At 32.3% G+C, this 106,086-nt stretch overlaps 10 protein-coding genes and 1 pseudogene across 11 annotated transcripts in view; 5 read left to right on the forward strand and 6 right to left on the reverse strand.

Moving 5' to 3' along the window:
- Positions 1 to 7,883, forward strand: part of LOC146900510 (structural maintenance of chromosomes protein 4-like) — a 13,298-nt gene extending 5,415 nt beyond the window's left edge. For both annotated transcript variants that reach the window (XM_085738427.1, XM_085738428.1), the window contains 18 exons: positions 458 to 588; positions 1,414 to 1,566; positions 1,644 to 1,833; positions 3,093 to 3,226; positions 3,611 to 3,769; positions 4,046 to 4,354; positions 4,437 to 4,613; positions 4,771 to 4,854; positions 4,929 to 5,138; positions 5,305 to 5,394; positions 5,462 to 5,583; positions 5,658 to 5,813; positions 5,895 to 6,002; positions 6,085 to 6,145; positions 6,909 to 7,043; positions 7,169 to 7,256; positions 7,346 to 7,418; positions 7,515 to 7,883. In XM_085738427.1, coding sequence (XP_085594553.1) covers positions 458 to 588; positions 1,414 to 1,566; positions 1,644 to 1,833; positions 3,093 to 3,226; positions 3,611 to 3,769; positions 4,046 to 4,354; positions 4,437 to 4,613; positions 4,771 to 4,854; positions 4,929 to 5,138; positions 5,305 to 5,394; positions 5,462 to 5,583; positions 5,658 to 5,813; positions 5,895 to 6,002; positions 6,085 to 6,145; positions 6,909 to 7,043; positions 7,169 to 7,256; positions 7,346 to 7,418; positions 7,515 to 7,635 — 2,501 coding nt within the window. In that variant the 3' untranslated portion in view covers positions 7,636 to 7,883. The remainder of the gene's footprint in view (positions 1 to 457; positions 589 to 1,413; positions 1,567 to 1,643; positions 1,834 to 3,092; positions 3,227 to 3,610; positions 3,770 to 4,045; positions 4,355 to 4,436; positions 4,614 to 4,770; positions 4,855 to 4,928; positions 5,139 to 5,304; positions 5,395 to 5,461; positions 5,584 to 5,657; positions 5,814 to 5,894; positions 6,003 to 6,084; positions 6,146 to 6,908; positions 7,044 to 7,168; positions 7,257 to 7,345; positions 7,419 to 7,514) is intronic.
- A 14,821-nt stretch (positions 7,884 to 22,704) lies between these two features.
- On the forward strand, positions 22,705 to 23,376 carry LOC146900511 (uncharacterized; annotated as a pseudogene).
- A 6,926-nt stretch (positions 23,377 to 30,302) lies between these two features.
- On the forward strand, positions 30,303 to 33,759 carry LOC146900512 (plant intracellular Ras-group-related LRR protein 4-like). Its single transcript, XM_085735434.1, has 3 exons — positions 30,303 to 31,055; positions 32,054 to 32,976; positions 33,409 to 33,759. The coding sequence occupies exons 1-3, from the start codon at positions 30,407 to 30,409 to the stop codon at positions 33,559 to 33,561; spliced, it is 1,725 nt and encodes a 574-aa protein (XP_085591560.1). The 5' UTR covers positions 30,303 to 30,406; the 3' UTR covers positions 33,562 to 33,759.
- A 16,135-nt stretch (positions 33,760 to 49,894) lies between these two features.
- On the forward strand, positions 49,895 to 50,904 carry LOC146900513 (uncharacterized). The gene is made up of 2 exons (XM_085736952.1): positions 49,895 to 50,442; positions 50,634 to 50,904. Exons 1-2 carry the CDS (start codon positions 49,895 to 49,897, stop codon positions 50,902 to 50,904), a joined length of 819 nt encoding a protein of 272 aa, XP_085593078.1.
- A 750-nt stretch (positions 50,905 to 51,654) lies between these two features.
- LOC146900514 (uncharacterized) lies at positions 51,655 to 53,778 on the reverse strand. The gene is made up of 2 exons (XM_085736517.1): positions 53,459 to 53,778; positions 51,655 to 52,482 (listed from the first exon to the last, which is right to left on the reverse strand). The coding sequence occupies exons 1-2, from the start codon at positions 53,767 to 53,769 to the stop codon at positions 52,080 to 52,082; spliced, it is 714 nt and encodes a 237-aa protein (XP_085592643.1). The 5' UTR covers positions 53,770 to 53,778; the 3' UTR covers positions 51,655 to 52,079.
- A 5,917-nt stretch (positions 53,779 to 59,695) lies between these two features.
- LOC146900515 (uncharacterized) lies at positions 59,696 to 61,543 on the reverse strand. Its single transcript, XM_085736953.1, has 6 exons — positions 61,500 to 61,543; positions 61,020 to 61,101; positions 60,832 to 60,929; positions 60,732 to 60,747; positions 60,116 to 60,274; positions 59,696 to 59,960 (listed from the first exon to the last, which is right to left on the reverse strand). Exons 1-5 carry the CDS (start codon positions 61,541 to 61,543, stop codon positions 60,131 to 60,133), a joined length of 384 nt encoding a protein of 127 aa, XP_085593079.1. The 3' UTR covers positions 59,696 to 59,960; positions 60,116 to 60,130.
- A 4,967-nt stretch (positions 61,544 to 66,510) lies between these two features.
- Positions 66,511 to 68,041, reverse strand: LOC146900516 (uncharacterized). The gene is made up of 2 exons (XM_085733336.1): positions 67,701 to 68,041; positions 66,511 to 67,039 (listed from the first exon to the last, which is right to left on the reverse strand). The coding sequence occupies exons 1-2, from the start codon at positions 68,015 to 68,017 to the stop codon at positions 66,637 to 66,639; spliced, it is 720 nt and encodes a 239-aa protein (XP_085589462.1). The 5' UTR covers positions 68,018 to 68,041; the 3' UTR covers positions 66,511 to 66,636.
- Positions 68,042 to 72,840: 4,799 nt separating this feature from the next.
- On the reverse strand, positions 72,841 to 75,391 carry LOC146900517 (isoleucine N-monooxygenase 2-like). Its single transcript, XM_085736298.1, has 2 exons — positions 74,308 to 75,391; positions 72,841 to 73,712 (listed from the first exon to the last, which is right to left on the reverse strand). The coding sequence occupies exons 1-2, from the start codon at positions 75,262 to 75,264 to the stop codon at positions 73,080 to 73,082; spliced, it is 1,590 nt and encodes a 529-aa protein (XP_085592424.1). The 5' UTR covers positions 75,265 to 75,391; the 3' UTR covers positions 72,841 to 73,079.
- A 3,847-nt stretch (positions 75,392 to 79,238) lies between these two features.
- On the reverse strand, positions 79,239 to 80,818 carry LOC146900518 (uncharacterized). The gene is made up of 2 exons (XM_085737547.1): positions 80,502 to 80,818; positions 79,239 to 79,842 (listed from the first exon to the last, which is right to left on the reverse strand). Exons 1-2 carry the CDS (start codon positions 80,816 to 80,818, stop codon positions 79,440 to 79,442), a joined length of 720 nt encoding a protein of 239 aa, XP_085593673.1. The 3' UTR covers positions 79,239 to 79,439.
- A 14,914-nt stretch (positions 80,819 to 95,732) lies between these two features.
- Positions 95,733 to 97,849, reverse strand: LOC146900519 (uncharacterized). The gene is made up of 4 exons (XM_085736955.1): positions 97,799 to 97,849; positions 97,467 to 97,705; positions 97,290 to 97,380; positions 95,733 to 97,219 (listed from the first exon to the last, which is right to left on the reverse strand). The coding sequence occupies exons 1-4, from the start codon at positions 97,847 to 97,849 to the stop codon at positions 96,101 to 96,103; spliced, it is 1,500 nt and encodes a 499-aa protein (XP_085593081.1). The 3' UTR covers positions 95,733 to 96,100.
- A 44-nt stretch (positions 97,850 to 97,893) lies between these two features.
- Positions 97,894 to 98,685, forward strand: LOC146900520 (uncharacterized). The gene has a single exon (XM_085736101.1). The coding sequence runs from the start codon at positions 97,921 to 97,923 to the stop codon at positions 98,608 to 98,610; it is 690 nt and encodes a 229-aa protein (XP_085592227.1). The 5' UTR covers positions 97,894 to 97,920; the 3' UTR covers positions 98,611 to 98,685.
- Positions 98,686 to 106,086: the final 7,401 nt, after the last annotated feature.

Below are 106,086 nucleotides of genomic sequence, written 5' to 3' on the forward strand. Positions count from 1 at the left end.
TGCTTGATGGGAAAACTGAACCTCGTTTTTGGTATTTCATGCTAATTTTTAAATGTTTTAAGAGAGAGAGAGAGAGAGAGAGAGAGAGAGAGCATTGCACTTGAAAAGAGAAGGCGAAGTATAAAAATCAATTGATTTCTCACACTACTTCTCTGCTGCATATCGTAATTAAAAAGTTACCACAGCATAAAATTAGAAAATAAAAACTGTGCCTAATCTACTGATTGTCTTCTTATGCCGTGGAAGTACTTCAACCTCCTGCGGTCCTTCATTTTGAACTAAGCTGCTAACTTATCCCTCAAAATCTGTTTTTCTACTTCATCAGCCTGTCCAAATTATATTAAATTGATTCCATATGCACAAATGGAGCCAATATATTCTACGAGCAGTAGTGGAGATTCATTGTAGTTTTTCTTTGTTTGTCAAATTCAAATAATTTTTTATTATTGGTAAACAGTTGAAACTGAGAAATTCCGCTCTGAGCTTGCTAAATTTCGTTCGGAGCTTGAACCTTGGGAAAAAGATTTGATCGAGCACAAGGGAAAGCTTGAGGTTGCATCTAGCGAGGCCAAGCTTCTAAATGAGAAGGTGATAATGATTTCTCTTATTTTAAATACTTGGTCTCAGCTTGGAAGACAATGATTAGTCTTGTCTTGAAAATTTCTGGATATATTCAAATAACGCATCGTAATTGCAGAAGGACTAGTATCTTTCTCTTTGTCCAGGCAAACAAACGAAAGTGTTGTCAATGTCACTTTAATAATTCAACTCTTTTGGTCCACACTTATGTTTTTGTACAGTTTTGCAGTATCTCTTTGATATTGCATGTTTATGTTCCTCTTCTCTAGGTACTCAAACAAAAAGTATTGTCACTTTTATAATTCAACTCTTACGATTAACACCTTTTTGTTTGTACAGTTTTGTATTATGTCTTCAACATTGCATTTAACAAGACATGTGATAAATATTTTAATTGTGTTTCATAGCAGGTGAAATCTTCTTGTTTTCTTAGTTGAGTGGTTGTAATAATTTTGATGCTGTTGAGGGACTACTGTCCGTGGCTTTGTGTTATTGAAGCATTAATCCTTTCTTGTGTTGGATTAGAATTTAGCTTTCATTGGTGGATTGAGATTCACCCAATTGTGTCCAAATATCGTTTATAATCTTGCTATGCATTTTATGGATGTATGCATAGCTATCTGAACTTATGAAATGTGATATATAGTATATACAAAAATAGTAGCACAAACCCAAGTTTTACTGTCACTAAAACAGCAAAGGCAATCAATTTCTGACATGCATGCTTGGGATCTACAGAACTAATTTATTTATTATGTATTATCAATGTCATGCATATATAAACCAGAATCCATATATGAGGTTGAAGGTGATTCTTGATGTTTTTCTTTTCAGCATGAAGGTGCTCGTGAAGCCTTTGAAGGTGCTCAAAATCAGATGAAAATTATAACAGAAACAATTAAATCAAAAACTGCAAGCATTTCTCAAATTAAGAGTAATATAGAAAAGAGCAAGTGTGAAGCGTCAGAAGCTCACAGAGTGGAAGAAGTGAGCAAATTTACCTTCTTGATTCCACTGTAACATTTTTTTCCCAGGCTTTTGGTGATAATGTTCTTTTTCTTAAGGAATGTATCAAAGAACAAGATGCCCTGATTCCTCTTGAACAAGGTGCTAGACAGAAAGTTGCTGAAATGAAGTCTGTTTTGGATTCAGAGAAGAGCCAGGGATCAGTTCTAAAAGCAGTCATGAAAGCTAAGGAAACCGGACAAATAGAAGGAATATATGGACGGATGGGTGACCTAGGTGCCATTGATGGTAAGGTTTTTTAATTGCAATCTTTCTGGCCTCACAATGTTCTTTTCAAGTTTTCCAAATTAGATCCCTTTCATGCTATAAAAGCTGCAAAAGCACCCTAATACGTGATGGTCCTGATTGTTTCTATTATTACCAGCAGAAAGAAGGGCACTAACATGCGCGTCTATCTGCATTTTTTATTGTATAATATCTTCTTTAATTTAAATTCATTTATTTCTATTGTTTTATAATAAACTTGTTAAATTTTACTTTGAATATTCAACTTATGTTTTTAAATTTTAATTTTCTTGAAAAAAATATGTTGTTATTGGAAAGTTTGTTATAGAATTACAAGAGAATAGGTAATTAGTTTTAGTTTCCTATGTTATGGTGCAACTTAAATTTAAATTTGAAAAATATTGAGTTGTTAAGGGTAAAAATGTCTAAGAAAACGTCCGATCAAAAACTAGTTAATAGGTAGTTAACTTTTGAGTTGCCCTTATATGATGATATTGATTGTAGTTTGAAGGTTTAAGTTAACTCATGAGGAATAATCACTTTTCCTTCTTCAGACATAATTTAGAACACATTCTAATATCCAACCTCTCAAAAGCAAATATATCATACATATCATCTATATATCATGTTTTATTTTTAGCAGCATAAGCAAAGTTTTTATGTAGTAGACATTTGAAATTCATGGGTAATAGGATCTGTAGTTTCTTATGAATTGATTATTATTAGTTATAATTTAAATGAGATGCGCTGACAGTGTAAAATAGTTTTACACCGTCATCCAATAAGAACTCATCATATTGCCATGTAAGTCTAAATTATAACCACTTTTTAAAAATAATAACCAAATACTCGATTCTTGTTGGATATGAATGCACAAGTAGTTTACACTGACAGCGCATCCCTCCTTTTCCCTATTAGTTACTAGTTTACACTTTCCAAATATTTTTGGCTTAGTTTTACTTGTTGAATGATATCATGTTAAATTATAAATACGAAGTATTAAATTTATTTTCCAATCGATCTGGTTGCTTGTGACCAGTGATTTTGTTGGCATTGTATGTCATCAGAGCATACCACAATATTGACGTCTGAAATATTTTTGGCTTAGTTTTACTTGTTGAATGATATCATGTTAAATTATAAATACGAAGTATTGAATTTATTTTCCAATCGATCTGGTTGCTTGTGAACAGTGATTTTGTTGGCATTGTATGTCATCAGAGTATACCACAATATTGACATCTGAAGTTTGATAATTGCAGCAAAGTTTGATGTTGCAATATCAACAGCATGTTCTGGGCTTGACTATATTGTCGTGGAAACAACAAATGCAGCACAAGCCTGTGTTGAGTTGCTTCGTAAAGAGAATCTTGGCGTTGCTACGTTCATGATATTGGTATTTATTTTATTGTTATATTATCTAATATGTTTCTGTTGCTGAATAGCTGTTTAAGATTTTAAATGGTGTAAATCAATTTGCTCACTTTAATTTCTGGACTACTCCAGTTTGATTTGTAAAGCATGGCTGAATTAATTCCTTAGCTATTTGCAAATTCATGTTTTTTTTCACATTGATTTCCAAGTTTTAGCTTCACTTAAATGTTATATTAAATAGTATTGTTGATTTGATTGAATTGAATACGATTTCCCAGTGATTATCTATATATTTTTTTTTGTTTTTCAATAATAATAATTTCTCTTAAAAAAAAAAATTAAAACCAAATCAGACAAAAATACTTATAGTAGCATTTTTTTTTTATTTTTTTTATTTATTTTTCAGGAGAAGCAAGTTGATCTTCTTCCAATGATGAAAAAGAGCGTAAGCACTCCAGAGGGGGTTCCCCGTCTTTTTGATTTAGTAAAGGTTCGAGATGAAAGAATGAAACTTGCTTTCTTTGCAGCACTTCGAAACACAGTTGTTGCTAAGGATCTTGACCAGGTCAGTTGTTCCTCCCAGGCAGAAAACTTTGTTCTGATTATAAATTCAAGATTTACTATAGATTAGTTTTGAAATTTTGCTTCTTATATCATAAATCTCATTAAGTTTGTTTTAAGATACAAAAAATAATACTGAATTGTATGGCCTAATATAATTATTGGTTGTTTTAAAACAAAAATATATTACTTTGGTCTTGGGCAGTTAATTTGCAACTGTTTGTATCAGAAAAGGAAGGGATTAAATAGCGACATTTTTTCTCTCCTGTAAAAATTTTAGGCTTCACGCATAGCATATGGTGGAAACAATGAGTTTCGGCGAGTTGTTACTCTTGATGGTGCACTTTTTGAAAAATCTGGAACAATGAGTGGTGGGGGAAGTAAGCCCAAAGGTGGGAAGATGGGCACATCGATTCGAGCTACAAATGTGTCTGGAGAAGCTGTTGCAAGTGCTGAGAGGGAATTGTCTGGATTGACCGATAAATTGAATAAAATTCGGCAAAGAATGATGGATGCTGTGAAAGAATACCAGGAAGTGGAAAAAAAAATTGCTGCTTGGGAAATGGAGCTGGCTAAAAGCCAGAAGGAGGTAATGCTTGTTTCTGAGTCTAGTAAGGCACATTTATGGAGTTGTTGGTGCAAGGCATTGAGTTTTCCCCCTTCTTCTACAGGTTGACAGTTTGAATTCACAATATAGTTATATTGAAAAACAACTTGGTTCCCTTGAAGTTGCATCAAATCCACAAGAGAACGAGCTTGATCGGTTGAAAGAGCTGAAGAAGATTATTTCTGCAGAAGAAAGAGAGATTAATAGACTTACTGACGGATCTAAAAAACTGAAGGAAAAGGTGGGCTTTGAACTTCCTTATGTTTGTAACTTTGAATTCCTTTGCTTGACTGGTCTTGCATGCCATCTTTATCTTTTGATATCCAGCAGTGTTTGCAGTTAACAAAGGCTATATCTTTATTTAACTTAAGTTAGCCAAATGGATTCCCCATTTTTAGGTTTCGGAGCTTCAGAAGAAAATAGAGAATGCTGGAGGTGAAAAATTAAAATCTCAGAAGTTGAAGGTCCAGAAAATTCAGTCTGTAAGTATCCTGTATATTGAGAACTTTCAATTCAATCTGATACCTTGTCTATACTAATGGTGCCCATTTTCTAGGATATTGACAAGGCCAGCTCAGAGATCAATCGTCATAAGGTTCAAATAGAGACGGGCCAAAAGATGATGAAGAAGTTGACTAAGGGAATAGAGGAGTCAAAGAAGGAAAAAGAACGGTTAGCCGAGGAGAGGGAAAAGTTAAAAGGAAACTTCAAAGAAATAGAGCAGAAAGCATTTGCTGTTCAAAAGAATTATGAGAAAACAGAAGAGGTTCTTTTCCTTGTTCTTTTGCTTTTTTGGTTATATAAACTATGCAGTGCATTTACATGGTTAAATTCATTAAAAGGGATAGTAAAATATACCTATTCATAGTTGTATATAGAAAACAGTGGTGGTGGTGGTTGTATGATCATGTATTGTTTACATTACTCTGTAGATGATTAAGAAACATCGGGATGTCTTAGAGGAAGCAAGATCTGAGCATGATAAGATGAAAAAAGCAGTGGACGAATTGCGTGCATCTGAGGTACTTGTTGTGTGATAATTTTTTCTCTTAAAGTTGGAGCTTTCTCATTGTAATCTTTATTTTGCAGGTTGATGCTGATTTTAAATTAAAAGACATGAAGAAAGCATACAAAGAATTAGAAATAAAGGGGAAAGGTTACAGGAAAAGACTAGATGAGTTGCAAACTGCTATTTCCAAGCATCTTGAGCAGTATGTCATTTAATATCTGTTTTGGAATACATTCACCACTATTCTGAAATTCTTATAAGATAAATTGGGTGCAGAATTCAGGTAGATTTAGTGGATAATGAAAAGCTACATGCTACATTGACTGAAGAACATCTCAATGCTGCTTGTGACCTGAAAAAGGCCTGTGAAACGGTAGCATTGCTTGAAGCTCAACTGAAAGAGATGAATCCAAATCTTGATTCAATTGCAGAGTAGGGCTTTTCCCAATTTATTATCCTGACTGGCTTCCTTTTTGGTGTTGCACTGAAGTGTTTCTTAATTTATGATATCAGGTTTCGCAAGAAGGTAGCATTGTACAATGAACGAGTTGAAGAACTTAATGCAGTCACTCAGGAGCGAGATGATATAAAGAAGCAACATGATGAATTGAGAAAGAGGAGGTGTGCATGCTATTTCTTTTGTATCATTGACTATTTTATGATTTCCTATTTGTGAAAATTTATGCTGAATATTTAATTTCAGATTGGATGAGTTTATGGAAGGTTTTAATGCCATATCATTAAAGTTAAAGGAAATGTACCAGGTATGTATGGAAATCCCCTCCCTCCTGTCTCTCACACACAACAAAAACAAAACATTTTTGGATTATTATGTTTGCATGACTTCTGATAACAATGAATTTGTGTTTGCACTGCCTCTTATAAACTGACAGATACATAAATAACAAGGGCGTAGATTCTCAGATCCAGTTAATAGAACTGGATATTAGATTAGGAATAAGGAAATCATAGAAAGAAGCAGCAGAATAGGAAACAACACTCTTCATTAATGGGAATGTAAACCCTTCCCACCCTCTCGTTTAACTGGAAACGCTGAAGGGTGGTTTACATTTCAAAATGATTTCGATTCTCCTTGTCACATAAGATTCACCCTTTACAATGAGAATGAAAATATGAACAAAAAAAAGTTCCTCATAATCCCTCAAATTGCAAATTTTTTTGAAACCTTAAATGAAATATGGGAACGATACATTCCCAATCTCATTTATCCCGAAATATATAGGCATATCTTGAAACAAGTGCACACTTAGGATCTTAAGTGGTCCACAAACTTAATATATCGAGAATAATTTTAATCAGAAGATAGATACATGGTTCCATTGTCAAGTACTACTTGCATGATATTTTATATACCAATTTTTTTCATAAATATGTCCTAAAGCTCAGAGTTCTCTCGGGCATTAATTGTAATACTGTACATAACTCTCACCAACATAGTTCCTAATGGATTCCACAGGGTTGTGATAATCAACAAGTATTACCTTTTTTTTTTTTTATTGTTTGCAGATGATTACCCTTGGAGGTGATGCAGAACTCGAGCTTGTGGATTCTTTAGATCCTTTCTCTGAAGGCGTTGTATTTAGTGTTAGACCACCAAAGAAAAGCTGGAAAAATATTGCTAACTTATCGGGTGGTGAAAAGGTATCTTCTCATCCTCCCTCTCTTTGTTTGATTTTTCACCTCAATTCATGCATTATATGATTCATGGACAAATATCTTTCTCTCTGTTAATATTGAGTGGTGTATTTTTGTTATTTATTTTCCAGACTCTTAGCTCATTGGCTCTTGTATTTGCTCTTCATCATTACAAGCCTACGCCGCTTTATGTAATGGATGAAATTGACGCGGCTTTAGGTACTTGCTATTAACTTTATTGCTAAACTATTTTATTGTAATTGCCGAGTCTTGCAATACACTAAACTATGTGCTATATGGTCTGGCAGACTTCAAGAATGTATCTATCGTCGGGCATTATGTGAAAGACAGGACTAAGGATGCTCAATTCATAATCATTAGGTAAGTTTGGTTCTTGAAGCAAGTGTTTTCTCAGGTTATTAATAAATATTTGTTTAATCAGTTCTAATACTTAGCTTGGTATGCTCATTTTTGCAGTCTAAGGAACAATATGTTTGAATTGGCTGATCGACTTGTTGGTATTTATAAAACTGATAATTGCACAAAGAGCATCACTATTGATCCGTGCAGTTTTGTCGTTTGCCAGAAGGGTGCATGAGATTTGTGGGTGTACTTAGAGATGTTAAATTGTAGAATGCTTAAATAGATTTGTGGTTGTACTTGTGCCAGATTTTTTGGGTACAAGTCTCTTGTACCAGTTTGATCAGGCATATAATTGTTATTGTTATTTATTAATTTATTAGTGTGCTATGTATTCTGTATGACATCCAAGCTAACTTTTAATTGTAGCATGAACATACATCAGAGATAAATGTAAAATATATGTAATTAGTTTTATTTGTTAAATTCGTATTATATTTGTAATATTTAAAAATAGATGTTGACAATTTACACATCAATATTTTGCATTAAAATTTGCTAAAAACGTTTAATTAGCTTGATAAAAAAAAGAGATAATTACACTCACCTCCCTTGAGTTTTAACCAAATGACGCTGACACCCCTCTAGTTTTAAAACATACACTAACCTCCCTTAAGTTTTCATCAATTAGACAAACAACTTCCTTCTATATTAACACTGTTAATTGTGTTAATATTCTGTTAGTTTTTACAGTCAGATATGTCTGTTAACTTGATTGTGTGTAAAGGGACATACTTTGCTAATTTTAAAGAGAGGGTCAAGAGGATGACGATGGGAGAGACTTTGCCAATTCCAGTGAAAGAGTCGCAATTGGAACAATGAGATGTATATGTATTTTTAGATAGACGATAGAGAGAGGGGGATTGAATAAAATCAATCCAATTGGTGCTAAAGAATGAATAGTTAAATATACACATGAGAATGTATTAGATGGCTCCAATTTTGGCTTTGAAGGAGGATGCAGAGGTTCTAATTGAATTTGAGTGTATCTTCAAATGTGAGCAAATGATTAAAAGAACTGCGCTAACACTTGAGACAGATGAAGGAAGATGTATGGGTTATAACTCAATAGAGACAAATTAATGAATTACTGAATGTTTGTAATATTTATTTTGTGATGCTGGTATTGTATCGTTGGATTATGAGAGATTGTTGGACATCCACATCTCTCGATTTTTTCGGAGAGGTTGGATATGTATCATGGATAATGTATGAATTTGTTAAAAGTTAACAGAAATTTAACAGTGTTAACAAAGAAGGGAGGTGTTTATCTTTTGATGAAAATTTAAGGGAGGTTAATGTAAGTTTTAAAACTAGAGGGGGTGTCTTTGTTATTTCGATAGAACTTAGGGGAGGTGAATGTAATTTTCCCTTCTAATACAAACTTTTTGGCTTACATAATACATATCTGGCTTGATTGTATCGTATTTGGACTAGTTATGAGCGAAAATATTTGGCTTGCATTCAAAACTTTAATCATCCAACATATTTTGAATGTGCTAAAAAATTTATATTAAATTCATGTTTTGTTACAAGAAAAAAAGAATTTGGAAAATATTGTCATAATTTTCTATCCATTTTTGGAAAATTTCATTAAAAAATATGAAGAGTTGATTAAAAAGTAGGGACTAATTTCATTGATGAAATTTTTTGGATGGACCAAAAGCCAAATAAATATTTTAGAGAGACTAAAATTAAATGTTGGTACATTTAGAGGTACCATTTACTTATTTAACCCATATGATATAATAAACATTAACATAATAAATTCATATATTTTTTTAAAACAAAGAGGGGGAAGCTGCACCCTAATTGAAGGGCTATGAAGTCCCTAAAAAATACACCCCAAACAAGAGTACATTCACCACACCATAACCTATAGCTTTCCTTGCTTTTTTGATTGTCTCCCTCATTAATTGGATTGATAGATTAACATTTCTTATATTAATAGATAGACAAATCATCTGCCAAAAAAAAAAAAAGATAGACAAACCAGGTAGTTGACTGACATGTATGCTATGCCCTTTCAATGCTTATATATACATACTATTTAGATCATTCACTGTCATGTTGTGTTAACCTTTTATGAAAGGATGTAGCCAATGTCTCTTTTAATCGTCGTGTTTGTCTGTAGTTTGACCTAACGACCACCCTTGTATTGAAAAAAAAAATATATTACACATGAGAATTGGGTTTCAATGTTTGTCATATCCTTTTTAAAGGCAATCCAAATATTTCTCACCTTCAATCAATCACTGATAGGATCAAGGTCAATTTGGCAACTTGGAAAGGATCTTTGTTAACCATTATGGGTAGAGTCCAATTGGTTAAGTATATTATTGATGGAATGTACGTATACTCCTTCAAGTAATTGATATGAAGTTTCATATGGATTGGGGACATCACTATTCAGAAATTTTGCAGAGTGGCTTGGCATAAAATATGTCTTCCAACTGAAGAAGATGACCTTGGCCTAAGGTCTGCAAGATCAACCAATGACTTAACCATGCTTCATATTTGTTGGAAGTTTTTGAGCTCAAGAGATGAATGTGCTAAGTTATGCATACTTAGATTCCTTAGAGGTAAAGAGCAAAGACCCAATTTCTCACCATATTCCATCATCATTTTGGCATGGTCTGAAGAACTACGTGGATGAGAAATCATTCATTTTGCATCATAAGTAATGCTTCTACTATTGGTTGGGATCTCCTCCCGTTGATCTGCTAAATATTCTTTATAATATCTACAAATTTTTTGACTCTGAGGAAATGATCTCTAATGGAAATTGGTTCTATGATTTATCTGCCAAATTTCCCACAACAACATATCAAATTAAGTATGTTAGTATCTCTATGACTATGACTGAGCCTCATGATCAGTTAGCTAAGTTAGCTTACATACATACATGATGTAAGTTACATCTCAACGCCGGCCCTTGGCATGTGCAAGGTGAGCTACGGTGCCGGGCCTCTCAATCTTAGGAGCCTCAAAAAAGAAAATTAATATAACACTCAAAAGTGTTAGGTATATAAAATAAAATATAAAAAATCAATAGATATCTTGGAGTAGTTTAGTAGTAAAATAAAATGCACTCGAGTCATCGGTCTTGAGGTTCAACCCGAGCATTTGTGTGAATTTGAACCAAATATAAAAGTCTCGGTTACATTCACAACTACTAGGCCATTACAATTTAAAATGCATTTCAGAGTTATCTATGAATGTAGAAAACTACTATATATTTTGAATTTTTTCTCATCTATTTCCATTAACAAGCACGTCTTTAGTAAAAATAATTGCTAATTTTAATTTCGGTGGCTAATAACTATTATACGAGTGTTATTTTCAATTTAAATAGAAGATTAATCTTTTAAAAAAATTGTGCGTTTTTTTTATTAGGGGCCTATTTTTACTACGAGAGCCGAGCCTCCAGTTTTATAGGGACGACCCTGTCTCAACCTATAAATGCTAACCCAGTCAATTGGGACAAGAAAATTTGGTGTAACTTCCTATCTACCTCCCTTCCTCTCATCCATTCAATCTTTGGAGACTCCTTCATGCTAAGTTACCCACAAATGATAACCTTTGGACTAAGGTTGCATAATTGTCTCAACTTCTTGCAGTTTCTGTATGAATAACTAGGAAACTTTAGATCATATATTTCCCAACTATCCTTTTGCAGTTCAAATTTGGGATTGTTTGTCTTATTTGATAGGTTATAATATTGATAGATCTTCTTCTCTGACTCTCATTAACCGTTGCAAGCATTCATGGAGTAATCGATTAACTGCATTTTTATTGATCTTCTTCTCTCTCTCTCTCTCTCTCTCTCTCTCTCTCTCTCTCTCTCTCTCTCTCTCTCTCTCTCTCTCTCACTCACACACACACACACAAAAGTAATAGTTGAAGCAAATATCAGGAGTATCAGGGGTGCATGAGTCCATCTACTACCTCGTGCGCAATGCGTGCTAGAAGCTGGACATTACGCTACCATGAAGAAGGATAAAGTGTAAAATTGTCGCTAGATGCACGATGCGTGCATTGAGCCGTGCATCACGTAACTTGTAAAGAATTTATTGGTCTTCATTCACTGCCTTATGCGTGATGCGCATAAGGATGTGAGTCTCGCGCACATACTGTTTTCGAAATATAGGAAAACACTGGCATGTTAATAGAGAGGTTTTGCCTCATTTGAAAAACACACTGTGAGAAATCGAGGAAATTACAATTTTGGAAGGCTGGAAGAAACCAGAGGCATCCCGGATACAAGGAATCGACCCGCAGTGATCCTAATTTATCTAGCTAATTTCCTAGGTTAGGTCATGTAGATGACCCTCTTTGTAACTGCTTGAACCATGTAATTTGTTGAGTAACCTTTGAACACAATTACTATGTTTGGTTTTATTCGATTATGATTTATTATTAATGTGTTTTATGAGTTTGCAGACATCCATAAAATTATGAGTAAATTACACTCTCCTCCCTTCAAAGATGCTTAAATTACACTCCCCTCCCCTCTTATGTTAAAATATAAACTTCCCTCCCCTCTTATTCAAAAATTATTAGAAAATATTTCACTCCCCTCCCTTGAGAGAAGCATGAATTACATTCTCCTCCTCTCTTATGTTAAAATCTACGCTTTAGTCCCTCAATATTTTTATTTTATTTCTATTAATCTAGCAAAAAATAAAAATAAAAATAATCAAACACACTTCAAAGAAAAATAGTATTGCGGGGTCCATCTTAATATAATCAAAATTTGAATACATATTTTTCGCTATTTTTTATTCACAATTTCATTAACACATAGTTTTAAACCCTATTATAGAATATGAAACAACCCCAGATACAATTAAAATATGTGAAAAATTACTAAAATCGATTAACACTACTAGAAACTCTATTTTCCTGCGGAATTACCTGCGGATTTGGGTGAAATTTCTGCAGGAAACCTGTTTCCTACGGATTTTGCCAAGGATTTAGGTTCCCAGGTATAACCTTCGTGGGTAATTGTTTCCTTAGGATTTTGGAAACCGCAGGAAACTTTCCTACGGATATTTTCCAAGGAAATTCCGCAGGAAAATTCGGGCAGTTATTCTAGAGATAACCTGCCGTTTGTATGTTTTCTGGAACATATCGGCAGGTACTTCCGCAGCAAACGGCACAGGAAAATCCGCAGGAACCAGTGTTCCCCAGGTAAATCCTCAGGAAATGGATTTATATTTTAAAAAATGTTGAGCATTTCATTGCATTGCAGAACAATGAAAATATAATATAAATTATTTATTAAAAACCTTTTAATTGACTTTACAATAGGATTTTATCAACTACGACAAATCAAAGTCTATGTGAGCAAACACATAACAAACTACTTGTACTATACAACCTTGTCATAATCATAGGCACAACCTTCAAAAACACTGAAATTTCAATAGAATGTTTACACTAACACCACCTTAGTGGCTTACAGATTCAAAGTTGCTATCATAAAATATTTAAAAGTGAATTTTATACTCTAAATTATAAAATTAATAAAAAATATTTAAATTTAATTATCATTGACATTTAAATTGTAAAGAAACGAGTTTATTTATTTTTTAAATGGTGATTCAAAATTATTATATATTATAAAAATATTTATTTATGTTTAAATATATTAAAATGTATTGCATATTTAATTATTAAGGGGGAGGGTTGTAATTCAAACATCTCATAGGGGAGGGGAGTATAAATTTTACCTTTTAAGGGAGGGGAATGTATATTTTAACATAAGGAGGGAGGGGAGTGTAATTCAAGCTTCTCATAGGAGAGGGGAGTATAATTTACTCTAAAATTATTTAGTCTCATTGACTACTATCCCTAGCTTTGAGACTTGACCGAGTTACAATCGTTCAATTTGCACTAGCTTTAGACATATTCTATTACCGCATTTGTGACAATAGTTTGACGCTCATTAAAACCTTCAAAGGTTACAAACTAACCGAAGACATTAGGGAGTTGTAACCGGATAAGAGTGCTAATTACCAAGACATTGACCTAGATATTTTGTTCAAATATCTTGAAACGAAGTAGGCAATTGTAGACACTGGACCTAACTACCAAGCAGTGAAAGAGAGGAAACTCCTACTTGACCTAATCATCATGTTATCTTTTTTCTTTTGCTCAACGAAATCAATCATTGCCTAGTGCAACCCCCCAAATTACATAATCATAATCATAATCAAATCGTAGTCGTTAATCCGAAATTTCATAATTCACGTAGGGAAAAACTTATATAAATTTTACTACTTGACGATAATTTTTTACACTTGCTAAATCGACCATCAAATAACACATTAGCCTCCACAATAGCAATCACATCCCTGTTAGAGTTCTCACCAGAAAGAATTGAATAAACCGATCATAGTGCAACGCGGTCTGGTCGTGTTTCCACGGCCAAACATCCACAGTAAAAGATAGATGATAACCATTAAGAACTGTGATGAGACATGCCAGAAGTTCCTCCTCTTACACAAATAGACTCTTCCTCCACCGGAGATATCAAACTCAGTCAATCCCTACTCAACTGCTCATCCCACCAACCATCTCTTTGCATTGCTCGAACACCTAAAACAGCCTCTGATATGGAATCCTCATTGGCATGACTCCCACTCAAGGATCATGTTATAGAAGATTGAAGTCCCCACCATGCTATAGTGTGATTTTCAGATAACACTGAATTGAAGTCCTCCACCATGCATGATTTAATTTTATGTACCATAATCCATGTAATTTGGGTAATTAGGATTGAAATGAGTGATACGAGATTCCATCAATTGCTTTCATTCATCAGAAAGCTATCTACCTCATTATAGTATTTCTTAATTCAAGAAATTCCATCTCTAATGGTTCTTTTTCAGCTTGCCCCCAAGAGCCGCAAATAATTAAGAATTACAGGTTGAATTGAAAGCCAAGGAAACCCACTATTACTGTTGGAACACTAGTTAAAGTCTAGTGAGAAAATTGGAAAGAAAGAAAACACTATGAGAAACTAGTGTGTGGGTATGTGACTTAAAAATGTCCCACATTGGAGAGTCACCCCAACTAGTAAGTGTTTATATAAGGGTGGGGTGACCTCCAAGGGTGTGCCTTTGGGGTATCCATTTTTGTGAACGGGTGAACGCTTACAAAAATGTATATATCGCGCGACGACGACGACGCCGCCGCCGTCCGGCCGGGCTTGGGCTTGGGTCGTGGAAATGTATATATCATCACGCGCGACGTCGCCGTCCGTCCGGCCGGGCTTGGGTCGTGGGTTAGAAAAATTGATACATATTTTTTGTCACTTGAAAATGTTAAATTAATTAATTAATTTTTCATTATACGAAAGCGTTACGCGTAACAAATTGATGTGTTACATTCCGACCCGTATCCAGAAGCTTCCGGATATTTCCAATTAAGAAAACGCGTTTGCTTGAGGATTAAGCAAACTTAATCCCCAAGTCACGCGTAAAACGCGTTTGCTTAAGGATTAAGCAAACTTAATCCCCAAGTAACTCTGCCTATAAAAGGAGAGCTCGCCCCACTCATTCTACACACCAAAATCTCACAGTTGATACTTCCTGTGCGGTTTTCTCTCTTCTCCCTTTCGATTTTAACAAATCGTTCTTCTTCTTCTACTCCTTTCTGTCCCTTCGGTATTAAGAGTGTTCTTAAGACCATAGTCCCTTGGTCTTAGGTTCATATTCCCTTCGATAATATATGATTCTTCGGAATATAGAGTGCTATTAAGATCATATTAAAGAATGATCTTAACAGTATATATATTATTTTAATAATTTTAAGGAGAAATGGTGGTATCACCATATTTGAGTGGTCGTAGTGCCATATTCATGTTTTGGAGAAGTTAGAATGGTGGTAACACCATATTTGAGTGGTCTCAGCACCATAATAGAATGGTAATAATACCATATTAATTTGAACGGTTTCGAATAGAGCGGTTACGTACCGTATAGAGTGGCTTCGATCAAACGATTGAGCCATATTTTGAGGGTGTAATTCTCGAACGATTTATCTACAGTGCAGTAGTTAATCGAACAGTTGTAGCTGGGCTTGTTTTATCCTGGAGGCGGCGTGGTTGATAGTCTACCTTGCACAACTTTGGGTAGTGCCACGAAACGTCTTAAAGAGAGCGACCTGGTCGTGACTCAACCTAGTAACAACTTCGGTAGATGATAGAATTTGGAGATTCAAATTTAACAGTTTGGAAATCCAAAAACAACAATTTTAAGACGTTTCTATATGCTATGTCTACCGAAGAAGTTACATATTGAGGTTAAGTTGTCCCTAAATACATTAAGGATAAATCAAGCTATAGATTTACATCTTTCGAATGAAACGATGAAGTGAAATTTGTCTCAATCAACAACACTAAAAATTTATTTGATGAAAACAATAATTTGTTACAAAACAAATTATTTGTTACAGAACCAAACAAGTTTAGTTTGTTACAAAACATAAAAAAATTGTTTGGAGCAGAAAATAAAATAATGCAAGGCCGTTATTTTGTTATGGTGAATTCTAAAAGTGTTTTGTTTAAACATTGATATCACGTACTGGTTTTCAAATCTTTAACAAGAATTGATAAACATATGCATCGATCGCTTTAAATAATCCAAACTTATAAATAAGGAAAATAAATGGAATTGTGAAATTCTATTTATGTTTAAGAAAGAATCTGAATTTCAGATTTCTATTGAATAAGACTGAGTTGACTCAGACTTAAAGAGAGACTTGTGTACCATGCACTCTTGTGAAAAAGATTGCACTTTGATGGTATGTTAAAAAATTAAATTCTCCTTCTATGTTATTAGTTGTGTGATTTTAATATTTGACATATCAAAATTGATCATGAACAAGTTTAATTTTTGAGTAACTTGGAATTTAATTCCAACGTTATATAATTAGACAATTTTATTTATTGCAGTCGAGATATATGAACCAAAAGTTCATATAAATCAGAATTTAGAGAATTGAATCTCTAAACATAATAAATTATGATATGTGTTAATTTGAAGACACATAAATTAGAAATGATAAAATGATATTTTTATCATATTTATTGATGACTGTGAATTTTGGAAAATAAAATTGATGAGCTTGAATGTTCAATTTTTATAACGAAAATTGAAATTTATAGAGTTCCCAAGTCTAAGAACAAAAATTCTAATTAAGAAATTTTTGAAGAAAAGACAATCCAACTTGTCTTATTTTTTGAACTTGGGATTGTCTGGACTATATTTAGATCCTGGACCCCAAGAGAGTTGAACTCACTAGTAGAGCCTATGAATATGTATTCATCAGGTATGCGATAAATAACGAAACATATAGGTTTTATGACCTAAATGTGAAAGTGATCATAGAAATTAAAAGATGTCGAATTCTATGTAAATATTTACCCCTTTAACTAAAGAATAGTGGAGGCACTAGTGGGGGCTCTAATGGGAGCACGACATTAGTGGGGGAAAATTAAATTTCCCTTTTAAAAAATTAAGAACTAGTGGGGGCACTAAATCTGATCACATTCATGTTATCAGAAATAGTTATGAAATAGTTATGAAAACATCATACGAGATGTTATAGAACCTCAAGGAGGTAAGAAAGCTAAAATTGCTAAAGAGTATGAACTTGGTTTATACAATGGAAGAAGATCCATTAAGCCTTAAAAAGCTATATCCTTAATGGATGCTGAATTATGGCAAGAAACAATAAACGATGAAATGGATTTTCTAGAGTCTAACAAAACATGAAACTTAGTTGACTTGTCTCATAGTTGCAAAACCAATCGGTTGTATTTGGATTTTTTTTAAAAAAAAAAAATAAAAAAAAAAGGAACTAAAACCTAATGGTACGGTTGATGAATACAAGGCTTTCCTTGTAGTCAAAGGTTTTAGAAAAAGAGAAAAATATAGACTTCTTCGACATTCATTCACCAGTCACGAAAATCATATCCATAAGAGTACTAGTCCCTTTAGCCGCCGTTTATAACTCGATAGTACTCCAAAAGAATGTGAAAGTTGCCTTTTTATGATGAACTAGAAGAACAAGTCTATATGGAACAACCTGAAATTTTTTGCAATTCATGGACAAGAAAACAAGGTCTATAAGTTAGATAATTATTTGAATGGTCTAAAATAAACTCCTGAGGAATGGCATGAAAAATTTGACATTCTAATGTTATCGAATGAGTATAAAGTGAATGAAAGTGACAAATAATATTTGCACGATCATATATCTCTATGAAGACGACTTGCTCATATTGAAAGATTCATGTTATGAATTATGTGAAGTCATTGTTTATCAACAACATTGATAAGAAAGACCTAAACAAAAAAAAAATTGAAGTAATTCTTGATTTCAAGATTACTAGATCAGAAAAGATAACTTTTTTGATAATTCTCACAAAGTTGAGAAGATCTTAAAGAAATGTAAACTTGCAATCACATATTATGATCCAAGTGTAAGAACACTTGAGATGGAATTAGAAAATAGAATATACGAGCATCATTGGCAGCACTTAGGTATGCCACTGAATGTATTAGATCCGACATTGTCGATGTCGTGAAACTCTTGTGCAAGTTTACTAGTAGACGGATGAGAAGCATTTCCATACTATAGAAAGAGTCATGAGGTGCCTTAAGAAGACTATGACTCTAAGATTACTTCACTAGGAGTAACATATTGTACTTAAATGGTACAAGATATAGAATTGAACATCTTTCAGATGAATATTTAGTGACTAGTGTTTGCACATTGAGCATCACTAGAGGAGTTGTTTGTTAAAACAAATGATATTGACTCAGTCCACTATGGAATGAATCTGAGATGAGAACACTAGAGAAAACTAGTGAAGAAGCAAGTTGGCTAAGATCCTTGCTAGCTGAAATCCCTTTATGGGAGAAACCGTTACCGGCTATGTTAATTCATTGCGATAGTACCGCGGCTATTGCAAAGATTAAGAATCGTTATTACAATGGTAAGAGACGACAGATAAGGCGAAAACATAGCACGATTAGAGAGTGTATCTCTAAATGGAGCGGTTAGAGTTGATTTTGTACGTACGAATGAAAACTTAGCTGATCCTTTGACGAAATGACTTAATAGAGAGAAAGTCCAAGAAACATCCAGTAGGATGGGACTAATGCCTATAGCCCACAAGTGATGGTAACCCGACCTACATGACTGGAGATCCCAAGAAATAGGTTCAATGGGTAAAAACAAGTCATGAAGTGGTAGAACATGCTATGAGAGAAAGAATATAGAAAGCATGATCCTGCAGCGAAAGAAGGATGAGGTAATAGTAACTCTTAATGAGATCTATACTCTATGTTGAGTGGGGTACACAGCTACAGGAGTACCCTTGATAGACTCACCTATACGAATGTGGAACTTAGGCCAGTCCTATGGAATTTCGAGGCAGAATTCCTAGAGCATTCGTTAAAACTGGGATACACGTGCAAGGCCTTAAAACGCACGAGCTTTTAGAATACACCTATGAAAAGGTTTGTGTGTGGATTCTATGTCTGAGATAGAGTTCAATGCTGTAAGCAACTCTTGTTAAATCAGAATACCTTCCACTATGCAAAGGTTCAAGTTGTTAACAACACCTTTGTATATTAGCAAATCTTATGGAAACGTTTTACGTTATTTCTCGAAACCATTTTGAAGTCAAGTGGGGGATTGTTGGAACACTAGTTAAAGTCTAGTGAGAAAATTGGAAAGAAAGAAAACACTATGAGAAACTATTGTGTGGGTATGTGACTTAAAAATGTCCCACATTGGAGAGTCACCCCAACTAGTAAGTGTTTATATAAGGGTGGGGTGACCTCCAAGGGTGTGCCCTTGGGGTACCCATTTTTGTGAACGGGTGAACGCTTACAAAAATGTATATATCACACGCGCGACGACGACGCCGCCGTCCGTCCGACCGGCCGGGATATATATTTTTTGTCACTTGAAAATGTTAAATTAATTAATTAATTTTTCATTATACGAAAGCGTTACGCGTAACAAATTGATGTGTTACATTCCGACCCGTATCCAGAAGCTTCCGGATATTTCCAATTAAGAAAAAGCGTTTGCTTGAGGATTAAGCAAACTTAATCCCCAAGTCACGCGTAAAACGCGTTTGCTTAAGGATTAAGCAAACTTAATCCCCAAGTAACTCTGCCTATAAAAGGAGAGCTCGCCCCACTCATTCTACACACCAAAATCTCACAGTTGATGCTTCCTGTGCGGTTTTCTCTCTTCTCCCTTTCGATTTTAACAAATCGTTCTTCTTCTTCTACTCCTTTCTGTCCCTTCGGTATTAAGAGTGTTCTTAAGACCATAGTCCCTTGGTCTTAGGTTCATATTCCCTTCGATAATATATGATTCTTCGGAATATAGAGTGCTATTAAGATCATATTAAAGAATGATCTTAACAGTATATATATTATTTTAATAATTTTAAGGAGAAATGGTGGTATCACCATATTTGAGTGGTCGTAGTGCCATATTCATGTTTTGGAGAAGTTAGAATGGTGGTAACACCATATTTGAGTGGTCTCAGCACCATAATAGAATGGTAATAATACCATATTAATTTGAACGGTTTCGAATAGAGCGGTTACGTACCGTATCGAGTGGCTTCGATCAAACGATTGAGCCATATTTTGAGGGTGTAATTCTCGAACGATTTATCTACAGTGCAGTAGTTAATCGAACAGTTGTAGCTGGGCTTGTTTTATCCTGGAGGCGGCGTGGTTGATAGTCTACCTTGCACAACTTTGGGTAGTGCCACGAAACGTCTTAAAGAGAGCGACCTGGTCGTGACTCAACCTAGTAACAACTTCGGTAGATGATAGAATTTGGAGATTCAAATTTAACAGTTTGGAAATCCAAAAACAACAATTACTGTGGAAGTCCCTTTGAAATTCTCTGATGTTTATTAGATCAAGTCTAACATAAATGGATCTGCAATATGAAATCTATCCACGGTAGCTTATGGTGTAATTTTTAGGGACTCGAGATATACATTTGTCAACTATTTTGCAATGAATATTGGAAAGTTGCTGAGACGAGTTCTATAATGGTTACCATTAACCATGCTAAGAAATATCGTTGGATAAATCTCTCGATAGAAATCAAGTTTATGCGAAAAATCTTGTGTTTTGGTAACAATAATATTGTTCTTCAATATATCAGAAATTTTTGGATCACATGCTTGTTTTTCTACGGAGGGAAATAGTTGTGCAAATAGGTTATCCCACCATGGTCAGTGTCCAAAATATTATTAGTGGTCTAATCATCTAAGTTTTATGAGGAATGAATATTGTAGTGATAAATTTAGCCTTTCAAACTATTGTTTATTTCAGATATCCATCCCCCCAACCACCAACCCACCCCCATATCCATTCCTTCAAATATGCCTCTGCATGCTTCATTTTGGTTTATCTAAAAAAACATTTTTATGATGCACATTTTTTTTACATAAGTGGTTTTAGAAGGGAAAGGATGAAAAAAGATTGTTGAGATTATTTATAATATTTGAAATAATTTATAGTATATACTTATTTAATTTAAATATTTAAAAAATTTCAATCATTAAATATCTAATAAATTGATATAATTTTTTTTTTTTTAACTTTCTACAAGAAATACACTATTTGTAAAAGAAGCATATAATTTACTTTGGAGAAATGAAACAAACATTAATCTTATTATGATTTAGTTATTTAATTTTTATTTAGTTTTTGCAATTGTTAAATATAAAACTTAACCTAACCCTAACTCCTTCACCAATGAATTCTATATAAATGTCTAGTTAGTGAAGTTAACTTTGACAATACAAGCGGCGCTGCTTGCACACATCTCACACCATCTCTCTCTTTTCCCTTATTATCTTTCGTTTGAGTTTTCAATATTTATCTATCGCACATCCATACATCAGATTTGTTCACACAGATCTACTTCTATGGTTGAATTGACTATGATATGTAAGGAGAAAAAAAAATCCTTTGTGATTTTATATATATAAAATCTAAAACCATTCATCTTATTCTACCATTGTTTTTACCAATAATTTGTTTTTAGCTTATTTTCTCCTGTTTAATCTTGTCTTAATTCTTCTCTTTCAGATTTGTGGCGAGACAACAAAATTTTATTCATGGACTATTATTTTATGCTTGATCGAATGGAAATTATCGACGTTGTATTGTACTTCTATACCTTATCAACTATGATTTGCTCTATTCGTAATGTTCAGAACAAATCTTTAACGAGTGTGATTTCTTTGATTAAATATGAGCATTTGGTACGTATGAAAAACATAATGATTTTGTCTTAAATTTCAATATTTATGAAATTAGTATACAATATCCTAGATCTATTATAATTTATTTTGTTTAAATTGACCTTATTTGACCTTAATAATTTGATGAGCATTATTTTAATCTCATAACTTTTAAGTTACCTTGATGACATATTTTAGTGAGTGATTAGTAATGTTTTTATATATTTTATCTAGTTAATATATAATTTTATCATTATGTTTTTCATCTCATTTTTTAATAATTTTAAAAAGGAACAATTAATTAGTAGTGATTATTTACTGAATTTATAAGGACAATCCATGTGTTCATTTTTTGTTGTTAAATTGGTTAGTGATATTTTATGCATTATTGCAACTATGCAGGCCGCCTTATTAGAAGAGAGAGGTTGGTTGGAGATGTACGAAGACAAACTCACTCAGTGTTTTGCCAAACACAATTCTACTTTATATAATGTCATTTATGATGATAAAAGAAGAATTGGCAAGGTAAGTTATTTTAAACATTTAGACGATGTAGGAAATTAGCTTTAAAATCTTGAAAATAAAATGACGGAAAATAATTGTTTTCAATGTTATTTCCTAGGGATATTGATTGTGATTTAATCATTGTTTGTATATTTCTAAATATCCATTAAAGTTAATGTATATGCAACCAGTTGTTATGTCATTAATAGAGCATATAGATGTAGAGACATAATGTGAATGTTGTATTCTTATAATAAAAATGTGTTTGTCATTCATGTATGTTTTTCTAATAGGTCTCCCAGTTGTTTTTCTCATTAACTTTTGTTGTTACAAGATTTAAAGTATATGGTTGTTTTATAAAGAATAAAACGCTAGGGTTTTTGCGTTTGATTCGTGTTTTCACTTTCGTTTCACAATCTCAACTTTTTTTCAGTTCCACAGGCATAAACACATTCTCAGGAGCAAGGCATGCAGCAGCAACATCAAGTACCAATGTCACAGCAACGACCAGACTTTGCTGTAAACTTGGCTTTTGATATGAATGAGCAACAACAGCTGCAACAACAACACTTGGCAATGTCTTTACAACAGCCTGATCTTTTCGCTTCAAAGTTTGCTTTCCAGATGAATGAGCAGCAGCACAATAAGCAACCAACTTTCTTCCAACATCAACTTTTCCCTGAAGCCATGAATAGCTTTACTGGTACCAACAACAGTGGCATGCAAATAGAAACAACAATCTGCCAGATATGCAATCATTCGACCAAATGGGATCAGACGTAAGTCCTGGTTGGTCTTAGGAGTAATCTGAATTTGGATCTTGTGAAAAACTGGACATATACAAAACCATGAAATGTCTCTCAACTTCTAAAAAAGAACCATCGTCTATTGAAATGGGAAACGTTTATTTTAACAGTGATATTTTTCTTTGATATTGAAACGGGAAACGTTTATTTTAGTTGAAAAAAAAAGAACCATCGTCTATTTGTGAGTAAAGGTGTGAACCTCATTAATTCAGTTTTAGCAAGTTTTTCAAGTTCTTCCATTCTATGTTGTATGGACCATTATTTCAAGCTTGATCGAATGGAAATCATCGAATTTGTACTATACTTCTATACCTTATCTACTATGATTTGCTCTATTCGTAATGTTTAGAATAAATCTCTAACGACTGTAATTTCTTTGATTAAATATGAGCATCTTGTACGTATGAAATGCAGAATGATTGTCTTAAATTTCAATTTCAATAATTATGAAATTAGTATACAATATCCTAGATCTATTATAATTTATTTTGTTTTAATTGACCCTATTTAGATGAGCACTATTTTAATCTCCTAGCATTAAGTTACTTCGATGGCATATTTTAGTGAGTGATTGATAATGTTTTATATATTTTATTTCGTTAATAAATAATTTTATCATTATATTTTTCATCTCATTTTTTTATAATTTTAAAAGTAACGATTAACTAGTACTGGATTTATAAGAACAATCCATGTGTTCATTTATTTTTTTTGTTAAATTGGTTATTGCAACTATGTAGGCCTTAATAGAAGAGAGTGATTGGTTGGAGATGAGCAAAGACATACTCAATGACTTTTCAAACACAATTCGACTTTATATAATGTCATTTATGATGATAAACGAAGATTGGCAAGGGAAGTTATTTTAAACATTAAGACGATGTAGGAAATAAGCATTTAAAATCTTGAAAATAAAATGAGAAAAATAATTGTTTTCAATGTTATTTCCGGATATATATATTTTTTGAACTGCCAACATTTATTAACACCACCTCCAACCAGGGGGAAAACCAAACAACAAATCTATGCCACAACAGAAGGAATTAAACTATAGAAGGACTTTGCCAAGTATCCAAGCCTACAAAGGTAAGATAAACTTTTGGTCAACAAAGATTCATCCTTTATTCTAATTGAATATGAACTCAATTTAAAACTTTATTTTAGGGAAGTAACTTGTTAATTAGGTATATAATCATCGTACATTGAGTATTATTCTTATAAAATAAACTATAGTAGGACGTTGCCAAGTTTCCAAGCCTAAAAACTTGGACTTGGGTCAATATGGGTCACCCTTCTAACAAATGAGCAGCCCAACAACGTTTTACAAAAAACAACCCTAAATTTGCGGTGCTCCATATTACAACTTTTACTTCAACCATTTTTTATTTTCAGCATGGTTGAAGCAACGATGGTGTCACTAAATAGTATACTCGCCGAGGAATTGTTGATCGAAATCCTTTCAAGAGTTGATTCAAGTAATCCTCTTGAGTTGAGATGCATTTGTAAGTTAATGGTTACAAACGCATCTCAACTCAAGAGTATTATTTGAATCAACTCTTGAAAGGATTTCAATCAACAATTCATTTGGGAGTATACTGTTTGGTGACACTGCTGTTGCTTCAGCCATAGTGAAATTCAAAAATTGCGGAAGCAAAAGTTGTAATATAAGCATTGCAAATTTAGTTTTTTTTTTTTTGTAAAACGTTGTTGGACTGCTCATTTGTTAGAAGGCTGACCCAAGTCCAAGTTTTTAGGTTGGATACTTGGCAAAGTCCTACGATAGTTCATTTTATTAGTGTAATACTCAATGTATGGTTATTATAGACATAATCTTTGTAGACCAAAAGTTTATCTTACATTTTTAGGTTTGGATACTTGGCAAAGTCCTACTAAAAATTCGTATCCAAGGTATATTGATTGTGATTTAATCTATATTTCTCAATATCCATTAAAGTTCATGTGTATGTAAACCAATTGTAATGTCATTAATAGAGCATATAGATGTCAAGACATAATGTGAATGTTGTATTCTTTCTTTTAATAAAAAGGTGTTTGTCATGTATGTATTTTTTGTAATAGGTCTCCCGATTGTTTTTCTCGTTAACTTTTGTTGTTAGAAGTTATGGTTGTTTATAAAGAACCGTCTTCTATTTGTAAATATGGTTGTGAACCTCATTAATTTAGTTTTAGCAAGTTTTTCATGTTCTTCCATTCTATGCTCTATGGAGTTGTTGATTTAATTTTGGAAATACTATCTCATAAACCTACTTAGCCATTACTGTAGAAATTTTGCTTAAGAATCTTGTATGTTGTGCTTTGAAGATTAGAACAATTTCTTCTGTAATACTCAGAAGTAGTTCTTTGTTTGTTGATGAATTAATTCTCGACTAGTTTTTGAATCCTCTTTCTCAAATTATAGTAGTATGAGAAGAGCAATTCGTCTTTATTCCTTTCCCAATTGTTAGCTTTCTGATACTCAGTTTCTTCATCTCAAATTTATCTCCTATATATAAGAATTCATAATATATTGTTTTTTTTTCTTTCTGATTTAGTAATCATGTGATTAATAAGTTGCAACAATTTTTTTGGTTAATTTCATTTCTATTATCTACATCTATTCTATTTTACATTAAAGAAAATTAGTTTAATGGTCTTGTAAACATATGTTATGATCAATTTATGCAGTGCATGAGCTTTTTTATTGTATGCTTATACTATAAATGTTTGTTATATACGTAGTTATTTATATTTAGAATTCTCTTTTTTCTCTCATCCTCTATATAATCAGTTACAAAATCAAGTTATGAAAGTTTTATGATACCCACTTTTAGATAGGACTATTAGACTGTAAATATGGCCTCATTTATATCCTCACTTGATTTGGTTGACAATGATGTTTTTTGAGAAATAAATCTATCTTACTTTCATGTTGAACTAATTTTTTTTTATTGGAATAGAAAAATAAAAACATGTTAGTATATGTTTAGTGTTATGTTAAGGTGGGGATAGAAATTTCAACCTTCTTATTAATACTCTATAAGTCTATAATTCCAACTACCAAACCAATCTTATATCGTTTGAATTAAATTTTTTAAATTTTTATAAAGTGTGTCATTAATTACATGAATCATATTAACCTTAACACAATCTTAAAACTTCTGTAAAATATATTTTTGCACTACATTTGGAGCACATAGATATACGTAATAAAGTTATAGTTTAATAGCTAAAGTAACATCTTGTTAAAACATTTACACATTGCTTTCACAGAATGAAAGATATTGGACGATGGATACAATTATATGTGAAAAAAAAATTATATTAAATAAAACTTGAGTATGATTTTTTTACCAAGTTCATAGCATCTACCACAAAAATTTGATATCAACATAATTGGTCAACAATTCTTTTTAAAAAATAAACAATTAGTCAACAATTCGTCTCAAGTGTTTAAAAGATAGCGAAGATGAGAAAAAAATAAGAGAAAACTGAGAATTAAAAAATAGAAAACAAAAATTACGTAAGCACTCCATGATTATATTACAAAATTTCATCAACATATTTTTTGTTACAAAAGTTTCATCTAATTTAAACAACTACACCCTCCGGTCACTATTATAAGCAAAAAACAACATTTTGGATTCATTCATTTAATGATGTATGTGGTCTATAATAAAGACCAAATACATCATTAAATGAATGAATCTAAAATGTTGTTTTTTGCTTATAATAATGACCAGAGGGTGTATTTATTAAATGCTAGGCTACAATTATTTATAATTATATGGAACAAGTTGAAAAGTTTTCTCTAGACAAAAAAAGTTGAAATTTTTTTGGGGCCTAAGGTTGGAGTCTTAATTGTCTTTCACTCTACATTGTCTTAGATGCACATAATATTAGTTTAAGAGTATAATGATGGGTGTTATGATATAAATTTTAGGGTTAAATAAGTTTTTTGTCCTTTCTCTAAAAAAAGTTTACTGTCCTTATAAATATTTCATTCTCTCAATTTTAATCCTTATAATATAATATGGGATGTTTGCGTCCCTATAAAACTTTCAACGCACAATTTTAGTCCCAACTAAATTTAAATTTGTGTAATTATTCTTAAACTTTTAATTATTTAAATAAGTTTTTGAAAACATGCTTGGAACATTATACAATTTTCTTTAAAAAAAAGTTATAATTTTTTAACATGTAATTAATTAAATATGAACTTTTTAATACGTCAAAAATTGAAAATAAAAGTAATAAAAATCTAGACTTAGAAAACAAATTTGGATTTTATTTTCTGTGGAAGAATTTTTTATAATGTTATAAACATATGTGAAAAAAATAGTTAAAAAATTTAAATGCATTAAGATAATTAAACAAATTTGAATTTTGTGGGGACTAAAAACCACGTGTTGATCAATTTTATATGAACACAAACCGACAAATCCCATTTGTACATGTTCAATTGTAAAACTGTTTTAAGGACATGAAAAACTGGAGGACGACAAAAACTGAAATTCTTACCACAATACAAATTTTTGTCTCAAGTACAAAGTTGTCTAAAATAATCTTTTGTCAACTAAACAAACGTCTAAAACTAAAAATTGTTCAATACCATAAAAGTTCGTTTTGTGCTATTCTATCTTATGTATATGTGTGGAAAAGATGTAAGGGCAACATTTGCATGGGCTTCACGTGAGGCAGAATGCGATAGAATTGAAATGAATCAGCTTCTATTGGTGTTGTTTGGTTGGGTTAAAGCCAAAAGGCAAACGGTTATGTCGTGAATAGTAGTATCATCCATCCATATCCATAGCCATACATATGTCATTTATCATCTGGTTAGGGTTAGGGAGGGTCTCGTGAATCACCACGTGTCATCCCTTTCATTCATAATAATACCTGCATTCCCACCTCTCTTTGCTCCCACTTTTCCACTATCAACATTTCCACACATATACCCTACGCGCTCCCATTTCTAACTTTGCTTCGTTATATTTGCTATTTGCTTTCCAACAAAATATAGAAGTTAAGTTGAGCTCATCTTATCTTTAATAAAAAAAAGATTTCTGCTCCTAAAAGTAGTGGATTTCAAAACGAACCAACAGAAATGACTAAAAACTTCAACAATGTAATGCAACGAACTAAAGGATGTGTTGATTTAGTGTATACAATGTCTCAATCTGATTTGATTACATGTAATGAAAGAAATCTATGAGAAAAAACAAATACTAATATAAACTTGAACTAGTTTTACTTAGATAAAGAAAAAACTTTTGAATAGAGATGTGACGTCTCCCTTTTTTGTGGTTCAAGAGCATTGATCCGTTGTTCCGTATTTACAAATGGTTTTCAAATCCTCTCATTTGACTTATTTTTTAATGTGTCTTTATATATATTCGTGGGTCGAGTACCACTTGTACTTTGCTCCGGTTTACGGGTCAAGTATTATTGTACTTCTCCTTTTCTAATATAATGCATTTTGCCGTTAAAAAATAAATAAATAAAATAAATAAACTTACATTTATATATTAGTTAAAGTGGGTGATACAAACATTTTCATTTTTTTTTTACCATTTTATAGGTACGAAGTTTTCACTACCATTAAAATGTGGCTAATCTCCACTTAAAATGTTATATGTACGAAATTTCCACCATCGTTAAACCATGACTAATCTTCACTCGAAAAGGTATGAGACACACAAGGTGAGTTCACATTTCTCAACTGAATTTTCTTTAATTGAAAGAATAGAGATTGAGCGGCCAAATTAGTCGCTCAATCTCTACTAAGAGATCAATATATTGATACAAAACTTCTCTCACTCTATTGTGTATTGTAGTGTAGTGTATATGTGCGTCTTATGTCTTATCTTATTGCTCTAGCAAGATAAGGGAAGAATCTACATTTGGTAAGAGCTGATTCATCAGAAGTTGAGCTTATAATATAAAATAGATCATACGCTGTTTATTTGAATTTAGCATGATACCGCCATTGTTTTTCTTAATTCTTTTATTTTTCGCTACTTCCTCGAAGGTCATACAAAAGTTACCCTCCTTAATTTTATATAAATAAATTACTCGTTAAATGATCATTTTTGGTCTTGAATGTATAACGAGTAGTCATAATAGTCCCTTAATGTACGGAAATTCTAGAATAGTCTATAATTCTGCACTCTGTCAATCAAAATAATCTCTGACGTTAAAATGTTCTGTTAATCTTGTCATATTAGTTCATATAAGCAAATACTTACTGTCCTATTAGTCCATACAAAAAAGTGTATTGTTAGCATTGAGAGACTACTTTAACTTCAGAGACTATTTTGACTAGCAAAGTGCACAATAAGAAACCATTTTGAAATTTCGATAGATTAAGACACTATTGTGACTATTCATTGCACATTTAAGGATGAAAATCACTATTTACACATATATTTTGCAGTCATAGAGTATTATCATGATCCATAACCTTTACAAGTGAGTTGGACGCCACATCTTTAAACAAAACCTTAAAAAAATAGATCTTTAAACAAAACCTTAAAAAAATAGGTTTATGAGTCATCTTATTTATAAGCGCTCTACCTTCACTTTTCTAAGTAATGTTATACGTCTAACTCATACTTGCAAGTTCCAACTCACGCTTGTTACACAACAATCTTCTCTCCAAGTGTGAGCTCATCAATTCATCATCATACCCCCCTCAAACAGAAACTTTTTCATCCACTTACACTTACTTGCACCGCAGTTGATGACACTCAACATGACAGCCCGCCTGAACACCCTTGGTTTAAAAAAATTTCAATACAAAGAGTTGGTCGAACTCTTCATTGAACCACGTCACTGAGACCACTGTTGGGTTACGAGAGGAGCCCGATGGATCATCCACATTGGACTCAGAGCGATCATACAAGTGAATTGTACACCACATCTTCACTCAAAATCGTAACCTCCACTTTTTAAACAATGTGAAACTTCTAACTCATATTTGCTAAACAACATTAATTATAAAAAAAATGTGGTTGGACCATTTCTTTATTTCCTCGTACTAGCGGTTATTTGGTGAATATGTGTTTTACTTGAGTGAGTTTGAGTCTCGTGATTTTAGGGTAGAAATTATCATGAATTATTGTTATTATATTTTTCAGTATATTCCTTCACTGTATCTGAAGGCGTTATCAACGGTTTATTACACTTCTCATATCTATATAATAATGCTTCTCTCCAAAAATGAAACTCGAGGAAGCAAAATTGAAATCCACTTCCAATTCTAAACTAAACTCTGCATAATCAACACCATCTTTCAAAAACTCGTTTCATAATCCAAATTCTAACAATAAAAAATGGATTTATCATCACCGTCGCCATCATTATCACGATCAACAGAAGATGCAGTAGAAGAAATAATGAAAACTCACAGATCATTACCGGCAAGGCCAAGAACAGAAGAAGTTGAAGCAGCCCTAACGGTGGTTGAAAACGCCGACAAAGAAGAATCGTCGAGACTAGAAGCATTTTCTTCATCATCATCGTCTAGAAAATCCAAAGGTTCTTCTTCCATGTCGGAAGAGCTTTTCACAATTTTACAAGAGATGCGGAAAAGTATTGTGTCTTTCGAATGCAAAGAGAAAAAGAGAGATGCTCTTAAACTCTTAGAACTTGAAAAAATTCATGTTCTATTTGATGATTTCATTCTCAAAGCTTCTAATTGCGTTTCAAGTTCTAATAAGTCCCGTGATGTTGCTTCTTCTTCTTCTTCTTCTTCCAAGAATTTTGTTTCTTCTTCGAGTTTATTCGATAAAGAAGGTGTTGAGATTAAGGAGAAGAAGGGTTCAAAGTTAGCATTATTCACTAAAGATGACAGTTATTTGGTGAATAATAAGGCTATGTCTACATTCAAGTTTAATACTGATGCTTATGCAATTGGACACAAGATATCATCAAAACCAAGTATAGTGGATAACTCCTCGATGAAACATGCATCCACTTCAGGTAAATAAATTATATTGGCAGAAAAATTGCTGACAAATATTTCCCATGACAAATATTGTTGTTGTGATTAAATTTGTTGAAGTTGAGAATCTCATTATTTTCAAATGAAATTGAAGGTTATATTACTATAGTTATGTGGATGTTATGCTTAATAGTGTAGAATTTCTCTTTACGCCCTCGATATTGTGGCCCAGAAAAGGGAAATTGATCCTCTCCATTTTCTCTCTCATGTTTTTTAAAATGTCCACATTTCTATCCTTAAATCTCTTGTCTTGTAATTTTTTTTCTTCTTTTAGGATGAAAGGTTGACATTTCAATGGATTCTTGTGTCACATTAGAGGATTCATTACCCGATAAGACAATGGTTGCATGTGCTTTTTAAAACCTCTCTACTTTGTTTGAATTTACTAAAATGTCCATGAAAATTCTCACTAATTTTTTTTGTTTAAATTAAAGATCTCAACCCATAAATATAAATTTATTTACACTTTGGCATTTGTTTCAATAGATTACATAGATCTTTGGAGTCAGTGAGATAGTGATGAAAGCTTGTGGGTCTGACACTCCATAACGTAGCTTCGATCTTATCGCCTACGCGCATATGATGCCACAAAAAATGTATCTTTTCATACACACGTGCATGACATCACTTATATGTGAATGAGATACCATACTCATGGTTGCATTTTAACCTCAGAAGTCTTCACCAATTAGTATATCAGAATTTCTTTTAGGAAGAATTACTAAATCAGCATTGTTGCTACTAAAACAGAACAATGTCACAACACAACTTGTAGGGCTGTAAAAAATGTAACTTTTTTACAAAGTGAAAATTAATCTTTTACTCTAATAAAATAAAGAGACGACATACAAAGAAAAAATGGTCTTTTTTTTTCTTTCCATTCTTTTAGGATGAAAGGTGGAAATTTCAATGGAATCTCACATTATGCTGATTGGAAATAATTTTTTTTATTAAAAGCTTTTTTTTTTTTTTGTAGGTGAAGAAAATGGTGGTGAAAACAAGTTGAGTTTGATAAAACTAGCCAACTTAATTGAAATTTCTGCAAAGAAAGGCACATGTGAGCTGAACCTACAAAACAAATTAAAGGACCAAGTTGATTGGTTACCTGATTCATTAGGGAAGTTATCAACTTTACTCACTTTGGATTTGTCCCAAAACCGGATCATAACCTTGCCTTTCACAATAGGCAACCTTTCATCTTTAACCTATTTGGATTTACACTCAAATCAAATCACACAGCTACCAGATTCTATTGAAAATCTCATTAACTTGACACACTTAAATGTTAGTGCAAACATGCTATCATCTCTACCACATTCTCTTTCCAAATTGGCACGACTCGAAAAGCTTAATTTAAACTCAAATCAATTATCCTTGCTTCCCGATTCAATCGGGTCACTTGTTAACTTAAAGATTTTGAATATCGAAACAAATGACATAGAAGAAATTCCACACTCAATCGGTCATTGTTGTTCCCTTAAAGAGCTTTGTGCCGATTACAATCGGCTCAAAGCTTTGCCTGAAGCAGTAGGACAAATTAAGAGCCTTGAGATTCTATCTGTGAGGTACAACAACATTAAACAATTGCCTACGACAATGTCGAATTTGATTAACCTTAAGGAACTCGATGTGAGTTTTAATGAGCTGGAGTTTGTTCCTGAAAGTTTGTGTTTTGCTACTAAGATTGTTAAGATGAATGTTGGGAACAATTTTGCTGATATGAGGTCATTGCCAAGGTCTATTGGGAACCTTGAAATGCTTGAGGAATTGGATATTAGTAATAATCAAATACATGCTCTTCCCTATTCTTTTAGGATGCTCACTAGACTTCGAGTATTGAGAGTGGAAGAAAATCCTCTTGAAGTTCCTCCAAGAAATATAGTTGAAAAGGGAGCACAGGTATTTTTTTATATTTTCTTTTACTTTTTTATCTTTTTACCCTTATTAACTTTAAGGTTTTATTTTTTAAAATTTGGTGCATTTTAACCTAGAACTAGAGACAGACTTGTTTGATTTTTTATAGTATTTTTGTTTTTTAAAACAATTACTCTTTTTAAGGGTTTGATTTTTTTTCTTTCAAACATACACTCTTTTATATATACGCAATAAATTCCTAAAAAAAATAAAAATAGATAAGCAATACTATATAAAGATCGAATTTCTAATCAATTTAAGAGACAAGGCTTATTGACCTATCTTAGCACACCTACCAAATATGTTGGTTAAATTAGTTGTTTAGTTAATAGATTTTTTTTTGAATCACAGGTTTATTAATTTTTTCTTTAATAAAAAAAGTCTCACTATTTCATTATGTGTTGGTGCAATATATAGGCAGTTGTGCAGTACATGGCTGAGCTTGTAGAGAAAGGGGATGTTAAATCACAGCCACTAATCAGGCAGAAAAAGAGTTGGGCGGATCAGATATGCTTCTTTTCAAAGTCTAACACAAGAAAGCGTGGTGGGGTTGATTATATTAAGGCTTGATTGTGTTCAATTAAACCATTGATAGAAAGTTTCAGATTGCAAGAGTAAGTTAGAGTTGTTTTTCAAGTCAATTTCTTGCGGTGTAGAATTGAAATTAGGTTGAATACTATTTTGTTTTAAACATAGACTTATTTTAAAATTACTAGATGTACTAATAATATCTTTTTATATAAAAAACGTCTCTACTTATTTTTCAAATTTTTTGGTGCTATCTCTATTATATATATTTGCACTATTTTATTTTGATAGTACACATGGCATCCTTATATTGAAAGGTGCATTTAATGTTTTGTGTAATTGGTACATATTATGTGATTTGTGCAAGACTTATGTAATTAACATGATTATGCAAGTTGACTAAAAGGCTTATAATGACAAAAAAAATAAATGGAATATTTTATTCAAATTATTTTTGCTATTTAATGTGTTACTAATTTCATTATTAAATTAAAGGCATAATTGATGTGACTTACTTGCTTCTTTTTTCCTATAAATATTGTTTGTCCGTCTCAAACATCTTCACATCATTTAGAATTCATACTAAAATTTTAAAATTATTCTCAAAATCTCTCTTTTATTTTATTGAAACACTTTTCTTCTTAACATATTTTTTTATCACTCTAATTTCAAAAATTGATTCAATTTATGATATTACTCCACTACATGTTGTATATATCCATGTATTTTGTTCAAATTCACATATTTATCCTATGATACCCTCGAGTTCTAACGGCTTATGACAAGATATGGACCAATTACATGTTGGTACATAATTCTTAATTATCATCCAATCAAATTGTAATCAACACATCATCATATTAAGTTAGCCAGTCTTGAGTTTTTTTTCCTATATATAGTCAATTTGTCTTTCATCATTTGTATATGCAACTTCCTTTCGTACAAATTGTTTATAATATCATTTATTTGAAATGCAAATATTTCTACCTCCTGACAAATTCAATTTTATTGATTTCATTATTATCAAATTGATTTAGGCACCTTTTTTTTTCCTTTCGAATTTTGATTCCATTTTATAGGTTTAGCTGTCGGCTCTGTTAATTTTAGGGTTTTCATCCCCATATATATTTACACCTTTTGAAAAAGTTTGCTTCACGTTTTAATGAATTTCATTATTCTTCTATTAATTTGAAGCGACGTAATTGAAAGACGTTTTGAATCAGATTTCTTAATTCCAAAACTATTTTTTTTGCCACTATTAATAATGAGAGATATGTGAAAGGCATGTCAATGTTTTGTTCTTCCAACGTTGAAGTTGTGCATATAAAAGAGAATTCTTCCTTAAAAAAAAACTGAGAATTCTCAAGTATTTTTGGGTAACATATTAGTTGATAGTTCTCAAGATATTATATTTTTATCTTACATTTTTGTGATGCAAACTATTCATGTATGTTGTAGAACAAGACCGACCCCTGCGAAAATGTAGAAAATTTATTTTAGTTATTTTTTTTTCAATGAATTTTATCTAAACCTCACTATTTTCTTTATTATTTTCATTTGCTCCTATTCAAAAGAACTGATTTAATTTATTAAGTTTTTTCGTTTCTATTGTCAATCACTCATTTTCACTAAACATGGCGTTGATATATATTATTTCACATAAATTATTTTAACATCAAATCTCATCCATTCATTTCATTTGATAAATTAGTTCACATGCATCAAATACTCTTTATCACCTAATCAAGCATTCCATTTTTATCTCCCCATATTTATTTATTTCTGCCATCAACACATACTCAAACTTCTTTGTTAATTTTTTTACAAATTGCATGATAAAACACATACTTATGGTTGTTTGAGTCACTCATCAACAACGATAATATTTATTTGCCTTTATTTCATACCCATATTTTTTATTTATTTTAAAATTATATTAAAAAAAAGACAACAATCTCGGCTAAACTATCAATATCTCTATCCGTATCCTTATCTACATCTACAATCTACATCTACATCTACAATATAAACAAGTGAAACCATTTTCATTCAAAAGTACATGTGGCATGTTATAGTCTCATTCTAATTAATGTCAGGCTAATTAATGCTAGAAAAATTCAAATTTCCATTACATGGTATATGCTTAGCACCTGGTATTTCAGTCAACACATACTTCCATATACTGCCTCTATTTTAAGAAATCATTCGATTTATTATTATGATCAAAATGATATCTAGAAATTTAATTGCATGATATCAAATCAAACAAGAAACTGCCCATAAAAAAATCAAACAAGAAACCATCAACTGCCAATTAATGAAATTAAATTCAAATTATTCAACACTTATAACAGTCCTAAAAAAGAATGTTGACAATTGGTCTAATTCAAGACTATCGTTGAATTGTTTCTCACCTATTAAAATCAAATTAAAACCAAAATAAAATAATGAAAGGTAATGATTCTTTTTGTCGCAAAAAGGAAATAAAATAGCTCGGATCTTTATCTCCCATCCTATTCTCATCACTATTACTTTTTCAAAAATGGTTTTGAGAACGGTAAGAAGATCATGAACACCTTTAGTTCCTACAATTTCATCAAATTTTATTGTTGATTGCATCAGACCGTTCCCCTTCATCATGGTTTGTGACCATGGTTTAGGATTTTATTGCTAATAGTTGGATTTTTAGCTGTGCAGGAGAAAATAAGAGGGAGAATGTTAGTAATCAAATCATTTGTTGAGAAATTGATTTTGAAGCTGAAGAAAGGCATAAACGAAAGGGATCTTGAATCTTCTCTCATGGTTTATATTTAGTTCCAAATAATTGTCTACTATATATCATTTTTGAAAATGCTTCATTTGAGACATTATTTTCATCATATAACGATATGATCTTATTCATTAAATTTCTTTTGCTATCAATGTAACATATTTATTTTCCCATATATTTGTTTCCGGATGACCATATTGCTACTCAATGTTCCTCAAATTTACAAAGAACTTATCGGATTTATAAATAAAGTATATCTCAGTTTAATCGACTTTAATTCCTTCCAGTTTGGTTGTGTTTCTTCTAATTGGGAGGAAACTCAACATTTTTGAAATTTCTTTTATCGGTTTTGTTTACAATGTGTTCATTATTTTGCAGAGACCTTTATAATATTGAGAACAAAGTAGTTTCCTATCTTTATAATTGGGAGGAAACTTTAGTTTTTTTGGTAATTTGTCATTTACTCATTTTATACCACGAATCATATGTAATAAGTGTGTATTTTAGTCTTTTTAAGGCTTTTGTTTATTTTTCTTCTTTGTGTTGTTTGGATTAGTGTTACATTATAAGAATTTTGAATTAGGGTTTCATTTTTCTTTGCTGCAGCTTCTCTTCTGGATTCTTAAGTTTCTTTTTTGACATATTCTAGATTCTTACGTTGCAAAAGTTTTTCTAAATTTTATTACTATGATTATTTCTGAATTTTGCTAAAAAAAAAATCTAAATTTTTATTGCAACTTTATTTCTGAATTATGTGTTCTCAGTTCTCACGGAATTTCATATATTTTATTTTCAGTATTAAATAAATACAAACATTTGAAGAAAAAAAATTCCTCTTTTATTTTTTTGAGGGAATTCCTCTTTTATTTAAATGCAGTTTTGGTCGAACCAAACCGTACACCATCGATTCAGTTTGGTTCGTTTTCACTTTTAAAAAAATGATAAAACCCAAACCTCATTTGACTTTGAAGAGCATGTAAATGGTAATTTAAAAAAATCATTATAACAATCAATATTTTGAATAAAACACGTTTACTCAATAATATAAGTATTGTACTACCTCTCATACAAACAAAGTTGTAAAGAGTTATATACACATTAATCAAAATATATCTATTTTAAAAGGGGCACTAGCCAACAAATGTATTTTTTTTTTATGTTAATTTTAAACCGAACCTCCACTAGATAGAAGTAGAAAATTAGGTGTAGAACATATACAGTGGCTAGACCTAGGTTTTTAGATGCAATATTGCACATGTTAATGCAACTGAAAGTAATAACTTCTTATTGAAAACAACTATTATTTATTAAAAAACTACACATTTAATATAAAATGCACAACAATTATTTATTACTAAGACCCATTTAATATTTTTTGAAGTGTTGAGTTTGAGAGATTTTTTATTTTTTTAGTTAAATGGGGTTCAATTATGAATCAGCTGCATCACTTTATAAATGCATAAATAAAAGGAAACAAGAACAAAAGGAGTTGGGGGATGGACCAAAACCTTCTCAATAAAGCTAAGCAAAAAGCTGAGGGGCAAACACCAAACCAAGAAAAAAGTAAATAACAAGAAAATAAAAAGTAAAGAAAACCAAAAGAAAAATAAAAGGAACGAACTAAGAGAAAGTCCTTGAGTTATTCTGGTAACATATATACTCCTAGAGTTTGAAAGATTAAATCTTATTAAGTATTAATTATAAGAGCAAGTGACATGTACATAGAGACTCATTTAAGCAACCAAAAAGAGAGGTCCATTGTGGATGCTCTAACAATCGATTAACTTATTGATGAAAATTTTTTGGTCTAAAATAATACAAAATAAATGCTTGCTGAAATTATCAATTTTTAAATATTATTGTTATTATTATTATATTATTATTGTTAATAATAAATATTGATTTTTAATGTGTATTAGATATACTAATTAAATGTATCAATTAAGTTTGGTAACTAATTTTATATTTGATATTTTTTCGAGTTATCATGAAATTGGTATAAAGCTTACATCACCGCTTAACAGTGACTAATCTTAGTTGGAAAACCTGTGGGATACATAAGACGAGTTCTCTCATCTCAGCCAAATATTTTCCATACACATGAGGCAGAAATTGAACTGCTATCCACATACTTACGAGGCTCTAATCTATTATCAATTTGACCATTCTTTCCTAGGGTCATAGCTTACATGTTAATTCCAGGTGTTCGTACAACCGGTTCATCCTTCAATGTTCCATTGAAAATCAATGAAGCATTGATACATGGATTTGAAAAGAAAATACGAGACCTTAAAATTGATATGAAGGCAGCAGAGAGAATCAAACACGAGACCTTAAAAGTAGTCCCAGGCCAAAACAAGTGGGTTAGATCAAACTTATTCATTGTGTTCCCTTATTGACTTTGTTTATCCAAATAATTTGGAAAATATATAGATCTCCAAAAAAATCAAGAGCGATGGATACTTGCTCAAACTTTGGACCCATTTGAGCACTTTAACAATATTATTCTATCGTTGTTTTCAGAAAATGAGAAGGAAAATATTAGCTTTGATTCGGTTTGTCAATCTGACCAAAATAAAAAGCTACAAAGCAAATGGTATTCAATTGAGTTCTTGAATGATATTAACAGTTGCATATTTCAAACCAAAGTTGGATGTCCAATAATATTGATGAGGAACATATACCAAGGTATTGTGTTTCAAAATGAGAAACCCCACATCTTCATCCAAAACCTTAAGACAATATGTATATTACTCATCTCATTTATATGTTCATAAATATCAAATCTTGCTGGCAATATAGAATTTTTACTCACACATGACAAATTAGCATTTCTCCCTTAAACGTGAGACTCTCTATGTCTATGATATGATGAAATAGTCAAATAAGGCCAGAGGCACAACATGGTAAAAAAGGTGGCTTGGTGGTGGTTTCATAGAGATGTGATTTTTTCTCATTTATTTTATGAGAAGAGAGAAATTAAATTAGAAAAATTATTAGAACTAGAAAGAAATGTCAAGGAAAACGAGTGAGTTGTGGGTAGTTTTATGAGTTTGTTGAAGGAGTTGGATATTACTGAGTAATTATTCTACCAAAAATATTAGACTCATTAAAAATGTCACATCAATTTAAAATGTACAATAAACATGTATTTTTCAACTCAGCATAACACATAAACGTTTTTCCTTTGTCATATCCCACTAAAGACTAAAAGTGAAGGAACTTAAAATAATAGAGGTTAAATAAAAAAAAGTTATCGCCTTGACAAATAAAAATTGCATGAAAGCGAACGACTTCCAAAATATAATATTTAACATAAAAAAATTAAACAAATGACATTCAAAAGCTAACAAAACAAATCATCATAATTTCGGGACTGCAAGTGTAACCTACATTGGGTTGTATCTTTGCATTAGGCTAAAAGAAACTAGACAAATGATATCGACACCACAATTTCTCCCAAATTATTTAGGCACAAGTTTGTGAGTCATCTCACTTATATCTTATTCAATATCTACTATTCCTTTTATTGTAGAACTTTAACTCTTATTTTACACGATAACATATCTCCCTCAAGTGTGACATTCTTTGTGTCCGTAATTACGTGACATAGCCAAATAAGGTCAAACCGATGTACAACATGATCAAAAAGGTAGATTAATGGTAATTTACTAAAAGTGTGTTTTTGTTCCTTTATTTCATGAGAAGAGATCAAAGAAATTAGAAGATGAAAAATAAATTTGGGATTGAGAGAACTGATACCGGTTAAAAAAAAATAAGAATTGTGTATTTTGTCCATGAGGTTATAAAGAACGAAGTAAGTTGCAAGTGATTTTATGAAATTGTTGAAGGAGTTGAAGATTTTTGTGTAATCAATTTACCAAAAAGTTAGATTGCGTTAAAAAAACTAATTTACCAAAAAGTTAGATTCGTGTAAAAAAACGCAACAACATATAAAGAATTTACTAAGCACATATTTTGTTAACTCAGCATAACACTTAAGTGTTTATCTATGGTTAAATTCCACCAAAGATCAAAGGATAAGGAATTTAATATCTTAGAGATTGATTAAAAAATATTGCATGAAAGTGAACAACACCCAAAAACATAAATTTGATATAAAAATTAAATAATTGGCATCCCAAATTAAACTAACGAAACCGTTTATCGTAATGTTGAGAGTTCTAAGGGTGTCTACAGTAGGTTGGACTATCACATTAGGCAAAGTGAAACCACACAATTGTGATTGACATCACATCGTTATCCAAAACCTTAAGGCATTAGGTGTATTGGTCATCTTACTTATTCTCAACGTCTACTTTGGCATCCAATAATGTGGAACTTTAAGTCACAACATATATCTCTAAAGTGTGAGACTCAATGCGTCTGTAATTTGTTGATAGTCAAATAAGGTTAGGCGAAGGCACAACATGGTTAAAAAAATGGATTAATGGTGTTTTTGCGGAGGGAAGTTTGTGTTCCCATCTTTCATGAAACGTGAGAAATAAATTTAGCAACAATAAAATTAAATTAGAATATGAAAAGAAATTTGAACATGAAAGAAATGATAAGGGAAAAAAAATAGTGTGTGTTTTGTCCATGGAAGTATCGGAAATATAGCGAGTTACTGACAATTTTATGGGTTAGTTAAAAAGTGTTGGAAATTTAAGAGTAAATATTTCACCAAAAAATAGACTCGGTTAAAAAAACGCCACATCTTTATAAAATGTTTAATAATCATGTACCTTTTCAATTCAGCATAACACATTTGTATTTTTCCATTCGCATGTTCGTTCACCCAAAGACCAAATATGGAGGTATTTGATATAATATTGATTGGATAAAAAAATTGTATGAAAGCAAATGACATCCAAAAACTTATACTTGATATAAAAAGTTAAACAAATGAAATTCAAAAACTAAAAAAAAAAAAAATTTAATGTTTAGAGTTCTGAGGGAGTCTACAATGGGTTGGACCATCACATTTGACTATGAGAAACTCCACAAGTGATATTGACAGCACATCTTCGCGTAAAATCTTAAGACATTAGGTATATTGTTCTTCTCGCTTATACGTTACTCAATGTATATTATTGCACACAAGTTTAACTCACTATAATGTTTAGAGTTCTGAGGGAGTCTACAATGGGTTGGACCATCACATTTGACTATGAGAAACTCCACAAGTGAGATTGACATCACATCTTTGCGTAAAATCTTAAGACATTATGTATATTGTTCTTCTTGCTTATATGTTACTCAATGTATATTATTGCACACAAGTTTAACTCACATATGAAACATAAACATCTCTCCCTTAAGTGTGAGACTATTATGTATGTGATGTGGTGAGATATCACATAAGGTCAGAGACACGACATGGTAAAAAAAAGTGGGTTGGCGGCAGTTTCATAGAGGAGTGTTTGTTTCTTTCTTTCATGAGAAGAGATAAAGTAAATTATAAAAGAAAAGAAGATTAAAAATGAATTTGAACTTGATAGAAATGAAAAGAGAAAAAAAAAAAAAAGAGTGTGCGTTTTATTCGTGAGAGCATAGGAAACATAATGAATTGCTGGTGATTTTATGGATTTGTTGAAGAAGTTGAATATTACTGGGCAATTATGCTACCAAAATATTAGATTTATTGAAAATATGTACATCTATTTAAAATGTCTAACGAATATGTATTTTGTCAACTCATCATACATATACATTTTTCCATTGCAAGATCCCATGAAATACCATAAGTGAAGGAATTTGAAATGACAAAGGTTATTTTTTTTGTGTGCATGAAAGCTAATGACATTCAAAAACTAAAATTTAAGATGAAAAATTAAACAAATGACACTCAAAAAATAACGAAACAAATCATCACATTAGGCTAGGATCCTACAATGGATTGTATTATCACATTAAGCTAAGATCAATCACAGAAGTGAGATTCACATCCTATCTTCTTTCAAAGTCTTAAAGCATTATGTATATGAGTCATTTCACTTATATGTTTCTCACATCTACTCTTGCATACAATACGGAATTTTAACTCACACTTGAGACATTAACATCTCCCCATTAAGTGTTAGGATCTTTGTGTCTGTAGTCCACCACAAAAGAACAACTCTAGCTCCCCCACAACGTCGAACCCGGATGTGATACCACCGTTGGGCTTTCTGTGGGAGCCTACGTTGATGTAGATCGACAATTTGGATAAAGAGAAATCACACAAGTGATAATGATACAACCAAAACTCCATTTAAAATTTTAAGTAACACCTAATACATCACAATATTCCCTCCATCAAATATAACGACATTCTAGCCCGTGCTTGGCACGGGTGTCCATGCTAGTTGTCTTAATATCTAATCTAATTTTCTTAAAAAGGAAAATGTTAAGATGAAATATAGTCCTAGTTTTAATCATTCAAACCAATCACTAGCAATTGTTGCATTATCCCTCAAAAAACAAAAGGAACTGTTGCATTAATTAACTTAACTTAAATTCAGCATTGGTGGCACACGGTGACATCTATATCATTATTTTTTTTGGGTCATGTTAACTTGTGCCTTTAGGGCTCAAGTTAAGGAGCTTAAAATGAAAATTAAAAATAATTTTTATATTGAAAATATAACTTTTGAAACTTTTAAAGCATTGAATGCACAATTTCCAAGCAAAAACTTTCACATTTGTCTTCTTAACTTATGCCCCAAGGGCACAAGTTAACATTTCCCTTATTTTTTAAGTGGAAGCTTTTTATTAAATAAGTTCAAGCGAATCCTTTCAAATGATAGCAAAAATGGCCTGGGGGACAGTTCCCACCCATGACTTAGAACCAAGGTCTTTAGCAACCCCGACTAAAGCATGTGCAACAGAGTTTTTACATCTCTAGTGAATTATACCGTACCAAATAAGAAAGTAGTAAGTTCTCATTTTCATAAAGATTGTCATTCAACTCAATAATTATAGGAATTTGTTTAAAAAGCAAATAAAAGAAGAGATCTGAAGGTGGTTGCAGGGTTTTAATTGTCCTACCCAATGCAAGTTTATGTTTTGTGCTTCAGAAGTGTAACGACGATTCGGAAATCCTAGGATCATCCCTTCTGTCTTTGTTGGAGTTAACTCGGTTAATTATTAGTTTATGATGTCTTTTTGGATTTAAGAAAGTTGAGCATGACTCTGTGATGAATCAATGGAAGTTTTATTTTAATATCGTAGTAGTACAATCAGTTACAATTGCAGTGGTTCCTAATGATGAGTCATAGCCTTAAATTCATACTTAGATTCGATTAAGATAATTTAAATCATAAACTAAGCAATTTACTAATATCTTGTTCAGATGGAATTCGGGTTGTCAATCCTACTAAGCTCCATCTAGAGATACTGAATAGCATCAGACATATAAAAATTAAATCAGACTCAAAAATCATAACTCGAATATTTTTTTTATTAAATCAGTCCAACAAATAAGAACGGGTTCATATTAGAATCCTAATAAAAAAAGGTTTAGTTGCACATGACAACTGACATCATTACCAAACAATATAAAAATATACCCTAGAGAGAACAAGAGGAGGATGGAGATCCTTTGGCTTGAAGCTATGTTGTTTGGCCCTTGCCTTGTACTACTAGCTTTTTAAATGAATAAACGAGTGTTCAAGGGTACAACTTGGTCTCTATTTGTACATCATCACTTAGGGGTTAAAAGAAGAAAACTGGATTTTTTTATACCGGTCCAGCTTGAAAAATAAGCAAACAACAATTTATTCCTGCAAGCCATGTGCGGGGCACAAGAACTCACGCAGGGGAGCATGACGCAATAGAAAGGTTGCGTCAGGCGTAGGGCACATATGGCATTCCCCTTATGTACGAATTTTGCAGTTTTTGTCCCTTTCGAGCGTTCTTATGTCTTGTAACGCCTTGGAACTTGAAACGAATTTTCTTCAATTTGTATCGTCTTCAAAACATTCTAGGAACCATTGATCTTCAATCTTCATATCCTTGATTCTTCACTTGATGTTTTGTTTTGCCGATTTACATGATTTCTCACTAAAAAAAGACTAGAAACGCCTATGGAGTTGCATGATTTAGGATAAAACAGAATTACAACGACTCAAATGAAAAAAATACAAAAAGATCCTCAAACAATTAACAAATCCTCTAAATGACTTCTAATTTCCCTTCAAATGCAAAGAAAGTAACTAAAAACATAGCCAAAAATATCATATGATATTACATCATCAATACAATATGTAATGATATGATCTATTTATACTAAAGAGAGGTTACCTTTGATGCAATTTATAACGGATTGAGACTCAGTCTATATAATAATTGGTGTTTCCAAATTAGTACTTGTGGCCTATTGCAGACACCATATCAATGCCATTGCTTCAGCCAGCAAAAGAGAAATTGAGATTTTTTCAAGGTGAGTAGCAGCAAACCTTACTAGGTCAGTGTGATCCAGGGTTAAACAACCATAACCAGTTGTGACATTTTGAAAGCATCCTGCATCTATGTTAATCTTTGTTGTGCAAACATTTGGTTGTTCCCAACTTTCCGGTTTTGAAACTTGATGACGGAGCATTATATGATATTTTTGGCTATGTTTTTAGTACTTTTATTTGCATTTGAAGACAAATAAGATGAGAATTAGAGGAGTTGTCAATGGTTTGAGGAACATATTGTATTGTTTTCACTCGAGTGATTGTAAATCACTTTTATCCTAGATCATGCAACTCCATTGGTGTTTTGAGTGTTTTGTAGTGAGTCATTTGGTTGTTCCCAACTTTCCGGTTTTGAAACTTGATGACGGAGCATTATATGACATTTTTGGCTATGTTTTTAGTACTTTTATTTGCATTTGAAGACAAATAAGATGAGAGTTAGAGGAGTTGTCAATGGTTTGAGGAACATATTGTATTGTTTTCACTCGAGTGATTGTAAATCACTTTTATCCTAGATCATGCAACTCCATTGGTGTTTTGAGTGTTTTGTAGTGAGAAATCATGTAAATTGACAAATCAAGACATCACTTGAAGGATCAAGGATATGAAATTTAAGACCAATGGTTCGTAGAAGGTTTTTGAAGACAATACAAAGTGAAGAAAATTTGTTTCATGTTCCTAGGAGTTTCTAGACTGAAGAACGATCGAAAACAGAACGAAAACGTAAGAAAATCGCATTGTGCCTCCGTGCATCAGTGTTAGGCTTTAGAACATATTCCACTCTTACCTCATGTGTCATGAGCAACCATTGTTCAGGTGCCATGATTGGTGTCTTAACTTCGTTGCTAGGAAAATCTCATTGCCATTGTCACTATCAGAATATATGAATCAGGTATGGAGGATGTTGCGATGAGTGCAAGAGCATCTTCTTCATCATTCTTTAATTCTTCATCAAGACCCTCCCATGTTGCCATAATACTATTTTTAACCTTTGTATTAAAATATGTCTTTCTTTGGTCTTTCATTATGAAGATTAGGACAATCAACTTTGAAGTGGCCATGTCTCTTGCAGTGAAAGCAATTGTTTGGTTCTACTTTATTCTGCTTGAAGCATGAAAATCTAGAAGGAAAATCACCATTTCTTAAAACTTTATCTTTCTTCTTCTATAGATGTTGAACTCTCCTCGACAGGAATTCCAGCTCATAATCATCAGAAACCCCAACATCTTCATCAACTTCATATGGAGCTTATTCTTCAGCCTGAAGAGCTTTCACCGTTTTACCTTTTGATTTGAATGTTATGGATTTGACTCTCGGTTTGGGCTGATCATCATTCAACTTTAGTTCATGACTCATCATGTAGCTAATGATGGACCCTAGACGCAGCTTGTCCAGGTATTTAGTTTCCTTAATGGTTGTAACCTTGGGTGTCTACTTGACACGTAGACTTCTAAAAATATTATTGATATGATCCTTAGTAGTGTAACTTTTGTCATGTACATGCATACCAGAAATGAGGAGTTGAAACCTGAGAACATGGTTTCCATGTCTACATCATCCTTCATCTTGAAGGTTTCATACTGTTGAACCAACTAGTTATCTTTCACCTCTTTGATGGTTTCACTTAGTTAGTTTTCACATCTTGAAGGTTTCGCTTAGAATGTATCTCTCATGATTTTTCTTGACTGTTTCAAGACTAGGTATATACTAGCATATCAGTCAGAATAAAAGAATATTACTCTCTGGCTTAAGTCAGAATAAACTTTCTTTTATAAACACATAGTCGTGGCATGCAATCATCATTAATAAAGTCCTTATAACTCAATGATGGTATAGAGGATCTCAATCTAGAGGCTTGAACTGCATCGTTAACTTCCAGAGAGTTGACCTTAATCTTGATACAGAGTCTTGTATTAATCTATGACATCAAGCTCATCAAGGTCTAAAGTTTATACTTATTGTCCAGAATGTTCACCAGTAGTACAGAGCTTTGACTTCATGTTCAAAACTTTGACTTGGTTTGGAGACATAACTTCTCTTGTACTTATAATTTCCTGCACACTTGAAGACGCATTAGAGAATCTTAATTCTTCTCAAACATGTTTCGTATATGCCTTATTATCATCAAAGCTTAAGAGTTTTGTTCTTTTAACCAATTTTAGTCTAACCAAAGTTCATTAACATGATGAAAATGGTGAGAAAAGCTCGAGAAATGCTGAGAGAAATCGGGAGAAAATAGAAACCGGAAAATCGTTATATAAATCATATGATGGTGAAAATTGATACAATACAATGTGAACTACTCCCTCCGTTTCAAATTATATGTCATTTTTGAGAGAAAAAAATTATCCGAAATTATATGTCGCTTTACAATACCAATGAAACATTATTATTATTTTTCCTATTATATCTTTAACTATTTATTACTCAATTTTCTTTCAATTCTTTAATTTATTTTTTCCTATACCATTTATTAAAGACAATTTTGTAAAACAACTCATGTTATCTCTTTCTCATATAAAATTAATTACATTTCTTAATAAGTGGTTATTTTGATACTCATTAAACAGAAGAAGGTCAAATTCTCATGCACAACACCATATATAGGTTTGTAAAATAATCTAACTTGAATATTACAATGTTAGAATTAATGTTTTCCTCAGATTAAAAAAAATGAAAAAATTAATGGACATTTCACTAAAGCTAGATTGTATTTTCTTTATGAGAAATGATAACAAGTGCCTTTAAGACACTTGTTAAGAAGTTTAAAGTGAAAATTTTATCTTACGATTTGTGTATTCAACACATTGAAACATCAAAAAACAGATGTCTCTACATGAAAGTTATCAATGATTTCCATTTTTTAATTCTTAACAAGTAACCTTCTTAAGGGTACTTGTTAGCAAAACTTGTTTTTTATATAGGTCATGCTAACTACTCCCTCCGTCCCTTAATGTAACCTCCCTTTGCTTTTTTCACATTTCTTAAGAAAAACTGTCAGTGTAATTATTATGTCTGTTTTGTGTGTTAATATTACCATATTGTCCTTTGTTTGTATATGTATTAAATTTGACTTTTTAAATTTCAAGATAAGTTAGTAGTATTAATTAGGGGTATGTTTAGGAAAAAAAATAATAAATGCATCTAGTAATTTGAAAAGGGGTTTAGATTTAGGGACAAAAATAAAGTCAAATGGGTGGTTAGATATAGGGACGGAGGGAGTAGTATGCTAAAAAAGTATCATAAGTTTTACTCTCTGCGTCTCACAATAATTGTCACTTTACCATTTTTTCTTTTTCTCGAAATATTTGTCACTTTAGAATACCAATGCAGCATTTATTATCATTTTCCATTAATATACCCTTATTTATTGAATTTCATCCAACTTAACTACTCCATTAACTACAATTAATAAGGGTGTTTTAGTAAATGACACTAATTTTACTATCAAAATCAACCCAACTAATCATTTCCTTAATAACCGTGCACAAACCTTAAACGACTATAATTTAGAGACGGAGGGAGTACGTAGAAAAAATCAATTTCTACAATTTCAAGGTGTTAAATGCAACATTTTCAAGAAAAAGAAATCTCTTTTTTTTGAGGGAAAAAGAAATCTCTTTTGAACATCATTATGAGTGTCATTTTCAAGAAAAAAAATCTCTTTCTTAATTATAGTGTGTGTGCGCGTGCGCCTTTCTACAATGAACAAAAAAAAAATTAAGCTTCCTCGATGTTTTGTGTGTTACAACATGAGTTTCTTTCTATACTTCATCGTTGTGAGTGAACCCTTAATTATATTCGTTGTCTTTCAACTTTAATTGTAATAGACCTTGACTTCCAGTTTTATTTTCTTGTGACTTCAGTTCAATAATGTCTTTTGCAACCTATGAAATTGTAGAAGTTGAGGTGAAATTTCCGTTTTTAAACTTTTAGAAAAGTGCACCATAAATTTATAAATAATCTTGTGACTTGCATATTTTTTGTGACAACATCAGTATCCATAACTCGTCTTTTGTGAATGAGTTGAAAAATGCAATAATAATATCATTTAATCTTGCAACTCTTGGGGATTTCATATGTTGTCTTCAACACACACCTGTTGTTCGATAAATTTAAATATCAAAAGAGTTATCAATACTCTAACACTAACTTTTTTATTTGATAAAATTTCTTATAAATGTCCTCATGTTATCTGAGACCAATTTTCAAAATTTTGGACTCACATGAATTTCACTAAAATAAAATAAAATAGAGTAACATTATAAAGAGAATGTTGCTAGCACTTCGTTATTTCACTTTTCGATTAAGTCATTATACCCCGTTCTTCTTAAAATACTACTATCTTGGGTTTTTTCATAAAGATTAAGAAAAATCATGAATCAAAATAAAGAAAGTTGCAATTTTGAAAAATTATAATCATTATGTTTAAATATGTTTTTAATCCCTACAAAATCACAAGTCTTCAAGTTTGGTACCTATAAAATTTTAATGATAATTTTAGTCCTCCTTAATATTGTAGTTAGTAAGAATAATCCCTATTTTGATTTTTTTTTTTTTTTTTTTTACAAAAAATGGATATTTTTAGTCATTCAAAATAGATCCTATAAAAGGCAAATAGGGACAAAAACTGAATAAATTTTTTGTAGGGACTAAACATGAAAGCTTGTAATTTTGTAGGGACTAAAAACACATTTAACCATATTTATTAACTAATATATATATATATGGATTTGCTAGAACACACCCACTAGTTTTAACTTGAGAGTGTTTTAGCAAGCTACACCTTAGGGTGCATTTAACCATTTTTTAGTTATTCACTTGCTAAAATACTCATTCTAAAAAATAAGTGGGTGTATTCTAACAAATGTCTATAGGAGTTGCTAACATACACCCACTTGTTTTTTTAGAAGGTGTGTTATAGCAACATACACCTCAAGGTGTATTTATTAACTTTTTAGTTATAACTTGCTAAAACACTCATACATAAAAAATAGTGGGTGTGTTATAACAAATCCCTATATATATATATATATATATATATATATATATATATATATATATATATATATATATAACCCTACCTGGATCATTAATAAAACGAAGTTGCTGGAGAATTGGTAATGGCAACTCTGTTCAGGTGTGGAAAGATAATTGGTTACCTATGCATAATGGTTTTAAGGTTATCACTACTCTAGCTGAACAAACTCAAGTTAGTATGGTCCAGGATCTGATGGATCAGGACACTAACAGATGGAACTCTGACACTCTAGATGCTCATTTTCTATCTATAGATAAAGAACACATTGAGCAACTCCCTCTGATAAATAAAGCCCACAAGGATGAATTAATGTGGATGTATGACTTAACTGGCATGCATACTGTTAAAAGTGGCTATAGAGCTCTTAAGGGGTGGCAGTCTCAATCTACCACCTCCCCTTCAACCAGTGATAATTTTAATCCTATTTGGAAGAAACTTTGGGCTTTACACACAATTCCTAGACACAAATCATTATTATGGAGAGCCCTTAACCAAGCACTTCCTGTGCGCAGTGAACTCAACAAGAGGGGCAACCCTTGCTCCTTATTATGTCCCAAATGCAATGCTAAAGTGGAAACCCTCACCCACACCTTTATGACCTGTCCTAACATTCAAAAAGTGTGGTTTGGGTCTAGTCTCACTATCAAATTCAATGAGTTTCCAGATACTAGGTTTGAAGACTTTTCGATTTCATCCTGAACAACGAAGACCATAACTTAATCTAAACAACAGCTATCATATACTCTATTTGGCATGCTAGAAACCTATGTATTTTTGAAGACAAAGTGTTACCTGAAGAGGAGATCCTCTAGTGCGCCTATAAGAGCATCCATGATTTCTGCATTGCAAATTTGCCTCACAGAGCTACCTCTTCAAACCCAACGACTACGTCAGCGAGGAACCATGGTGCTCAGAGGTTTCAACGGCCAATCAACCGTAATCCACGTTGGAGTAAGCCGGACCCTGATTATGTCAAAGCCAACTGCGATGCTAATATGAAGGTCAAAGGTGTTTGGGGGCTTGGAGCTATCATCCGAAATGACGAGGGGCAGGTTATGGCTCTTGCCACTTGGAGAATACAGGTTTCGAAGATACAACCACTGCAGAAGCTTGTGCGATGTGGAATACGATGAAGCTGGCGAGGGAGTGTGGTTTCCGGCTTGTCATGTTTGAAGGCGACTGTGAGAAAGTGATTCATTTAATCCAAAATGAGGACAATCAAGAGAGATCTTATCTTAGCCTCTTTATAAAGGAAATCCGCCGCAGCCAGTCCTATTTTGACAAGTGTAACTTTAGATTTACCCATAGATCTCGTAATATAGTTGCTGATAGATTGACCCAATTAGCCCATACAGATCCAAATTTGGGCTGGATTGAGGAGGTGCCTTTAGCAACAAATGATGTATATTTTAATGATCTCATAAGATAACAAAATAAAGGCTTAATAGCAGTTTTGGCCTCTTATGTTTCAAGAAGTTACGATTTTGGCTCCCTAACTAAAATAATTCGATTTTGGCCCCCTATGTTTTGCCTCCTTTGCACTTTTGGCCCCCTAGGCCAATTTTGACCAAGTCAATGTTGACGTGGCGCCACGTGTGTAATTTTTTTATTTTTTATTTTTAAAATTTTTTAATTAAAAAAATAAAAAAAATACTTTTTTTAAAATTTTATAATTAAAAAAATATAAATAAAAAATAAAAAATTACACATGTGGCACCACGTCAGCATTGACTTGGTCAAAATTGGCCTAGGGGGCCAAAAGTGCAAAGGGGGCCAAAATCGAATTATTTTAGTTCGGGAGCCAAAATCGCAACTTCTGTAAACATAGGGGGCCAAAACTGCTATTAAGCCTTAAATATAGTCTTTTACTCAAAAAAAAAAAATCCCTATATATATAATGGAGATGTAATAAGAAGAGAAATGAAGAATAATGGGGCGTTAAAAATACCATAATCCAAAGACAAAAAATAACATACAAAATTGCATCAACAATATTTGACTGCGATTATTTATAATATCAAGGATCCCAATGTAACTGAACACAATATTTGATTGAAATTTTTTCTCATATCAAGGATCATAATCTAATTGAACACAATATTAAGGAGGAAAAATTGCAAGACACAATAATATTATAACATAAAATAAAAACTGCAACATCATAACCAGCCAAATTCAAAACAAAACAGAAAAAAAGGAAAAGGTTACAAAATGACAAGACACACATTATGGTGATATACTAGACCTAGCTGTCTAAAGATTCTAGCTTAATTTGTCCATGCATGCATGACACCTATGCTTCAAAGTCTCACCAAGATAAACCCAAACGAAGTTCCAAATCAACTCCTCCATCACCAGAAGCACTAGGCAGAGTCATGGAAGTGCTTGCTTCATAGTTGTTGGTATTGTTGCTGTTGCTAGCTTCTCCTCCATGATATGTTGGAACAAATGGGAAAAGAGTGAGAGTTTCCTTTGCAGGACCATTGTTAGCAATCATGTTATGCATCGAGTTATATGAAGCAGATGATGAGTTGATCCCGTTGGAATCATACTTTCCTGTCTTTAAACCATGCACATATTCGTCTGGTAGCTGCCTGAAGAAGCTAGTAGCATAGCTTTGAACTTGTTGTGGAGTCTTGTTGCATACATAGTTCTCTGCAATTTTACTCCATCTCCCTTGTCCATACCTAATCAGCCCCATTACAAATAAACTAAGACAAAAATAAAATAAAACATGCGTTAAATATCTATGATAAATTGCGAGTTTAATTAGAAAGCTTTTAAAATTAAATACAAATTTAAATATCAAATTTTAAGGCAACAACAATAATCAATGCTTTGCACATTATTTAATAACCTTTTTTGGAAAAAAATTATTATTTAAAAACCTATGAAGGTTTAATTTTTTTTTTAGACAACATTAAATATATAAAATAAAAAGAAAGAGATACAAAGACCGGGGAAATTAAACCTATTGATCAGTCCTAATCTATCCAACAAAAAATTCACTATTTATGGACGTAACCCAGCGAACCCGCGTACGGGCACGAAACCAGGTTACAAAAAAAATATGAAAAGCGAACATATGCGAAAAACGATTAGGATTTAATTTCAGCGAATGGATTGACCGCCAACACGGTACCGAAATCCAAGTGCCGACAACTCCCTGAACAAAGCATCAAGCATGAAACTCTTTCGAGCATGAAGTACCGGCGCGTAAGCAATGAAGAAGGTTTAATTTGGGATGAAATGAAAGTATAGAAAGCATTAACTTAAAAAGTTGAAATAACAATTAGTATTAGAGACGGAAAAAAAATTGATCAATAAATTTGATTATATTGACAAATTTGTGGACAATTTTTTTTTATTTCTATCTCTTAATTTTGTATCTATTTCAAGTTATTTCTACCAAAAAATAAGTAGAAACGGGCGTAAGAATATCATTGCCAGAAAAGTTGAAATAATGGCCAATAAGTGGAGTAGAAATGAGAGTATAAAGATTATTATAAAGAAAAGTAAAAATAATGACAAATATTAGGGAAACCAAAAAATCGGGGTTCTTTAACATTTTACTAAAAAATTAGAGACAAATTTTGCATTTTTCGGTCTTTAAAAAAAATTGTGGAAGTGCAGTGATATCATAACAATAAAAAATTAATTAGATTTAAGGTTGAGAGATGCAATTACTCATGCTCTCTTTGACTCCAAGTCACCATGCGCCTAGATCCATTTGTGTTTGATCCAGGTAATGGTCGGAGAACCCTAGCAATTAGGCTACCACCTTGTGTGCCAGTTTGAGGACAACTGGTAGTGGTCATTTGAGTGGACTCAACGGTGTCTCCTTGAGCTGATGGTACCAATAAAGTAGTTTGGTGTTGGTGGTGAAGATCAGGATTGGTAGGATGAAAATTAAGTATCATTGATGAATCAAATGAAGATATGGGTATTGATGGAGGGGAGTCAAGAAAGTTTGTAAGATCAGTGGTTCCAATTGGCATTTTTACTTAGCAAAGGTAGGTTACACAAACTATGTTTTGGAGTGTGTTTAGAGTTGAAACTACTTGAGTCTTAATTTATAGAACTCCTAATCAATTATTGTGTTTCAATTTACCAAAATGTCCATAAAATTGTTACGATTTACAATAGTTTTTGTTCATGCTAATGATTGCACCGACTTCAATATAAATTTATTCACTCCCTCCGTCCCTTAATATATGAGTATTTTATAAAAATCAAGGGTATTAAAAAATTGTTAAAGTAATAAATTCGTGTGGGAAAATGTGTATCTATTATCAAATTGCCCTTTATGTATGAATATATTCAATGTTGATTTTTCATATTCAAAGACAATTACTAGTATTAATAAAGGGTATAACTGAAAAAAGTGTAAAGAATGCATCTAAAAGTTTATAGATAATATTATATTTAAGGAATACCACTTTTTTTTTTGTTTGTAAATTGTCTTATAAATAGGGATGAAAGGAGTATATTTTTAGTATCGTTTTGATAAATTATTTGCATGTTTGATGTCACGGTGAGATGGTGTTGAAAGCTGGTTGATCCATGATGAATCATTGATCTTATCGCACGCATATGACATGACAAAAATCTATCTTTCCAAACACACGCAAATGATGTCACTTATATAAAGTGAGACTATACTTATGTTTGCATTTCATATTAAACTCATATATAGTTTTTCTTCATAAACAAAATTATTATAAATAAATCAACATCTTTTCTACTTTTAAAACAGGATAAGGTTAAATTCTCATCCACAGAACAATATATAAAGTTGTAAAAAAATATAACTTGAATATTACAATGTTAGATTATATTGTGTGTGTATATATTTGTGTGTGTATTTTTCCACAACGAAACTAAAAAACTTGAGCATGCACATATATGTCAAGATGTTGTGTGTGTGACAACATAACTTTCTTTCTGTACATCTTCTTTGTGAGTGAATTTGTAATAGACATTAATTGAATTCATGTTTAACTTTCTGCTGATTTCAGTTCAATAACATATTTTTTAACCAATGAAATGGAAATGGAAATGGCTGAGGTGGATAATAAGTTTTTTTTTTTTTTGTGATAGGACAATAAGTTTTTTAACTTTAAGAAAAGTGACTCATAAATTTAGAAACATCTTCTGACTTGCGTATTTTGTGTGACAACATGAGTTTCCATAACCAATCTTTTGTGAGTGAATCCAAAAATGCAATCATCCTAGTAACCATGCAACTCTTAGGGGTTTCATCTGTTCTCGTTGTCCCACATCTATCGTTTGATAAATTCAAATACGAGGAGAGTTATGAATACTCTTTTTTCAATATTCATTTTACCTCTTATTTTTTTTATTGGATTAAGTTCATATAGATCTCACCATTTTTTTTTAGACCCTTTTTTTAAGTGTTTAGTCACATAAATTTCACTAAAGAAAAGAGTAAACTTTGAAGAAATATTGTTGCTATAACTCCTCATTTTTCCTATTTTTTACTATGTCATTAAACTCCCTTCTTTTTAAAGTAACTATTGTTTTGGGTTTTTTCATATAGTTTAAGAAAAATTAAAAATAAATTGAAGAATGTTGCAATTTCCCAAAATTATATTTATTAACTATTGGTTGTTTTTTCATTGAAAAAATATATAAAAAAATATAATGGCTTGAAATTGCATAAACAATATTAATAATATGAAGTCAATTAGTTATAATCCTGAGAGTAATAAAAATTTAACTTGTATTTTAACCACTCTAAATTGAAGCACAAGATTGGTTGTGTTATGTTGACAGTGTAAATTATTTTACATTGACAATGCATGATAATGAAACTCATTGATTTTTGGGTAGAATTAGCGAGAGAAAATTAACGTCTAATTGAAAAAATAAAATGACATTTATTGAACCATTTTTTAATATAAAGAACCAATTATTTCGAAATGAAGTCAGTAAAATTTCTAGTGGACCAATTATGTGGAATAATAAATGGGAAACTGTTGGAAATGATTTTGCTGTTTCTAAGTTAAAACCGAAATCGATATCTAAGAGTTTACAACATCAAACGATGATCTCCAAACCAACGAATTGCGGCTCACTCTTGGTGGTCCCTTTACAGTTTATATTATTCATTGGAACAATTAGGTAGACTCTTTGAAACGCTTCCTCTCGCATTAAAGACAAAGGAAGATAGTCCATGTACACTTAAACATTCATTCTACATATCGAGAGAGAAAGAAATCAAGAGAGTGATGTGATATAGGTAATATATAGGGGATGTAATAAGAAGAGAGGGATGAAGAGCAAATGAGGTGTTAAATAGGCGTTGGGGAATTAGGTGTCCAAATATCATTATTCAAATTAAAAAGAAAGAAAGAAAGAAAAAAGACAGAGAAAACCGCATCAACAATTATTGGCTGCGGTTTTTTATGATATCAAGCATCACAAAGTAATAAACAAATTATAAAATGTTGTCTAAAATATCTTGACCTTTTGCCCTACAAGACGATTATTCAATAGAATGTATTGAAACAAGACATTTCCAAAACATTTGAATGTATATGATCTATATGTTCCATAAGAAGGAAAAACTTGCTAGACGCAAAATGCATAATATAATAACATAATAAAATAAAAGAGTAAGAGTTTCCTTAGCAGGACCATTGTTAGCAATCATATTAGACATTAATAATATGAATTATCAGATGATGAATTAATGTTCCTGTTAGAAGCAGATTGGTGGGGATTTGGAATAACGTTCCCTTTCCGTAAACCATGCACATATGCGGTTGGTAGGTACTTGAAGAAGCTATATACAGTAGCATTGCACTGAACTTGTTGTGGTGTCATGTTTCATAAATAGTGCTTTACATTTTTGCTTCATTTTCCTTTTCCATACACAACTAGTCCAATAAAAAATAAGCCAAGACAAAATAAAAACTTGTATAAAATATCAATGTTAAATTGTGAGTTTAGTCTCAAAACTTTAAAAATTAAAAAGAAATATCAATAACAAATTTTAAGTGGCAACAATAATCGATGCTTGCACATTATATAATAACCTATAAATGAGTAATTGAAGTAGAATGGGTTTACAAAAAGCATTACCATAAAAAATTAAAATAAGGATAAATATTAGAGATGAAAATAAAAAATTGTTCGGTCTCTAACACATAACAAAATAAATTATAGACAATTTTTTTTATTTTTCTATCTATAATTTTTTTCTGGATTAAAACTTTTCCAGCTAGGAATTAAGTGCAGAAATGAGCATAAACAATGAGAGTAAGAAAAGCGCAACTAGAAAAGTTGAAATAATGGCGAGTAAGGTGAGTAGAAGTGAGTGTAAAAAAGTACTATAGCAAGAAAAAACAAACATCGGAGATAGAAAAAAACAAATTTGAATTTTTTTTTTTTTAACATTTAACTGCGAAATTAGAGATAAATTTTTCACCATACAAAAAAAAAAAGAGATAATTAATTCAATTACTCTTCTCTTTGATAATGGAAGTAAAGTCAATCAAAGAGATACTGATAATGGAAGTAAAGTCAATCAAAGAGATACTGATAATGGAAGTAAAGTCATAGCATTAAAAAATTTAATTAGATTCAATTACTCGCTCAGAGAATAAGTCCCCACACGTACAAACATGTGTGATCAGCAAGTGTAACTCGACAGCTGGTAGGATAATAAAACCCCACAAATTCATCACTTTTGTGGGAGATATTTAACCAGTCCTTGATTAATGCTTGATAATTAATTAATTCCAACAAACGAATAGAGGAAATTCGAAGAATCCTAACCCTCGTTAACATTCTGCCATCAAAACATGTTACTCATAAACTCTTGCTCTGTTGCAAACATACTAAATTGCAAAACATCCCATTATCTTTTATTTTATATATTGTTTTATTGTTCCCAATTAAGTAATGCAAATTGCCTAGTTGGAACGACAATCCGTGTGGAAACGATAATCTACTTACTACTTTATTACTTGATAAACGATTTGGTACACTTGCCTAGATCCAACCATCAAAGGGCTATGTTTGATCATCTCCTTGATTGACATATTGACTTTAAATTTTTCTAAGGCCATGATGAGTTCTTGAAAAAAAATTGTTTCCAAGGTTTTATTGTTTCCAGCCTTCTATTTCCCTTTGATTGACTTTACTTCCATTATCAGTATCTCTTCTCCTTTAGAATTGATTTATATGGTCATGATTGGTTCTTCTTTTTCATCTTCAATTTTCACACTACCAGGATTTTCCTCGACTTTACTTGGATCTACCTATTCACTATCTTCTTTAAAGGAAACTTCTTCTCTGCGCTCCTCACATGCCTCTTATTTTTCTTCGTCACGCTCCAGTTCAGATACCTTCATTGCTCTTCTCTTCTTTTTGATGTTCCAAAGTTTCTTTTATTCAAAAGAACCGTGCCGAAACTCCCTGTTGATTGTGCTACTTAAATATATCAGAGTTTGTGCTCGTTTTAGATAATCACCTACATGAACTTTGTGTAAACATGATTTTGTTCTAGGGAAGCCACAAAAGGAATAGTGACTTTTATACTTTTCATTAGATCCAATAGTACTTCCGTTCTTCTCTAATTTTTCACTTTCTTTCTTGGTGACTCAGATTGCAATATAAATGAAGTTGGTTGGCTTATTGGTTATGCCAACTTTTCTTTAACTTTACTGCCTTCAGCTTCCTACAATTTTTTTTCATGACCACGCTTCACCATCACAATCATTTTGCACATATCACTCCTTTGGGTTGTCAAAAGTAGTACCCGAGAATCTAGTTCTTGACATGTTAGCCAGTTGTGTAGAAATCTTTGTGTCTCCAAATTCTTGATTCAAGACTCAGTGTTTCTTTGAGTTTCCTCATTGTTTTTTGAGATAGCTTCAATGTGAATTTGTGTTGTCTTCATGTATTGGGTTAAAAGTTCTTCAAGATTTTTCTTTTGTGGTTGTTGATTGGTTGCTTGTGGTTGTTGGAGGCTATTGTTTCCACCCAATGATATTTTAATGACTTGGCCAGCCGTAATATAGTTATTGGAGTAAGGATTCCATTTTTGCCATGTATTGACTTGATCTTCAGATAAACCAAAACTTGCTGGAAGGCATGCACCACTTTCATGAGCTTTCTTACAGAAATTGTAAACTTCACCATTGGATAATTTGTTTGCCACCTATTGTGCTTCCAACTTTTTAGCTATTGCTTCCAATTGGATGCTTAGAAGTTTGTTGCTTGATCGTAAGACATCATGTGTTTCCAAGCACTACTACAAAAATGAGCTTATATAGCGCTTTTTTTTTGCTTTAGATAGCGCTTTTGAAGCGCTACTGTAAATGGCGCTGGTAAAAGTAATATAGCGCTTTTTTTTATGTATAAAGCGCTAGCTAAAGCATGGTTTATATAGCGCTATTGGATGCTTAGAAGTTTGTTGCTTGATCGTAAGACATCATGTGTTTCCAAGCACTACTACAAAAATGAGCTTATATAGCGCTTTTTTTTTGCTTTAGATAGCGCTTTTGAAGCGCTACTGTAAATGGCGCTGGTAAAAGTAATATAGCGCTTTTTTTTATGTATAAAGCGCTAGCTAAAGCATGGTTTATATAGCGCTTTATGTTAAAAAGCGCTAGCAAAAGGTCTCCTTAGATAGCGCTTTCAAAAAAAAAACGCCATCTAAGACAGGTCTAAAGACAGCGTTTTTGTTTTAAAAGCGCTATGTAACATTATGTTTAGATAACGCTTTATAAAGTAAAAAAAAGCGCTAGGAAAAGCATTTATTTTATTTTTTTGTCAATTTTTTTTCCTTTGCAGATAGCTTTTTTTTTTTTTATCAATTTAAAGTAAAATATATATAAAGTCAGAAATTTAAAGGGAAATATATATAATTTTGGCACATTATAATTGGGACTATTATTTATCAAATAAAACTTAACCATATCATAAAAAATGTATGTATATATAGCATAAAAGTCAGAAATGTATAGCCTATAATATGGTAACATAGATATCTCTAGGAGTTACAACTAATTAGTTAACATAAACATCAAAATCTTCTATGGTATCATGCAGTCTTCATCTATCTTCTTGATCTTCTCAACATTTTTCTCCAAAACAAGTAGGCAAATCATCATTCATTTCCAAATTTCGTTCACTCTCCTCCACTTGAATCCTCCACCTGAATATATACCAAAAAACACCATTAAGCAATAATCCTATATTATATTAAAGATAAATTCAAAGTACTACTGATCATGAGTACAAATTAAAGCAATATTATAAATTAAAACAACTACCACTTCTAGCAAATATATTGAGAAACATGAAACCCACCTTATCATAAAAATATCATATAACTTTTAGGCTGAGCATGAAATGACACCATTCTTCTTGGATTTCTCTTAGTTTATCTTTTGAGTATGTCACACACTTGAAATCATCAATGTACTGCATATATCTTAACCCTAATCCCGCCCTTTTTTCTGGGAATTTTTATGAAAAAAAGGGTTTGCAAGGAATCAAACCAGGTACCATATGCCACCACTTCTTAACTTTTACCACTAGGCCACAATCATTTTTTTGAAATATTGTTGCTTCTAAAATAGACATGTAAGACCTTTTTTTAACCACTAACACCTTAACGGTTCCTTTTCCAATAGCAGTTACTTTTTTATTATTGGAGGTTCCTTTTATATTTTTCCCAATTACTACATAACAGTTCCTTTTCTTATATTTTTTTTCCTTTCTTATAACAACTTCTTTTCATTATTCTTTTTTTTTCTTTATGTAACAACATATCAGTTTCATATATTATTTTTTTGGTGCAAACTTTTGTCAATTATTTTCTTTTGATTACAATGTTCACTATGAATTATCATTTTAATTGTGTTGATATTCACCTTTGATTACTTCAGCTGAATGATACTTATATATGAAACTCTATAAAAACCCGTGCATCGCACGGGCTAGAGTTATAACAAAAAATAACCATGTTACTTAATAAACTTAATTATATACAAATATTATACTTTAATATGAAAATAACATACCAGCAATTTGGAATCTCGTTTAGTTTTGAAATGAGAATCTCTTTCATAAACCTCATCACAGAGTACCCGCAATCTATACCATTTTCTTGGCGAGGACACTACAAAAAATAAAATAAGTTTGTGTCAATCAAATTATTTATATTGTTCATACACTAATTTTTTAAGGTTGTTATGTTATATTACTAAACCTGTACTTGGACCCATGATATGTTGTTAAATTTATTCTTTGATACTTGAGCGTCCCTTGCAGAGCGAAATACCTGTAGAACTCTACAAAATATAAATGTAAACTTGGATTACATACAACTAATCATATATATATATATATATATATATATATATATATATATATATATATATATATATATGAGTTAGGATCCGTTGACACCAGGTGTCAACGAATTCGTTAACACCAAATCTCAACTGCTCATTTAAATTGATCCAAAGGTTCACATTTATTCGCTTGCAAACCTCACATGATCTTTCGGTCCTTAACTGTACATGATTAATTCATCTTTCTCCTATGAAGATCACTTCCTCAATCACAATTCAGATTTTTGACATTGATCGTGTGGAGCAGTAGAAAAAACTAGTTATCAATGGATTAAGGAAAATTATTTCAAAAAAAATGGATTAAGGAAAATTATGATGTCTTTATTATTGGGAACATCATCACATCGTTGTTATATGCCACCACTTCCGTTAATACCATTTCTTGTTTGCGTCTATCTTCCCTCTTGGTTAATTCGATGTATGAATTGCAATTGGAGATGAAGGTATTAATTAAGGGGTTTTAGGTATCAATCGGTATGGTGTTTAACCATGAATGAATAATTGAACATCCTTGCAAAATACATGGATTGCTGCCAATTGAATTGCTGCCAATCTTTGGTGCATATACAAATCTCAAGAGCTATCTATGATGGGGTCTAATTGAGATCCGTAAAGGAGAAGAGATAACTTCAGGTTTTGTTAGGTTAGCACAGATCAATAGGAAAAATAATAATGTTGTGTGATTGAGGGAAATAATACACACAGAATAGAAAACTACAAACCATTGATTAAATAAAATAAACGGTTGAGATTTGGTGTCAACGAATTCGTTGACACCTGGTGTCAACGGATCCTAACTCTATATATATATATATATATTGTTTTCATATACAGTAGCGTCCAGACGGGAACGCATGTATCTAAACAAAAATGATAGGTTGAAAGAGAAAATGTTACTTTTGAATAGTAGTTTTTTTTGTAAGGACTTTTGAATAGTAGTTATTCAATGAATAAAGAGATATAAATAGATAGTAAGAGAATAAGAGATGATTAGAACACACTATAATTGTTATTTATTAATACAAATAGTTGTAAACATAAGATAATTGAGGTATCTCTCATTTAACACACTTCATACCATCTAAAATGCTCATAATAAAATAGAAATATAAATGAAACTTAAAAAAATTATAATATCAACCCGTTATCTAAAACCTAATTTTGGTTTTAAAAAATAATCTTGCCATTAAAAAATAATCTCTTTGGCACTTTTCATAAGTTAAATAAGTTCCAGATGTTAAATGAATAAAATACATAATTTTGGTTTTTGACTAAATAAAGAAACGTAATCAATATCTATAAAGTAACGTAATATTCTGATCCAATGCAACAAAAACAAAATAGTATTAGTTTTTCTCCTAACACTCCAAGGTAAATCAGAATCAAAGGTTTGTGAAACACATGGCCAAAATAAAAACTGTGAAAAAAGAGAGGGAACAAATAAAAAGTAACCTTTCAGACCAATCACTACATGTTGCAGGTTATGTCATTCCAGTTCCAAGAAGGAATAACAGAAGCATACAACAATACCAAGAATCAGAGAGAACTTTATTTCACCATAGTTCTTAATATCGTGAAGGAAAAAACAGAGTGTAACTAAGATATAGACCAGTCCACTGCACGTGAAGTATTCCAATTCAATGAAATGTCACAAAAGTAAGAAAAAAAACACTAAAGTCGTTATATTTGAACTCTGTAAAAGGAGATGAATAAGGATAGTGAAGCAAAATTGGAGAATCTCTTAACACCCACTAATAAGAAATATAGGAAATAACTAACATGTCTCTCCCACACGGGTCGCCGCTGTTGACCCTCCTATTCTGCGGCTAACTTCCATCTCTTCAAAAAAAGGAACCCAAACCTGCAAGGTATACAAAAGGATTGCAATTACCACCAAAGGAATTAAGGAACCCAAACCTACAACATGTACAAAAGAACTTAACGCCTGTACAGCAAGCACAACTAAAAACAAATAAACGAAGAGAGAGAGATAAAGAAGGGTTTTAAAGTAACATATGCAAAAAGGATAGAAGTTGGCACGAATGAAATACATTAAAATACATCCCCTAATGAATTATACATTTGTAACTTAAATAAAAAAGCATTGAAGGAAAAGGGAAATTGAAGAGAAATTGCAATTAGAATTTAGTTAACCCAATATGGTGATAAATCTTAATCATGCGATAAAATCAATATGACCAAATTAATTGAAATAAGATAGAAATTCAAATAAGAAACTAGAGCCTAAATCCATGACATAGTAAAAGTATCTCAACTTCAAGATCCGAGAAAGACCCTAGAAGACATCATAGTTGCTATATAAACAAAATTAAATTAACAGTAATAGTCTTCATCAAAATAAAGTAGAACCATAAATAAAACCCTAAAAGAGAATGAAAGTAGAACCATACAAACCCTAAAAGTTAACAGATACTTACTCCAAAACATGGGACACACTATACCACCAAAGTCTCCTTTGTTGTTTGCAAAAGAAGTCGATTCTGTCTCTATTCTCTCTATGGTTGTGCGGCTTCCCTTTTACGGTATAATTATCATCACTTGCCTTTTTATAGTATATCGCTTCAAAAGATTAAGTGCTGGTGTCAACAACAAATATAAAGATTAAATGCTATTTTTATGCTACCAAGTAACAAACTCTCCTTTATTCAGAAAAGGTAACAAACTTGAATTTAAAAAAAAAAAGTAACAAACTCTAGATTAATCCAAGGCCAAAACCATATAAATTATTTTGATTGTGATGATATTTTTGACTTTTTCAGTACCAAACTATACTTTAAGGGTATAACACAACCCTAAACCAAATATTACTTTATGTATAACACATCAACCTCAACTATCGATTTTCACAAGCCTTTAGTTTTAATTTTCTGATTCTAGGTTTTAGAAAATCAACAATGTAGGATTTAGTGGGATCTGGAAATTTTGATTTGTTTTTTTAGATTTGTTTTTTTAGTTTGGATTTGTTTTTTGGAAAAAGTTTGGATTTGTTTTTTTTTTTTTGGAAAAGTTTGGATTTAGTTTGTTATATATATATATATGATAAAAATATTAGAAAAAAAGGTGTGCTTTGTTACTGCAATCCATTTTTCATTAAAATTCAAAAAAAATAAAATTGAAATATGCTATGCAGGGGATCGAACAGGGGACCTGTTAGTTAATGTACATTAAATCACTTTATAAAATGGCGCTTTTTTGAACCTATAAGCGCTATCTTTCTCAAGCATACAGTAGCGCTTTTTTTAACTTATAAGCGCTATTTAAGGTTGATTTATATATAGCGCTTTTCATAAAAAGTGCCATATACGATTAATCATGTTTTTTATTTAAATATTTATTATTTTTATTTAACCTATACTGACGCTTTCAATACAAAGCGCTATATATACTTAAAAGGATAGATAGTGCTTTTTCAAAAAAGCGCTAGCTAAGACCTCCGTGTTTTAATTTATAGCACTTTAGTGTTAAAAGCACTATTTATGAGGCGCTATATTTTCCCAATTTTGTAGTAGTGAAGCTTAGCACTACTTGCTTCTTTTGAACAGACCTTTCCTTGATTTTAAGGACATGTAATCGATTAGCTATCAGATTTCTCCTGATGTTTCATTCTTCTAAGTACCTCTTATTGATGCATCTAAGAGCATTCAAGTTTGTGACTTCAAACCATTGGTGAGAGTTAAGGTAATTTCATCTCAGGAAATTTGTGTCGCTTGAGTAGAAACTTAAATCTCTCTCATGAGATGGAAGAAGTTGAGGTGGACTTTACGTTTTTTAACTTTGAGAAAAGAGCACCAATAAATTTAAAATAATCTTGTGACTTGCATATTTTATGTGACAACATGAGTTTCTATATAACTCATCTTTTATGAGTGAGTCAAGAAAATGCAATCATCATATCATATCAATTAATCTTGTAACTCTTATGGGTTTCATCCGTTTTCTTTGACACACACCCGTCATTTGATAAATTTATATATAAGAAGAGTTGTCAATACCTTTTTTTTACAAAAGAATTATATATATGTCATCATCTTATCTAAGACCAATTTTTAAAATGTTGACTCACATGAATTTCACTAAAAAAAAAAGAGTATCATTGTAAAGAGATTATTTAAATTCTAACTTGTATTTTTTCCTTCAAAAAAAAATTCTAACTTGTATTTTCGCCACTCTAAATTCATGCACATGGTTAGTTATGATATCTTCATTGTAAAATATGGAAAATGCTACTTCTCAAGAAAAATAGCTTCAAGAATTTTTCAAGAAATAGTTGGCAAATTTTAATTGGATGATTTATTTGTCCACTTCCTATTTTTCAGCCACACCTCCTTGAATTGTGGCAAATAGTGCATTGTAATTGGCTATTCTTTATTCTTGAAGAATTCTTGATGTTATTTTTCTAGAGATATAGCATTGCTCGTAAGAGTGATGCTATTTATCTAGAATTTTTTGTCCCGAGAGCACCACGATCAAGTTTTAGCCAATCAAATGCCTGCTTGTCCACAAATCATGGGGGTGGTGGATGAAAAATAGAAAATGTATTCAAAGCAAATTGCCTTACACCTCATTCGCTATGATTTCGTGGTACAAACATTCGCTTGATATATCATTATCCAATATTTAATATGGATAGTGCATTAAAATCAAACTCACTAATTTAGGGATAGAATTAGAAAAAAAAAATTATTGTTGCATTGAAAAATTAAATTGCGGGGTAATTTATAAAAAGAAATTTATGTTGAAATGAAGTCGGTATAATTTCTAGTGGAACAATTAAGTGGAATAATAGATGGGATAGATAATTGCGAATAATCATTTTCCTATTTTTTATAAGTAAATATGAAACCAGATATTTAAGGGTTTAAAACATCAAATATTGACATGCACACCAACAAATTCCGTAAACTTAGTGGTCACCTTTTCAGTTTCTATAATAGATTAGAACAATTAGGTGCACTCCTAATTGATAATTCATGGACACCCAAACACTCATGCTACACTTGAGAGATAAAGAAATAAAGAGAGTGATATGATATATATGATATATTGGTGATGTATTTGGAAGAGAAATAAAGAACAACGAGGCATTACAAATATCATAATCCAAAGGAAAAAACATACAAAACTACATGAAAAATGTTTGACTCCGATTTTTTAAAATATCAAGGATCCCAATGTAGCTGAACTCAACATTTGACTGAGATTTTTTTATCAAACCAAGGTAATTGAACACTATTAAGAAGGAAAACTTGCAAGACACAACATGCATAATATTATAATATAAAATAAAAACTGTAACATCATAACAAACCAAATTCAAAACAAAACAGGAAAAAAGGAAAAGGTTACAAAATGACAAGACACATATTATATGGTGATATACTAGAGCTAGCTGTCTAAAGATTCTAGCTTAATTTGTCCATGCATGCATGACACCTATGCTTCAAAGTCTCACTAAGATAAACCCAAACGAAGTTCCAAATCAACTCCTCCAACACCAGCAGAAGGACTACGCAGAGTCATGGAAGTGCTTGCTTCATAGTTGTTGGTATTGTTGTTGCTGCTGCTAGCTTCTCCTCCATGATAGGTTGGAACAATAGGGAAAAGAGTGAGAGTTTCCTTGGCAGGATCATCGTCAGAAATCATGTTATGCATTGAATAATATGAAGCGGATGATGAGTTGATCCCGTTGGAATCATATTTTCTTTTTAAACCATGCACATATTCGTCTGGTAGGTGCCTGAAGAAGCTAGTAGCATAGCTTTGAACTTGTTGTGGAGTTTTGTTGCATACATAGTTCTCAGCAATTTTACTCCATCTCCCTTGTCCATACCTAATCATCCCCATCACAAATAAACTAATACAAAAGTAAAATAAGAACATGCGTTAAATATCTATGATAAATTGCAAGTTTAATCACAAAGCTTTTAAAATTAAATACAAATTTAAATTTCAAATTTTAAGGCAACAACAATAATCAATGCTTTGCACATTATTTAATAACCTTTTTGGGCAAAGCTTTATTATTCAATAACCTATGAAGGTTTAATTGGAGATGACATGAAAGTATAGAAAGCATTAACTTAAAAAGTTGAAATAACAATAAGTATTAGAGACGAAAACAAAAACTGATCAATAAATTTGACGTCTTTAACACTTATATTGACAAATTTATAGTGGGTTTTTTTTTATTTCTATCTCTTAATTTTGTCTCTATTTCAAGTTATTTCTACTAAAAAATAAGTAGAAATGATCGTAAGAATATCATTGTCAGAAAAGTTGAAATAATGGCCAATAAGTGGAGTAGAAATGAGAGTATAAAGATTATTACAACGAAAAGTTAAAATAATGACAAATATTAGGGAAAGAAAAAAATTGGGGTTTTTTTAACATTTTACTAAAAAATTAGAGACAAATTTTTCATTTTTTGTCTTTGAAAAAATAAATTTTGTTGTAGAAGTGCAGTGATATCATAACAAAAAAAAAAAATTAGATTTAAGGTTGAGAGATGCAATTACTCATGCTCTGTCTGACTCCAAGACACCATGTGCCTAGATCCACTTGGGAATGGCATGGTGTTTGATCCTGGTAACGGTCGGAGAACCCTAGCAATTCGGCTACCACCATGTGTGCCAGATTGAGGACAATTGGTAGTGATCATTTGATGGGACTGATGGTCGTGTCCTTGAGCTGATGGTAAGGTAGTTTGGTGTTGGTGGTGAAGATTAGGATCGGTAGAATCAAAATTATGTATCATTGGTGCAACAGATGAAGATATGGGTATTGATGGAGGGGAGTCAAGGAAGTATGTAAGATCAATGGTCTCCATAGGCATTTTTGCTTAGCAAAGGTAGGTTACTCAAACTATGCTTTGGAGTGTGTTCAGAATTGAAACTGCTTGAGTCTTGATTTATAGAACTCCTAAGCAATTATTGTGTTTCAATTTACCAAAATGTCCATAAAAATTGTCACCATTTACAATAGTTTTTGTTCGAATTAATGATTTTTTTTTGTGAAAACAAATTAATGATCGCACCCACTTAAATATAAATTTATTTACTCCCCCATCCCTTAGTATAGGAGTATTTTACAAAAATCACGGGTATTAAAAAGAATGGTTAGAGTAATAAATTTGTCTGAAAAAATGCGTAGCTATTACCAAATTGCCCTTCATGCATAAACATATTCAATGTTGATTTTTCATATTCAACGACAATTACTAGTATTAATAAGGGGTATAGTTTAAAAAGAGTAATGAATGCATCTAAAAGTTTATAGATGATATTATATTTAGTGACAAACACTTTTTTGTAAATAGTCTTATAATTAGGGATGAAGAGAGTATATTTTTAACATTGTTTGATAAATCATTTCATGTTTGGTGTCACGGTGAGATGGTGTTGAAAGCTCGATGATCCATGACGTAGCAATGATCTTATCGCATGTGTATGACTTGACAAAAATTTATCTTTCCAAACATTCAAGAACGATGTCACTTATATGTAGTGAGACTACTCATACTTGCATTTCATATTAAACTGATATATAGTTTGTCTTCATAAACTAAATCATTATAACTAAATCAACATTTTTTCTACTTATAAAACAGGATAAAGTTAAATTCTCATCCACAAAACAATATATAGAGTTGTAAAAAAATATAACTTGAATATTACAATGTTAGATTAAATTGTGTGTGTATATATATTTCTGTTTGTGTATTTTTCCACAATGAAACTAAAAAAGTTGAGCTGGACATATATGTCAAGATATTTTGTGTGCGACAACATGACTTTCTTTCTGTACATCTTCTTTATGAGTGAATCTAAAATTGTAAGTGTTGTTTTTCAACTTTAACCGTAATAGACATTGAATTCATGTTTAATTTTCTGCTGATTTCAGTTTAATAACATCTTTTTTAACCAATGAAATGGAAATAGCTGAGGTGGATAATAAGTCTTTTTTTTTTTTTTGTGATAGGACAATAAGTTTTTTAACTTTAAGAAAAGTGACTCATAAATTTAGAATCATTTTCTGACTTGCGTATTTTGTGTGACAACATGAGTTTCCATAACGAATCTTTTGTGAGTGAGTCCAAAAATGCAATCATCATATTAAACATACAACTCTTAGGGGTTTCATCCGTTCTCTTTGTCCCACATCTATCGTTTGATAAATCCAAATACGAGGAGAGTTATGAATACTCTTTTTTCAGTATTCACTTTACGTCCTACTCCCTGTGGCCATATTTATAAGCAAAATACAACTTTTTAGATTCATTGAATACTTAATGTATTTGATATATATTATAGACCAAATACATATTAGGTATTCAATGAACCTAAAAAGTAAATTTTTACTTATAAATTATGTGACTATAGGGAGTACATTTTTATTGGATTAAGTTCATATAGAAATAATGCTGCTACAACTCCTCATTTTTCCTATTTTTGACTATGTCATTAAACTCCCTTATTTTTAAAGTAACTATTGTTCTGGAAAAATTAAAAATAAATTGAAGAATGTTGCAATTTCCCAAAATTATATTTATTAACTATTGAGAGAGAGAGAGAGAGAGAGAGAGAGAGAGAGAGATGTGAAATATGTAATATATATAGGTGATGTAATACAAAGAGAGGGATGAAGAGCAAATGAGGTGTTAAATAGATGTTGGAAAATTAGGATGCCCAAATATGATTATTGATGAAAAAAAAGACATAGAAAACCACGTCAACAATATTTGGCTGCGATTTTTTACAATATCAAGGATCACAAAGTAATGAACAAATTTAAAATGTTGCCTAAAATATCATCTTTTGCCCTAAAAGACCATTATTCAAGAGAATGTATTGAAACAAGACATTCTATATGTTACATAAGAAAAACTTGCAAGACGCAGTATGCATAATATAATAACATAAAAGAAAAACTACAACATCATAACCAACCAAATTCATTACCGAAACTAAAAGGAAAACATTACAAATGAAAAGCCACATATTATAGTAAGCATGCATGCATGAGACATATGTTTCAAGTCTCACTACACGAAGTTCCACGTCAACTTCTCCATTACCAGAAGAAGCACAAAGCACTAGGGCGAGGATGTACTTACTCTTGACTTGTAGGTTGTGTACTAGTACTTGTCTCATTTATTTTTAATAAAGCTCTTACTTACTGTTAAAAAAAAACGGTTAAATAAGTAAACGGTCTCCTAAATATGTCAACATTTGATTTTAGTTTCCCTAAAATATTCTTTACGCTTTTGGTCCCTCCAAAATTTTCCATCTCTGAAATTAATCCCTACTTTTTAATCAACTAATGTTTAACCTTCATATTTTTTAATGAATTTTTTTCATAAATGTCTAGAATATTATGACAATCTCTCCTAGCAGAAGGACTAGACTAAGTCATGGAAGTGCTTTCTTTGTTGGTGTTGTTTGTTGCTGCAACTAGCTAGCTTCTCCTCCATAATATGTTGGAACATTGTAATAATATGAATTATTAGATGATGATTTAATGTTTCTGTTAGAAGCAGATTGGTGGGGATTTGCATAACCTTCCTTTTCCTTAAACCATGCACATATGCGGTTGGTAGGTACTTGAAGAAGCTATATATAGTAGCATACATCTGAACTTGTTGTGGTGTCGTGTTGCATAAATAGTGCTTTACACTTTTGCTTCATTTCCCTTTTCTATACTCAATCAGAAGCACTAGGCAGAGGCATGGAAGTTCCCAAATCAACTCCTCCATCACCAGAAGCACTAGGCAGAGGCATGGAAGTGCTTGCTTCATAGTTGTTGGTATTGTTGCTGCTGCTACTAGGATCTCCTCCATGATATGTTGGAACAACTGGGAAAAGAGTGAGAGTTTCCTTTGCAGGATCATTATTAGGAATCATGTTATGCATTGAGTAATATGAAGCAGATGATGAGTTGACCCCGTTGGAGTCATGTTCTCTTTAAACCGTGCACATATTCGCCTGGTACCTAAAGCATAGCTTAAAACAAAATAAATTTTTGGTATTCTATATATGTTTAGATTTAGCGTATTAGTGAATGAAATGTTCTTTCTAGGCTAAGACATGCTTTTAAAAAATGAACATAACATATAGTACATTGAGGGGCTTAAAAAAACAGCATCTATGTCAAAAATTGATGGTTTATTAGTTTACCTAAAACCAACACAAGTTAATCACCTTGACTTACAACACAAGTTAACTCACGTTGGATCAACGTGAGTTAAGTCACGTTGATGATACCGAACATGAGTTAACTCAAATTGAGGTTATTTTAGGCAGTTTAAGGTGAGAATGAGCAAAAGTGTATAGGAGAAGAGCAGCTTTCCTATTTTTCGGCCAACCCACGAAGTTAAAATACACATCAAGCTCCTTAATAGCCATACACCATGGGTAGTCTCTCAATTTCATCCAATTTCCAAGCAAACTTGGTCCTTCTTTATGAAATCAGACCCACTGCCCAAGCATCAATATGGACACACAAAAGATATTCTACATTGTTATTTTAGAGTCTGAATAATTTCAGTCTGTACACACAAGCATCATGCACACATAAAAGACCCATTCATCAGCATGTACAATTAAAACAAACATTAATTTCAGTCTCAACTTAGTGTCTGAATATCAGTCTCAATTTCAGTTCTAATTTAGAATCCTAATATCAGTCAGTCTTTTTCTCCTTAATAGTTTTACAAATGTTCCATTTTTATGGAAACATTGTTTGATGTTCCAACCTCAAAGACATAAAGTCCCAGACTTTCCTGTCCCAAAAAAAAAAAAAACCAGATTTTCACTATATATAAATATAAATATTATAAGCTTTCACTATATATTTTTAAATCTTATTGAAAAAAAAATTAAATCTAAATATCAAAGTATGGTATTATATGGATGAAGAGGGTAGATTTGTGCTAAACGTTTCTCTTTACAGCCCTTCAATATCTCTATGGCTTCCTAAATAAACATCTGGTAGTTCTACTGAATGTATGTTTGACACAAAAACGTACATTCGGTATATAACTACCGGGGGGTGTTATATATGGATCTTTAAGATATTGTGTGTGTGTGTGTGTGTGGTGGGGGTTTAGGAAAGGAGAAACACCCATTTGTTGTGTCCAAAATAGAGTGGATGGATCAACTCCTCGATGTGGACTTGGGGGAGGCCTTAGGCCTGTTATCAACACTCAGGTGGGTTCGTGACCATCAGCTGGGTATCGTGGATTTTGAACTTGATTCCAAAACATTTGTGGATAGTCTCTATGGAAGTAAAAATTATGTTTGTAATTATAGTGCAGTGATTAATGATTGTAAATGCGTTAGCCTTTGATTTAGCAACCATTGATGTCAGATTCATTAAGAGACAAGTCAATGAAGTCGCTCATAGTTTAGTAAGGACGGCTCCATGTCATGCTAATTTCCATATTCATATCAAGATTTCATCTTGTATATATCTCTACTATATATTATTATTAATTAAATGTAATAAGTTTCTTTCTGTCGAAAAAAATAAACTTTGACCAAAAGGTACACACAAAACACTTGTTTTTCATTGTCAAAAATAGAAGTTGTTCTTATTATTTTAACACAATCCGATAAATAATTTCCCAGCAAACATATTATTCAAAAAAATCAAATCAAATGAATGTAAATCAATATTATTGCATTATTTATAAGCAGTAAACATTTTTATTGTAACATTATCCAAGACTGTATTATTGAAAGAGAACTACTTAACTTCTAAACATTGTATCCTAGACACATGTCAAAACTTAGTGTACTCTTTTAAACATGAACTTGCGAGGTCATTGTGTGATTGTTTGGTATCTTTGTGAATTTGGCAATATCACGATGCCGCCATGATACCTAACAAGCACTAACCTAATATAAACCATAAACCTTTGGTTCTAATCTTGGCTTTGCCACTGCCACAAGTGGCTTAGCTTTTGTGGTTCCTCCATGAGATTCAGAGAGGTCAATACTAGACTGGTTTGGTGGCAAACTCCACGTGAAACCATGGATCAACCTTGCAAATAACATAATAGTCATTGAAGTTCCAAGCATGACTCCTGAACATCCACGCCTTCCGGTACCAAATGTAACCAAGTCCAAACTGGGATCTGCCAAACTCAAATTAGACCCATCGATCTTAAGATGTCGTTCTGGATTGAACTTAAGTGGTTCTTTCCAAACTCTAGGGTTTGTGCCAAGTCCTTGTCTCCTTAAATAAACATGGCTACCTTTTGGGATAAAGTAATTAGCAAGAGTTGTGTCTTTCATTGCAACATGGGGAAGGTTGAAATCGCAAATCGGGTGACGACGAAAAGCTTCTTTTGCACATGCCTTCACATAGTTTAGTTGTGGAAAATCGTATTCTTGCACTAGCCTTTCTTTTCCAACTACGCTGTCTAATTCTTCAGTCGCTTTTTTAAGTAGCTCTGGTTGATTTATCAATTCAGCAAGTCCCCATTCAACTGCATTCGATGGATTATCAACGGCTGCAAGTGTCAATTCCTGTGAAATTTATCCCCATTAATATCATTTTCAAGACAATAATACAATATTAAAATTTTAATAATTTATTTAGGGAAAATGCTACTTCTCAAGAAAAATAGCTTCAAGAATTTTTCAAGACACAGTTGGCAAATTTTAATTGGATGATTTATTTGTCCACTTCCTATTTTCCAGCCACACCTCCTTGAATTGTGGCAAATAGTGCATTGTGATTAGCTACTCTTTATTCTTGAAGAATTCTTGATGTTATTTTTCTAGAGATATAGCATTGCTCTTTATTTAGTCCATTAGAAATAAGGAATTGTTTATTGCATATTATAAAAAGAGTTATATTGATATTCAATAATTTAGATATTCATTTTTGGAGAATTTTTTTAAAAACGGAGTGGTTTGGTTTTTGTTTACCATGATTAAAATCATTTTTTTTAAAAAAAAATACTATGAAAAAATACTTTTTTGTAAAAGTTACCCAATTCAAATTTTTTTCTTCTTTTGAAACAATTTTAAATTTTTTTTCTACAAATTCTCACATTTTAGAAAATAAATGACCAGCTAGCTAAAAGGGGATAAAAAGAAGAGTTTAAGATATATATACCAAAATATTGGACTTGATTTCCTGCTCAGTCAAAATGGCATTGTTTTCACCATCTTTGAGTGAGATGAGAACATCAAGCAAATCTTCTTTTTCTATCCTTTTTCCATTCTTCCATTGTTGAATTCTATCCTCAATGATAGGGTCATGATATTTCTTCATGATCTTACAAGCCTTCTTAATTATCCTTTCATGACCATCCAAGTCAAGACCCCTCAAACATGGCATGAAATCAGAAACTGAGAAAGCAAAGAGGTATTGCAAAACAGTAAAAATTGCTTCCACATATTCTACTTCCTCTAAGCCAGGTCCATAATCTTCACTACCATTACCAAAGTACCTTTTATTCAAAAGCAACCTCCTAATAACATTCCCTGAATAATATTGTGCAGCAACACTTACATTCACTGTTCCATCACCACCAATTTTGGTGCATTTGTTATAAACATAACGTACAATGTTATCGGCTTCTTCCACTCTCTTATCATGAAGCCATTTATGTCTAAGAGGGGAAACTAGCTCATTGCTAATAACTTTCTTCACTTTCTTCCATTGTTCTCCAAAGGGAGTGAGTGCTGTGGTTAGATATCCATTAGTAACGTACTCATTTGACCAACTACTTGGTCTTGATGCAAAAATTGCATCTTGTTTTATACATAATTCACGTGCAATTTCAGGATTGCTAATTGTAATCACATGAACATTACCTAAACGGATGCATGCAATTTCTGTGTTCAGATCATTCATCATTTTTTGTATCCATCTAAATGTTGGCCTATTTGCAAGCATTTCAGGGAGGTTACCTACTATAGGCCAAGGTGTTGGACCAGGAGGAAGTTTTGGTTTTTCAGATTTTTGGGTACTACGTTGGTGTTTGATGAGGAGTTTATAGACAAGTAACATGAGTATGAGATACCATAATGTTGTTGACAATTGGTCAGAGACAACAAAATATTCCATGAGACTTTGTAAATATTTTGTTCAAGCTGATGGGGGAATGGGTAAATGTTGAGTTAATTTAGTGCATTCGTCGCTTTATATATATACACACTGGATTTCTAATGTGCTTTGAATTTGTGATGTTATTTTTAAGACAATTTTGTTAAGATGTAATATTAGTCAAATAAATAAATTTGGGAATTATGAACTAATCTTGTAATAAAATAAAATTAATGAATTTAATTTGGAAAATCTTCTTGACTGACTAATTAATAAGATAAGATTTAAATCAAACACGTTGTATTAGTTTTTTTCACACATGTATTAGATAAGATTAAGGTTCCTTCAAAAAAGATAAGATTAAGCTCATGTTGTAATAGTTTGATTCATTGTATAGATGTATGCGCACAATTTGGTTAATTATAAAAATAGTAAAATAGTAAACCTTTCAAAAAAAAATATTAATTTTTTTTTTTAAAAAAAAAAGTTAGATTAATTGATAAGATTTGTATACATCTACCTGGTATAAGATCGATAGAAATAGAAAGTTACAAAAGTAACCTTTTGTTTTAGTGGTAAGATTAATTGTTTGGATATGTATACATTGTATTAGGCAAGACTTAAATAGTACTCCCTCCGGTCCTATTTACAAGAGACAATTAACTTTTTAAATACATTGAATAATTTCTGTATCTAAAAATTATTCAATGTACCTAAAAAGTCAATTGTTTCTTGTAAAAAGGACCGGAGGGAGTATCATTTTATTTGAAGGAAAATTAAAAGATATCCTATGTCATACGAGGCTTAGTAGATTAAATGTATTTATCTATTTCCTTAAAAAAATCTATTATCCCCGTGAGCTTAGATCAATTGGTAAAGATATACTTGTTATATGCAGGTGCCCACTAGGCTTCTTAACCAAAAATAAAAATATGGTAATTTTTAAATGCGCCCCTCTATTTTTTTTTAGGGAAAGTATCCCCCTCTTATTTATCCAAATTTCCGCCTAATTCATTTTTTTAATTTTTTTTATAAGCAAATAAGTAGGGAGGGCATCAAAATGGTACAAAAACATCCCAACTAGGTTTGTGTCCAACTGTAACCTCCATCCGCCGCCACTTACTCTATATATATTTATTATTAAAAAAAAGAGAAAATAATATGTACAAGAAGGGCTACTAGACCAAAACTCTCAAAAAAAAAAATAAACGGACAACCAAATAGCTCGGTCTTGACGAAAGGCAACAGTGACAACGTTTAACGACCATTAGACCAGCTCAAGTGAACACCCGAAGTATCCAAATGTGTTAAAAGATTAGCATTTGTCCAAGTAATAAAGTCCATTCACGATATAGAAGGAGGCAGTCGTCTCCTACACTTCTCATGAGCCCCCAAGACAACATTAAATCCACCCAGAAAAATCCAAGGAGCAATGCAAACACCTTGTAACATTGTTAAATCTGCCCAAAGCTGACGGCGCTGCAGGTATGAGGTGCTAGCATAAACTCCAATACTTTGACCTGGTTACGATCAAATTCTACAACAATGCATTGCGCAGAGGCAAAGACCACGACCAAAGAAACATCCTTCCCCCACAATGTCCAAAAATTCGGCATCAAAGGATCCCTTTTATTCAAACAATAGTTATGCACATCAATTTTATTCCAAATCCAGCTAGGCATATTTGAGTATGGTACCATCGGCTCAGCAATAAAAATTAAAAAGGCTTATAATTATGATAAAAATCAGCAAGAGCAATTTGAGAATCAAAATTACCGATCCCCCGAATATTCCAAAAAAAAAAAAAAACTTCATTTAGAAGGGCTAGGAGGTGGACCCATAGAACAGGTTTGATATCCGGCCGTCTTATTAATTTTCTTCCTCTGACATTTAGTAAGGTAAAGTGTGAAAAGAACATCTGCATCTTTACTCGCAATCACTAAATGCTCAACAAGGTCAAGTTCACGTCGCACTTCAGGATCCATTGTGTCATGCGAAGTTTGACCATTAATTAATTCCAACAAATGAATAGAGGAGATTCGAAAAATCCTCACCGCCGCTAACATTCTGCAATCAAAACATATTACTCATAAACTCTTGTTCTGCTGCAAACCGACTAAATTGCAAAACCCCCCTTTATCTTTATTTTATTTATTTTATTGTTCTCAAATAAGTAACGCGAATTGCCTAGATGAAACGACAATCATTGTGGATACGATACTCTAATTACTACTCAATTACTTGGTAAACGGTTTCGTACACTTGGTACTTGGTAAACAATTGACTATAAAAAAATTGGGCAGATTTATTGGCCAATTGTATAGAGACAAGTTATGATTTGGCCAGCCGTAATATAGTTGTTGGGGTAAGGATTCCGTTTCTGCCTTGTATAAGCACCCATGTACTTGACTTGTTCTTCAGATAACCCAAAACTCGATGGATGACATGCACCCTCTTTCATGAGCTTTCTCACATAAATCACAAACTTCACCATTGGACGATATCTTCGCCAGCTCTTGTGCTTCCAACTTTGTAGCTATTGCTTCCAATTGGATGCTTACAAGTTTGTTTCTTGTCGTAAGACACCGTGTGTTTCCAAGCTTATCACTCCTTGCTTCTTTTGAACAGACATTTCCTCGATTTTAAGGACATGTTATTGATCATCTATCAAATTTCTCCTGATGTTTCATTCTTCATAGTACCTCCTGTTGATGCGTCTAAGAGCATTCAAGTTTACGACCATTGGTGAAAGTTAAGGTGATTTCATCTCAGGAAATTTGTGTCGTGAACGTTGCTTGAGTAGAAACTTAAATCTCTCCCATGACATGGAAGAAGTTGAGGTGGACTTTGCATTTTTTAACTTTCAGAAAAGAGCGCCCATAAATTTAGAATAATCTTGTGACTTGCATATATTTTATGTGACAACATGAGTTTTCAAAACTCATCTTTTGTGAGTGAGTCAAGAAAATGCAATCATCATATCAGTCAATCTTGTAACTCTGGGGGGGGGGGGGGTTTCATCCCTTGTCTTTGACCCATACCCGTCGTTCGATAAATTTAAATATTTTATGTGACAACATGAGTTTTCAAAAAACTCATCTTTTGTGAGTGAGTCTAGAAAACGCAATCATCATATCAATCAATCTTGTAACTCTTGGGGTTTCATCCCTTTCCATTTACCCATGCCCGTCGTTCGATAAATTTAAATTTGAGAATAGTTATCAATACTCTAACTTTTTATTGGATTTTTTTTTTATAGATGTCATCATTTTATCTCAAACCAGTTATCAAAAGAGAGTAGAGATTATTTAAAATTTGACTTGTATCTTCACCACTCTAAATTCATGAACATGGTTAGTTATGATATGTTGACAGTGTAATATATTTAATACGTACAATGCATTAAAATCAATCTCACTAATTTACGAATAAAATTAGAAAAAAAAAATATATATTGTTGCATTGAAAAAGTAAATTGCAGGGTAATTTATAAAAGGAAATTTATGTTGAAATTAAGTCGGTATAATTTCTAGTGGAGAAATTAAGTGGAATAATAGATGGGTTAATTGTGAGGTATCATTTTTCTGGTTTTTATAAGTAAAAATCAAACTAGATATTTAAGGGTTTAAAACGTCAAATATTGATCTGCACACCAACAAATTTTGGTAAACTTAATGGTCACCTTTGCAGTTTCAATTATGGATTAGAACAATTAGGTGGACTCTTGAAACGCTTTCTGTTGTAGTAAAGACAAAAGAAGATTATAATTCATGGACACCCAAACACTCACTATAGATCGGTGATGTATTTGGAAGAGAAATAAACAATAATGAGGCATAACAAATATCATAATCCAAAGGAAACAAAAACATACAAAACTGCATAAAAGGTATTTGACTCGATTTTTTATAATATCAAGGATCACAATGTAGCTGAACTCAACATTTGACTGAGATTTTTTATCAAATAAAGGTAACTGAACACAATATTATGGAGGAAAACTTGCAAGACACAACATGCATAATATTATAACAAAAAATAAAAACTGCAACATCATAACCAACAACATTCAAAACAAAACAAAATAGAAAATAAGGAAAAGGTTACAAAATGACAAGACACATATTATGGTGATATACTAAAGATTCCAGCTTGATTTGTCCATGCATGCATGACACCTATGCTTCAAAGTCTCACTAATATAACCCCAAACGAAGCTCCAAATCAACTTCTCCATCACCAGCGGAACCGCTAGGCGGAGTCATGGAAGTGCTTGCTTCATAGTTGTTTGTATTGTTGTTGCTGCTAGCTTCTCCTCCATAATATGTTGGAACAACTGGGAAAAGAGTGAGAGTTTCCTTTGCAGGATCATTGTTAGCAATCATGTTATGCATTGAATAACATGCAGCTGATGATGAGTTTATCCCGTTGGAATCATATTTTCGTTTCTTTAAACCATGCACATATTCGTCTGGTAGGTGCCTGAAGAAACTAGCAGCATAGCTTTGAACTTGTTGTGGAGTCTTGTTGCATACAAAGTTCTCGGCAATTTTACTCCATCTCCCTTGTCCATACCTAATCATCCCCATCACAAATAAACTAATACAAAAGTAAAATAAGAACAGGCGTTAAATATCTATGATAAATTGCAAGTTTAATCACAAAGCTTTTAAAATTAAATACAAATTTAAATATCAAATTTTAAGGCAACAACAATAATCAATGCTTTGCCCATTATTTAATAACCTTTTTTGGCAAAAATTTATTATTCAATAACCTATGAAGGTTTAATTGGAGATGAAATGAAAGTATAGAAAGCATTAACTTAAAAAGTTGAAATAACAATAAGTATTAGAGACGAAAACAAAAACTGATCAATAAATTTGACGTCTTTAACACTTATATTGACAAATTTATAGAGGGTTTTTTTTATTTCTATCTCTTAATTTTGTCTCTATTTCAAGTTATTTCTACTAAAAAATAAGTAGAAATGACCGTAAGAATATCATTGCCAGAAAAGTTGAAATAATGGCCAATAATTGGAGTAGAAATGAGAGTATAAAGAGTATTACAAAGAAAAGTTAAAATAATGACAAATATCAGGGAAAGAAAAAAATTGGGGTTTTTTAACATTTTACTAAAAAATTAGAGACAAATTTTTCATTTTTGTCTTTGAAAAATTAAATTTTGTTGTAGAAGTGCAGTGACATCATAACAAAAAAATAATAATTAGATTTAAGGTTGAGAGATGCAATTACTCATGCTCTGTCTGACTCCAAGACACCATGTGCCTAGATCCACTTGGGAATGGCATGGTGTTTGATCCTGGTAACGGTCGGAGAACCCTAGCAATTAGGCTACCACCATGAGTGCCAGATTGAGGGCAGTTGGTAGTGATCATTTGATGGGACTGATGGTCGTGTCCTTGAGCTGATGGTAAGGTAGTTTGGTGTTGGTGGTGAAGATTAGGATTGGTAGAATCAAAATTATGTATCATTGGTGCAACCGATGAAGATATGGGTATTGATGGAGGGGAGTCAAGGAAGTATGTAAGATCAATGGTCTCCATAGGCATTTGCTTAGCAAAAGTAGGTTACTCAAACTATGTTCTGGAGTGTGTTCAGAATTGAAACTGCTTGAGTCTTGATTTATAGAATGCCTAAGCAATTATTGTGTTTCAATTTACCAAAATGTCCATAAAAATTGTCACCATTTACAATAGTTTTTGTTTAAATTAATGATTATTTTTGGGTGAAAACAAATTAATGATCGCACCCACTTAAATATAAATTTATTTACTCCCCCATTCCTTAGCATAGGAGTATTTTACAAAAATTACGGGCATTAAAAAGAATTGTTGGAGTAATAAATTTGTCTGAAAAATGTGTACTTATTATCAAATTGTCCTTCATGTATAAACATATTCAATGTTGATTTTTCATATTCAACGACAATTACTAGTATTAATCAGGGGTATAGTTAAAAAAGAGTAATGAATTCATCTAAAAGTTTATATATGATATTATATTTAGTGACAAACACTTTCTTGTAAATAGTCTTATAATTAGGGATGAAGGGAGTATATTTTTAACATTGTTTGATAAATCATTTCATGTTTGGTGTCACGGTTAGATGGTTTTGAAAGCTCGTTGATCCATGACGAAAAAATGATCTTATCGCATGTGTATGACTTAAAAAAAATTTATCTTTCCAAACATTCATGGATGATGTCACTTATATACAGTGAGACTATACTCATACTTGCATTTCATATTAAACTCATATATAGTTTGTCTTCATAAACTAAATCATTACAACTAAATCAACATCTTTTCTACTTATAAAATAGGATAAAGTTAAATTCTCATCCACAAAACAATATATAGAGTTGTAAAAAAATATAACTTGAATATTACAATGTTTGATTAAATTGTGTGTGTATATATATTTCTGTTTGTGTATTTTTCCACAATGAAACTAAAAAAGTTTAGATGGACATCTATGTCAAGATGTTTTGTGTGCGACAACATGACTTTCTTTTTGTACATCTTCTTTATGAGTGAATCTCAAATTGTAAGTGTTGTTTTTCAACTTTAACCGTAATAGACATTGAATTCATGTTTAATTTTCTGCTGATTTCAGTTCAACATCTTTTTTAACCAATGAAATGGAAATAGCTGAGGTGGATAATAAGTCTTTTTTTTTGTGATAAGAGAATAAGTTTTTTAACTTTAAGAAAAGTGACTCATAAATTTAGAATTAATCATCTTCCGACTTGCGTATTTTGTGTGACAACATGAGTTTCCATAACCAATATTTTGTGGGTGAGTCCAAAAATGCAATCATCCTATCAACCATACAACTCTTAGGGGTTTCAGTTTCATTTGTTCTCTTTGTCCTACATATCGTTTGATAAATTCAAATACGAGGAGAGAATACTCTTTTTTCAGTATGATCACTTTACCTCTTACTCCCTGTGGCCATATTTATAAGCAAAATACTACTTTTTAGATTCATTGAATACTTAATGTATTTGGTATATTTTATTTTTTTTCAAAAAGAGGTTGATGTAAAGAGCATCAACCCAAATATATTAAACAAAACAAAAGAGTACAAGAAAGAAAAGGGGGACTAGGCCAAAACCTTTTAAGAAAAGGTTGATGTATTTGGTATATATTATAGACCAAATACATATTATGTATTCAATGAACCTAAAAAGTAAATTTTTACTTATAAATTATGTGACTGGAGGGAGTACTTTTTTATTGGATTAAGTTCATATAGATCTCACCATTTTATCTGAGACCATTTTTTTTAAGTGTTCAGTCACATAAATTTCACTAAAAAAAAGAGTAAACATTGAAGAAATAATGTTGCTATAACTCCTTATTTTTCCTATTTTTGACTATGTCATTAAACTCCCTTATTTTTGTCCTCGTGAGCTTAACTCAGTTGGTATGGACAATGCATAAAATATGCAAGGTCCAGGGTTCGAACCCTGGCCACCACAAAAAAAAAAAACTCCCTTATTTTAAAAGTAACTATTGTTCTGGGTTTTTTCATATAGTTTAAGAAAAATTTAAGAAAAATTTAAAATAAATTGAAGAATGTTGCAATTTCCCAAAATTATATATATTAACTATTGGTTGTTTTTCATTGAAAAAATATATAAAAAAATATAACGGCTTGAAATTGCATAAACAATATTAATATGAAGTCAATCAGTTATAATCCTCAGAGTATTAAAAATTTAACTTGTATTTTAACCACTCTAAATTGAAGCACAAGATTGGTTGTGTTATGTACTTATGTTGACAGCAGTGTAAATTATTTTACATTAACAATGCATGATAATGAAACTCATTGATTTTTGGGTAGAATTAGCGAGAGAAAATTAATGTCGCATTGAAAAAATACAATGAGATTTATTGAACTATTTTTTAATACTCCCTCCGTTTCAAAATACATGTCCAATTTTTGCAATGTGCACTATTCATTTGACTTACTTTGACCATACTTTTTTACTAATGTATAAGTACAAATATTAGCATGTAAGATGTTGTTTGATTTGTCTCGACAAATATTTTCAAAATATTAAATTTTCATAATTTTTTACTTTATATAATTAAAGATATTAACGGTCAAAATTTTGCATTGGCATATGTGAAGTGGTTGACTTGGACATGTATTTTGAAACGGAGGGAGTATAAAGAACCAATTATTTCGAAATGAAGTCAGTATAGTTTCTAGTGGACCAATTAAGTGGAATAATAAATGGGAAACCGTTGGAAATGATTTTTCTGCTTTCTAAGTTAAAACCGAAGTCGATATCTGAGAGTTTACAACGTCAAATGATGATCTGCAAACCAACGAATTGCAGCTCACTCTTGGTGGTCACCTTTGCAGTTTATATTATTCATTGGAACAATTAGGTAGACTCTTTGAAACGCTTCCTCTCGCATTAAAGACAAAGGAAGATAGTCCATGTACACCACACTAGCACAAATCAGGGATACAAGACCTTTTTTTTTAGATTTAAGACAACTTTTACACAAAACTAGGTCTGAAATCTCAAAAAAACAGGTCTTGTATCCCTGATTTGTATTAGTCATAAACACTCTACATTCTATATATATATATATATATATATATATATATATATATATATATATATATAGAGAGAGAGAGAGAGAGAGAGAGAGAGAGAAATCATGAGAGTGATGTGATATATGTAATATATATAGGTGATGTAATAAAAAGAGAGAGATGAAGAGCAAATGAGGTGTTAAACAAATGTTGGAGAATTAGGATGTCAAAATATGATTATCGATGAAAAAAAGACATAGAAAACCACGTCAACAATATCGGGCCACGATTTTTTATAATATCGAGGATCGCAAAGTAATGAACAAATTATAAATGTTGTGTCTAAAATATCATGACCTTTTACACTCAAAGACGATTGTTCAAGAGAATGTATTGAAACAAGACATTTCCAAAAGCATTTGAATAAATTATCTTATATGTTACATAAGAAAGAAAAACTTGCAAGACGCAACATGCATAATATAATAACATATAAGAAAAACTACAACATCATAACCAATCAAATTCGTAACAAAAAACTGAAAGGAAAACATTACAAATTAAAAGCCACATATTACGGTATGCATGCATGCATGACATATGTGTTTCAAGTCTCACTAAACAAAGTTCCACATCAACTTCTCCATTACCAGAAGAAGCACTAACCACTAGGTCGAGTATCGTATGTACTTGCTCTCGACTTATGGATTGAGTACTACTTGTACTTGTCTCATTTATTTTTAATAAAGCTCTTGCTTGCTGTTCATAAAAAAAAAAAAAAAAAAAAAAACTAGACAGAGTCATGGAAGTGCTTTCTTCATAGTTTTTGGTTTTGTTGCTGCAACTAGCTTCCCCTCCACAATATATATGTTGGAACATTGTAATAAATTGGAGTTTCTCTGGAAAAAAGAGTGAGAGTTTCCTTAGCAGGACCATTGATAGCAATAACGTTCCTTTTCCTTAAACCATGCATGCGGTTGGTAGGTACTTGAAGAAGCTATATATAGTAGCATAGCTCTGAACTTGTTGTGGTGTCGTGTTGCATAAATAGTGTTTTATACTTTTGCTTCATTTCCCTTTTCCATACTCAATCAGTCCCATAAAAAAAAATAAGGCAACACAAAAAAATAAAAAAAAACTTGTATGAAAAATCAATGATAAATTGTGAGTTTGGTCCCAAAACATTAAAAATTAAGTGGCAACAATAATCAATGCTTGCACATTACATAATAACTTATAAATGAGTAATTGAAGTATAAATGAGTTTATAAAAAGCATTACCATTAAAAAAAATTAAAATAAGGATAAATATTAGAGTTGAATCTGGTGCATTAGATGAAGATAAGGGTGGTGATGGAGGGGAATCAGGGAAGTTTGAAAGCTCGATGATCTCAATAGGAATTTTGTTTAAATGTGGGTTACTCAAAGTATGCTTTGAGGTGTGTTTAGAGTTGAATATGCTTGAGTCTTGATTTATTGTGTTTCAACTTTCCAAAATGACCATGAAAATTTTCACTATTTTTCCTTCAAATTAATGATCTTCTTTTTTTGGTGGAAACAAATCAATGATATTACCTCCTTATATATAAATTTGTTTACATTCTTAGACACTTTTTGATAGATTACTTACATGTTTGGAGTCACAATGAGTGAGATGATACTAAAAGGTTGTGGATGAAATATGATCCATATGACATAGCTTTGATCTTCACAAAAAATGTATATTTTTAAACACAAGAGAATGATCTCACTTATATTTAGTGAGAAATTATGCTCATGTTTGCATTTAATCTCAATCAAACTCATATATAGTCTATCTACATATGCTAAACTAAATCGACATCTTTGTTACTAATAAAACAGGACACGGGCAAATTCTCACCCACAACACAATATATAGGGATGTGAAAAAAAAATATAACTTCAATATTATAATGCTAAAATTAATGTTTTCTCAGATAAAATCTAGATATAAAAAAACAATTGACAAAATTGATGGACATTTTATGTGAAACAAGATTGTTATATATATATATATATATATGGAAAATGAAATGATAACTTGTTTCCTTAAGGTTACATGTTAAAGAACTCATTATTAAATTATACATTTTAAAAGCCGTGCGTTCAAGTTTTTAATTAAAAGATAAAATATTATGTTTTCCAATGCAAAGTTACTCTTTTAGGGTTCCTTATTTACGGTATAAGGAATGGTTTCAAGGAGTGATAATAGGCTAGGTTTTACATTTGATAGAGCTGATGATAATTTGTGTCATTCTCCTTGGGGAAACTCTTCGTGTGATTGGAGCTTCTCCCAGGCTCTGGGTAATAGAGGAGGTATCTTATCAATTTGGTGTAAAGCTAAAGGCAAGCCTCTTTTATCCTTCTAAAGGGTATGTTTTCTAGGCGTCTGTCTTGACTGGGGTGTTTCTACTAGGCGTTGTTTCGTGGTTAATATTTACCAAGTGTTCTTTGGTGAAGAAAAGAAATATGTGGACCAATTAATTCGCTTGAAGGATTCCTTCGGAGGGGATATTTGGTGTTTAGTTGGTGATTTTAATTCGGTGTAGGATCATTTTGAACGAGTGGATGGTTTTGAAGAATATACTAGTATGGAAACTTCAGAGATTCGTGAATTTGGGATTTTCTTATCTCGAATGGGTCTTTTTGATGTTCCTTTGCCAGGGAGGTGTTATACTTGGGTTAGGACAAACGGGGGGACGGGGGTCTATGAGTAGGCTTGATCGTGTCTTGGTTTCTGATGGTTGGTGGGATAGTTAGGGGTGGCAAGTTTGTGGGCTTTGGATAGAGATGTTTCTGATCATTGTCCTTTGGTGTTGAGATATTCTAGTCAGTTGTGGGGTCCCAAGCCTTTTAGGTTCAATAATTTTTTGTTAGATCATCCGGGGTTCTCTGAAATTGTTGCTCGTAGTTGGGGATCTGGAGAGTTACTAGGGTGATTGGCTATTAGATTGAGTGAAAAATTCAAGAAACTCAAATCTGAGCTGAAAAGGTGGAATGTTGAGGTTTTTGGTAATTTGGAGTTTAGGATTTCACAGTTGGTGGTGCAGATTAAGATCCTAGATTTAAAAACTGAAGAGAGGGTCCTTACTTTAGAGGAAGCGGGTTGTAGGATTAAATATTGCTCTGATTTGTGGACCTTGTTAAAGTTTAAAGATGCTCAGGTGTTTCAAAGATCAAGGGCACATTGGTGTTGTAGAATTGAGATGCTAATACAAGGTACTTCCAGGATTGCTTGAAAATAGGGGTAGGATGAATTTTGTCTTGGCTTTGCGGGTGGGCACAACTTGGGTAGATGATGTAGCAGGTATTAGACAAGAGGCAGTGAATTGTTTATCTACTCATTTTTCTGAACCTAATTATCATAGGACTCTGATGGAGGGTTTTGAGTTTAAAAGTTTATCTATAGAGGATAGTGGTGCTATGTCTGTTCCTTTTTCCCTAGAGGAAATAACAGAGGCGGTGACCGGCAGTGATGGTAATAAGAGGCAAAGGCCAGATGGTTTTAACTTCTCGTTCTTTAAAAGATTTTGGGGGCTGATTAAAGAGGAGTTCAAAGTTCTCTTCCATCAATTTTTCTTTAACGCCTCACTCCCTAAAAGCATCTTCTCTTATTTTGTGGTTTTAATCCCTAAAGTTGACTCCCCTCAATCTCTTGGGGAGTTCTGCCCTATCTCTCTCATAGGTTCCCTGTATAAGTTAATTGCTAAAGTTTTAGCTTCAACGTTGGCTTCAGTGATGGATAAAATCATTTCGCCAAACCAGTCAGCTTTCCTTAAAGGTAGGCAATTGGTGGATGGAGTGGTGGCGGTCAAATGAGGTTGTGGATCTAGCCAAAAAAATCTAAGCAGGATAGCCTCATTTTTAAATTGGACTTTTAAAAAGCTTATGATTTGGTGAGCTGGAGTTTCCTAGAATATCTTTTGAAGTGATTTGGTTTTGATGATAAGTAGTGTGTTTGGATGCGAGCATGTGTGTTTGCAGGCAATCTCTTAGTGCTTGTCAACGGGTTCCCAATCCAGGAAATTAGTATTCAACGAGGACTTAAGTAGGGTGATCCTCTAGCTCCTTTCCTTTTTCTACTTGTTGTAGAGGTGTTGAGTATGTGTGTTAGGAAGGCATGGATGGTGGGTATGTTTACTGGTTTTAAAGTTGGGAGATCTAGGTTGTCTATGACACACCTTCAATATGCTAATGATACCTTTTTCATAGGAAAGGCAACAATCGATAACCTTTAGGCCATTAAGACTATCTTAAGGTGTTTTGAGCTTGCCTCGGGTATTCAATTTAATTTTGCTAAGAGTTGCATTTTGGGAATTAATGTTGATGCGTCTTTCCTAGGTCTGCTGTGAATTTTCTCCATGGTAGTATAAGTTATTTTCCTTTTAAGTATTTAGGTCTTTCAATTGGGGCTAACTCTAAGAGATTATCTACTTGGAAGCCTTTACTGGATACTCTAGTATCTCGTCTGAGTAAATGGAGTACTAGGTTTGTCAGTTTGGGTGGGAGGGTGATTCTTTTAAACCATGTACTTAACTATGTCCCAATTTTTTTCCTTTCCTTTCTGAAAATGCCAAATGGTGTTTGGAGACGGATTGTGAGAATTCAACGTTGTTTTTTGTGGGGAGGGTCTAAAGGGGCGAGGAAGATTCCTTGGGTCCAATGGTCAAATGTTTGTAAGCCTAAGAGTGAAGGAGGGTTGGGTATCAGAGATCTAAAAAGGGGAGGCTTTGTGGAGAGATATTATAGGAGCTAGATATTTAAAAGGGTCCCAATGGTATCATTGTGGGGGGTTGGTCGGGATATTAAGAGATGTCTCAAACTGATGGAAGGAGATCTCCTTATTGGGATCAAGTCAACCTGGGTTTACTGATTAGTTCTTTGAAAGTATCCTCACGAAGGTTATAGATGGTCAATCTACTTATTTTTGGAAAGTCCTTTGGTTAGGAGATATTCCTTTGAGAATTCATTTCCCTAGGCTGTTTTAAGTGTATATTCAGAAAGAAGCTAAAGTGTTCGATATGACCATTAGAGAGGGATCTGAATGGGTTTGGGATCTTAAGTGGAGGAGGGATCTTTTTGAGTGGGAACTTTTGATTTTGGGAGACCTGCTCCAGGCTTTAGAGAGTCTAACCTTTTCTGAAGGTGCAGACTTTTGGGTCTAGGACAATGACTCATCGACCATATATTCCGTGAGATCGGCTTATAAATGTCTTCATATGAGAGCTAATGTGGTTGATGAGAGGTCAGAGGATATTGTGCAACTTATTGCAAGGGTGTGGGAGTCTTCTCTCCTCTCAAGGTAAGTATCTTCATATGAGTGGGAACTTTTGATTTTGGGAGACCTGCTCCAGGCTTTAGAAAGTCTGACCTTTTCTGAAGATGCAGACTTTTGGGTCTGGGGCAATGACTCATCGACCATATATTCCGTGAGATCAGCTTATAAATGTCTTCATATGAGAGCTAATGTGGTTGATGAGAGATAAGAGGATATTGTGCAACTTATTGCAAGGGTGTGGGAGTCTTTGTCTCCTCTCAAGGTAAATGTCTTCTCTTGGCATTTCATTAAAATAAGAGAGTTTATACAACGAGGTACATGATAATAAATTTTGGGACTAACGGATGATGCGGCAACCACAACAAAGGTGTCAGTTACGACATTTGTTTGTCGCATGTTAAACTCGACCTTAGATTTTGAGAAATTTGTGTCGGAGTGACTTCGGCATGCTGAAATCACTTGGCCATATTTTGTAACAACAACGCGAGGATGGTGGAAGGTGTTTGTTATCTGAATTTTTACCAAACTCATGAAAATATTCCATTTTTACCTTTCAAAATAAATAAGCATTTTTAAAAATTGAACTTTTTGGTCCCTTTATTACTCTCTAAGATCATTATTATAAAAAAATTTAAAAAAAATAGATTTATTGAATAACTAATGTATCTGACCTATAATATATATCAGACAAATCAATTTTTTTTTGAATAGGCAAAAATAAAACTTATATTAACAACAACAAAGGCTTCGTTTCTTCCGCACAAGGCGTGCTAGAAGAAAACGACCATAATTACACAAGTAGTTCAATCAAAAGACTCGGTGAACAAAAGACAAATGAACAACTAACCTATACCCAACCAAAGTAAAGGGCAAGCAAGCCTACTGTGAACCCCTAACACATGAACAACACTAGCCGCCTATATTACCGGAGGAAGTATTATATTCGTTGCAATTTTAGTCTCAGTCCCTATTTTAATCCTTCAATAAATGTGATTTTTTAAGGCAAAAATGCTACTTTTCCCGAAAAACATTGTCCCGACAAAATCACGACCCATGTATTCCACCAAATGCTACTGCAACAGGCCCCACTCACTTTTACTTTGACCCATGTATTCCACCAAATGGATTGATCAAGCGGTTGAGAGCCTTTCGGGACCACTTCGGGATGTTATTGCTCGCGAGAAATAGCATGGTTCTTTTTAAGGTGGTGATTTATAGCCCCCACTTTTGAATCGCAAGAGAAATACCACTTTTTATACCAAAATTTGTCTTTTTTGGCGCAAATATTAACTACTTTTGGCGGCAAACATTAACTATTTTTGGGAGCAAAAATTAAAGTTGAGACAAAAAGTTTAAAAATATAATTGTTTTGAAATTAAAAAACTTGATTTTAAAAATAAAAACTATTTTCCTTAAAAAAAAAAAAAAACTATTTCACGACTTTCATAAAATAGTGAGTCAGAAGTGTAATTATTTTTTGACATTATAATTTCCTACAATCCACCATCATCAAGGTCCAAAAAAAAAAAGAAAAAAAACAAATTGAGTGTTGCTTAAACTCAACCCAAATACTGATACATTAACTCCCTGTTATGAATTTTGTCAATGTTATTGCTTTGTATTTCCATTAGTTTATGTTATGTGTTGACATGAACTAATGGTGTATCCGTGAAGAATAAATTAAACAAGAATGGTGTATCCGTGAAATTAACTCCCTGTTATGAATTTTTGTCAATGTTATTGCTTTGTATTTCCATTAGTTTATGTTATGTGTTGACGTAAACTAATGGTGTATCCGTGAAGAATAAATTAAACAAGAGTGGTGTATCCGTGAATGGAGAAATAATAACTTCAGCTTGCACCGCGTCCCAAACCAGTATCTATCAGTCACCTAGTTGTTAACTACACACCATTGATATTGAATAAATGTTACAAAATGCATATAGTTAGTTATGTCACTTGATTTACTGGGGATGTTTGTTGTGTTCCTTGGCCAAAGGTAGTTTTGTTTTGGGTCTTTTGTTGCATGGTGTTTGTTTATGGCTGAACCTCTTTGTATTTTGCTGGCATATCTTGTGGCATTTTTAATTCAGTTTTTCTTGAGTATATTATATATATAAAAAAAAACATTGGTAAATCGCTAATTGAGTTGTCGGTAGGTATTTTTTAGTGCAATTTTTTATTTTTTAATTAAAAGTTTTAAATAACCGGGCCGGCCCGAAAGCCCGTAGCCCGCAAAGGGCCGGGCTTGGACAAATATTTTTGAGTCCGTTTATCTTCCGGGCCTTTTTAGCCCGGCCCGCAAAAGCCCGAGCCCGTCATGGGCTAGCCCGTCACGGGCCGGCTAGCCCGTTTTGACAGCTCTAGTTAAGACCAAACAGAGTTTTTAAAAAAAATATTGAACTACATCCTAAATTATATATCCTTCTCCTATAAACTTAAGAAAACTATTGCTACTAAAATTATATTATTATCCTATTTCTCTACCTTTTACCTTGTGACAAATAAGCCTTTTCCAGGGTTTTTTTTTCCATTGCCACTTGCTTAGAACGTTAAAAAAAAATCATTACAATTATTTCCCACTTATAATTTTACATAAGAATATATATTTGTTTAAAATTTTATCATAAATTAAGTTAACAAAAATTATACACAAGATAAATTTTTGTCACTTATAAATTTTATATACCGGTTGCTTAGAAATTATACCGACTACCGAGATAGATGTTTATCACTTGCAAATTAGTTAAGAGATTGACTCTCGCCGATCAACAAGTTAAAACAGGAATTTGTATATTATTAGTATTAGTATTGTGTCTTTTAAATAATTTATTTTTTTTAACAAGAAAATAATTTTTTTCTTTGGTGCAATGTCTTTTAAATATTGTCACTTATAAATTTTATATACGAATATCTATTTTGTATATAGAATATGCTTTATGCTCCTCTGGAAAAAAAAATGTAATGTAGCAAAGCTCTAGCGAATGGAATACTGTAGCACGAGTGTAGCACCATCACCGAAACCCCATATATGGGGTGGATCTAGTTGTCGTAGTCGCTATGTCTTTTTTTCTTACGGCTTCTCTTTTGTTGTCGTGGGATTCAGTTGCCGGGTTTCTTTTCTCCTCCAATCCCGTTTGGTGGTGGTTTGGGTTATGTCGTCTCTGGTGGTTCCACACTCGATCCGTTGTCGTTCTTGTTTTGGGTTCTTTGCGGTTTCTGGGTTCACTTTCTTGCGGTTGTGGAGACCCCCTGCACCTCATCTTTTGCTTAAAAAAAAAGGGTAAATACAGATTTTGGTCCCTTAACTTATTTTTGCGTTTCATTTTGGTCCCTTAACTTTAAACTGTCTCAATTTGGTCCCATAAGTATCTCTCTGTTTACCAAAGTGGTCCCTTCCGTTAGTTTTTTTCAAAAAACGTTAACTTCGGCCAGGTTGGTTCCACGTGGGCAAAACGTTACAGCCCCTCCTTCTCTGTTTGGGCAGATTTCTTCAACTTCTCTCTCTGGTTTTCTTTCTCCTTCTCTCTCTACAATTTACAGCCCCTCCTTCTCTGTTTGCATACTTTGTTTCCCGGCATCCGCATGAGCTTCCACAATCAATTCCCATAGCTCTGCAAGCGCATTTCGATGTTTTGCAAGAAGAGGATCTGCTACAAGAGCAGCAAACATCTGATGCAGTTTTACCCACGTGGAAGAGGTAAAAGCACGGCAGCAACAAAAGAAAAAAACAAGCATGGCTTTTTCTTTTACAATTGGTTCCAAATTAGACATTTTTTCCTTCAAGGAATTTAAAAAAATAAAAAATTCTTTATGACCCAGATAAAAAAATTGTGAATTTGGGTGAAGAAAATGGTAAAGGTTGAAGCTTTAAGGAATTTAAAACTACTGAGTTGTTTACATGTGAAAGCTTTCAGGCGAGTCTTTGCTTTGATGACGTGTGGGTTTGGTTTGGTTGATGATGAAACTGCAATGCAAACTCAGATTTGAAGCAACAACGATGTGTTGGTTTCGGCGGAAGAATGAGAAGAGTTCGGTGAGGATTGTGGTGACGTAGGTGGAGGCTTCTAATATGGTTCATGGCTTCCACAAATTTGGAATGTGTTGTAACAGAAAAGAACCCTGCAGTTGGGTTTGATGATTAGAGGGTGAATTTATGTGTTGTTGATGTGCTGAATTTGGAGAAATTCATTTTTTTAAATTCATGATGATGATGAAAAGAATCCAAAAGGGTTGAATTTGATTTCTTGATGTGTTGTTGCTACTATTGATGGATTTGAAGTTGAAGGTGGTGATGATTTTTGGATTTGAATTTTCTGGAATTTATGATTTGAGGTTTATGGAATTTGATTGTTTTGTGGAAAAAAAAATCCGCGATGAATGATGATGATGATAATTGTTCTTGCTTCTCTGTTGTTGTTGCTGACCTGGCATGCCATGTACTCTACTGATAGGCCCACGTGGAAGCTTACTTGGCCAAAGTTAACGTTTTTTGAAAAAAACTAACGGAAGGGACCACTTTGGTAAACGGAGAGATATTTATGGGACCAAATTGAGACAGTTAAAAGTTAAGGGATCAAAATGAAACGCAAAAATAAGTTAAGGGACCAAAGTCTGTATTTTTCCAAAAAAAAAAAGGGTTTTGCTAGAATAGACCCACTATTTTTATGAAGGTCTATTTTAGCAAGATGCACCTTTTCATTTTGGACCAAAAACCCATTTTTTGTTTTTTGGAAAAGACAAAATTAAAGGACAAAATTGTAATTGATGTTTCAAATGATTATTTTTATTTTTATATGTTATATTTTGAGCTTCTATTTGGGTCCCACTGTCATCGTCTCTCTCTCGACTCCGTTATCTTCTTTGATGTGTTTTTGTTCATCTTTTCAAATTCTTCAATAGCACAAAACCTTACTAATTTCATTGGAAGGAAGGAAAAAGAAACCCAATTCAATATAATAACAAGGGAAATGTTATATGGTGCGACAAACTCACGCACGAAATTTGAAGAATGTGCTAATAAAAGAAGCCCTTCATACCGTCAAACAAAAAAAGAGGCCCTTCATGAATTTTCTTTAGTTTGTGTTCATCACCACCTCATTCACCGTTGAAGCAACACTGAATCTTTTAGTTTGTGTGTGTCATCCTTAATCTTTTAGTTTGTGTGTGTCCATTTCAATTATAATTAGTTGGATGTCCCAATTTGGTGTTTTAAGTTTTTTCCGTACCACTTATGCTCTTTTAAGTTAACTAAATTTCAATAAGTTGGTCCTTAAAAATTTTCTTGTACTAATTAGGTTATTTAAGTTATTTAACAGTAACAATATATGAGATTTTAGATTTTAAAAATGTAAGTTATTCGTGGTATAAAAGTATCAATTAAATAACTTAAAGGATCTAAGTGTTACAAAAAATACTTAAAAGACTAACTTATTACAATTAATTATCATAAAAGGACCTTTGTGATACGAAAAAAATTTAAAGGACCAATTTATTACAATCAAATAATTTAATGGACCTCCGGTGTAATTTAGCCTATTATTTTCTATTTGTTAGTGATGTTAAGTACATGTAAGGAAAGTAGTTGTTAATGGTGTTGTGTAGCTTTTTCTGTTTTGTATTAAAAAAACGTGACAAAGATAAGAAAATTCATGAAGCGCTTCCTTATTAAAGCATTCGTCCAATTTTGTGCGTTAGTTTGTCGCACCAAATAGCATTGCTCTAATAACAAATCAAAGATTAGAATTGAATTTACATGACAGGAATGCATATTTTTCTCTTTTTCGTTTCCTCCAAAAAATTGATTTTGCCAAAGTTGTTCATAGATATGTAAGAAGACTTATGATTGTTGTGGCTCAATTGATAACGAAATCAATCAATGTTTACGTGTTCAGGAACTTGGAGTGGTTTTCTGGTTTTATACATGGCTGGGTGAGTTTTGCGTCGCTTTTCCGGTGGCCTCCTCTTCGTTGTTGATTGAGTTCGGAATGTGTTCCGTTGTTGTGTTTTCTAGGTTTTCAAATTTCGATTCTTTCTTTATTGTTTGCAACTAATTTCTGTTTTCTAATCTCTTCAAGAACTCATCCTTTCACCCAAATGAAAGATGAACAAAAATAGAATTCATTCTCCTTATTCAAATAAAAAAGAAAGTTCATAAAAAAAGAAAGAAAAATAAACAAGCAACAAAAATGATAAAATTGTTGGGTGAAGATCTAGAAGAAGATCGTTGATTCTTTTGGAGAGACCTCAAGCTTCCAATTCACGTTGACGAGAAATTACCAGGGAGAAGAATAAAGGAGAAGAAGGGATGGAATTAAAAAGAGCATTGAAAAGGAATCATTAAATTATTTGAATTACATGTTTACCCTTCAGATTTACACGTTTTAAAAGAATACAAAGTGGGTGTTTTTTGAATTTTTTTTTTCCGACCCTGTTTGCCAAAAAAATTCCAAAGTTGACCCCCTATTGAAAAAAAATACAGAAATGACCCACTTTCAATTTTTGGGGGTTTTTTTTTTGTCGTTTTCTGGAGTCCCGCCGTTTCAAATGGCGGGAATGAGCCGTCTTTCTGACGGCCGTCACGTCGCTGCAGGTTTTGTCTTTTTTTTTTTATTTTTTTTTTCAGTACCGCCATTTGAAATGGCGGGAATGAATATATCTTTTTTTTTTCGTTTTTTTATTTTTTAAGCCATTATTTGTTTATTTATTTGTTTAACAATAAATAAATAAATATTAATTTATTTGTTTAATAATAAATAAAAACATATTAATTTATTTGAACGCATAATACATAACGTTATTAACTATCGGTTATTTATACTCGGACAATTTCTCCTAATATAACCGTTTTTTTTTGCCATTATTTGTTTATTTAAAACACAAATAATAATAAATGAAAATTAATGATAATAAATATTAATTTATTAATTTTAAAACACTAATTATTTTATTCATACGAAATAAAAACAAAAACTACTTTCTCCTCGGCAACCATTTACGCCAATGTAAACTATGACCTCCCGTAGCACATAATTTATCTTTTTTAGTTCGTACGGGTCGTTGATTTTGCTCTTCCTCTTCCTCTTCCTCTTCCTCATCTTCTTCCTGTTCCACATCCTCATCAGGAATTTCAGCATCATCATTAGTTTCCATAGCGACTTCATTTTGCACTTGTGGAGCTGAGTTGGTCCAGATTTCGTTAATGAAGTCATCGTCATTAAACCCTGCTGCCAGACTTTCTATAGTATTAGTTTGTGAATTTGTCCAATGAGGTGCGTAGTTTGTTTGGGGATAGTTTACAATGTGTGGGGGGGTTGGTAGGTTGAACGAGGAGTACTGTGATTGGTCTGGATAACTGGTTTGTGTGGTGTACTGAGTTGGATTGTAGTCATCAAATGAATAGTTTGATGTTCGGGAGCTTTCTCCATGATGACTTTGTTGAGAATAGGTTGGATATGGGATTGGGGTGTTATATAAGATTTCGTTTGTGGGTTGTGGAGGTGATTGGTAAGTTTGGTTGTAGTTGTAGTTGGTGGATGGGTTAAAGCTTTGGTCAAAGTTAGTGGGTGGAGGTGTCATGAATTGGTTGTATGTTGGAGGTGTATTTGACCACATATTTTCATCTGGCACCGTATAGGTTTCTGGCGCTGCAGGATAGTCACACGACAATTGTGGTAAAATTCTTGCACATGCTTGCCTTGGGTTTGTCAATAATACATCTCTAGAAAGCCACAGATGATTTCCGAAAAATTCCCAATACCATGCAAAATATTGACGATTTGGATAAACCTCATGGTTATACCGAATGCCCTGAAGTGCTAATTGATGTCGTTGGTTCCAGTTTTGGACTTGACGATGATGCTTATCTCTCCACGAGCCTTTAATTTTATCTTTTGTCAAATTAATTTTGTGGAAAGCTTTCAAATTATCTGGTAAGGCAGGTGGATATTGTGGTAAGCCAAATTGAAGCCGAACTCTGTCCGTTTGATGCCTCTCGACTATTTGAAAATTGATGAGATATGTGTTGGCAGACCATATCTGGCTTTCTTCTTCGTTGTTGTAATGGAATTTGAGATAAGGCCTCCAGGAGAACTGTTTAAATATAATGAATATTAGTCTTCAATTGTTGACTAAAAAGCAATCACGAAAAAAAATATAATACCTGATCATATGTCATGGTGTCAATTTTTGAACGTATAGATACGAGATTATGCCGAGGATGTTCCACGAATTTATTACCATGTGCTAGCCATCTAATTAATTTTTAAAATGTTATAGTTAACATAGGCTGGATAAATGTATTTAAAAACTAATAAAAAATAACATTTATTTTACTTACATATTTGCCAACGGAAGTTGTGTATCAGCTTGTGGTGTTTGTCTGGGCACGGGAGCTAAGCATGACATTCTTGACCACGCCCATGCTTGTAAGAGAATTGTGCACCCAGGCATGTCGCTAGTGCCATATATTGCGACGTCACACAAGGATCTATATAGCGTGGCCAAACAAGCTGAACCCCAGCTGTATTGTCCAACCTCCTCAGGTGATTTATCCAACAATATGGGTAAGCATATTATCTTACGGTTTTTTTTATATCGTGTTATTATTAAATAGGTTCACTATCTAACTAATTGTTTTTTCTTAACGTGCAGGACATGCCCTAAACATACCCTTGTTCGATTACTATCGGGGTGTAATCCAGAATGCAAATCAGCGTGCATTAGATTGGGTGGACAATATTCCGAAAGAAAAATGGATTCAAGCATATGACGAGGGTCGACGATGGGGTCACATGACAAGCAACATCGTTGAGTCGTGGAACTCTGTGTTTAAGGGAACACGCAACCTACCTGTTACGCCTATAGTTCAATCAACCTACTATAGGCTGGCATGTCTCTTTGCTGATAGGGCTCAAAAAGCGTTTGCAAGGGTAGGTTCCGGAGATTTGTTCAGTGAATATTGCCAGAATGTGATTAAGGATGAAATTGTTAAGTCCAACACCCATCATGTCGAACAGTTTGACCGAGAAAGGTATACCTTCTCAGTCCGTGAGACCGTCAACTACAGGGAGGGAAGGCGAATGGGAACTTTCAAGGTGGACCTACAAGCGGGGTGGTGTGATTGTGGGAAATTTCAAGCTTTACATTTGCCTTGTTCCCATGTCATAGCCGCGTGTTCTTCATTTCGCCATGACTACACAACCCTTATTCCAGCTGTGTTCAAAAACGAGAGTGTTTACTCCATCTACAACACAGCTTTCAAAGTAGTACAGGATAAGAGTTATTGGCCCCCATACGGCGGTCCCGTGCTTTGCCATAATCCAAACATGCAAAGACTAAAGAAAGGTCGACCCAATAGTACCCGCATAAGGACTGAAATGGACGAGGAGGGGGTAAAGAAGACTCCGACACCGAGACAGTGTGGGTTGTGTCGGCATACTGGTCATATTAGGAGAAATTGTCCGAGTTTAAATAACCGATAGTTAATAACGTTATGTATTATGCATTCAAATAAATTAATATGTTTTTATTTATTATTAAACAAATAAATTAATATGTTTTTATTTATTGTTAAACAAATAAATAAACAAATAATGACCAAAAAAATAAAAAAGGGTTATATTAGGAGAAATTGTCCGAGTATAAATAACCGATAGTTAGTAACATTATGTATTATGCGTTCAAATAAATTAATATGTTTTTATTTATTATTAAACAAATAAATTAATATTTTTTTATTTATTGTTAAACAAATAAATAAACAAATAATGGCCAAAAAAATAAAAAATAAACGGTTATATTATGAGAAATTGTCCGAGTATAATAACCGATAGTTAATAACGTTATGTATTATGCGTTCAAATAAATTAATATGTTTTTATTTATTATTATTATTATTATTTGTGTTTTAAATAAACAAACAATATCCAAAAAAATAAAAAAACGAAAAAAAAAATTAAATATTCATTCCCGCCATTTGAAATGGCGGTACTGGAAAAAAAATAAAAAAAAAAAGACAAAAACCTGCTGTAGCCTGTCATGAAGTGACTAGTGACAGGAAGACGGCTCATTCCCGCCATTTGAAACGGGCGGACTGCACAAAACGACAAAAAAAAACCACCAAAAATTGAAAGTGGGTCATTTCTGTATTTTTTTTCAATAGGGGGTCAACTTTGGAATTTTTTTGGCAAACAGGGTCGGAAAAAAAAAATTCGTGTTTTTTTCCAAAACAAAAGGTGCATCATGCTAAAATAGACCTTCATAAAAATGAGTGGGTCTATTGTAGCAAACCCAAAAAAAAAAAAATCTATTCCGTATATAGATTTCTTACATGTTAAACCAAAATAAGTGTTTGCCGGTGGTCAATTAGTTAGGAAATTCACTCTCATGCATCAATTAGTTAAATTAGAAATGTGTAACACAAATTAGACGTGAGATGGATGTTTGTCACTAATAAATTATCGTCTATATGATTACCTATTGTGTGTGTGTATATATATGCATAGACGAGTATTTTTTTTTTGGTGGTGGCCGGGGTTCGAACCCCGGACCTTGCATATTTTTATGCATTGTCCATACCAACTGAGTTAAACTCACGAGGACATAGACGAGTATTAAAAATATGGAAACAGTATACAAATATTTGTCATCGATAATTATAAAAAACATACAGGTCAAATATTTATCATGATACATGAAAATAAATTGGACAAATATATGTCATTGATTAATATTAAAAAGAACACGAGACAAATATTTATCATTGATACTTAGAAAAACATATAACAAATATTAAAAAAAAAACATGGGGCACATATTTGTCAATGACACATAAAAAAACATGAGAAGAATACTTGTCATTTGTTTATATAAAAAACACAGGAGAAAATATTTAAAAAAAACAAATATTTGTCACTAATTTGTAAAGAAAACAGAAAACTAGCTAGTTATATTTGATAAGGTTAAAGAAACACGACACATTTTTTTCAAATACATAAAAAACACAGGACCAATATTTCCTTTTCGAACCACAAAATTAAACTCTGATTCCCATAATTATTTCATCCAATTACATGAAGCCATTTACCTTTCTGATGAAAAAACATGTATTTTACAATTGTTGTTGCTTAATTTCAATTGTATCATACGGTTTATGGTGAATCTCTTTAACTAACGAATATATCATTAAATCCATTTTGCTAATATTGAACCTAACAATAATATCTACTCCCTCCGTCTCTAAATAATGGTCGTTTAAGGTTTGTGCACGATTATTAAGGAAATGATTAATTGTGTTGATTTCAATGATAAAATTAATGTCATTTACTAAAATACCCTTAATAATTATAGTTAGTGAGTTTTATTTAATAAATAAGGGTATAATGATGAAAAAAGATAATAAACGATGCATTGGTATTCTAAAGTGACAATTATTTTGAGAAAAATAAAAAATATTAAAGTGACAATTATTTATAGACTGAGGGAGTACAACAAATCAGTGTAATAGCACGGGTAGATGGCTAGTAAATTTATAATTTACATCATGCTAACTCTCAATGTTGCTCAAAACTAAATATTCCTACTAATTTAAACTTGGTTCGAAAATCTCTTTTCCAACACGAAACTGAAAAAAGATGAGTTGGACAGATACAGCCAATATATATTTTGTCTGTCACAATGTCTTTTTCCCAACAAAAAATAACGTTGTCTTGCAACTTTAAGCGTTACAGTCATTAAACTCTACTTTGATTTTCAGTGTAATAACTTTACTCCCTCCATTCCTTTTCTTTTGATGTTTTAGAGTTTCAATTATATTCCAAAACTTTTGATGTTTTAGTGAATTTATTATTGTTTTCTCAAGTTTACCCTTGTTGGAAAACACCATAAACTATTAAAGTAGTTGTGACATTTAGTTTATCACATGTGAATCAAATGATAAATAAGGACATTTTAGTCAAAAACACATAAATATTTATATACTTTAATTACTCCTTAAAACTTGTGTCAAGAGCTAAAACATCAAAAGAAAAGGAATGGAGGGAGTACTTCTTTTTTTTTTTTTTTAAACTTTGAGAAAATTGTCTCCATAATTTTAAAATCGTCTCTTTAGTACTTACCTACGGGGTTCACGGGTTTTGGTTTTGGGCGATTTTGGCCAAACTTGTTCTCCGACTCAGAATTTATTTGTTACGAATACAAAAATAAGTGATTTTGGTGTTTAACTAATTAGAGATTATTTTTTAAAGTTTATATAAAAAAAAACATAAGCTATTTTGTGTTTGGTTACATTAATAAAAATCACTTTTTTATGAAAGAAAAAAAAAAGATATTTTTGATATGTTTGGATACAACTATGTAAAAATATTTTTTATAACAAAATTATTGTGAAGGACACTAATAATAGGAAAATACAGGGATAAAATAGTAATATTGGTTATTTTTTGAAGTTATCTTTACTCAAAAATATCTCTATCTTATTTTCTGTCTCATCTAAAAAAAATATATAGTTTCTGAGAAGCTAGTCATAAGCTCAAAAATATCTCTATCTTATTTTCTATCCCGTCTAAAAAAAATATATAGTTTTTGAGAAGCTACTCATAAGTCTTAACAACTTATCATTTAAAGTTTTTTTATTACGAGAACTTCTCATTTGAAGTTGTTTTTTGATTATTTTTTTTTTAGATTTTGATTCTTATAAAAAATTATAACGTGTTAAAAGCGATTCTTTAAAAGAAATTATTTTTTTATTAAAAAAGGCTATAACAAACAGACTCTTAATCAAACTTAAATAGCTAGGTTGGGTTGTGTTCCAGACTAGCCTAAAGCCCAATTCGACTCCCTAGGGGTCCGACCACGGCCCATTAAGAAGGCGACACCATACGATGAACACGCCCTAAAATTCACCATATCACAATACAGGCTGAGATGGCTCACGAGGTTTGGGGGTTACCCACGCCCACGCAAGTCGAGGATAACTCACCCTAGGCCGAGAGATGCCCACGTCTGTACATGACGGTACGATTTTCAGGATAAGATTTGCTAGCCAAACCCTACCTTACCACTATTTATACCCAGACATTAGCCTTGGGTCAGCCCAATGACTTGGGTGTCGGAGCACCTCCAGGTATACAACCCCACTTCATCTCACCGAGGGCTGGCAAATGATGAGTCAATAATTAGTGTTTTTAATTAGTTATTTGAGTCTATTTTATTTAGATTTTATGTGTTTTTATTTACTTTCTAGAACTATTTTACTTCAATTGCAAGTTATTTAATTCCAGGAATAAGTATATGAAAGATTGAGTCTTGGAGCAAAAGAAAGGGGATTTGGAGCTGATTGAGGCGAAAAATATGAAAATTTTGTGCAAAAATATCAGGCACGGCCGTGCGCGACCTACAACACTTCTTTTGCTGCTTTTATTTCCTGATCAAGCTACCTTTTTAGTTTATTTCTGACTTAAAGCCCACGGTTTCTTGTGGAACATTCTATTGATGTATTTCTTGGGGCTTAAGTTAGTTTTAGGCTATAAATAGATCAGCTAGCAAACATATATCTTTCATCTTTTGTTCTTGGGAATTATATGTGACAATTGTTTCCATTAATAAAAGTACTTCTTTTTATTTTCTTATTTTCTTTCATGTTATTCTTCTTCTTCTTCTCTATGTCTACAATGAACATGAGTGAGTAGACTTCTGTGTCTTGGGATTGTTGGATGAGTCTAATGACTTAATCCCTATCAAACCAAGCTTAGAACCCTAATTTTATGTAAATCTATTTTCTAATCTATTTCACCGTTTTTCTAATGAAATAACAAGTATTAATCGAATGACCGAAAGGTGAAGTTTAATAGTTGTTATTTCATCATCACAAATATCAAGTGAAGGATCGAAAGATGATGTTTTGATATTGGAACAAATGAAATTAGACAAGGATTGTGAAACATGAGAATAGTCTAGCAAACCATGAGACTTAAAGTTTCGTTCTTAAAGTGTTTCAATAGCAATCAACCATGAGAATAGGCGTGGTTGCTATTGAAATACATTCATTGAGACCGAAAGGAGATATGAAAAGCCAAAGAGAAACTTGTCTTTAGAAAATAGGTCCAACGTAAGATTCTAAGTTTAGGGTTTGGTTTGTGAAGCAAGATGCATATCAAACAAAATAGGTTGGTTAGAGTTGGATCCAAACTTAAAGAATTCAAACAAAATCACCAAATAACTTCTCTCTCTAAAACCTTTTTCTCTGACTTCTCTCTAGACATAACCCCTTTTGCTTATTCCCTTTATCCAAACCTGTCGCTCAGATGTAGACCATAATCAGCGGTGGTGCGAGGAGATTTAGTCTCTGCACCACCTCGTCAGCCCCTCATAGTTGTTCCATGTCCGCGTTTTCCGATTCGGTTCCGTTTTGCTGAGTTTCCATTCTGTTCCAGAACTGTCCGCGTTGCTGTTACGGTTCCGGTCTGTTTTCGGTTCGTTTCCGTTCTATTCCAGATCTGTCTGCGTTTTCGGTATGGTTCCGCAGCGGCATCCATATGCGCCTACCCTCAACAGTTCTTGTTTCCTTTTGTGGTTCCGATCTGGTGGTTGGTGCTTGTAACGCCCCATTTTTATTCTATTATTTTTAGTGGATGTTTGAGTGTTTTATATAATTTTATATGATTTATTTGGTATTTGATGTGTTGTATATTATTTAAATGAATATGGCTTTATTATTTGTGGAAATATTAGGAGAAATAAAAATAGGAGTAAAATATTAATATTTTGGTTAATGGGAGTTAATTAGTAATTATGAGAGTTTAGTGGGAGTTAAATGAAAAGAAAGAAGTTATATTTTTGGGAGAAAAAGAAAGAGAAGCAGAGATAAACAGTTTCACGTACAAACAATAGAAAAACTGGTTTTTGGAGAAAAAAAGGAGAAGAACCAAGAGAAAGCTAGGAGAAGAGCTAGGAAGAGAGAATCCAATCGTTTTTGCTGTAGAATTTGCTGAGATAAGGTAAGGGTGGGATTCCTTTCAATAATCATGGTATGTAATTTGAAAATTGATGAATTTGTTGTTCTTGTTTTTTTTAGGGTTTGAGAAGTTATGTTAGATGATGAATTATGATGAAACTTGTTGTTGAATTGCATGATTATATGTTGTTTTATCCCCTATGTTGTCTAATAAACCTGTAAACATGTTTCTAAAACAATTTGGGTGATTATGGGATCAAATTTGGGGTTTGGGTTGATGAAATTGGGGTTTTTGGGGTGAAAACTGGTCTGTTTCCGTAGAACTGTCCATGTTCCATCGTAGTACGATGCTGGGAAATCGTACTACGATTTTTCCAGCAGCAAACAAGACTTTTTCAGTGTATCCCATCGTAGTACGATGCATTCCATCGTAGTACGATGTAATAGTGACAGCATTCCCCTGTTTCGTGTTCTTGCGTCTTTTTCACCCGTTTCTGTTTTGAACTGGCCTTAGGTGTAAACATGAAAGTTGTAGATAATTAAGTTAGCTTTAAAATGGCCTTGGTTTGGAGTGGAAAAGATTTGTAGATTTTGAGTTATGATAAAAATAGTCCAAGTGGATCTTCAGAAAACTTTAAGAAAACTTAGCATAATTAATCCCAAGTTAGTCCAAAAACATATGGTTGGTTTCCCAACTTCAAACTTAAGTGTTAGGGACTTAGTTGAGGTGTTTTATGGGTATTTGGCTTATGTCCTATTGATCAAAACTTAATTGCTTTTGAAGGATGTTCTAGACTTAGAGATGAATGTAATTGATTTATATATATGCTATGTTGTTTGATTTCCGTTGTTGATGTCGTTGTATCATCTGATGTCGAAGTTGGGGAGTGTGTCATAATTGTTGTAGGCACATATGTTGTTGTTGTAGTCGTTGTTGAAGTTGTATGTTGATATACACAAGTCGAGTCCATATGCATACTCATGTTCTGTTGGGGGCTTATGCCCTGGAATGTTTATCATTCAAATTGTTGGGGGCTTATGCCCTGGAATGTTTATCATTCAAATTGTTGGGGGCTTATGCCCTGGAATGTTTATCATTCACCTGTTGGGGGCTTATGCCCTGGGATGCTTTAACCATCCAAATCGTTGGGGGCTTATGCCCTGGAATGCTTAGCATTCAACGCGCGTAGATTGGTACCACCTGCATGATGCATTAGTTGTTGTTGTCGTAGCATTGTTGGGTTGTTGTTGTCGTTGTAGCATTGTTGAGTTGTTGTCGTTGTCGCATTGTCGAGTTATCGGTGTCGTTGTGGATAACGTTGTTGTTGTTGTTGTTGTACCTTGTTGCTGAAGATAATTATGTCGTTGCCTGTGTTTATTTAAATACATTATTAATGATGCCTGTTGTGATATGCTTTGTTGTTTTCATTAATTTGATGAATTATATATTATTATTATTGGATAAGTTTCTCACCCCTTCTGCGTATATGTTGCCTCGACCGTGGGTAATGTGCAGGTACTGATGACTTGTAGGTTTGGTCGGCTCAAGTGTCTAGGGCTCTGATACATACTAGGATGGGGAAATCGTTGCGAATGTCTTCTCATTTCTTTTATGTATCACATATTTTGGAAAAGACTTGCTATTAGAGTTTATCGTTGTTGAAAATAAAGTTGATTTATGTTGGGGCCTATGTGCCAAGATTTTCATTGATGTTGAATTTTGGTTGAAATTATATTTTTACAGAATTATTCCGCTGCGGTTTATTAAGATTCTTTATGTTGGTCTTAAATAAATAGATATTTTCTATTTATGAATTTTTGAAAAGTAGTGTGACACTCCGTTGTGTGATTACTCTGATTATAATAATTAATATTACGTTGTTGGGAGAACGGGGTGTTACAATTGGTATCAGAGCAGGTCGGTCCGTCCGGCCAATTAGTAGAGTCGTGTCGAGCCATGTAGAGTTGTTTGACAATTTATATTGTCTCAGTTGTGCTGATTTCT

The sequence above is a fragment of the Medicago sativa genome, chromosome 8 (assembly GCF_051527215.1).
Source record: "Medicago sativa cultivar Bolivia chromosome 8, Bolivia_mono, whole genome shotgun sequence".
Classification (NCBI taxonomy): Eukaryota; Viridiplantae; Streptophyta; class Magnoliopsida; order Fabales; family Fabaceae; genus Medicago; species Medicago sativa.

Coding starts and splice junctions, on each gene's coding strand:
- LOC146900515 (XM_085736953.1), bottom strand. CDS start 61,543: ATGGTATTAACGGAAGTGGTGGCATATAACAACGATGTGATGAT. Junction 61,102..61,499: donor TATAACAACGATGTGATGAT/GTTCCCAATAAT, acceptor TATATTTTGTAG/AGTTCTACAGGTATTTCGCT. Junction 60,930..61,019: donor TATCATGGGTCCAAGTACAG/GTTTAGTAATAT, acceptor TATTTTTTGTAG/TGTCCTCGCCAAGAAAATGG.
- LOC146900513 (XM_085736952.1), top strand. CDS start 49,895: ATGCATAATGGTTTTAAGGTTATCACTACTCTAGCTGAACAAACTCAA. Junction 50,443..50,633: donor AATGAGTTTCCAGATACTAG/GTTTGAAGACTT, acceptor TTTGCCTCACAG/AGCTACCTCTTCAAACCCAA.
- LOC146900520 (XM_085736101.1), top strand. CDS start 97,921: ATGACAAGCAACATCGTTGAGTCGTGGAACTCTGTGTTTAAGGGAACA.
- LOC146900512 (XM_085735434.1), top strand. CDS start 30,407: ATGGATTTATCATCACCGTCGCCATCATTATCACGATCAACAGAAGAT. Junction 31,056..32,053: donor GAAACATGCATCCACTTCAG/GTAAATAAATTA, acceptor TTTTTTTTGTAG/GTGAAGAAAATGGTGGTGAA. Junction 32,977..33,408: donor TAGTTGAAAAGGGAGCACAG/GTATTTTTTTAT, acceptor TGCAATATATAG/GCAGTTGTGCAGTACATGGC.
- LOC146900517 (XM_085736298.1), bottom strand. CDS start 75,264: ATGGAATATTTTGTTGTCTCTGACCAATTGTCAACAACATTATGGTAT. Junction 73,713..74,307: donor AAATCAAGTCCAATATTTTG/GTATATATATCT, acceptor TAAATTTCACAG/GAATTGACACTTGCAGCCGT.
- LOC146900519 (XM_085736955.1), bottom strand. CDS start 97,849: ATGCACGCTGATTTGCATTCTGGATTACACCCCGATAGTAATCGAACA. Junction 97,381..97,466: donor CAACTTCCGTTGGCAAATAT/GTAAGTAAAATA, acceptor AAAATTAATTAG/ATGGCTAGCACATGGTAATA. Junction 97,220..97,289: donor ACACCATGACATATGATCAG/GTATTATATTTT, acceptor ATATTTAAACAG/TTCTCCTGGAGGCCTTATCT.
- LOC146900516 (XM_085733336.1), bottom strand. CDS start 68,017: ATGCCTATGGAGACCATTGATCTTACATACTTCCTTGACTCCCCTCCA. Junction 67,040..67,700: donor TGGAGTCAGACAGAGCATGA/GTAATTGCATCT, acceptor CTTTTGTATTAG/TTTATTTGTGATGGGGATGA.
- LOC146900518 (XM_085737547.1), bottom strand. CDS start 80,818: ATGCCTATGGAGACCATTGATCTTACATACTTCCTTGACTCCCCTCCA. Junction 79,843..80,501: donor TGGAGTCAGACAGAGCATGA/GTAATTGCATCT, acceptor CTTTTGTATTAG/TTTATTTGTGATGGGGATGA.
- LOC146900514 (XM_085736517.1), bottom strand. CDS start 53,769: ATGCCAATTGGAACCACTGATCTTACAAACTTTCTTGACTCCCCTCCA. Junction 52,483..53,458: donor TGGAGTCAAAGAGAGCATGA/GTAATTGCATCT, acceptor TTTTTGTCTTAG/TTTATTTGTAATGGGGCTGA.